Below are 126,612 nucleotides of genomic sequence, written 5' to 3' on the forward strand. Positions count from 1 at the left end.
GGTGCCCCTAGTTGCCCAGCGCCCGAAGCCGCCCCTCCTCCTTTCCGGCCCACCAACGCTCCCGCTCGGGCCCAAGGGATATCTCCCCCAGTGCGCCTAGACGAGCGAGTGGGCCCCGCCTCTGCCGCCTGCGATCTGGCGGGGCCTGTGGAGGAGGGTGAGGTAGGGATATTGCCGGGCATAGAAGAGAGCATGCCCCAGAGAGAATCCTCCCTCCTACATGCTGCCCCACCATTGCCTCCCTGAGTCCCTAAGCCTTTGCCCTTGCTCCCTGACCTGACCCCTGTTATCCAGCCCCCGGATGATGCCATGGAGGGCTGGTCCTTAGCGCAGGGGAAGCGGGGCAAGCGGAAGGCTCGAGCTCCGCTCCTTCCATCTGATGCGGTAGCCCCCCGGAAGACCAGGAAGGGGGGCACCGATGCTGAGCCTTCTGCTTTGCCCCCGGGTGGGTTTTGTCCACCATTACCGGCTAGGGAAGACGTGGCAGCATCGGAGGATAGCACTACCCCTCCTCCGGAGTACCTTCCCATGGAAGCCCCTGATGGAGCCCCTCTCGCCCCCTTACAATCTGAAGCCCCTGCATGCACCAAGGCGAGCGTCACTTCGGGTGCAGGCGGGGAGAGCCCTGGGGTGATGGACGGCGATCTCCCCTCCATTTATGAGGAGATCGAGGCCCTGGGTCTGACCCCAGTTACCCAGGGGGAGGACGACCCTCTGCCAGCGGGCCTCGATCTGAGCGACCTCGCCTCGGCCCCCTTTTCCCCATCTTCTGTCCCCTTACCCACTGCTTCCGCTCCCGCCTCCGAGGAGCCCCTGGACTCTTCCACCATCCCAGCTGCAGATGGCACCTCGCTAGCGGCCGCCGAACCTCTTGAGGCGATGGCCAGTGCCATGCAACCGGGACCCGAGTCGCCAGGGGACTCCCTCATGGCTGAGGGACAGCCGACCTCCTTTCCGGGTGGGGGCCCCATCGTTGATTCTCCACCTATGGATGCCGTGGCCTTACCATCTGCCTTGGAGCACGAGTCCGGCATCGCTGAGGGCCCACCTCCCTCCCCACAAATCCCTGAGCCCATTTGCGGGGTGTTACCCCCCCCCCACCCAGTGGCCTGGCTGCTGGGACCCCCGATCCCAATATTGCCCCTTCCCCTGTCCCTATTCCTGATTCTAGCCCTACCCCTGACACCGACCCCGGCCCTGTACCCTCCACTTCCCATGATGCTTTTGCCGCCCCTGGGGCTGTCTCCTTCTATATCCCAGAGGATGACCCCCAAGGAGCGGCCTTTGTTTTTCCCTGTCCCGACCCACCAGGGGCTGCTATTTTCCCTCCGCCGCCCCCCATTGAGCCAGGATCTGAGGCGGGCCATGTGGCGTCGGCCCATCGGACGCCACATCGAGGGTCTGCCCCCTGCTTGCCCGTCTCGGTGGGCCACGGGGCTGTGACGGGCCCCACTGGGGGAAAGCCATAGATCAGTGACCCCACCCCCCCATATGCTGAGAGAGGAGCTACGGGAGTTCCTTGAGGACGTCCGTGGCTCCCGCAACAAGATACAGCTTGCACTCCAGCGATGGGGGGATTTCCATCAGATCCTTCGGGCCGCGAGGGCCCTCATGGGGGAGGGTAAGAGGACCGGGAGGCAGGCTGCCGCGGCCTACCAACCGGTCCGCCTCTTCCGTGACTCCTAAATCGCTTATGGGGTAGGTCACGGATTGTTGCGCGGCCGAAGGAGGCCGTGGGTGTCTCTGCTAGCGAGGATCCCCCCCAGCCCTCCTCATGGCACCGATCATCTTCGCAACATTAAACACCCGGGGCTGTAGGATGGGTCTCCGCAGGAGCCAGGTGCTCTCCTTCCTTCGGGGGTGGGGGTACTCTGTGATTTTCCTGCAGGAGACCCACACGGATCCGGCCGCTGAAGCTAGCTGGCGGCTGGAGTGGGGGGACAGGGTCTATTTTAGCCATCTCACAGTTCGTACGGCTGGAGTGGCGACCCTGTTCTCCCCCGACCTACGGCCCAAGGTGCTGGGGGTCGCCGAGGCTGTGCCGGGCCACCTGCTGCACCTCCGGGTCCGCATGGAGGGGCTTGTGGTTAATCTCGTCAACGTTTATGCCCCGACATTGGGCCCGGAGAGGTTGTGTTTTTATCAGCAGGCGTCCGCCTTCCTCGGCACCTTGGATCCTCGCGAGTGCCTGGTCCTGGGCGGGGACTTTAACGCCACCCTTGAGGAACGGGACCGCTCAGGGACCGAGCAGCACCAGGCCGCCACGGATGTCCTCCGGGAGATCGTCGAACATCACTCCCTGGTGGACGTCTGGCGCGACCACCACCCGGATGACGTTTCGACATTCACTTTTGTCCGGGTGGAGGTCCATCGGTCGTACCACTCCCGGTTGGACTGCATCTATATGTCACGCTTCCATCTTTCCCGGGCCCACTCCTCCAGCGTCCGGCCGGCCCCTTTTTCAGATCACCATCTAGTCACCGTGACAGCCTCTCTCTGCGTGGAGAGGCCAGGGCTGGCCTATTGGCACTTTAATAATATCTTGTTGGAGGATGTGGGCTTCGCGGCATCCTTCCGGGAGTTCTGGCTGGCCTGGGGAGGGCAGCGGCGTGCCTTTCCCTCGGCGCGGCAGTGGTGGGACCTGGGGAAGGTGCGCGCCCGGCTCTTCTGCCGTGACTACACCCGGGGCGCCAGCCGACGGAGGGATGCAGTGATAGGGCAGTTGGAATGGGAGATCTTAGAGCTGGAGAGGCGTCTGGCTGCCAGCCCCGGTGATCCATCCCTCTGCGGAGCGTGCCGGGAGAAGCGGGAAGAGCTGCGGACCCTCGAGGACCATTGGGCCCGAGGTGCCTTTGTTCGATCCTGCATCCGCCTCCTTCGGGAGATGGATTGCGGCTCCCGCTTCTTCTACGCCCTGGAGAAAAAGAGGGGGCCAAGAAGCACATCACCTGCCTTCTAGCAGAGGACGGCACCCCCCTCATGGATCCGGCGGAAATGTGTGGGAGAACCAGGGCCTTCTACGCAAGTCTTTTCTCCCCGGATCCGACCGATCCTAACACTTGCAGAATGCTCTAGGATGAACTCCCGATGGTCAGCGTGGACAACCGAGACCGTCTGGAGCTGCCTCTCACTCTGGCCGAGTTCTCGGAAGCCCTCCGCCGCATGCCCACCAATAAATCTCCGGGCATGGACAGGCTGACCGTGGAGTTCTACCGCGTGTTTTGGGACGTCCTCGGCCCGGATCTTGTCACCGTCTGGGCCGAGTCCTTGCAGGGCGGGGTCCTCCCTCTTTCGTGCAGGCGAGCTGTGCTCACCTTATTGCCAAAGAAGGGGGACCTCCGCGATTTACAGAATTGGCGTCCCATCTCGCTCCTCAGCACGGACTATAAAATCGTAGCAAAGGCCATCTCGCTGCGGCTAGGGTCCGTGCTGGTGGACGTGATCCACCCAGACCAGACCTACACCGTCCCAGGCCGCAACATCTTCGACAACTTGTATCTGGTCCGGGACCTCTTGGAACTCGGGTGTAGGGATGGTCTGTCGTTCGCCCTCCTGTCCCTGGATCAGGAGAAGGCGTTTGACAGGGTGGACCACGGGTATCTCCTGGGCACTCTGCGAGCGTTTGGCTTCGGGCCCCAGTTTGTGGGTTTTCTCCAGGTGCTGTATGCCTCCGCAGAGTGTTTGGTCAGGCTCAACTGGACCCTGACCAAACCGGTCAGCTTCGGGCAAGGAGTACATCAAGGGTGCCCCCTCTCGGGCCAGCTGTATGCTCTGGAGATCGAGCTCTTCCTCTGTCTCCTCCGTAGGAGGTTGGCAGGGTTGGTGCTGTGGGAGCCGGAGCTGCGGCTGGTCCTGTCGGCGTACGCCGACGACGTGCTCCTCGTTGTCCAGGACCCGGGTGACTTGGTGCGGGTGGAGGCTTGCCAGACCATCTATTCAGCGGCCTCCTCCGCCCAGGTCAACTGGGTCAAGAGCTCTGGCCTGGTGGTCGGGGACGGGTGACAAGCGAGCTCCCTCCCACCCGCGCTTCAGGCCATCCGGTGGAGCGCGGGTCCGCTGCTCTATCTCGGCGTTTACCTTTCTGCCACGCATCCGTCTCCGCTGGAGAACTGGCTAGGTTTAGAGGGCAGAGTGTCGGAGCGGCTCCGGAAATGGACAGGACTGCTCCGGTGTCTCTCCCTTCGAGGGAGAGCACTGGTGCTCAATCAACTAGTCCTGTCCATGCTCTGGTACCGTCTCAACACCCTGGTCCCGGCCCCGGGCTTCCAGACCACCCTCCGGACGTTGATTCTGGAGTTCTTTTGGTCAGGACTGCACTGGGTCTCTGCAGGGGTTCTCCATCTACCCCTGGAGGTGGGAGGGCAGGGTCTGAAGTGTCTGCACGCTCAGGTCCATGTCTTCCGCCTCCAGGCCCTGCAGAGGCTCCTTTATGGTGCAGGTAGTCCGGCATGGAGCGTATTGGCGCACGCCTTCCTGCGCCACTTCCGAGGGCTCCGATATGACCGGCAGCTCCTTTGACTCCATCCGAGAGGTCTTCCGCGAGGCCTCTCCGAGCTGCCGGTCTTCTACCAGGACCTCCTCCGGATCTGGAAACTGTTTTCAGTGACCAGGTCCGTGGCGGCCACCGTGGGGGCAGATCTCCTCGCGGAGCCCCTGCTACACAACCCCCAGCTTTGTGTGCAGGTGGCGGAGTCCCCCATGGTGCGCCAGAGGTTGGTCCTAGCAGAAATCACCAAAGTCGGAGACCTCCTGGACTACAACCGGGGAGACTGGCTGGATCCCCTGACGCTCGCTCAGCGCATGGGGCTATCCAGACCTCGTACTCCCCGGCGCGTACTTCAGGAGGTGAGGTCCGCTTTGCTGCCCGCTGCTCGGGACTATCTCGACCGGGTCCTGCGAGAAGGCATGCCCCGCCCACCCTCCACTCCGAGCCCTCCAGACTTTTTCATCGGGCCCCTGCCCCGTGGACCCAACCGGCCCCCTCCCCATCCATTTGCCATGAGCCGGCTGCACCATCTGCAGCCGGTTCTGTTCCGGACCGCGCCAAGGAAACATCTATACACGCTCGTGCTCCATGTTCTTCATGTCCTCACCCTCGCGTCCCGCCCCGATACGAAGCGGCGGGACCTTCTGCCACCTCTGGAGGGTGAGGAGCCCCAGTGGGCCAGCCTTTATTCTGCTCTGATCCCGAAGCCCACCGGGGACATCAGTTGGTGGCTCCTTCACGGAGCCGTGAGCACGGGCGTGCACTTGGTGCGGTTTACCCCTATCCCAGACACCTGCCCCTTTTGCGGCGTGAGGGAGACCCTGGCGCATGTTTACCTGGAGTGCGCCAGGCTGCAGCCCCTATTCCGGCTCCTCACGGATATTTTGTTAAGATTTTGGTTGCACTTTTCTCCTCACCTTTTTATTTATGCACTCCCTATCCGTCACCCCACAAAGTCACGGGACCCCCTGGTCAACCTCCTTCTGGCCCTAGCGAAACTGGCCATCTATAAAACCAGAGTAAGGAGGTTGGCCGATGGAGTTTCCTGTGACTGTGGGGCGTATTTCAGGTCCTCCGTTCTTTCATGTGTCCGGGCAGAGTTCCTCTGGGCGGCGTCCGCTGGCTCCCTTGACGCCTTCGAGGAGCAGTGGGCACTGTCCGGGGTTCTCTGCTCGGTGTCCCCTTCTGGTTCGCTTCGTTTGACCCTTTGCCCTCACTCCTGTCCCTGTTCTTTTATTAGTTGTCCCCCATAATTTTTTGGTCTCCAGGTCCTGTGGACCCCCCCTTAGGCTGGGGGGGATCCTTTAGCAGTGGGTGGGCTTCCTTTTTTAAAGATGGGCACTACCTTAGCCTTTTTCCAGTCATCTGGGACCTCCCCCGATCACCATGAGTTTTCAGAGATAATGGCCAATGGCTCTGCAATCATATCCGCCAACTCCTTTAGCACCCTCGGATGCAGCGCATCTGGCCCCATGGACTTGTGCTCGTCCAGTTTTTCTAAATAGTCCCGAACCACTTCTTTCTCCACAGAGGGCTGGTCACCTTCCCCTCATACTGTGCTGCCCAGTGCAGCAGTCTGGGAGCTGACCTTCTTTGTGAAGACAGAGGCAAAAAAATCATTGAGCTTTTTCCACATCCTCTGTCACTAGGTTGCCTCCTTCATTCAGTAAGGGGCCCACACTTTCCTTGACTTTCTTCTTGTTGCTAACATACCTGAAGAATCCCTTCTTGTTACTCTTAACATCTCTTGCTAGCTGCAACTCCAAGTGTGATTTGGCCTTCCTGATTTCACTGCTGCATTCCTGAGCAATATTTTTATACTCCTCCCTGGTCATTTGTCCAATCTTCCACTTCGGGATGGTTTGTTCCTGCAACCTCAATAAGGATTCTTTAAAATACAGCCAGCACTCCTGGACTCCTTTCCCCCTAATGTTATTCCCCAGGGGATCCTGCCCATCAGTTCCCTGAGGGAGTCAAAGTCTGCTTTTCTGAAGTCCAGAGTCCGTATTCTGCTGCTCTCCTTTCTTCCTTATGTCAGGATCCTGAACTTGACCATCTCATGGTCACTGCCTCCCAGGTTCCCATCCACTTTTGCTTCCCCTACTAATTCTTCCCAGTTTGTGAGCAGCAGGTCTAGAAGAGCTCTGCCCCTAGTTGGTTCCTCCAGCACTTGCACCAGGAAATTGTCCCCTACTCTTTCCAAATGCTTCCTGGATTGCCTGTGCACCTCTGTATTGCTCTCCCAGCAGATATTAGGGTGATTAAAGTCTCCCATGAGAACCAGGGCCTGTGATCTAGTAACTTCTGCTAGTTGCCGGAAGAAAGCCTCGTCCACCTCATCCCCCTGGTCTGGTGGTCTATAGCAGACTCCCACCATGACATCACCCTTGTTGCTCATACTTCTAAACTTAATCCAGAGACTCTCAGGTTTTTCTGCAGTTTCATACCGGAGCTCTGAGCAGTCATACTCCTCTCTTACATACAGTGCAACTCCCCCACCTTTTCTGCCCTGCCTGTCCTTCCTGAACAGTTTATATCCATCCATGACAGTAGTCCAGTCATGTGAGTTATCCCACCAAGTCTCTATTATTCCAATCACATCATAGATCCTTGACTGTGCCAGGACTTCTAGTTCTCCCTGCTTGTTTCACAGGCTTCTTGCATTTGTGTATAGACACTTAAGATAACTCGCTGATTTTCCAGCTTTCTCAGTCTGAGACAGGAGTCCTCCCCTCCTGCACTCTCCTGCTCGTGCTTCCTCCCGGTATCCCATTTCCCTACTTTCCTCAGGGCTTTGGTCTCCTTCCCCCGGTGAACCTAGTTTGAAGCCCTCCTCAGTAGGTTAGCCAGCCTGCTTGGGAAGATGTTCTTAAGACCATAATTTCAATGTAAGCAGGGTCTGAATGAACTCTCCCCTGACAGCTAGCTGGGAGGGGGAGAGACTTCCTGAGCAAACTGTATTTACATGAACACACCTACTCTGCCTAGGTATGGAGAGATAGAGGGGTGTTACTCAAAGTGATCAACTATGGCTGGTGTTGGGTTACAAATCACTTTAGTACTGAATGCAGGGGTAGTGAAATGCTGTTACCAATGTTGTTGTCTTTATTGTATGAATAAAGGGCAGCAGAACTGTGCTTAACCTGTCCTGAATGAGGGGGGTCACCCTCAGATGAAAGGACATAATTAAGCCAGGGGTTAGAATGCCAAACTCCTCTGAAAGCAAGAAAGGTGGTGGGGGAGATTGGGATCCTGAGCTTAGCCAGAAGGTGTAGATACTTGTCCCTATGCTTCAGGGTCCCTGGTCTGGTTTCACCTGTTCCTTCGTACTGTTCAAAGATAGAACTAAATAGGCTACGTTAGGAAAGTTTTGTTATTTTAAGTACTCAATAAAAGCTGAAATCATTTGCAGTGGGGTAGGGTTTCTGCCCAGCCTGGTATGTGCTGAAAATCACTAAGAGACTGACATCCAGAGAGGCAGCAGAAGTTGACTGGTGGGAACAGCCCAGGGGTGAGGAACAGCAACTGGCTGGGGGGCCAGCCAGAGCAAGTGCTCAGCTGATGGAGCAAGCCAGGTGCCTTCTTCTCTGGGTGGACGGTGAACTCACACAGAGGTGAACTCACACAGACGCACCTCTGATTCCTGGGTCCTCACTGACCAAGAACAGCCACTGTGAGTGGGGTGTGGTGGTGAGAGAGCAGAATTTCCTGGGAGACTTAAAAGGCATTTCTCTAACTCAAGGGCTCCCCATGCTGAATTTCTAATATCTGCTGTAAATAATGGAGGTGTGAGTGCTTCTAAAAAATTTGCAAGCATCTTTTATAAAATTAGGCAATCCAAACATAGGACTCCCTACCAGCTCCCCATAAAATGGGGACTCAAGAATTGTGAAACTGAGATTACAGAGAGCTAGTCACATTAAAGAGACAAACCCCACAGCATCGTCAGTGCCCTGGCAGAATTATTATTTTTTATTCCTCATTTTGGGTCTTTTTCACATGCGAACACGTTACAAAATATGTCAACTCACATTTTAACTGACATAATGTTAAACAGAATTTTTGCCTTTAGGGTGGACAAGAAGAGTCATGTATCAGAGGGGTAGCCGTGTTAGTCTGAATCTGTAAAAAGCAACAGAGGGTCCTATGGCACCTTTAAGACTAACAGACGTATTGGGAGCAAGAAGAGTCATGTTTACAATAATGTGAGCTGGTTGTGGATATCTCCCTTGACCCACTAATAAACGTGACTGTCCTTGGGCACATTTAGGACAAATTGTTTAATACCATCCTAGCTAAAATCAGCTACATTTTTGGACATGACGCTTTCCCTCCATTCTAGACAAACCCATTCAGAACTTTGCAGGCTATGGAGTGTGCCCCTTTGTAAATATTTTGTTCTGCCTGTTTACACACAAAACAAGCAGCTGCCCAAAGCTAAAGGGGGCTGATAGTTATAACAGTATTTTCCTTCAGGTTTCAGCTAATTTCGTTTTTGTCTCACTGTGCATTCTGCCATGCTTCCAGGGTGATGAATCTCTGACATCGGGTCTCCTGCCCGGCTTTAACTGATGTAATTGATTCCTGCTCTGGTCTCTTAGAGCTTTACTATTGGAGTTAATGCACAGCAAACTGGCATGTAAGTCTACAGTGTGTTAGCCTGCTGCACATTTACTGGCCTTGTGGTCCCCCACTAAATGCACCAAAATAGCTAAGAACAGCCATACTGGGTCAGACCAAAGGTCCATCTAGCCCAGTATCCTGTCCTCTGACAGTGGCCAATGCCAGGTGCCCCCGGAGGGAATAAACAGAACAGGTAATAATCAAGTGATCCATCCCGTCGCTCTGTAATGCACTTGATGTACTGCTGCATTGCTGCATCCACAGCAGTGCTGTACTCACCCTTGTGAGTCATTAGGACTTGTAGGGGCACATCCCAGGGCTCTTAGTGCTGTCCCAAGTTGTGCCACTCCATGAATTTGTTCACAGCATATTGTGGGAGAACTTGTCTGTTCTTCTCAGGCCCTTGTAGAGATATGCTCTGAGCCCACTGACTGAGGGGGAAAAAATGATTCCTGGATGTGGTATCCATTGCAACTGGTGAAAAGACAGGGGTCCTACTCTGGATGACCTTTTCCAGTTGTTTGCATTCATGGCATTTGGCAATAACCAGCAGTTACGGGCATAAGATACTACAAAGTGCATTGTGGCAGCGTCTTGTTGCCCAAAGAAGGTGACTGCATGCCCTGCTAAGGAGATGGTGCAGACTGAATATGGACATGGAATAGTTTAATAGCTGTGGATGGTTTAATAGCTGTGGATTCTGTCTGTGCTAACCAGTGGCTCTGGAGCAGGGTCACTAGCTGAGAGTGGTGGGACCACATTATCATGCAGACCCAAATTGCTCAGCAGTGAGTCCAAGACTTCTCCATGAGGAAGGACACTCCCATTCAGCTGTGTGAGAAGCTCCTCCAACCTTCCAGCATTCGGACACACAGGTGAGGGAGGTCATTCCTGTGCAGAAGCAGTTGCTGTTGCCATCTGGAAAATGGCTGTTACAAACTGCTACAGATCCGTGGCTGATCAGTTTGGTGTTACCAAGTCAGCTGTTGGTACTGTGATGATGGACGTTTGCAAGGCACTTATTGGTGTGGTTCACCCATGGGTGGTGAAGTTTGTTAATGTCCCCCCAAATAATAGTTGGATTTGAGCAAATAGTCTTCCTGAATTATTATATTGGGCTTATCAAACATTGTCTCCCCTGCCCGTCTCCCCACCCCCACCAGCCCAAGGTGCACATGAATATGTAAACCAGAAAGGTCACTATTAGCTCAGTTTGCAGAGATTGGCTGACCACAGAGAGAGGTTCATGGGCAACAACAGGGCCATCCCTAGTTATTCTGGGGCCCTACGCAGCCCCCCCATGGGGTGTGTGTGGGGACCCAGGCCTCTGTGGGGGGGGCTGGCTTGGGCGATGGGGGGAACCAGCCCCCAGCACTCACCAGCGGGGGCTGGGTGGGGAAGGGGTTAGGGCGGGGGCAGGAAGAGGTGGGGTGGGGCAGAGCAGGGGCGGTGGCCCTGGGGAAGAGGCAGACCAGGGGCTGGCACAGCACAAAGCTACACAGGGCACCAGGAAATTTGGTGCCCCAAATTTTCTGGTGCCTGCCACAGCTGCATACTTTGCGTATGGGTAAGGATGGCCCTGGGCACCAATGTGGGATGCACTGGCAGAGTACATAGTGTCAGGATACTCTGGAGATGCAGTGTTTTCCAGTTTGGATAAAATGGGATTTTATTCCCACCCAATGATATGGATGTCAAAGGGGTGGCTGGTTTCAGAGTAGCAGCCGTGTTAGTCTGTATCCGCAAAAACAACAGGAGTACTTGTGGCACCTTAGAAACTAACAAATTTATTTGAGCATAAGCTTTCGTGGGCTACAGCCCACTTTATCAGATGTATAGAATGGAACATATAGTCAGAAGATAGATATACAGAGAACATGAAAAGGTGGAAGTTGCCATACCAACTCTAAGAGGCTAATTAATTAAGATAAGTTATTTCCCCATGTTAAGTATCCTCACACCTTCTTGTCAACTGTCCGAAATGGGCTATCTTGATTATCACTACAAAAGTTTTTTTCCCCTTCTGCCGATAATAGCTCATCTTAATTAATTAGCCTCTTAGAGTTGGTATGGCAACTCCCACCTTTTCATGTTCTCTGTATATATATCTTCTTACTATATGTTCCATTCTATGCATCTGATGAAGTGGGCTGTAGCCCATGAAAGCTTAAAGGGGTGGCTGTGTCACTGTTATTTTGGGTAATCCAGCCTATCCCCTACTGCCCTGGCTCACAAAGGCCTACCCTGAGTAAATTCACAGCTTCTCTATCAGTTTGAGAATATTTACCTTCTACAGAGGTGAGAGATCTAGAAGAAAAGGCAATGGGCCTTTCATTCTAGTCTTCCAGCACATGTGAAATCACTGCTCCACTCCGTAAGGGGAAGTGTCATAAACTGACTTTATAGGCAAAGATGCATTTTTGGGTGTAAGGACCCTTTCAGATGATACAAACTTCTTGGTCCCATCCCATGCAGTGTGTGGGCCAACACCATTCCTGTCCAACAGTTCACATGGAGGCTGTGACACTGTGTTAGTCAAGAACCTACGGTAATTGTGACAGGCTGACAATTTCCTGTAACACCCGGAATGAACTTTATTGAACTATTGTCAATGTTACTGAATTAAGATTTATATCTCTGCAGTTCATTGCAGTAACTATGAAAATATTTGTGCACTATTCTGGGATTCCTTGGAACTTCAAAGGACTTTTTGGAACAGAGCATGTGAAGTGGATTTCTTAGGAAATCCCTTGGGGTTCTGGAAATACAAATTTTCCGTTCTGATGCCAGCCTTTGAAGCCACCCCTCTGGGGAGGTATGCATAGACTAGTTCAAACTGGATTCTGCAGGTACCTAGAGACAAAGGAAGGATTTTTGGATAAATAACCTGTTTAGACTGACTCAGGGCTTTCTTCCTGTTCCTGCACATGGACAGGACCTCTGGTCCACTGAGGGCCCCAGTCCTTAAGGAAGGATTGGAAGGACTTGGCCTAATGCGGCCACATAAGACTGAACACTTATTCGGGGCTGAAGCTGTAATCCATGTATGACAAAAAAGGAATTTCCTTAGATGGGGGCTTGAAGGACAGCTTCTGCCACATTCCATGTTGGAGTTGGGGGTGATCGCTGATAAGCTCATTAGCACATGTGTAAGTTATTTTATTGTTTAAATATGCTTTTTACCTTAAAATAAAGTAGGCTTTCATACAATGGTGTGATACCTTATAACTGTAGCAATTACATCTGATAACTGTCTCAGAAGAGAAAGCAAGCAGGTGTCCTTGGCCAATCTGTCTGTGCTGGGAAATACACAGTGAAGGCAGAGAACTGTGCAGCCTGGGAATAACCTGGTGAGAAAAGACAGAGACATGTGGGATTCTTTCCAAGTGTAGTGATGACTGGGGAGCCGGAAGTCTGAGATTGCGTGTCCTTGCTGGATCACCGAGGGGGAATATAGGTGCAGTTGTCCTGAACTGTGACAGTCATAACTGATCATCCCCACAAAGGGACATAATTATGACACATTTTGTGGTTGAGGTGCCATAAGGACAACTTCAACTGTGTACTGTGATTAACACAAGCCGTCTGTATCAATGGCGGGCCTGCAGTACGCACCTGATTCTATAAATATCATATTTCTCCTTGTTTGCTCTAAGCCAGGGGTTGGCAAACTTTTTCGTTTGAGGGCCACATCTGGGAGGGGAAATTGTATGGAGGGCTGGGGCAGGGAGTTGGGGTGCGGGAGGGAGTGCGGGGCATGGGAGGGGGTGCGGGGTGCAAGAATGGGCTCAGGGCAGGGGATTGGGGCAGAAGAGGGCTGTGGGATGTATGAGGGGGCTCAGGGAAGGGGGTTGGGGTGCAGGAGGGGTGCGGAGTGCAGGAGGGTCTCAGGGCAGGGGTGCAGAGTGGTGCGGACTAAGGGAGGGAGCTCAGGGCAGAGGGTTGGGGTGCAGGAGGGGTGAGAGGTGCAACAGGGGGCTCAGGGCAGGTAGTTCGGTTGCAGGTTGCAGCAGGAGGCTCAGGGCAGAGTGTTGGGGTGCAGGAGGGGTGCAGCGTGCAGCAGAGGGCTCAGGGCAGTTGGTTGGGGTGCATGGGGGTGCAGGGTGCAGCGGGGGACTCAGGGCAGCGGTGCACAGGGCTGCGGGGAGCAGCAGGGAGCTCAGGACAGGGGGTTGGGCTGCAGGAGGGGTGCGAGGTGCAGGCAGGGGGGCTTACAGTAGGGAGTTGGGGGGCGGGGTGCAGGAAGGGTTCAGGCTCCAGCCCGGCACCACTTACCATGTCTCTGCACGGCCCCTGGGGAGGGAGCACATAGCTCCACATACGCTGCCCTTGCCACTCCTCCAGGTACCTCCCCCGAAGTGCCTATTGGCCGTGCTTCCCCATTCCCGGCCAATGGGAGCTGCAGGGGGTGGTGCTTGGAGGCGAGGGCAGCACACGGAGCCCTCTGCCCCACCTTCCCCAGGGCCCCAGGGACATGGTGCCAGCTGCTTCTGAGAGCGGCGCGGGGCCTGCGGTACCACGGGGGGCAATCCAGTGGGCCAGATCCAAGGGCCTGACTTGCCAGATCCAGCCCGTGGGCCGTAGTTTGCCCACCCCTGCTCTAAGCCCATACTCAGACAACCTCACAAGTACCCTGGGAGGTGTCGACGGTATTCTTTATCACCAGTTCCCATAACCAGTATATCATCCAACTAACACTGAGTGCCAGGAATACCCTTTAATATCTAGTCATTTATTATCTTGTAAACTAAATTTTGTAGAGATGTTATAACATTCTCAGGAGACACCATGTTGTCATCTGCATGCTAATGCATCTGAAATCCTCTGGTATTGCCCTTCTTGCTGTAGTTATTGTGCATTGTTCACAGACCTTGATATTTACTGTGTGAGCCTCATTTTGTTGCAGTTTCTACAGGTTTTGTCCTTAAATCAAGAGTCAGTTGCACTGAGAGACTGATTTACAAATGAAAGCACCCAGTCTTTCTGTTAGCACTGACCATGTTGTGCTTTCCGCTTGGCTGCCAGTTTGTTTATTGGTCAGATCATGTGATGTGATTGCAGCTCCATGGAATCTTCAGTAATGGTTTCCACTGACACAGCAAGTTCTAGTGCATGTTACAGGGTCCAATCAGCCTCAGTCAATAACTGGTTTTGGATTCCTTCATTTTGCTTATAACATTATAATGTCATTAATGTCACTATAATGTCATCATCTCAACATGGACAAGTGCACTTAGGAAGGAAGAATCCCATGCACTGCTACAGGCTGTGGACCGACTGGCTAAAAAGTAGTTCTGCAGCAAAGGGAGGGAGTGCACTGGGCTTACAGTTGATGAGAAGCTGGATGTGAGTCAGCAGGGTGCCCTTGTTGCAAGAAGGCTAAAGGCATATTGGGCTGCATTAGTAGGAGCATTGTCAGCTGATCAAGGGAAGTGATTATTCCCATCTATTCGGCACTGGTGAGGCCACATCTGGAGTGTTGCATCCAGTTTTGGGCCCCCCAACTACAGAAAGGATGTGGACAAATTAGAGAGAGTCCAGCAGAGAGCAACAAAACTGGTCAGGGAGCTGGGGCACATGACTTATGAGGAGAGGCTGAGGGAACTGGGCTTGTTTAGTCTGCAGAAGAGAGGAGTGAGGGAGGATTTGATATCAGCCTTCAACTACCTGAAGGGGGGTTCCAAACAGGATGGGGCTCGGCTGTTCTCAGTGGTGGCAGATGATGGAACAAGGAGCAATAGCCTCAAGTTGCAGTGGGGGAGGTCTAGGTTGGCTATTAGGGAAACAGTATTTCACTAGGAGGGTGGTGAAGCACTGGAATGTGTTACCTAGGGAGGTGGAGGAATCTCCATCCTTAGAGGTTTTTAAGGCCCAGCTTGATTTAGTTGGTGTTGGTTCTGCTTTGAGCAGGGGGTTGGACTAGATGACCTCCTGAGGTCTCTTCCAACCCTGATATTCTATGATTCTATGATTTGAACTCTCTCCAAACTGGTCATACTCTGTTAATATCCTTAAATCAACCACATATTTAGGAATTGTTTCATTTTCTTTTTGATTTAATTTATAAAATCAGAAATACTCTGCAATCGCCTGTTGGTTTGGCGAGAGGTGATTTTGGAGAATTTCCACAATTTCAGAAAATGAAGCTGCTGGTTCAACAGGAGCTGTCAGGCTATGTAGCGGGATATAGGTTTTTAGTCCCCATTAGACTCAGTAAAACTGACACCTTTTGCTCAACACTGATACCATTAGCTATTATACTGTGTTCTACTCTCTCCCCACAGCTTAGTGGAGGACTGACCCACTTTATCAAACAAGTCAGTTTTCTCCAAACAGCCAGACTTTTACAAACCTTTTTTTTTTTTTTTTTTTTTCTGGAATGATCAGTTTTGTCACAATCTCAGTGTCTGCAGTTTTCCTTTAGTCTAGGACTCTGCAGTTATTCTCTGTTCCACTGTACTCTGGGATTGGGCTTCCCTCCTTGTTACCAATCATTGTGTCCTCTGCTCCTTACAAAGCCAAAATGATATGAAGAAACAACACAGGCTCCAAATATTCCAAATAAACAAGTTTATTCCAAACAAATGAGTTTTCTAAATATACACAAGCATGCATGGCCTGGGTGCACACATATTGCGGCGCCGACTGGTTTATGGCAGCTTCCAATTCATAGCCAATGGTGAACGTGAGCAGAGGGCTCATAGATGATTTAAAGGGACATGACTCTATTTCTATAAATTACACAACTGCTAACTAAAAATACTTAGTTTTTAAAAGGCTTTTGGTCAGTATCATTGGTCACAGTTTCCTGAAAGGAGGATCAAGCAGGTGCCCAGTCTGAGATGGGACTGAAGGGTGGTAAGTGGATGGTATGACCAGGTTACTGTAGTCACATCCCTGTCTAAGAGTTGAAGACTCATGAGATTCCACCCTGAGACAGGTAAGGTCAAGAGACCTAAGGGTGGGAGCTCTCAGAGGGACTGGAAATGGGTCAGAGGTGCAGCTGCCTTATAACTCTGACAGTAAATCTTGCATGGCTGTGTACAGGGACGGGGGGTATTTTATATTCCCTTTCCCCACTATGTAGCTACAGAGGCCAGTCACAAGCCCTTAATTTGTTATGTTATAAGTTTGGTGATGTTGTGTCTCTGAGATAAAAATGAATGTGTGAGACAGGATGGTGTTTTCACATTAATATCTACCCAACAGCTCCCACTGTGACAGTTATTGTCAGATTTTCTAAGGGGCTCTTCATGCTGAGTAACTGGCAGCTGAGCTCTTGAAAATCTTGAAATCTTGAAAACCTACGTTTGGGCGCTGATTTCTCTGCAACACAAATATCCTTTCCTTAACAGCCTAGGCAAATAACAGTGTTTGTCAGAAGTAACAAACAAAATCATTTGTTGTTGAAAGCAAGTAATTAAGATGGCAGATCACAAAGTACAGAGTAAAAACTACAGTTCACATTTTATTGGAGAGAAACTTGATGTCATAGGTTCATAGCCATAAAATGAGTTACAGTGCCGCTCTAGAGATGGCATCACAATAATATAGAGGTAAAATGTAATTCAAATTCATTGCTGAGAAACTTGATTTCTATGATACATAGGGATAAAGGAGTGGCAGTGCCACTTTAAGCTCATTCATCTTCTCTTATAGAACAAATTCTCATTGATGTTTCTTTGTGGGAATTTTTAAAGAATGGATAAACATCTCCTGAGAATGAACAATCATTAAATGTGAACAACACAGACATGTCAGTTACATTCAAAAAGGTCACCTGCATTTCTTGGTAACTAAGGTAAACTCCAATTTTCTTGGGCTTTTTCTGCACCATGATGCGGGTCCATGGATCTGTTTTTGCCCAGTAATCTCTCCCACTGAAACCCAGAGCCCAGAATCCCTCTATAGGGGACAAGGAAAGTTTTCCTTTTCTCTGTATGGATTTTCTGGCCACTCCCAGGTCCCAGTCAGAGCTGCTCACAACATCCACCTCCCAGTAGTGCTTTCCAGAGGAGAATCCTTCAGAGCCCAGCACACAGACGGTTGAATCGAACCTCTCTGGACTTGCTGGAACTTTTTGAGGTTGGGCTTCATGTTTCAAACTCTTATGATCCCCAGCAATGGAGAGGTTGGGGTGGGCTGTGCCTGGATTAAGAGTGATGTCATCTGCAAAGAGAAAATTTAAGAAACCCTTGTCTAATTGCAGTATAAACTGAAACATGGGAGATATGGCTTGTGGGCCAATTCCTGCTGTCATTACTCAGGCAAAATGCCTACGGATAACGGGTTTTCTTCTATTCTGGCAATTTGGTTACACTGAAATATTTCAGAGATGTGATATTTGATTGAACTTTACACAGAAATGGGAGGGATCCTGAAATGTTTATCTTATTGAAACTGAAATATATTGTGCCAGATTCTGATATAAGTTAAATGATTGAAAGAACAGAACGAGTAAGGCCTGAGAGGAAATGGAGAAAAGCCCCAGTTGTTATCTCCGTGATAGCAATATGTTCTGTTTCTAGTCTTTATAAACTATGAAGATTATTTCTGATTACCAGGAGAGATGTGAATTCTGTTACCTGCATAAGTTCGAGCCCTTCTCCAATCTGAAATGAAAGTGAGAAACAACAGACATTGAATTCAAAGAGGCATCTACTGCCAATTTTCCTCCTTTTAGCAGCAGAAATCTCCCAGGTTGAGGATAACTGGTGATCGAAGTGGGTGAGGTAATATCTTTTACTGGACCAATTTCACGCACTTTGTCTCGCTAATATCCTGGGGCCGACATGGCTACAACTACGCTGCAGATACTGAGATCATCAGACAAAATACAGAATGATGTACTGGTGCAGAAAAGAGAAAGTAAAGACATTAATGGTATAAACCCACTGTGGTTATTGTACACTTTTGGGCCCTGTATTTGTCTCTCATGGAGTCACCAGGTCCGTTCCATCCTTCACTCATACCTCAGTCTCAAGCAGAGACAGCAGACCACAAGAAAATATGTGTGGTGATGCTGGGAATGTGGGTAGCTGCATTATTTCTGCCTGGAGCTGCTGTCTTCCCTGCTATGAGAGAGATGAAAATGGGCTACAGCACCAAGGGAGATAGGAGAGGAATACAAGAGATAGCCCTGCTCCCTCCAAATAATGTAGAGGGGAGTGTGTTTAAGAGTGGTGAGGGAGGAGAGTGGATGAGATAGAAAAATATAATTGCACAAAGATAATGAAGTTAATCAAATGTTTGTGTGATAACGTTGTACCTGTATTTACTGATATTTCAACTGGGCGACACCTTTCAAAGTCAAATTAATTCAGACCTGCCAGCTCTGTGGGATTTCAGATGACCTCTAATATGACAAGTCTATGGGATTTTACCTTAATCCACAGGTTTTCAGATGTTTCTATATGGTAACCCCACTCTGATTGGCTACCTGCCCAACTCCCTTGGCTTACAGCCAATCAGAGCTGCTGCACATATTGAGAGACCACCTCTTTTCTCAGCAAATGAAGAAGGCTTCTCCCTTCCCATCTCCCTGTACCAAAAAGGTGGGAGCACTCCTGAAGCCCTCGATTCTTTCATCACTGTGCCTGTAAGGAAGGCACCAATCCATGTCGTCTCTGCTACTCCTCTCCCCTCTCTAGCTCCACCAAGCCCCTTAGGTCAGGCGTGGAAGTGAAGAGATTCCCTCTCTATCAGCCCCCAAAGACATGCAGGTGCACCCCTCAGGCCTGGCCACTGTGAGAGGCATTGGAGGGGCTCCCACAATCTTCAAATTTGCAGGAGTGTGTGTCTTGTCCTCCCCAGACCTCAAGGGGGGCAGGAGGGTGGTGGTGGAGAAAACAATTGATATACCAAAAAATCAGCAAGGGTAAAAGAATATTTAATATTTTGAGTGTGGGACACCCACACACAGTCACTATCTCAGAGGACATGATCCTACTGCCATTATTGACATCAATGGCAAATTGCGAATCACTTAATTAGAGACACATTGTCAGGGCCTAACTCCCTCTATATTCACAGACATGTAAGGATTTATTTGGAGTGAAATTCATCCCTGGACAGTGAGCAAGTGCTAGGACTCTACAGCACAAGATACTCACGTATGTCCTATTTTGAAGGGATGTGTGGGATATAAGTGACAGATATCCCATTCGCATAGGAGAAACTTTCACGCAATGGGAGCAGGAATTGATCTGTAGCATTCATCTCTCCATCCTAGCAAATTTTATTAAAATAGTATTCTAACAAAAACAGATTATTTCTAATTGTGAGAACTTCATTTCTATTTGCATCACTTTTCCACCATGGAATTGAATTAACTGTTATATTCAAAGAATCAACACACACTTACTCAGTTCTCCTTGGAGTTCATCTGCAAAGAAAAAAAAATAATGCACACACCTTGTGAATTTCAGTTGGGTTAACTAGCAGATATTGTGCCTCTCCCTAAAAGCTTCTAATCTGATACCTCACACCAATGATGTTGGAAGAGTCCAAACCAGACTCAGCCCCCTACTGTAAAACTGCTCAATAAATCCTGTCTCTGCAATAAAGGAAATTCTGAATATTGAATTTAAATAAATAATAAAGAAACAGATGGGAGTAGAAATTACATGAACAACAAATGCCCCAAGTGGATAAAAATCAATGATTTTATTATAAAAATCAGAGTCCAGCCACAGGACATGAGATTAATTAAAAGATTATTAGGAAAAAAATATTTTTACTCCCATTACTTCTAACAGTGAGCCCTGCACAGCTTTTTACAGAGGTTTTACTAGTATAGTCAGTTTAATAGAACTATATTGAAGGAGAACCAATTCAAAGCTACTTTTTTCTGCTTTGGTAGTCATCTTTTCTTACACTCAGTGGTATTTGTGTATGTAATGGGTTAACAAATATTCACAAATATTACAAAAAGAACAGGAGTACTTGTGGCACCTTAGAGACTAATACATTTATTAGTCTCTAAGGTGCCACAAGTACTCCTGTTCTTTTTGCGGATACAGACTAACACGGCTGCTACTCTGAAACAAATATTACATTGTAACCACTTCCGAAGCCTTCACTATGAAATACCCCACATATTCCACCTTCACACACTCCCAACTGTTATCCCCATGCTCAGTATCCAATCAGACTCATCTGCCAGCCATGACAGGCCTCTGAATAAACCCCACCCCATGAAGAGGAAATCCCAAACCTTCTCTCAGTATAGAAACTTTGAAGACTCCTTCTCTTCCATGGAAACATCTCTCATAACCCATCACTCCCATCTGCTAGTCTCTTTTCATCAACACAGTGACAATCATCAATCTCTCTTGTATTCACAGTTCTTGTCCCTCAAAACATCTACCCCAAATATTACACAACCAGACATCCTCCAAGCAATAGAAGTCAATGGAAATTAACCTTTTTCTGTCTCGATTCTTCCTGAAAAACAAAAACAAAAAGAAAACCATGTACTTCCAATTTTGTCTCCATAGCATACAGAAATAATGTAATAACCAAAACCAAGACAATGTTTGGTAATTTATAAAATATTGTAAGTACAGAAGTAGTAAAATGCAGGAATCAAAGCCAATGGTACTTGTATACCACGGCAGATTCCTAGATTCCAATGCTAGAAGAGACCATTGTGATTATATATCCTGAATCCTGGGATGAGATAGGCGACAAGAACTTCCCCAAAGTAATTCCTAGTGACCTTTGATAAATTTTTCCAATGGTTAATTACCCTTACCATTAAAATTTTACTTCTTATTTCCAGTCTGAATTTGTCTAGCTTCAGCTTGTAACCCTAGATCATGTTATACCTTCCTCTGCCAGATTGAAGGGCTCATTAACAGAGAAAGGCATAACATGATCCAATGGAAGTTGAAATTTGACAATGTCAGGCTGGAAATTGGAGCTGATTGGGAATGTTCTCTAAGAATTTATCTTTAGTTGGAAAATGCTGATTCTTCAAAACTGAAACAGGTTGAGAAATAGTGTTCTGTTCACTGAAACAATGAATCAAAAAGCTTTTCATAAATGAAGGTTTGAGTTTTTAAACATCCTGGAGGGTGAGGGTGGCGGGGTGGGGGGGGGGGGGATGTTCATCTCCCACCCATGGCAATTTCAAAATCTGTATGAGGAGTTTGATATCCCAAAAACAAACTAGTTTTTGATTTATAAATGCATGGTTTGGGGTTATTGGTTATTTTTTCTCTTTTTTAATATCAGGTATATGTTCATGTTTTCCACACAGTAAAACAAAAATATTTTGAATAATTTCTTATATACTTTTAAAAAAATCTTCTCATAAGAAAGAAACAGATGGGAGCAGAAATTACATGAACAACAAATGCCCCAAGTGGATAAAAATCAATGATTTTATTATAAAAATCAGAATTCTTAATTTAAATACGGTTTTTTAAAATTTAAAACTTTCTTTTTTAGTAAACATATTAAAAATTAAATTTCAATGCACCAATCCATGTGGTCTCTGCTACTTCTCTCCCCTCTCTAGCTCCACCAAGCCCTTTAGGTCAGGAGTGGAAGTGAAGAGATTCCCTCTCTACCAGTCCCCAAAGAGATGCACGTGCACCCCTCAGGCCTGGCCAGTGTGAGAGTCATTGGAGGGGCTCCTACACTCTTCAAGCTTTGCAGGAATGTGTGTCTTGTCCTCCCCAGATCTCAGGGTAGCAGGAGGGTGGTGGTGGTGGTGGAGAAGACACAATTGATATACCAAAAAATCAGCAAGGGTAATAGAATATTTCATATTTTGAGTGTGGGACACCCACACACAGTCACATCTCACAGGTCCTACTGCCATTATTGACATCAATGGCAAATTCCAAATCACATAATTAGAGACACGTTTTCAGGGCCGAACTCCCTCTATATTCACAGACACATAAGGATTTATTTGGGGTTAAATTCATCCCTCGACAGCGAACAAGTGCTAGGACTCTGCAGCAGAAGATACTCACGTATGCCCTATTTTGAAGGGATGTGTGGGATATAAGTGACTGATAGCATATTTGTATAGGAGAGATTTTCACGCAATGGGAGCAGGAATTGATCTGTAGCATTCATCTGTCTGTCCTAGCAAATTTTATCAAAATAATATTCTAACAAAAACAAAGATCCTTCAGTTCCCTTATTTCTAACGGTGAGAACTTCATTTCTATTTGCATCACTTTTCCACCATGGAATTGAATTAACTTTTACATTCAAAGAATCAACACACACTTACTCAGTTCTCCTTGGAGTTCATCTGCAAAGAAAAAAAAATAATGCACACACCTTGTGAATTTCAGTTGGGTTAATTAGCAGATATTACGCCACTCCCAAAAAGCTTCTAATCTGATACCTCACACCAGTTATGTTGCAAGAGTTCAAACCAGACTTATCCTCCTACTGTAAAACTGCTCAATAAATGAAATTCTGAATATTGTCACTGCTTTAGAGATGCTACACACTGCCTCTTTCTGGAGTTCAAACACAAGAAATGAGATTAATTCAAAGATTATTAGGAAAAAAATAACAATGAGCCCTTCACAGCTTTTTATTTTATGTTTTACTGGTATAGTCAGTTTAATAAAACTGTATTGCAGAAGAACCAATTCAAAGTTACTTTTTTCTGCTTTGGTAGTCATTTGTGTGTGTGTCTGTGTGTGTAATGGGTTAACAAATACTCACAAATATTACAATGTAACCACTTCCGAAGCCTTCAGTATGAAACGCCCCACATATTCCACTGTCACACATTCCCAACTGTTATCCCCATGCTCAGCATCCAATCAGACTGATCTGCCAGCCATGACAGGCCTCTGAATAAACCCCAACCCATGAAGAGGAAATCCCAAACCTTCTCTCAGCATGGAAACTCTACAAACTCCTTGTATTCCCTTGGAAACTGCTCTCACAATCCATCACTCCCATCTGCTAGTCTGTTTTCATCAACACAATCATCAATCTCTCTTGTATCACTGTTCTTGTCTCCCAAAACATATCTCTCAAATGTTACACAACCAGACATCCTCCAAGACACAGTAGTCAATGGGAATTAACCGTTTTCTCTCTGGAGTCTTTCTGAAAAACAAAAACAAAAAGAAAACCATGTGTTTAACCCCGTACTTCCGAATTTGTCTCCATAGCATACAGAAATAATGTAGTAAGCAAAACCAGGACAAAGTTTGGTAATTTATAAAAAAAAAATATTGTAAGTACAGAAATCGTAAAATGCAAGAATCAAAGCCAATGGTATTTGTATACCACTGCAGATTCCTAGATTCCAATGCCAGAAGAAACCATTGTGATTATATATCCTGAATCCTGGGACAAGACAGGCCACAGAATTTCCCCAAAGTAATTCCTAGAGACCCTTGGTAATTTTTTCCAATGGTTAATTACCCTCACCATTAAAAATGTACTTCTTATTTCCAGTCTGAATGTGTCTAGATTCAGCTTGTAACCCTAGATCATATTACACCTTTCTCTGCTAGATTGAAGAGCACATTAGCAGAGAAAGGCATAACATGATCCAATAGAAGTTGAAATTACATGTCAGACTGGAAATTAGAGCTGGTTGGGAATGTTTTCAAAGAAACGATCTTTAGTTGAAAAATGCTATTTCTTCAAAAGTGAAACTGTTTGAGAAATAGTGTTCTGTTCACTGAAACAGTGAATCAAAAAGCTTTTCATAAAAGGTTTGAGTTTTTTTTAAAACATCCCATTTCATTATTTTTTAATTAGAAGTTTTGAATTTGAATTTTAATGTCAAGAGATTTTTTAGAATTTTAGGTAATTGTATATATAAAACAAAGTTTAAAAAAGAAAATATTTCAAAATCTAAACAATACATTTCAAACTAATATGTGTTCATTGACTTAAACTGAACTGGGTTGGGATAGGAGGCCTTTGGTTTGTGAAACATTTCAAGATTTCAACTGTGCATCCTGCTTCAGAATGGGAAAATGTTTTGAAATGTTGAAAATTCTAATGGAACAGGAAAACCAACCCAGACCTACTACTACTAATAGAATTTTTTAAAAGAGGATACTTTGATAAAGAGCTGTTTGGCATATGATAAAGTTTGAAAACATTTGTCCTAGCTCTTGTAAGGTGAGGCTGGCAGGCATCCCGTGAAAAGGGAAAGAATGGGTCACCACCTTCTAACACAGCCCATCACCTTTTTACCTTTTGCTAAGCGCAGGAGTGTCTGGTTTTACACGTTCTGATGATGCACATAAGGAATGTGCTGAAGCCTTCAGCCCTTTCATCTCAGTGCTATGCTAGGAAGGATGCTTATTGGCTCTGCTACTCGACTCCCCGCTCTAACTCCACCAAGTCCCATAGACCAGGAATTGTAATGGAAAGACATTTCACTACCAGCCCCCAAACACATGAGGGAGAGAAGAAGAAATTCCTTCCTGCACCTCTCAGGGGAACACCATGGCCAGGGTGACAGGGCTTGGAGGGGCTCCAACACCCCAGAAGCTTGACAGAAATGTGTGTCTTTAACTCCCCAGACCTAAAAGGGGGATGGAGGGAAGATTACTAAAATATACAGGGGGGGGAAACAGAAAGAGTACTGGTGTATATTTTGACAGCAGGACACCCCCATACACTATCTCAAAGGGCATGTTGTTACTTTTACTATTAAAGTCAATGACAAATTGCAAATCATATATTTAATGACACAATCTCAGGGCCTCACTCTTCCTATATTCACAGACATATTATGACTGATTTAGGGTGAAATTCATCCCTGGAGAGAGAGAAGGACTAGACCTGTGCAGCACAAGGTACACATCTATGCCCTATTTTGAAGGGCTAGCTGGGATTTAAGTGATTAATAACCCATTCCACAGGGAAAATTTTGCACCCAATGAGAGCAGGAGTGGGGCTGTAGCACCGATCTTTTCAACTTTTTCTTTTCAACTCTCTCTGGTGCTAAAAATCAATGACGGAAAATATAAAATCTATGTTTGCCTTCAGAAAGCAAACCCTGAATGTGGCAGAGATCGGCTCAGACGCTGCCCATAACTAATCTGAGCCCAAAACAATAAGCTCGACTTCTCAGCAGCTATAGTCCCAGGTCAGCAAAGAATTTAAAGCACCCTTTTAGTTTAGAGCACATGGGTAATCTGTTTGACTTCTTCAATGGGACTATGCCTGTGAGTAAGGTAAAGCATCTGCTTAAGTGTCTTTGGGTACATCTACACTACAGCGGGGAGTCGATTTAAGATACGCAAATTCAGCTACGTGAATAGCGTAGCTGAATTCGACGTATTACAGCCGACTTACCCCGTTGTGAGGACGGCGGCAAAATCGACTTCTGCCGCTTTTTGTCGGCGGCGCTTACTACCACCTCCGCTGGTGGAGTTAGAGCGCCGATTCGGGGATCGATTGTCGCGTCCCGACGGGACGCGATAAATCGATCCCCGAGAGGTCGATTTCTACCCGCCGATTCAGGCGGGTAGTATAGACCAGGCCTTTCACATCTGGGCTATAGACATTAAAGGAACATGGGGCACTCCCTTCTGAAGAGACGTTGCCCCTTTCACGCCCCTTGCACCATGTGCCTAAGGGGAAGACGGACTGAGTCCCATTCTCACACATGGCACAGCAGTCTCCCATCAAATTTGGCTAGGCCTTAACCTGATGGGACACAAAATGTTTTGAAGTTGTTCTCTTTTTCAACATCCTTTGGACACCAGAACCGGACACAGTACCCAGTAATGGTCTAAACGATGCTGTATACAGCAGTATTATCACACTACCAATTGCTACTTGATATTCCTAGGCATAGCCATTCAAAGATCTGGACCCTTTTTCCTAGTGGAAAATTCACCCTAAGGCATTTTCATGGATAACCTCTCCAATGCATTATCCAGAAGGCAGGCTGATGGAGGCTGCACTGAGGTTTCACTTCTGGCTAGCACCATCTACTTTTTGTCAGCACTGACCCCTCATGGAAGGTTTTATCCAGACACTATTCATAGGGTGCACTTCATCCTAATAGAAGAAGAAATCCAGTGCTGGAATACTTTGTTTGTTTGTTTCCTTGTTCTCCTTATGATCAGGTTTTCAGCAGAGCTAGTCAAACAATGGTAATTCTTTTCTGTAAAATTTTTTTAAAAACACACAAATAAGTCATTGTTTTGTTTGACTTTTTAGTGGAATTTTCAAACAAAAAAAGATTGAAAAGAGATGAAAAAATTTGGTTTCCCTCCACTTTATCTCCCTCAGAAAGGGGATGGGAAAAGAGGGGGTGGGGAGAAAAGTAGAAGAAAATTAAATAAACCTAAAAACATCTCAAAACTGAATTTGGCTTTGCATGTTTCATCAAGAAATCCAAAATGCCATATTTATTTGAAAAATGTTTGGATGCAGGTATTTTTGGCCAGCTGTAGTTTCTAATGTGAATACTCTTATTTATTAATTCAACTTTCATTTGCCGTGAGCAGCTGCACTCTGGCCTGCCCCAGGTCCATGCCGTTTGCAAGGGGGGGAAGAAAATGTAATCTCCTATGACCCCTTTACTCTGCTGATTAGCTGAATAAGATCTATCCCAGAATGTGCTGTCAATGAGGTACATACACTATGGAGACCAGAGTCCAGCCCTGTGTGTCTGCAAACGAAGATATACTATAACCTGTGTATAAAAGACACTTGAACTTACCCTGATTCTGCCAGCAACAAAATCCGCATCCTGGCACTAAATAAAATAATAATAAATAATTATAATTAATACTAATTAATAATTACAATGACCAGGATATTTTATTAGCGTGTTAAATAAAACTATTTCTATGAGGTTTATTTTGAAAAAAAAGAGTATTTAAAAATAACGTTGTATATTACCACAGGGATGTGTGTATGGCACTTTTCAGGTAATTAAAAAGACCAGGTCTCTATTACTCTGAGTGTGTGCTCATAATTAGACTGAAAATAAAACGTAAATAAAAAGTAGCCCATAACAACACTCCCACATGGGCCAAGAATGAGATTTGAGGCCTGGACTTACAGCATGAGCTATAGCAGTAAATCAGTCAGGACGCTGCAGCAGTGGACCAGCCACTAAAGTGGGACAAAGTTCCCCCCACAGCCCTACCTGTGGCTCCAAGACCATGGTGGTAGCAATACAGAGAGATGTGTAACATGCACCTACTCAGTGAGGCACTCAATCCCCCTCTAGTGGTGGTAGGACTGCATAAAAAGCTTTCTGAGTAGAGCTAGGTGAATAATGGATTTTTCAGATTGGAAAATATCCAGGAAATCAATCTGTTTCAATTTAAAACAAAAACAATTTTTTGTCAAACAAAAAAAAATGAAAAAATGTTAATTTGAATTAATCAAACTGCTTCAGTTTACACAAACTGATTTTTTTCTTGAGTTTTTCTTTTTGCTTCAGCCATTTTTGATGTTTTTTCTCCATTTTTTTTTATTGGCCAAACTTGGAAACAAGATAGCATTTCAAATCAGAAAGTTGAACTGAAATATTTTGACTTTTTAGAAATGAAATATTTTGACAAAAAACACTCAAAACAAAACATTTCAAATCTTTTGAAAATTTTCTCCCCAACTGAAACTATTGGTAGAATGCAACACAGTTTTGGCAAATAGTTTCAGACTTCAAAGAATTCATTTTTGGCACACACCAAAAAATAAATTGGCAAAAAAAACCCTTTTCTTTCTGGGGTCTTCCTCAAAAAGAAAAGCATGTGACTACATTGTCAGGGCCTAACTCCCTCTATATTCACAGACATGTAAGGATTTATTTGGGGTAAAATTCATCCCTGGAAATGAGCAAATACTGGACTCTTCAGCACAAGATTCTCACATATGCCCTATTTTGAAGGCATGTGTGGGCTGTAAGTGGGGTGACCAAACGTCCCGATATTTCGCTCCGCCAGCACTTATTTTTTTTTGCTCCGCCTGCGGACACCCTCCCCCCCCATTTGTCCCGAAATTTTCTTCCTCTCATCTGGTCACCCTAGCTTTAAGTGACAGATAGCCTATTTGCATAGGAGAGACTTTCACACAAATGGAAGCAGAAATTGATCTGTAGCATTCATCTGTCCATCCTAGCAAATTTTATCAAAATAATATTCTAACAACAAAGATCCTTCAGTTTCCTTATTTCTAACTGTGAGAACTTCATTTCTATTTGCATCACTTTTCCACCACGGAATTGAATTAACTTTTACATTCAAAGAATCAACACACACTTACTCAGTTCTACTTCACGCTCATCTGCAAAGAAAAAAATATTTTTTTCCTGCACACACCTTGTGAATTTCAGTTGGGTTAGCTAACAGATATTCCGCCTCTCCCTAAAAGCTTCCAATCTGATACCTCACACCAATGATGTTGCAAGTGTCCAAACCAGACTCATCTCCCTACTGTAAAACACCTCAATAAATCCTGTCACTGCAATAAAGGAAATTCTGAATATTGTCACTGCTTTAGAGATGCTACACACTGCATCTTTCTGGAGTGCAAACATAAGAAATTAGATTAATTAAAGGATTATTAGGAAAAAATATTTTTTCTCCCACACTTCTAACAGTGAGCCCTGCACAGGTCTTTATAAATATTTTACTAGTATTGTTAGATTAATAGAACTCTATTGAAGAAGAACCAATTCAAAGTTACTTTTTTCTGCTTTGGTAGTCAGGCATAATGTAATCCAATGGAAGCTGAAATTAGACAGTGTCAGACTGGAAATTAGAGCTGATTGGGAATGTTTTCAAAGAACTGGTCTTAGTTGAAAAATGCTGATTCTTCAAAACTGAAACTGTTTGAAAAATAGTGTTCTGTTCACTGAAACAATGAATCAAAAAGCTTTTCATGAAAGAAGGTTTGAGTTTTTAAAAACACCCCATTTAAACATTTTTTGTAATGAGAAGTTTTCCATTTGTCCTAGCTCTTGTAAGGTGAGGCTGGAGGGCATCCCGTGAAAAGGTAAAGAATGGGTCCCCACCTTCTAACACAGCCCATCACCTTTTCATCTTTTGCTAAGAGCGGGAGTGTCTGGTTTTACCTCTTCTGATGATGCACATAAGGAATGCGCTGAAGCCTTCAGCCCTTTCATTTCAGTGCTATGCTAGGAAGGAGCCAATCCATGTTGGCTATGCTACTCGACTCCCCTCTCTTGCTCCATCAAGCCCCATAGACAAGGAATTGCAATGGAAAGACTTCTCACTACCAGCCCAAAAACATGGGGGAGAAAATAAGAAATTCCTCCCTGCGTCCCTCAGGGGAACACCCTGTCCAGGGTGACAGGGCTTGGAGGGGTTCCAACGCTCCAGAAGCCTGACAGAAGTGTGTGTCTTTAACTCCCCCGACCTCAAAGGGGGGTGGAGGGGAGATTACTAAAAGATATAGGTGAAAAATCGAGAAAGAGTAATGGTGTATATTTTGACAGCAGGACACCCACCCACATGATCTCAAAGGGCGTGTTGTTCCTTATATTATTAAAGACAATGACAAATTGCAAATCTTATAATGGATGACACAATATCCAGGCCTCACTCCTCCTATATGCACAGACATGTTATGACTGATTTAAGGTGAAATTCATCCCTGGAGAGAGAGAAGGACTAGACCTGTGCAGCACAAGGTAAACACCTATATCCTATTTTGAAGGGCTAGCTGGGATTTAAGTCATGAATAACCCATTCCACAGGGGAGATTTTTCACCCAATGAGAGCAGGAATAGGGCTATAGCACGGATCTTTTCAACCTTTTGTTTTCAACTCTCTCTGATGCTAAAATTCAATGAGGGAAAATATAAAATCTATGTTTCTCTTCAGAAACCAAACCCTGAATGTGGCAGAGATCGGCTCAAACGCTGCCCATAACTAAACTGAGTCCAAAACAGTCAGCTCTATTTCTCACCAGCTACAGACCCAGGTCATCAAAGAATTTAAAGCACCTCTTTAGTTTAGAGCACGTGGGTAATCTGTTTGACTTCTTCAATGGGACTATGCCTGTGAGTAAGGTAAAGCATCTGCTTAAGTGTCTTTCACATTTGGGCTATAGAGATTAAAGGAACATGGGGCACTCCCTTCTGAAGAGATGCTGCCCCTTTCACGCCCCTTGCACCATGTGGCCTAAGGGAAAGAGAGACCGAGGCCCATTCTCACACATGGCAGAGCAGTCTCCCATCAAATTTGGCTTGGCCAGATTTCATACCTTAACCTGATGGGACACAAAATGTTTTGGAGTTGTTCTCTTTTTCAATATCCTTTGGACACCAGAACTGGACACAGTACCCAGTAATGGTCTAAACAATGCTGTATACAGCAATTCAAAACAAAAACACTTTTTTTTGTCAAATCAAAAAAACTTGAAAAAAGTCAATTTGATTGAACCAAACTGCTTCAGTTGACACAAACTGATTTTTTTCTTGAGTTTTTCTTTTTGATTCAGCCATTTTGATGGTTTTTCCCCCATTTTTTTATCAGCCAAACTTGGAAACAAAATAGCAGTTCAAATCAGAAAGTTGAAATGAAACATTTTGACTTTTTAAAATGAAATATTTTGAAATAAAACACTCAAAACAAAACATTTCAAATCTTTTGAAAATTTTCGCCCCCACTGAAACTATTGGTGGAATGCCACACAATTTTGGCAAATAGTTTCAGACTCCAAAGAATGCATTTTTGGCATATACACAAAAAATAGCAACCAGTGGAATGCATTATCTAGGGAGGTGGTGGAGTCTCCTTCCTTGGAGGATTTTAAGGCCCGGCTTGACAAATCCTTGGCTGGGAAGATTTAGTTGGGAATTGGTCCTGCTTTGAGCAGGGGGTTGGACTAGATGACCTCCTGAGGTCCCTTCCAACCCTGATATTCTATGATTCTATGATTCCTGTTGGCTAGTTTTTATCTTCCAGCAAGTGGAGACAAGTAGGGCAAGATAAAATTTTGCTCATTTTGGGTAATAATTTATAGCTATATAGTGCACTCACCTCATAAGGCAATGGGCTGTGGGTATCGAAGGCCAGGGTAGGATAAGCCTCCCCAGACCCAGGCTGTGGCCCACCCATTTTCCGCCCCGAGGCCCCACTTTCCCTCCCCCTCTACCCTTAAGCCAGCAGGGGCTCTTGGTTCCAGCTGGTACCCAGGATAAGCCTGGAGGGGTGGGGGGGAATATAAGGCGAGGGGCCTGGGGAGGTGCTGGGAACAGTGGCTTGGAACGGCACTGGGGCGAGCCCAGTGCTGGGGCTGGCCAAGCACTTGGAGGGGCTGACTGCTTGGCCCAGCTCTTAGGGGGACCGGCCCAGCTCTTGGGGGGACCAGCCCGCCACTTGGAAGGGCCGGTTCAGTGGTCTGGGGGCGGGACGGCCTTCATATAGTGTGACCTCTCACACACCATGCATTAAAAGTCATGCTGCTTGGGGGGCATTCCTACACTGTTGGGAGCATTCTGGTACCACCAGTACTTGCCCATTCAGAACTACACCACAAAATAATTTAAGTTAAAGTGAAAATAAGTCTGATGTGATAACTTGTAATGATTGCCGACTGTTTATTTTTGGTTCCTTTGTGATTCTTAATTTTAATTACAAAACATATATTTTAAAATAATAAATTAACCTAACAGAATAATGATAATAACAACATGAAACTTATGTATGAAAAATGAAAGTGGAACAGGAAATTTAGTTAGATGCCAAAGGAGTCCTTTGAGGAAAAAAGTTTGGGAACCACTGATATAGAGCATTAAAGGCAGCTAACAATACACAGTGCTTTCTCAATTATGTTTTTCCATGTAAGCAATTGTAGTATGGGAGGGAAGGTGGAGTGTGGGTCATCGTGAATGGGAGACTTTCCATTAGAGGGTGTCCATCACACAATGTATCTATGAAGATGTGTCCCATATAATGATTTGCATTGACAACCCCAATTTATACTGATGAAAAGCAAAACATTTTGAATTTGCTTTCAAGAAATCTATGGAAAGCGTAATGGACTCTACATATTATTATCTTTTTACATATTGATTTTAAATAATGAAATGATGAAATAGCTTATCTACCTTCTTCTGTACTGATGAGTTGACCTTCAAAAGAAAGCAAAGCAACACAGAGAAGATTAGAATGTTTAACAGCAATATCACATATGAGCACTGACAATCTACATCAGATATTTATTGCAGCACTTTCATGTTGTCCCCAGAAATATTCCTCTGCTATTATATGTTATGGACATATGGGCCAGATCTTCAGCTGGTATAAATTGGTCCAATGACATCAAAATGTGGGTCTGGAATGGACCTTGAGAGGTCAGCAAGTCCAATCTCCTGCACTAAGGCAGGGCTAAGTAAACCTAGACCATCACTGACAGCTGTTTGTCCAACCTGTACTTAAAAACCTCCAGTGATGGGAACTTCACAACCTCCTTTGGAAGCCTATTCCAGAGCTTAACTAGTTTTAGAATTAGAAAGATTTTCCTAATATCTAACCTAAATCTCCCTTGCTGCAGATTAAGCCCATTACTTCTTGTTCTACCCTCACTGATCACTGAAGAACAATTGATCACCTCCTCTTTTTAGTAGCCCTTAACATATTTGAAGACTGTTATCAGATCCCCCCTCAGTCTTCTTTTCTCTAACTATGGGTCTGGCCCAAAGCATTCAAAGTAATAAACGCTTGTTCTAAGTTTTCCAAAAGTTCTTTATCCCAGAAATGTCCCATGGTTGGATCTGGTCCCCACCTGTGGCTTGTGTAGTGTTGCATGTATGAGGTTAAGGTGACAGAAATGCAGCAGAATCTGTCCCTGAATTAATGAGAGACCTACTGTGTCACCTCCTGTGGCCAGGTTTTCAAAAGATTTCAGCACCCAACACAACTTTTGAAAATCTGCACCCAAGTTACTCCTGTCTAGGATCAAGCATGATGCCTAAGGGTACGTCTACACTACAGTCAGGAGGTGCAAGGGCAGCATGTGTAGACATATCCGAGCTAGCTTTGATGTAACCAGCTTGCTAAAAATAGCAATGTTGCCATGGTGGGCTGCATGGGCTAGCCACCTGAGTACAATCTCACCTGGGACCATAGGTATGTATTAAGTAGCTCAGGTACACCTAAGTAAGCTGTATTGGCTGTGCAATGGGATGTATTGTAGCCCAGAATTCCCTGTAGACTATGTACTACAAGTCCAGCCTGGGGCATTCTCCTGACATCACACCTTAGAAACAGCAGTATAGAGATGCATGGGGCTATGCTGTGCTTATGCCAGGGGATTCCTTCCTTGGCCTACTGTAACTCAACTGCAGTCATTGTATGTTGCCTTAGTAGTGCATGGGGGCCAGAATCAAGTGTCCTCATTTGCATACTGAGAGTGCATTTAATCCCAGATGTCTTCAGCCTTGCTCATTTTCTGCCTGCACTGTCTATTGTTTACCTTGTTTTACTCTGTACTTCTTTACCCCTCCCGGGATCCCAGGCGTGTTCAGAGTCCATTGTCTCTTGTGTCTGTCTCTTCCTCCCTCCCTCTCTATGCTGGTACTGTTCGTGGGAGGGAGAGTGTAACTGTCTCATTGAAACTCACAGTGAAGTACCTTTCTGAATCCAGCCCCTTCCTGCTTTGCTGTTGGGACAGTGCGGCTACACACTGACCCATACTAAGGCTCATTGTAAAGTCAAAATCTAACCCTTTAGGAGGAACAATGTTCTTAACATATTGAGGGAAAATGTAATTTTAATGTCTCAAAAAAAGCTGAGGGGATTTTTCCTAAAATTTCCAAAAAAGTATGGAACCGATTGGCTAATTCACTGGTTACATATTTGTCTGGGAAATTAATACTCACCACAAATAGTATTTTTTCTGCTTACCTTTTGTGTTTGTGTGTGTGTGTTTGTGTGTATTACTTGGCAAAATTTTGTTACCTTCTTCAGGATCTCGCCTTCTTTTTCCTAAAATAAAAGTCAGAGATAATATATGAAAATACCGATGGAGATGCAAATAGCAATTACTCATTACCTAAAACCCTACAGAGTTCAGTGTGTCAGTCCTGATGAAAACACTTAAGGATACTCACAGATTATGGCCCCAATCCCACATCCTTCTAGGTCGACCCTGGTGCTGTGTGGAACAAATGCCATGATCAAGGCCTATGGTTGCACCAATGTGTTTGGGATTCCTGGAACACCCAACCTCTAACACCAACTCTTCCCTTCCATCTTCCTCCCAGAGAATGTCCAGAAGGGCTGTCACTCACCACGCCACCACCACTCAACAAAGTATTTGAGCAAAAGGATATTGCCCCAACGAGGCAGCGTTAGGTCTCAGACACTGTGGGCATGTCTACACTAAAAACTATATTAGGTCAACTTACAGCCACCACAGCAATTACTGCAGTGGTTCATGTCCACACTACCCTCCTTGGTCAATGGTGCACGTCCTCACCATGAGCTCTTCCACTGATCTCAGAGGGACTGTGTGAGCCAGGGTTCTTAGCTCATCTTGCAGCTCTCTGCTGGGAGCCCAGCTACCCTTGGGTTCCTGCCAGTTGCCCCTTCCCAGCTCTCCATCCTGCTGTGAGCCCTGTAGCTTCCCCCCCCCACACACACTCTTGGTTTCACAAACCCTGCTGGAAGCACAGCCAACGCCTGGGCACCTGGCTGCACACTGCCCACCAGGAGAACACCTGCCTCCTGGCTTCCCACCAGCTGCCCCCCCCCCCGCTCTCAGTTCCATGAGCTTGGCTGCCCCCCATCCCTGCTCTGGGCTCTGCACTCCCCGCTGGGAACACGGCAGACCCCCTTCTCTCGGCTCCATGGTCCCCAGCAGGATTGGAGCAGTTGCCCGGACTCTCGCCTCCCCAATCCCCACTGTGAATGAGACAACCAGTGGGGAGTAGGAAGCTGGAAGTCTCAGTGCAGCTGGGCTCCCCAGCATGGAGTGGGGAGATGGGACCCCTGGAGCAGCCCAGCTCCAAGCAGGAAGCAAAGAGCCTGGCAGCAGCCTGGCTGGGAGCATGGAATGGTGAGCATAGGGGGCAGCTAAATTGGAGCAGGGAGTGGGGAGCCTGGGCATCAGGCAGTAGCCCAGCTGGGAGCAGGAGGATTTTCTTGTCAATGTTATGGAACTGTGAAATTGCAAAATTCACAGCCAACAGCCAACGTAAGTAATGCACTATCTACAAAGACATTGTATCACCCTAACTAAATTGACATAAGCCCTACGCCTCTCTTGCAGGTGGACTTATTATGTCTGTGTAATATGGCACTTACACCAGCAGAGCAAGGCTGTAGTGTGTACACTGACATAGTTAGCTCAACATAAGCTGCTTTACATCAACCTAACTGTATAGTGTAGACTAGGGCTAAGATGGAGATGGCTTTGGACCTTACATTATTGTCAGAGTCAGAAGAAACCTTGCCCTAGCCCTTCCCCAAAGCATAGGGCTTACCAGGGGAAATACCACCAAATATCTGCCAAAATTCCTCCTAGTCTTGGAACACCCTATTTATTGGGTGTGGGGGGATGTTTTCATAGAAGCATAGAATCATAGAAGATTAGGGTTGGAAGAGACCTCAGGAGGTCATGTAGTCCAACCCCCTGCTCAAAGCAGGACCACCACCAACTAAATCATCCCAGCCAGGGCTTTGTCAAGCCTGACCTTAAAAACCTCTAGGGATGGAGATTCCACCACCTCCCTAGGGAACCCATTCCAGTGCTTCACCACCCTCCTAGTGAAATAGTGTTTCCTAATATCCAACCTAGACCTCCACTACTGCAACTTGAGACCATTGCTTCTTGTTCTGTCATCTGCCACCACTGAGAACAGCCGAGCTCCATCCTCTTTGGAACCCTCCTTCAGGTAGTTGAAGGCTGTTATCAAATGCACCCTCAATCTTCTCTTCTGCAGACTAAACAATCCCAGTTCCCTCAGCCTCTCCTCATAAGTTATATGCCCCAGCCCCCTAATCATTTTTGTTGCCCTCCGCTGGATTCGCTCCAATTTGTCCACATCCTTTCTGTAGTGGGGGGCCCCAAACAGGACATAATACTCCAGATGTGGCCTCACCATTGCCAAATAGAGGGGAATAATCACTTCCCTCACAGTGATTATTCCTGGGCTTGGTTTCTAAAGCCAGGTCTCCCTCCTTCTTTGCTCAGCATGGTGATGGGATGGAATTTAAATCTGGATCCAGAGACAAATTTCATGGTTTGTCCATCTATAATGCACTGAACCAAAATAATGGAGCCAAAGACCCACAAATATATGATAGTGTGAGTCAAAAATTGGTTCCAATTTGGAGCCTGTTTCTATTAATAATTTATGCCATTTGCAAGTAGTGGACCAAAAACTGCAGCCACTCCTCACCAAATATTTCCCTTGATGCCAATTTCAGTAAAGACTGAGTAAGCGATTTGATATAGCATCGTAGCCATAGGCCGTTGCACACAATGCAATAAATAGAAACATTAATTTAAAACAATGGTCAAGAAAACAGATACAAATTTTAAAAACATAAGATTAGCACTTCCTTAAAATCAGTTACATCTTTAAAATCACCACCCCTAAAACAATACACAAAACTAAGTTAAAAAAACAAAACAAAGAAAAAGGAATACATTATTTAATTTAGGTCAGAAGTAGCCTATATGTCACACACATTATTTACACAGAATTTGGCCTTATATTGTAAATATGAATAAAGTTTAAAAATGTAAAAGGAAGATTTTCCTACTTGAACAACGACAACTTAAGATGATAACGATGATAACAATGAGGACAACAACTGTGCCTATGAGAATCTTGTTTTGTAGGACTAAGTAGGCCTCAACCATTTTTTCTGTAGAACAAGACAAATAAAAAAAGGTCATTAGTTACTGAAAATATCCAACACATAGATTTGTCCTGATCCAATAGTGTCTTTCCATTTTAAAGATAGAGAACGGTTCTAGATTGTGTGGGGTCTTTTGTTGTGTGTATTTTCTGGAACCATAATTAAAATTATTTGACAAATGAAATGGATGAAATGGTTACAGACCTGTCAGGATTTCAAATAAACTAAAACAAACAAAAAAGCACAGCATCGTAATTTCTCATTTATTATTTTTGTTCCTCAATATTACATCAGTGAGGGTTTTTTTCTTTAAACAAATAGCTTTCACAACATACAAAATCTTTAAGCATAAAAAGGGGAAAGCTCCTGTCTTAAATTTATCCCACTGAGACACCAATACATCCTGACCACAAATTGACTTTGTAGGCTTGAATGGTCAGGAATTTCGTTAAACCCACAGAAGAATTCACTCATTTTAGGTTCTAAAAATACACCTGTTCTCCTTTGACTTTCCTTAAAATTGTCACAGTGCCTAAAAGGGCTGTTGTCTTCAGCTCACCAATGGTTCTTAACTTTGATTATTATGATATTACTCTTAATGAATAATAATAAACATTTTGGTGTGATTGAAAGTAGAGAAGAAAAAATGCAGATTTACCAGTGCTCTTCTCAAGGCTTTCTGGGGGAAAAAAGAAAGAAAATGTTTTACACCTTGTTTCCTCTAAACTGTGCATTCGTATGTGTGCCCTGGGGTGGGAAATAGATCAGATGCCCCAGTGAAGGAGAGAGTGTGCCCACATTTAACTAATCCAATAATTTGGATTGTGACAAAATGAGTATTTCCTCTACCTTGTAAGAATCATTTGTGTCTGTTGCCTATATGGAAAGGGTGAGATTTTTGGTGTTCTTTAGCTAATCACTTCTTTTCTTGTATGTATTTGGGCAAATGATGTGAAAGATAAGTGCACTGTTTTTAAGTAAACAATAAAAGCCCTTACACACATGCTAACCAGCTTCCCAGAGGTTACCCTGAAGTCCCTGGGAGTTGTGGGTTCTTAGCACCTCACATCCCTCAGCCCCCTATAAACTGGGGTTGGGGGTGTGTGTCACACAGTTCATAGCTTATGCAGGCTGAGTTCATTGCATGTACTAGGAGCTCCTTTCATCTTTCCATCCCCGCACAACTCCCTGTAGGACGCCATCCCATTCCCCTCTATTGCAGGGACTCCCTGCAGCCACCCAACCTTTCCCTCATGCCAGTGGCTCTATGTGTCCCTCCTTCCACTCTGTCCATATGCCAAGTGCCCTATTGACCTTCCAGGCCAGGGGTTCCGTGTGCAGCCCCCTTACCCTTCTCTCCACATGCATCCCTATCCCCACCTTCCCACCCCCACAATCTTATTCTCCTTTCTCTCTTCTTTTCTTTCTCTTTCAGTGTTTCACTATTTTTAAATTCTATTCAGACGTGGGGCAAAAATGAAATGGGGGAGTTGTTATGCTGAAAGGTGTTATTTATGCCATCAACTGGGTCTTTGACCTACAGACAATTATGGAGGTGGTTGAAAGTGCTAGCTCTGCTATCCAAGTGCCAGACAATCCATGTGTCCTCAATTTCTCCTTTCCAGTTTTCAGATTTCATCAAAAGTGACAGGGTTCTACCCATTGATATCTAGAACATTCCCTGAAATTCTGGAATTGATTGGATGCAGCGTTCCAGAATAGTCATATTACATCTATTAACGCATGGGCCTGAAAATCTAAGGTATGTTAAAGAATAGTTAACCAAGACTGCCCTGTAGCTTTGCAAAGTTAGGCTAAGAGAGATAATAAAAATGTTAGCTAACAGAATTAACATTAACATCTGCAAATTTTGCCATCCCACTATTCATCTCCTTTCCCAGATCATTTATGAATATGTTGAACAGCACAGGTCCCAGTACAGATCCTTGGATGACCTCACTATTTACTGCTCTTCCTTGTGAAAACAGACCACCTATTTCTTCCCTTTCTTTCCTGTCTTTAAACCACTTACTCATCTATGAGAGGACCTTCCCTCTTATCCCATGACAGGTTACTTTGCTTAAGAGCCTTTGGTGAGGGACCTTGTCTAAAGCTTTCTGAAAATCCAACTACACTTTATCCACTGCATCACCTTTGTCCACATGTTGACTCCCTCAAAGAATCGGTGAGGCATGAGTTCCCTTTACAAAAGCTGCATTGACTCTTCCCCCAGATATTTTGTTCATCCAAGTGTCTGATAATTCTGTGCTTTTCTATAGTTTCAACGAATTTGCCTGGTACTGAAGTTAGACTTACCAGCCTGTAATTGCCAGGATCACCTCCAAAACCTTTTTTTAAATAAAAGTTTTGCTACAGTGGCTATCTGCCAGTCATCTATTACAGGCTGTTCTGTATAACGCAGCTGATTTCTCCAGTTTCCTCTCCCAGGGTTGTAATGTGGCTAGAGCACTGAACAGAAGTTCATGATCCTGCTCTGTTTTGGTCACAGGCTGCAGATCCTGCCCATTCTTTGTAACCCAGTGGAGTTCAGGTTTGGGGAACCACCCGTTTGACCTGCAGGCTAGGTCAATCCCCTGGCCCTAGGGACCCAGCAGATCAATGGACACAGAAGCAACAGCTAAAGCAACAAGAAAGAGATTCAGAGGGGACTGTCTTCAGGGAAACAGCATTGTCCCTTTGTTATGGCTTTATTTTTAACTCAGGGCACTCTCCCAATTTCTGTGTTTTTCCTACTGGAGTTCAAAGAAATTCTTCACCTGCTTCTCCAGGGAATTCCAGATCATGACAAGTCTCCACAATAAATGGCAAGGTGTACAGCTGCCCGGTCTCCAAAATGCCACATGCCAATGCCAATACTCAGGCCAGGTCTACTCTCAAAATTTAGGTCGACCCAGCTACATTGCTCGGGGGGTGAAAAATCCAAACCCTTGAATGGTGCAGTTAAGCCGACCTAACCCCAGTGTAGACAGCACTAGACTGATGCAAGAATTCTTCTGTCAACCCAGCTTTTGCCTCTCGGGGAGATGGATTCACTACAGTGATGGGAGAACCCCTTCTGTTGCTGTAGTGTGTGTCTATAAGGAAGTTCACCAATGGTTTTTACTTTTTATAATTATGATATTACTCATAATCTATCATCATAAACATGTTGGTGTTATTGAAAGTAGAGAACAAAAAATACAGACTTACCACCTTTCTCCTCAGAGGTTTCTGGGGGGAATAAAAAAAGAAAATGTTTTACACCTTGTTTCCTCAAAACTGTGCATTCATATGTGTGCACTGGGGTGGGAAATAGATCAGATGCCCCAATGAAGGAGATAGTGTGCCCACATTTAACTAATCAAATACTTTCCATTGTGACAAAATGAATATATCCTCTCCCTTGTAAGAATCATTTGCGTCTGTTTCCTATGCAGAAAGGGTGACGATTTTTGTGTTCTTTAGCTAATCACATCTTTTCTTTTGTGTGTTTGGGCAAATGATATGATAGGTAAGTGAATTGTGTTTAAGAAAGCATTGTTTCAAGAAAATAATAAAAGACCCAACACACATACTAACCAGCTTCCCAGAGGTTACACTGACATCACAGGGAGTTGTGGGTTCTTAGCACCTCACATGCCTCAGGCCCCTGTAAACTGGAGTTTGTGGGTCACACAGTTCATAGTTTATGCAGGCTGAGCTCATTGCATGCACCAGAGGCTCCTTGCATCTCTCCATCCCCGCACAACTCCCTGTGGGACCCCATCCCATTCCCCTCTATTGAAGGGACTCCCTGCAGCCACCCAACCTTTCCCCATGCCAGGGAATCTGTGTGTCCCTCCATCCACTCTGTCCCCAGGCCAAGTGCCCCATGCCCCCTCCATGCCACGGGTCCTGCATGCAGCCCCCTTACCCTTCTCTTCACATGCCTCCCCATCCCCACCTTCCCACCCTCAAGTTAGGTTGACCCAGCTATATTGCTCAGGGGAGTGAAAAATCCACACCCTTGAGAGGTGCAGTTAAGCCGACCTAACCCCAGTGTAGACAGCACTAGGTTGGTGCAGGAATTCTTCTGTCATGCTAGTTTTCGCCTCTCGGGGAGATGGATTCACTAGTGATGGGAGAACCCCTCCTGTCGCTGTAGTGTGTGTGTCTACACTGAAGCGCAGATAAGCCCTTAGACAGGGACCTCAGTGGGCTTGGTCTGTTTCTCTGCTCCCTAATCCCTGCACTTGGGGCAAGGATGGAAGAGAGAAAGGGCTTTAAGCCACCTTCATTCTCTCTGTATTCTGGGGCCAGGTAAGGGCTGCTCAGCCCCCTGGTGTAAGTTACAGCAGCTGGTCCCCATGGGCCCTCGTAATCAGAGGATATCCATGGTGCATGGTGCTCTGCCCAGGTGTCTAACACATCCCAATCTACCCTTCTATTGGAGGTTGGGTGCTGAGTGGGTGCAAAACCATTAAACCAGCCAGGACCAGATCCCCAAATGCCTCTCGAATCACCTGTTCGTATCTCAGTAACACAAACAAAATCCTTTTCTCTGCTGAAACACAGATACCAGCAGGAGTTTTGTGCAGATTTCAGCATCTCCCCCCAGGGATTCTGTGCTTCAGAGATGTGTTTTATGGACTATGCTTTTACCTGAAAAAGGAATTGTTGCTAGGAGTACAGAACAAGCAGCTGGAGAGCTGTTCCAGTAGCTCCAAGCCTCTGGTAGCTCTTGTGAGAAGAGTCACAGGGTCTGATCTGAAATGAGAGCAGCAATCAAAATAGACACAGACGCTCAGAAACACAAGACACCTGCTTTCTCGTCATTCCCTCTTGAAATACACCAGGCTGTTCCTTCCCTTCCTACTCTGGTGTCACTGTATGATGCAGGGAAAACTGAACAGTATGAGAAGGTGCCACTGTGTCCCGCCAGCATGGGGGCGAATATGTGTGTGATGAGATCATGTGAGAACCTTTGTTGTGGTGAAAGGACCATTCACTATCGTAGTCCTAATGCTCAGGAAGGGCACGGCCATGTGATTGCAGCACCACTGCTGCTCAAGCGTGGCACAGCACCCACCCTTTTCCAGGGCTGCTGGAGGCACTGACTCTCCCTGAGGCACAATGGGCCAGAGATGTAGGGAATGTCCAGACTGCAGTCATTGCCTGTGAGCTCTTCAATCTCGCTAGCTCCAGTCCTGCAGCAGCTTCAATCCAGGCTGCATGAACCAGCCCAGAACCCAGGATAATTAATCCCAGGGCTAGCCGGTGCTGCAGCTTCACCGCTCCACTCCAGGAACTGAGCTAGTGAGATTAAAGCTAGCTCAGGCATGTCCCCTTGAGCTGTATTCACACCCAGTGATTGTGGCATAACCATACGCTTAGCTGCACCCAGTTCCAGCTGGACAAACTTTGGTGATGTGGCAGTGGGGTGAACAAAGGAAATGGTTGCAACTCCCTAATTCTGAGACCAGTTCTATGCCAGTTCTGGGGTTTTTCCTAGCTATCACCCCAAAGGGCCATCTGTAATGCTCAAGACATGCCAGTTCATGCCCCTATGAAGTATGCTGCAGGAGCTGGGGTAGCATGCAAGCCAGCAACACCAGCTCAAAGCTAGAGGATTTACTTCCCTACAGAGCAGAAATTTTCCGCTAGGGATATCCAGCACTTTTCCTGCCCCTTTGTACTCATCAGTGTCTCTAGGATTTCTGTTACCATGCGCTGTGCCTTAGGGTATGTCTACACTGCAATAAAAGCCTCTCAGCATGGCAATGGCTGAGGTTGGGTTGTGGGGCTGTAGATTTCAGAGTAGACATGTGGGATCAGGCTGGAGCCCAGGCTCTGAAACTCCACAAAGGGGATGGGTCTCAGATCCCAGGCTTCAACCTGAGCCTGAATGTCTACACTGCAATTTTTAGCCATGCAGTCAGAGCCCAGCAATCCCAAGTTATTTGACCTGAGCTCAGAGACTTGGTGCTGCAGGTTTTTTTTATTGTAATGTAGACATAGCCTTAAAGACATAGGTCACTAAAAAAAATCTACATAAGCTATCAGCACAAAAGGATTTGTGTACATGGAGGTACTCGAAAAATTATTCCAGAGTAGAAAAATGTGTGAATTTAAAATGGATTAATTAAACTATTAATTTGGATTCATTTTCCTCAGAATCCCCATGTAGACAAGCCCTACATTGTCAAATGTGTCTTTCTTTAAATTTAAATTACTATTGTCATGTTTGAATTGCTTTCTGAGTCCAAACATATTTCTAAAAACTATACAATGTGTGACACTGCACAAACCAATCTCCAGTTTGCTGAAAAATTAGATAAATATCTGAAGAAACAAGCTGATGCTTAATATTTTTAAATCTGAGGTCCAAATTATATCAACCTTTTCCCTGTTGTAGCCACATAGGAAGCAGATGTAATTTGACTGTGAAAATCTAAAGACGTGAGAGGGAAATGTCTGGCATTGAAGTCAGACTGGGCTGTGAGTTCTGCTGTCTGAGGATGATTGTACTGCTGAGCTCAGCCGTCATTAAACATGGACACTGTGGGCTTGACTCATGCGGATTGGCAGGGCCGACTCTAGCGTTTTTGCCTCCCCGAGCACAAAAAAAAAAAAAAAAAAAAAAAGCCGCGATCGCGATCAGTGGCAGGTCCTTCGCTCCGAGAAGGAGTGACAGCCCCGCTGCGAATTGCTGCCGAACGGCCATATGTGTCTCGATTTAAGCCTGGACCCGTCTACATGACAAAGCCCTTTTTTTCGACTTAAAGGGCTCTTTAAATTGATTTCTTTACTCTACCTCCGACGAGGGGATTAGCACTGAAATCGGCCTTTCTGGGGTAGTGTGGACGCAATTTGACAGTATTGGCCTCCGGGAGCTATCCCAGAGTGCTCCATTGTGACCGCTTTGGACAGCACTCTCCACTCAGATGCACTGACCATGTAGACAGGAAAAGGCCCGCAAAATTTTGAATTTCATTTCCTGTTCGCCCAGCGTGGAGAGCACAGGTGAACACGCAGAGCTCATCAGCACAGGTAACCATGATGGAGTCCCAGGATCGCAAAAGAGCTCCAGCATGGACCAAACTGGAGGTACGGGATCTGCTCGCCCTATGGGGAGACAAATCAGTGCTAGCGGAATTCCATTGCTGTAAACGAAATGCCAAAACATTAGAAAAAGTCTCAAAGGGCATGAAGCACAGAGGCCATAACAGGGACGCACAGCAGTGCCGAGTGAAAATTAAGGAGCTAAGGCAAGCCTACCACAAAACCAGAAAGGCAAATGGAAGGTCCGGGGCAGAGCCGCAGACATGCCGCTTCTACGCTGAGCTGCATGCCATGCTAGGGGGTGCAGCCACCACTACCCCAACCCTGTGCTTTGACTCCGTCAATGGAGAATCACGCAACACGGAAGCGGGTTTTGGGGACGACGAGGAAGATGATGATGAAGACATTGAAGATAGCTCACAGCAAGGAAGTGGAGAAACCGGTTTCTGCAACAGCCAGGATACGTTTTTCACCCCGGACCTGGAGCCAGTAACCCCCGAACCCACCTAAGGCATGCTCCCAGGCCCTGAGGGCAGACAAGGCACCTCTGGTGAGTGTACGTTTGTAAATATTACACATGGTTTAAAAGAAAGTATGTTTAATGATTAATTTGCCCTGGCATTCACGTCCAGTACAGCTACTGGAAAAGTCTGTTAACGTGTATGGGGATGGAGCAGAAATCCTCCAGGGACATCTCCAGAAAGCTCTCCTGAATATACTCCCAAAGCCTTTGCAAAAGGTTTCTGGGGAGGGCTGCCTTATTCCATCTGCCATGGTAGGACACTTTACCATGCCAGGCCAGTAGCACGTAGTCTGGAATTATTGCATAACAAAGCATGGCAGCGTATGGTCCCGGTGTTTGGTGGCATACAGACAACATCCATTCCTTATCTCTCTTTGCTATCCTCAGGAGTGTGATATCATTCACGGTCACCTGGTTGAAATGGGGTGATTTTATTAAGGGGACATTCAGAGGTGCCTGTTCCTGCTCGGCTGAACAGAAATGTTCTCTGCTGTTAGCCAGGTTGTGGGGGGAGGGGTGAAGTGATCATCCCAGAGAACTGAGGATGGGGGGAGGGGGCTTAGTTGGGTTTGTGCTGCACGTTAACCCAGAAACTGCAGCCCCTCCTTTTAAATTGCCAACCCATTTTAAATGACCAACCCAACGGCCACTTGGTATGGGAAATGAGGGTGCTGCTGTTTGAATCCCTTCTCACATGTTATGAAAGTTACAGAAGCCAAAAGACTGTGGCTTACCATGGCTGCCTGCAAGCCAAATTCTGTTGCCTGGCACTGCATGAGTGATCTCTCACACCAAACCGGCAGGCCCTCAATATAAGAGGAAAAATGCAACCTTGTAATGAAAGCACATGTGCTGTGTAATGTGAACAGCAAGGTTTAACATGAAAGAGTGTACCCATTGTTCTCTAAAATGTGTCTTTTTAACTACCACCTCTCCCTTTTCCTCCACCAGCTGCAAATGTTTCTCCTTCGCAGAGGCTAGTGAAGATTAGAAGGCAAAAAAAGTGCACTCGGGATGACATGCTCTCGGAGCTCCAGATGTCCTCCCATGCTGACAAAGCACAGCAGAATGCGTGGAGGCAAACAATGTCAGAGTGCAGGAAAGCACAATATGAACACGAGGAGAGGTGGTGGGTTGAATTGCGGGCTGAAGAGAGTAAGTGGCAGGCTGAAAAGGATAGGTGGCGTCAGATTACTGACAGAAGGCAAGAGTCGATGCTCCGACTGCTGGAGCATGAAACTGATATGCTCCAGCGTATGGTTGAGCTGCAGGAAAGGGAGCAGGAGCACAGATCGCCACTACAGCCCCTGTGTAACCAACAGCCCCCTCCTCCCCAAGTTCCATAGCTTCCTCACCCAGACGCCCAAGAATGTGGTGGCCTCCAGCCACCCAGACACTCCACCCCAGAGGATTGCCCAAGCAACAGAAGGCTGGCCTTCAATAAGTTTTAAAATTTTAAAGTGCAGTGTGTCCTTGTCCTTGCCTCCTCCCCCACCCCACCCGGCACTTCCCTTCTCCCCCCACCCCTCCCGGGTTACCTTGGCAGTTATCCCCCTATTTGTGTGATGAATTAATAAAGAATGCATGAATGTGAAGTAAGAATGACTTTATTGCCTCTGCAAGCAGTGATCAAAGGGGGGAGGGGAGGGTGACTAGTTTACAGGGAAGTAGAATGAACCGAGGTGGGCGGGGTTCATCAAGGAGAAAAACACAGAACTTTCACACCATAGCCTGGTCAGTCATGAAACTGGTTTTCAAAGCTTCTCTGATGCGCACCATGCCCTGCTGTGCTTTTCTAACCTCCCTGGTGTGTCTGGCTGCATGTAATCAGTGGCCAGGCGATTTGCCTCAACCTCCCACCCCGCCATAAATATCTCCCCTTTACTCTCACAGATATTGTGGAGCGCACAGCAAGCAGTAATAACAACGGGAATATTGGTTTTGCTGAGGTCTATCCGAGTCAGTAAACTGCACCAACGCGCTTTTAAACGTCCAAATGCACATTCTACCATCATTCTGCACTTGCTCAGCCTATAGTTGGAAAGGTCCTGACTACTGTCCAGGCTGCCTGTGAATGGCTTCATGAGCCATGGCATTAAGGGTTAGGCTGCGTCCCCAAGGATAACTATAGGCATTTCAACATCCCCAATGGTTATTTTCTGGTCTGGGAAGAAAGTCCCTTCCTGCAGCTTTTGAAACAGACCAGAGTTCCTGAAGACACGAGCATCATGTACCTTTCCCATCCATCCCACTTTGTTCTTAGTGAAACGTCCCTTGTGATCCACCAGTGCTTGCAGCAGCATTGAAAAGTACCCCTTGGGGTTTATGTACTTGCTGGCTTGGTGCTCCAGTGCCAAGATAGGGATATGGGTTCTGTATATCGCCCAACCACAGTTAGGGAATCCCATTACAGCAAAGCCATCCACTATGACCTTCACATTTCCCAGAGTCACTACCCTTGATATCAGCAGCTCTTTGATTGCGTTGGCTACTTGGATCACAGCAGCCCCCACAGTAGATTTGCCCACTCCAAATTGATTCCCAACTGACCGGTAGCTGTCTGGTGTTGCAAGCTTCCACAGGGCTATCGCCACTCACTTCTCAACTATGAGGGCTGCTCTCATCTTGGTATTCTGGTGCTTCAGGGCAGGGGAAAGCAAGTCACAAAGTTCCATGAAAGTGCCCTTACGCATGCGAAAGTTTCGCAGCCACTGGGAATCGTCCGACACCTGCAACACTATGTGGCCCTACCAGTCTGTGCTTGTTTCCCGGGCCCAGAATCGGCATTCCACGGCATGAACCTGCCCCATTAACACCATGATTTGCACATTGCTGGGGCCCATACTTTGTGAGAGGTCTATCTCCATGTCTATTTCTTCATCACTCTCGTCACCGCCCTGCTGTCGCCTCCTTGCCTGGTTTTGCTTTGGCTGGTTCTGGCTCTGCATATACTCCAGGATTATGTGCATAGTGTTTAAAGTGCTCATAATTGCCGCGGTGATCTGAGCAGGCTCCATGATCCCAGTGCTATGGCGTCTGGGCTGAAAAAAAGGCGCGAAACGATTGTCTGCTGTTGCTTTCAGGGCAGGGAGGGAGGGAGTGGGGGCCTGACGACATGTACCCAGAATCACCCGCGACACTGTTTTTGCCCCATCAGGCATTGGGATCTCAACCCAGAATTCCAATGGGTGGCGGAGACTGTGGGAATTGTGGGATAGCTACCCACAGCTACCCACAGTGCAACGCTCCAGAAGTCGACGCTAGCCTTGGTACTGTGGACGCAGTCCGCCGAATTAATGCACTTAGAGCATTTTGTGTGGGGACACACACAATCGACCTTATAAAAACAATTTCTAAACAACCGACTTCTATAAATTTGACCTAATTTCGTAGTGTAGACATACCCTAAGTGTTTCTAAACTGACTGTTGATTTTGGTTGTCCAGCTTGAGAGACCTTAAGACCTGACATTCAGAGTGGGGCTCCTCATCAGTTTGTGAAATTCAGGCCCCTTCAAGGTCTCTCGAATTTGACACCCAAGATGCCCAGTCCATTTTGAAGCCCTTGGCCAGGGCCACCACTGGCAGAGTGAGGTGTATTCCATGGGAGTGAGGGCAGCAGAGTGAGGTGTAATTAGTTCCTGCAGATTGTCTCTGCAGACTCCTGGTGGTATTTTTCACCAACAAAACTTTCATTCTAAACTCACCATTCGTGTGTGTTCCCTTTGGGTGGACATTAAGGCTCTGAATATTTTTTAGGACTTTCTGTTTCTTCTCAAATGGAGTGCACATAACAGACCGACTGGACCAAATGCAACACAGATATTCAATGGTTTTACTCCAGGGAAGATTTTGACTCATTACATTATTGGCCACCCTCATCCCCCTCCTGTTTGTTCTCTCTCTCAGCCATTCATGGACTTTGATATCCACACCATGTTTATTGCTGCACCTCCAGCAATCTCCTCAGCACCAGTCTCAATGTGTCTTAGTTATTTTACTATCAGCTCTGACATGCCCATTTGTTGCATTAAATACACAGTGCAGAAGATGTGGTACATACTGAGACCATCTCACATTCCTCTGTCACCCGATGCTGAGGTGTGTGAATGTTCTCCTAGAGCAGACAACCAAGAAACTTCTCAGGCGTATCTAGTGGTGCTAAAGATTGTGCTGTCAGAATTGCCAGGTGTGGCCACAACCTACTTCTTTCTCTTGTATCTCACTGAAAATAACATGTAATTCTGTGTCACATATGAAAAAAATCCATTGGAAAAGCACTAGACATTCACAATATTATTCACAATAAATTGTTTTGATACAGGCTTATTTGGCCCTTAGGGTAGGGTTTGAAACATACCATGGGGAGATCTGAATGGAGAAAGCTGGGAGAGAAGTTAGCCCCTCATAGCAGAGATATCAGTGTACCCATTGCCCTTCCTCATACGCAGACTGATTTATTAGAGTCAAAATAGTGAGATACTGAAAAGACGAGAGAGTGCCTGTTATAAGCCCAAGTTCAGCAAACTGTCCACATAAATCCCTTTTAAGTTCAGCATGTGTTTTACTGAAAAGTGATGGTTTGCTGAATTGGAGTCATTGTAAAGGCACATGTCACTCCACACCATTGCACTAGTCAGGGAAGAAAGGCGGAAAGCAAAACATGATGAGGTTCTTATGATGTATGTATTGAAAACTGTGTCAACATTATGATCACTGGCTTTACATTCTCAGGGGTTTTCCTGGTCCTGCTTGAAGGCAGAGGGCTCAATAAAGAAGCATGGGATCAGAGTCAGTGTGCAACCAGTCAGCCTTGGCTAAGGTTGGGTGAGTTGTACGTCTCTGTTTTTAGAGAGCAGCCTGCTTTGTCTCTCTCTGTTTTTGGTTCATGTGTGTTGTCCTTGGTTCATGTGTATTGTCCTAAGCAATAAAGTTGTGTTATGCTGCAACCTGCCAGCGAAAGTTTTTATGTTTTTTTTTATCTAACTCCTCTGTATATATGATGCGAACTGGACAGTTCTGCAAGTCAAGGAGTTTTCATTTGAAATAATATGTGGAAACTTGCAGTCCATTTCACTGCAAGGTGCTGCAGAGAAAGGCTTTTGAGGGGAATCAGAGTTCTTGGATGGGAGTTTTATGTTCGGCTGGCCGTGTAATTGTTATATTAGTTTAGTTGTAATTTATGGCAGGGATGCCCAGATCCTTGGATAAGCACTTGTTTTATTTTATTTTGGTCCCTTGAAATGTGTGTTAATTATTTATGATAAACAATCTGTTCTATCTTGTATTTAGCTGTGACACTGTTAGTAAGTTTTCCAGAGCTGAAGAAGAGCTCTCAGTAAGTTTGAAAGCTTGTTTCTCTCACCAACAGAAGTTACTCCAATAAAAGATGCTGCCTAACACACCTTGGCTTTCTAATTTTATTTGTTTATTTGTAATTTATGGCAGGGAAACCCAGATCCTTGGATAGGCACATGTTTTATTTTATTTATTTTATTTCATGGGTTTTTTTTAAAGCTAAATTAAAAAAAAGCGAAGTAAAGTAAACTAAACTAAACTAAAAAGTTGCCGAATTCAGGGCCCAGCAGGACAGTTTCACATTTACAAGACAAATCAGTGATACTGTTTATTTATTAAATGTACACAAGTCCTGTTCCCTGGATCGGGGATAACAAACAAATATAAACCACTCCCTTCTGCAGAAATCTCTGGCCAGGCACTGCCAACCTGTCCTGACTAGCAGCTGTCTTGGGCCTCTATTTCTCTGTCTACAGACCCACTGTTTCATAGACTCCTCTTTGTGACCCAGTCCCCGAGTTTTTAGCTGTGGACATGGGCGGCGGGTATCATAGGTGGGGGAGGCTGTATAGGGTCACTAGACAGCAAGTGTGAAAAATCGGGACAGGAGATGGGGTTAATAGGAGCCTATATAGGAGCCTTTTTCTAAAGCCCCAAATATCAGAACTGACCCTATAAATTCAGGACATCTTGTCACCCTAAGGCTGTGCCTCCCCAAACAGCCAGGTATGGCCCTGCCCCTGCTGCACCCCCAGTCCCTCTCCTGCTTCTCACTCTGCTATGAATCAGCTCTTACCATGTGCTGTGGGCCCAGCTCAGGCTGGGGCTGGCAGGCTTGTTCTGAGCAGTGACACTGCAAAATTTTGAATAGTGGGGGTGCTGAAAGCCAGCCCCCTTTCCCCTTTTTACCACCCCCCCTCCATAGCTGAGGCCAACAGCTGGGATCCCGGGCATGTGGGGCGGTAGAAGAGTGTCGAGTGTGCAGGGCAGCAGCTAGAGCCCTGGGTGTGTAAGGTCAGTAGCTGGGACCCCAGGCAATGGGCCAGCAACTGAGACCCCGGGTGCAGTGCTGGCAGCTGGGAGCCTGGAGATGCTGCAGCATCCCCTGCAACCCTAGTTCCCGTGCCTATGATCCTGGAGTCAGGCTGCTCGCTCTCCCGACACTCCACGTCTGGGGATGAGGGGCATGCTGCCTGCCCTCCTGCCGTGCTGGGGCTGCGGGAGAGGGGCTGGGGCTGGGGCCGTGATGTCTGTCCTCCAGGAGCTCTGGGTCACTAGCCTGAGGCAGGGGCCAGCAACTGTGGTGGAGGGCTCTGGGGTCTGGTAGGGGGCACTGAAGGGGCGGGGCTTTGGGCAGAATTGGTGGGATTGAGGGGTAGCGTCTCCAAGCCAGTGGGTCACGTGCCACCCAGGGCTGTGGGAAAGCCCTAGTCCAGGACTGCTCACCTGGGAAGGTGAGTCTGAGCATCTACCGTCCTTTCGTGCTACTGTCCTGAGGCCATGTCTACTCTACAGGAACTAAAGCGGCATAGCTATGGCGCGGTGGCTATGGCGGCCTACATTGACTGAAGGGGTATATCTGTTGATGTAGGAGCTCCACATCTCTGAGTGATGGTACCCAGGTCAACAGAAGCAATCTTCCATTGACCTTGCTGAGTGTACAACAGGCAGCTAGGCTGGGGCAGGGGCAGCAGATTCTTCCTAAAAATGAGAGCCCCAACCCTGCCCCTCCTCTTCCCCCTAGGTGCCGCCCCCTAGCCAAGCCAAAAGCCAGACAGGGGTCTGAGAGTGGCCCCAGCCCACGTCTCCACCCCTGGACCTTACAACCAGGACAGGTGGAGGGTCCACAGCTCCCCACAACTGAAAAGCCACAGCCACCGGGCTATGGTAAGAGATGCCTGGGCACGTATGGGGAGTTTCAGTCCCTCCACCTGCTGTGGGTATGGTGGACATGGGTCAGGAGATGCTCTCAGTCCTTCCCCATAGCTTGGGCAGGTGGAGGGTCTGAGGCTCCCCCCAGCTGCCCAGGCTTCATGGGTCGCTTTTATCAAGCTGGGCTCAAGCCTCCAGCCTGGCTGGAGGGCCTGGTCTCAAGGGGAAGATGAAAGGCAGAGGGCCGGGCCTGTGGTGAAAAGAGGACACAACCCGCCCATCCACTTTCAAAAGTGGGCATATCATTGCCTCTTGGCCTCCTTTGCTCTGGTGCCCTTGCTTAGGAGTGTGCATTTAGCTGTGACACACTGAGTAAATTTCTTAGACCTGAAAAAGATTTCTGTGTAATATCAAAAGATTGTATCTTTCTCTCTGGATTTTCCCATACCTGAGCATAGTTGCTATGTCAAACTAAATTTTAACTGTAGACTAAGCCAGAGACACAAGGCCTTGTCTATTTAGGGACACTTGGGAAAAAATAATCTGACTGAATTTTTAAAGTGGATTAATTCCTGATGTGGGTGCTCTTATTTAGAATTCAAATGGCTTTAACTTGACTTTATTTTGGTTTAATTTAGTCTACTTTCATTCTGAATGAAGCATCCACACAGGAGTTTAATACAGTTTAACTAATTGACTTTAAATTCACCCCTTTAGTAAATTCAAAATAATTTCAGTGAGTGTTGGTGTATGTAAAAGCCAAATAAGACTGATTTGACCACACAGAGCCCATAATAGCACTCTGGGGGACCTTACTGTGTGGTATCTTCAACCTTTTCTAAGGGGCATTTTCTGCTGGGGGATTATCCATCAATGACTGTAATGTGCTAGCTATTTGCACCTTTCACCGTAACAATATACACTTTCTTTCATAGGCAGATAAAACAAACGAACATTATTATTTTTTTAAGTATTTACCAAATAAATAAGATTAACCTGTTTTAGCCTATGACCTGTCTGTGACTACTCATTATTCATGGTGTATGATTGGTCAGCAGTTGAAATTGTTTCTGGTTTCTGGTTGGATGCCAGAAAGATTTTAAACAGAAGAATAACAAATGTATCTAACTTTTGAGGTCTGTGAACACTCTCTGGAATATTTGGCAGCTGCCATAACAAATAACATAATCCCATGAGTAACAGCAAACTGAGCACTGTGCTTTTATCCACAGAAATATTTAGGAAGTTTTTTAAAAATATATTTGACCTGTACATGTTATTATAACACAATTTTATAGAGCCAATCAGACAGAGACCATATTATTATTATTTATAACAAAAAATGATTTCATAGAACACCAACAGCTAAAGATTTCAAGAACTTTAAAATGGTGGATATATTTTATCATTCTTATTTTGAATCTGATGGCACTAAAGGCTGAAGCTGTTAACACGTGACTTGCCTGAAATCAAAAGATGAATCATCAGAAGAGATGGACTATAACCTTTGCACAGAGGTAGATTAAGATATATGGGGCCCTGAGCACAAAGAACATTAGGGCCCCCACATCCTGCCCCTGCCATGGGGCCCCACCCCCTGCTCCTCACCTTCCCCCGCAAGGCCTCGCCCCCTGGCCTAGCCAGAACTAGAAGCCAGGCTGTGGTAAGAGCTTCCCAGGGAGCCTGGGCCACTGTGGAGAGCCCTGGACCCTCTACCTGCTCTGGGCAGTGTGCCCCAGGGGGCAGGGACATGAGTCAGAAGCTTCTCTTGGGCCTCTAACCCCCCGCCCAGGGCAGGTGGAGGGTCAGGGGCTCACTACATACCAGGGCTCCCTGGGTGGCTCTGACCACAGCCAAGGGCAATGGTCCCCAAACTGTGGGGCACGCCCCCCTATGGGGAGACAGAGGAATGTTTGGAGGTGCGGCTGGGGCCAGCATGGGGCAGGGGAAGTTCAGGCCAGCTCCAGACAGGAGGAGGGACTCAGGCCAGCTCTAGGGTGGCCAACTTTCCAGGATTGGCTGGGAGTCTCCAGGAATTAAAGATTCATGTTTAATTAAAGATTAGGTCATGTGATGAAATCTCCAGGAATACATCCAACCAAAATTGAAAACCCTAGCCAGCTCCACACCACATGGGGCAGGGGGCCCTCAGACCAGCTCTGCACAGTGCCCGGGATGGGTGGGGGGAGGCTTGAGCCAGCTCTGCATCGTGCGGGGATGGGAAAGCCAGCTCTGCGTGGGGACAGGGGAAATAGGCACACCCTACCACAGGCTCCATCTTCTGACCGAGCCAGGGGACAGGCCCTCAGGGGGAGACAAGGAACAGGACATAGGGATGGGGGGCAGGAGAGGAGGAACAGGGGGTGGGGTCAGGGTTCCAGCACTCCTGCGGGGCCCCAAAATTGTCCAGGGTCCCTGGGCATGGGCCCCATGGGCCCATGTGATAATCTACAACTGATTCTGCATTCTGTTCTACCTGCTAGTTAACCCTCAGACAGATCAACCAACCAAATAAAAGAGGAAAATATCAAGAAGAGGTGACACCTTTGTTCAAAGAATCACAATCATAGAATCATAGGACTGGAAGGAATCTTGAGAGGTCATCAAGTCCAGTCCTCTGTCAAGCATTCTTCCCACTATGAACTCAGCTATAGATTCCAGGCACCGTTTTCCTTACTGTGTCCCCCGAGCCAATGAGTGTAACTAGTTAGAACTCCCCTGAAGTGAATGCAGCCACACCCCTCAACACAAGCAGAGGTTTTGGAATTAAAACAGAGGCTCTTCTTACCTTTTTCAGAGAATTAAACTGGACCCCAGTCCGGAAGGTTCTCCATCCCTCAGTGCCAGATGCGGGGGCTCCAGTGTTAATAAAACGAAGGGATTAAAATGGGATTTGAGAGTGTGCCTGTGGGGAATGGATTGCACACTTCGAATACAAAGGGACTGAACTCTGACCAAGGAAAGTGAAAGCAAAAGGTGTATATTAAATTTTAACCCTTCTGTTGTTCCGGAGTCTATGTGACTTTTCCAGGAAAGGTCGCCCAGAACCCTAACACTATTTCAGTGCTTAGATGGGAAGGCATTTTATGTCTGTAACAAACACATTTAACAAACCATGTTAAAACAACCTCGATATTGGAGGTTATATATAGACATGGGAATGCCAGGCTGAGCAATATTGAAGGGAATTGAAATTCACCCCATCTCTATCAAAAACAGATTAATAAATTAGAGGGAGGTAATCCTTTCCTCTCCTCTCTAAATATCTCAACAGTGTTTGATGAGGTATGGACACTCTGGATAGTCAGCAAAGGAGGTCCATATGAGTTCAAAAAGGATAGTGGGGAAACATGGACTGGAATATGTAAAGCGATGGCAGAGGCTGAGATTTTAAAAAGTAATAATAAGGGTAGAATATTGAAATTAATGGATATGGCAGTGAGTTGGCTTAGACAATATGCCTTGAAATTGGCAGAGAAAATCATAGACTGAAAACAATTAGAAGAAATAACAGAGCACTGCAAAGCACAGGAACAGAATAGAAAATGAGGAACTGCTGTAGACAATCTGCATAAAAGAGAAGTGCCATCCCCCATTATAAATCTTGTTTGGCAACAGCAGACTTCGAGTAATTGTGCAGTGCCTGAAGAATGGGACCGAAATGGAAAAAAGGTGGCCTGAGCAAAGATGGAACATGAAATGATTGAAATGGTTGTTGGAATGGGGACATTGGGAATGACCCAGACCAAGAGCCACCAAGCAATCCATGGGCAGGGGGTGCCACACTGCAACCATCACTGTATGATGGGAACCAGGTTCTGGTAAAACCTAAACCGAGACCTAGGCTGGTGCCTGTCAGAATGGCAGAAGTAAGTGCACAGGAGTGAGAAATAGCAAACAATACTTTCACTAGATTGGTAAATCAGATGAAGGAGAAAATGGAGCAGTTAACAGAGCGTATTAGGAGACAAGAGCTGTGACTTGACTGCAGGGAGTGGATAAAAAAGAATTTCAATGTGAAAATCCATGAGTAAGCAGGTTAACACCCAGAATTGATGCATTAACTCATGGAGCTGCTCAGAAATGGTTAACTGCAGCAGGCAAGGGCACTCCCATAATCCATTTGCCATGGAGACAAAAGCAACACACACTGAGAGAACAAATCCAGGTTTTGTAAGAGCAGGTAACAACCCCCACTCTCCTCTCAGAGCCAGGATAAACACCAGGGGTGCAGGTTCCAAATCTACTGCTTTAACGCACCAATCCCCACTCCTCACTCAGAGCTAATAATATAACTTTTCCAAATATTTTTACATACTGCTTAAGTTTTCCTTTATATCCTCTCTCAGTATGCTAAACTGGCTGCTGCTGCCTATACCTGAAGATGACCTAACTGAATTAATTAATCTCTTGACTCAGGTTTACTTCCCTTTCTAAGTTGCTCTCCCTCAAACACACCTCTCTTCATTTCTGCCCTCACTTTGCTTTAAAAGTTAGAAGTTTATTTACACAAATCTTCATCACAGAAAAAGCCAAATCAATAATAAACAGAAAACAAGGTAAAAACTTTACTTTAAATAAGTCCAGTAAATTAATTATCTTAACCCTTCAGGAATGCAACAGCTAGAAATACTCCTAACTTTTTTGACCATATGGTTGCCCAGCAACACAGATGTTAACTCTTCTTCTAATCCTAGCCATTAATTAATATATGAAACACAGGTTTTCTTATTTCCATATAGTAGTATTTTTAAAATAAAAGTAATATAAAGTAATGGAAACTGCCTTAAGTTAAATACATTAATACAACAAAGTGGGCAGATAATATGATTTTTTTATTAAACGTTTTAAATAAAAAGGTAATAACTTGCTTATTTAAATGTTTAACTATTTTGTTTACCTGTCTGTTTTATAAAATTCATTACTTTAATAACTAAGTTCTTAATGCCTTATATTGTGTAGTTATAAACACAATTCTGGTTCAATTTGTGTTTAATTGTAAGTTTGTCCTGTATGTCATGTATGTTTTGTTGTGTGTGATGTGACTAGTATTTTGCTTTAATTTTGTGGCAACAAAAGTCAGTTTTATACTTTTTTAAAATATAAGTGGTACCACACTATTTTAACATTATGGTTGGTGTATAATATCATAATATTAATAACCAATGTATTTTGCAAAGCTCAGAAAGGCCTCAGTTATAAATATATGTACATATATTTTTGCCTCAACAAATAATGCAATTGAAAATAAAAAATAATTCTCTTTCATTAATCAGAAGTTTTTTATTCAAAGGAAAAACATAAGGGGATCCTACACATTAATGAAAAAGCAATATTAACAAAATGTCAATTTCTTGTTTGGGTTTTTATACACTTGTTTGAACCTTTATAAAATATTAAAATATAGTAATAAGTATGTTATAGCAAAAATGTCAAAAATATAAAAATACACACTTTTTCTGGATATATTGCAAAATATTAATGCTAATCAAACAATTTCAACAGGTTTCCACCTTTGTCTCCCAAACACAATCAAGTGTCATGAAATTTTAATGCCCTCAAAGTGTTTGCATAGACCTGTATTTAAAATTCATCATGGTTTAATTTTTGTACTATTTTCCATTATGTTAGGTTAAAGGGAAGTAGTATTGTTAAAGTTTGTCCTTCCAAACTGTTAACAAAAATGGAATTGCTATCACAAAATAATTAATGCTAAAACTGAGTGCTCAGCAAAGGAAAGCAATACACCTTGTCACAGAAGATTTTAGCATCAGAGGGGTAGCCGTGTTAGTCTGGATCTGTAAAAAGCAACAGAGAGTCCTGTGGCACCTTTAAGACTAATAGATGTATTGGAGTATAAGCTTTCGTGGGTGAATACCCACTTCGTCAGACACATGTAATGGAAATTTCCAGAGGCAGGTATAAATATGCAGGCAAGAATCAGTCTGGAGATAACGAATTTAGTTCAATCAAGGAGGGTGAGGTCCTCTGCTGGCAGTTGAGGTGTGAACACCAAGGGAGGATAGACTGCTTTTGTAGTTGGCTAGCCATTCACAGTCTTTGTTTAATCCTGATCGGATGGTATCAAATTTGCAAATGAACTGAAGCTCAGCAGTTTCTCTTTGGAGTCTGGTCCTGAAGTTTTTTTTTGCTGTAAGATGGCTACTTTTACATCTGCTGTTGTGTGGCCAGGGAGGTTGAAGTGTTCTCCTACAGATTTTTGTATATTGCCATTCCTGATATCTGACTTGTGTCCATTTATCCTTTTACATAGTGACTGTCTAGTTTGGCCAATGTACATAGCAGAAGGGCATTGCTGGCACATGATGGCATATATAACATTGGTGGACGTGCAGGTGAATGAACCAGTGATGTTGTAGCTGTTCTGGTTAGGTCCTGTGATGGTGTTGCTGGTTTAGATATGTGGGCAGAGTTGGCATTGAGGTTTGTTGCATGGATTGGTTCCTGAGATAGAGTTGTTATGGTGCGGTGTGTGGTTGCTGGTGAGAATATGCTTAAGGTTGGTGGGTTGTCTGTGGGTGAGGACTGGCCTGCCTCCCAAGGTCTGTGAAAGCGAGGGATCATTGTCCAGGATGGGTTGTAGATCATTGAGCATGCGTTGGAGAGGTTTAAGCTGAGGACTGTAGGTGATGGCCAGTGGAGTTCTGTTGGTTTCTTTCTTAGGCTTGTCTTGTAGCAGGAGGCTTCTGGGTACATGTCTGGCTCTGTTGATTTGTTTCCTTATTTCCTTGTGTGGATTTTAGCAGTTTAGCACTAAATTTAGTATAAAAAAACATAAGTAATGCACACATTAAGGGAGTAAAAATGAATGTCTATGCAGAAACTGCAAAAGCGTCTGAAGCAGGTCTATATGTACTAAAGGACTGGGAAAATCAGAACAAAAGCATAGTTTGTGTTATAGAAGATTTTAACCTGTGTTTTCAATTTAGGTTACTTGAAACCAAGAGAAACATAAAACAAACAAACCATTTTATTATATTAACCATCTTAAGCTGCATAAGGGGTGCATCCCACAGAACGAAGACACCAGACAATATCAATGTGCAATGAAGAAACCCCTGGAGGAATCAGGGGAAGAAATCTCTCTCTCTCTCTCTCTCTCTCTCTCTCAGTAAAAGCTATGTTATCTGGTACTTTAATAACCAGAAAACTCTGTTAACCAGCATCTGTGGCTAGAGCACCCTCGGGAAAAGCCGGGGGCCCCACACTCGTAACTCCTCACCCGCCCTCCCAGAGCTTCTGGAGTGCTGCAGATAACTCATTTGCTGCAGATAACTCAGTTCCTTGCTATTTATGGATGAACATATTTTAAGGCCCAAAGGCCATTATCATGTAATCTGAGCTCCTGCATTATACAAAGGCCCCTGGATTTCACCCACTGACCCTGCACTGAGCCCAGGAACCTGTAGATGAACTACAGAACTCCAATCCTGATTTAAAGACTCCAGATGATGGGGAATTTACCATATCCTCAGGGAAGTTGTTCCAATGGTTAATTACTCTCATTTTTTTTTAAATTAGGCACTTTATTTTCAGTTTGAGTTTTCTATCTTGAATTTCTAGCCACCGGATCTCATTCTGCCTTTATCTACTAGGTGAAAGGTCCCCCAATACAAATGTCTTCTCCATGTGTAGGTATTTACAGACAATGATTAAGATGAAACTATTTTTTTTCTGGTTTGCTTTGAGCAGCAGTGAAATATTTAACAATGCTGATATCTAAATGACTGTCACTACGTTTCAGAGATAACAAAACATTGAGGTGAATAGGGACAGTTTGCCCACATCAAATCTCATTTCAGGCTGTCCACATACATCACTAGCATTCCTGCATCTGTTACACTCAGTTAACAATTTGAATCATGTTGTCAGTTGGCATGTGTGTGTATTCTCTCCGTATGCTGTCCCATCCCTGTGCAGACCTTGACTGTTGGTTCAGCAAATCCAAAAAGACCGGCTCGGTTTGGTGGCAAAAAAGCTCGGCCAGCTTTATTATCTACAAAACACTTCATCAACATTTTATACACTGCACAGGCACAATGCATGTATGCTTAGGACTATGTACCAACACATTCAATGTAAAGATGAACTTAACTAAACTAGTACAAAGAATCCAGTGTTGGTACCTCAATATTTATGGGATGAAATAAACAACTTACATCTGTCTGCTACCTCCCCTTCTACCTTGTTCCAGATGCCTTGGACAAAACATCCCTATTCATTATTCTCTCAAGCCATCTTGTCTTGTGCTAGGTGGGGGTGTACCTGTGCTAGCCTCCTGAAATGTATTTAAGTCAATATCTACTGCCTAATACTTCTTAGGAAAGCCTGTGTTTTAGCAATGCTAGCAGTATCTTTTCCAAGTTCATATACTGGATTGTGAACTTGTAGGCCTGACCTTTGTTCCTAGCATGGCTTGGTGTTGCTGATTGTGGATCAGGCCTCAGTTCTTAGAATATCAGGATTAGAAGGGACCGCAGGAGGCCATCTAGTCCAACCTCCTGCTCAAAGCAGGACCAATCCCCAACTAAACCCCCAAATAGCCTCCTTAAAGATTGAACTCACAACCCTGGGTTTAGTCGGCCAATGCTCAAACCACTGAGCTATCCCTCCCCACCCTTGCAGCAGGCTCTCTCTCACTCTCATTCCCCTGCTCTTTGTCTTTTTATGGGGCGGATGCTTTACCCACCATCCCAGAGTGGAGTGAAAATGGTCCAATGGGCTAAAAATTGTTATATGGCCACCTTATGTTACCATCCACACATTTGTGGCCCATCACTCCTTTGGTCTGCACATTCCCACGTATGACCTGTGGACAATTTCCTTGTGTCAGTTGTTTTAGTCCCATATAGTGGACCTAGAAATGTTAGGTCTGGGACTTTAATTAAGAGGTGTAATCTTAGAGTTGTTCTGAAGTACTGGGATAGGCACTATTACATTGTATCCCATAGTGCTGTGTATATGAGGAGTAAAACAAGAAATTTAGTGTAGTGACATCACAAATGAGGCCTTCATATATACATTTCTTGTAATTAGGTACCACTAGATTACATAACTGCACTCAAAAACAAAACTATGTCAAATTTCAGAACCTACAAGTCTACTCAGTCCTACTTTCTGTTCAGCCAAACACTCAAACACGTTTGTGTACATTTACGGGAGATAATGCTGCCTGCTTTTTATTTACAATGCCAGCTGAAAGTGAGAACAGGTGTTCGCATGGCACTTTTGTAGGTGGTGTTGCAAGCTTTTTATGTGCCGGATATGCTAAATATTCGTATGCCCCCTCATGCTTCGGCCATCATACCAGAGGACATGGTTCCATGCAGATGATGCAAATTAAAAAAAAAATGTGTTAATTAATTAAATGTTAATTAAAAGTTAAAAGGAAGGCAGATTTTGGTAAGCTCAGAAAGCTGATAGATAAGGTCCCATGGGAATCAAGACTGAGGGGAAAAACAACTGAGGAGAGTTGGCAGTTTTTCAAAGGGACACTATTAAGGGCCCAAAAGCAAGCTATTCCGCTGGTTAGGAAAGATAGAAAATGTGGCAAAAGACCACCTTGGCTTAACCACGAGATCTTGCATGATCTAAAAAATAAAAAGGAGTCATATAAAAAATGGAAACTAGGACAGATTACAAAGGATGAATATAGGCAAACAACACAGGAATGCAGGGGCAAGATTAGAAAGGCAAAGGCACAAAATGAGCTCAAACTAGCTACGGGAATAAAGGGAAACTAGAAGACTTTTTATCAATACATTAGAAGCAAGAGGAAAACCAAAGACAGGGTAGGCCCACTGTTTAGTGAAGAGGGAGAAACAGTAACAGGAAACTTGGAAATGGCAGAGATGCTTAATGACTTCTTTGTTTCGGTCTTCACCAAGAAGTCTGAAGGAATGTCTAACATAGTGAATGCTAATGGGAAGGGGGTAGGTTTAGCAGATAAAATAAAAAAAAGAACAAGTTAAAAATCACTTAGAAAAGTTAGATGCCTGCAGGTCACCAGGCCTGATGAAATGCATCTTAGAATACTCAAGGAGCTAATAGAGGAGGTATCTGAGCCTCTAGCTATTATCTTTGGAAAATCATGGGAGATGGGAGAGATTCCAGAAGACTGGAAAGGGGCAAATCATAGAATCATAGAATATCAGAGTTGGAAGGGACCTCAAGATGTCATCTAGTCCAACACCCTGCTCAAAGCAGGACCAATTCCCAGCTAAATCATCCCAGCCAGGGCTTTGTCAAGCCGGGCCTTAAAAACCTCCAAGGAAGGAGACTCCACCATCTCCCCAGGTAACACATTCCAGTGTTTCACCACCCTGCTAGTGAAATAGTTTTTCCTGATATCCAACCTAGACTTCTCCCACTGCAACTTGAGACCATTGCTCCTTGTTCTGTCATCTGCCACCACTGAGAACAGCTGAGCTCCATCCTCTTTGGAACCCCCCTTCAGGTAGTTGAAGGCTGCTATCAAATCCCCCCTCATTCTTCTCTTCTGGAGACTAGACAATCCCAGTTCCCTCAGCCTCTCCTCATAAGTCATGTGCTCCAGCCCCCTAATCATTTTTGTTGCCCTCCGCTGGACTCTTTCCAATTTTTCCACATCCTTCTTGTAGTGTGGGGACCAAACCTGGACACAGTATTCCAGATGAGGCCTCACTATTGTCGAATAAAGGGGAACGATCACGTTCCTCGATCTGCTGACAATGCCCCTACTTATACAGCCCAAAATGCCGTTAGCCTTCTTGGCAACAAGAGCACACTGGTGACTCATAATCAGCTTCTCGTCCACTGTGACCCCTAGGTCCTTTTCTGCAGAACTGCTACCTAGCCATTCGGTCCCTAGTCTGTAGCAGTGCATGGGATTCTTCTGTCCTAAGTTCAGGACTCTGCACTTGTCCTTGTTGAACATCATCAGGTTTTTTTCGGCCCAATCCTCTAATTTGTCTAGGTCCCTCTGTATCCGATCCCTACCCTCTAGTGTATCTACCACGCCTCCTAGTTTAGTGTCATCTTGCTGAGAGTGCAGTCCACACCATCCTCCAGATCATTAATAAAGATATTAAACAAAACCGGCCCCAGGACCGACCCTTGGGGCACTCCGCTTGAAACCGGCTGCCAACTAGACATGGAGCCATTGATCACTACCTGTTGAGCCCGACGATCTAGCCAGCTTTCTATACACCTTACAGTCCATTCATCCAGCCCATACTTCTTTAACTTGGCGGCAAGAATACTGTGGGAGACCGTATCAAAAGCTTTGCTAAAGTCAAGGAATAACACATCCACTGCTTTCCCCTCATCCACAGAGCCAGTTATCTCATCATAGAAGGCAATTAGGTTAGTCAGGCACGACTTCCCCTTGGTGAATCCATGCTGACTGTTCCTGATCACTTTCCTCTCCTCTAAATGTTTCATAATTGATTCCTTGAGGACCTGCTCCATGATTTTTCCAGGGACTGAGGTGAGGCTGACTGGCCTGTAGTTCCCCGGATCCTCCTTCTTCCCTTTTTTAAAGATGGACACTACATTAGCCTTTTTCCAGTCATCCGGGACCTCCCCCGATCGCCATGAGTTTTCAAAAATAATGGCTAATGGCTCTGCAATCTCACCCGCCAACTCCTTTAGCACCCTCAGATGCAGCGCATCCGGCCCCATGGACTTGTGCACATCCAGTTTTTCTAAATAGTCCCGAACCACTTCTTTCTCCACAGAGGGCTGGTCACCTTCTCCCCATGCTGTACTGCCCAGTGCAGCAATCTGGGAGCTGACCTTGTGCGTGAAGACAGAGGCAAAAAAATCATTGAGTACATTAGCTTTTTCCACATCCTCGGTCACTAGGTTGCCTCCCTCATTCAGTAAGGGGCCCACACTTTCCTTGATTTTCTTCTTCTTGTTGCTAACATACCTGAAGAAACCCTGCTTGTTACTCTTAACATCTCTTGCTAACTGCAACTCCAAGTGTGATTTGGCCTTCCTGATTTCACTCCTGCATGCCTGAGCAATATTTTTATACTCCTCCCTGGTCATTTGTCCAATCTTCCACTTCTTGTAAGCTTCTTTTTTGCGTTTAAGATCAGCAAGGATTTCACTGTTTAGCCAAGCTGGTCGCCTGCCATATTTACTATTCTTTCTATACGTTGGGATAGTTTGTTCCTGCAACCTCAATAAGGATTCTTTAAAATACAGCCAGCTCTCCTGGACCCCTTTTCCCTTCATGTTATTCTCCCAGGGGATCCTGCCCATCTGTTCCCTGAGGGAGTCAAAGTCTGCTTTTCTGAAGTCCAAGGTCCGTATTCTGCTGCTCTCCTTTCTTCCTTGTGTCAGGATCCTGAACTCGACCATCTCATGGTCACTGCGTCCCAGGTTCCCATCCACTTTTGCTTCCCCTACTAGTTCTTCCCTGTTTGTGAGTAGCAGGTCAAGAAAAGCTCTGCCCCTAGTTGGTTCCTCCAGCACTTGCACCAGGAAATTGTCCCCTACACTTTCCAAAAATGTCCTGGATTGTCTGTGCACCTTTGTATTGCTCTCCCAGCAGATATAAGGGTGATTGAAGTCTCCCATGAGAACCAGGGCCTGCGATCTAGCAACTTCTGCCAGTTGCCAGAAGAAAGCCTCGTTCACCTCATCCCCTTGGTCTGGTGGTCTATAGCAGACTCCAACCATGACATCACTCTTGTTGCTCACACTTCTCAACTTTATCCAGAGACTCTCAGGTTATTCTGCAGTTTCATATCGGAGCTCTGAACAGTCATACTCCTCTCTTACATACAACGCAACTCCCCCACCTTTTCTGCCCTGCCTGTCCTTCCTGAACAGTTTATATCCATCCATGACAGTACTCCAGTCATGTGAGTTATCCCACCAAGTCTCTGTTATTCCAATCACATCATAGTTCCCTGACTGTGCCAGGACTTCTAGTTCTCCCTGCTTGTTTCCCAGGCTTCTTGCATTTGTGTATAGGCACTTAAGATAACTCATCGATCGTCCCTCTTTCTCAGCATGAGACAGGAGTCCTCCCCTCTTGCGCTCTCCTGCTTGTGCTTCCTCCCAGGATCCCATTTCCCCACTTACCTCAGGGCTTTGGTCTCCTTCCCCCGGTGAACCTAGTTTAAAGCCCTCCTCACTAGGTTAGCCAGCCTGCTGGCGAAGATGCTCTTCCCTCTCTTCGTTAGGTGGAGCCCGTCTCTGCCTATCACTCCTTCTTCTTGGAACACCATCCCATGGTCGAAGAATCCAAAGCCTTCTCTCCGACACCACCTGCGTAGCCATTCATTGACTTCCACGATTCGACGGTCTCTACCCCGGCCTTTTCCTTGCACAGGGAGGATGGATGAGAACACCACTTGCGCCTCAAACTCCTTTATCCTTCTTCCCAGAGCCACGTAGTCTGCAGTGATCCGCTCAAGGTCATTCTTGGCAGTATCATTGGTGCCCACGTGGAGAAGCAGGAAGGGGTAGCAATCCGAGGGCTTGATGAGTCTCGGCAGTCTCTCCGTCACATCGTGTATCCTAGCTCCTGGCAAGGAGCAGACCTCTCGGTTTTCCCGGTCGGGGCGGCAGATAGATGACTCAGTCCCCCTGAGGAGGGAGTCCCCAACCACCACCACCCTCCTCCTCCTCTTGGGAGTGGTGGTTGTGGAACCCCCATCCCTAGGACAGTGCATCTTTTGCCTTCCAATCGGTGGAGTCTCCTTCTGCTCCCTTCCCTCAGATGGGTCATCTAGTCCACTCTCCGCATTAGTACCTGTAGAGAGAACATGGAAACGATTGCTCACCTGTATCTCCATTGCTGGTGCATGGACGCTCCTCTTTATCCTTCTGGAGGTCACATGCTGCCAAACCTCCTCACAATCCTTCTGTCCCTGCTGTGCCTGCTCTGAATCTTCAGAACATTGTGGCCGTAGAAGCATCTCCTGACGTCTGTCCAGGAAATCTTCATTTTCCCTTATGCAACACAGAGTCGATACTCGTTTCTCCAGGCCTCGAACCTTCTTTCCAATATGGAGACCAGCTTGCACTTTGTACATACAAAGTCGCTTCTGTCCTGTGGAAGAAAGACAAACATGGCACAACCTGTGCAGGTTACAACAGCTGATCGCTCACCTTCCATATCACCGTCCTCTTAAGAACTTCCTCAACTGTTGCAGGAACTACTCAGAGAAACCTGCAGATGAAAGCCTCAGTGCGCTCTCTCAGGCAAACTCCCGCTGTTATCCTCTGCTGTTCGCCGCTCAGCTGGTTCGCTGCTGACTGCCCTTATATACCAGTCAGGTCCACTCAAGGCCCACCTGGGACAAAGCACTCCCAATTCACACTTTTCAAACAAACAAGCAAGCAATCAAGCACACGGTCAAACTGACCAACTGTCCCAGCAGCAGACACTCAGATACTCACCCACACAGCCCCCCTAATGCAGCACTTAGCGTACCTCCTCTCGGACAGCTCCCAGGCAAACTCCCGCTGTTAGCCTCTGCTGTTCGCCGCGCAATATAGTGCCCATCTATAAAAAGGGAAATAAAAACAACCCAGGAAACTACAGACCAGTTAGTTTAACTTCTGTGCCAGGGAAGATAATGGAGCAAGTAATTAAGGAAATCATCTGCAAACACTTGGAAGGTGGTAAGGTGATAGGGAACAGCCAGCATGGATTTGTGAAGAACAAATCATTTCAAACCAATCTGATAGCTTTCTTTGATAGGATAACGAGCCTTGTGGATAAGGGTGAAGCTGTGGATGTGGTATACCTAGACTTTAGTAAGGCATTTGATACAGTCTCGCATGATATTCTTATCGATAAACTAGGCAAATACAATTTAGATGGGGCTACTATAAGGTGGGTGCATAACTGGCTGGATAACCATACTCAGAAAGTTGTTATTAATGGTTCCCAATCCTGCTGGAAAGGCATAATGAGTGGGGTACTGCAGGGGTCTGTTTTGGGACCGGCTCTGTTCAATATCTTCATCAACGACTTAGATATTGGCATAGAAAGTACGCTTATTAAGTTTGCGGATGATACCAAACTGGGAGGGATTGCAACTGCTTTGGAGGATAGGGTCATAATTCAAAATGATCTGGACAAATTGGAGAAATGGTCTGAGTTAAACAGGATGAAGTTTAACAAAGACAAATGCAAAGTGCTCCATTTAGGAAGGAAAAATCAGTTTCACACATACAGAATGGGAAGAGACTGTCTAGGAAGGAGTACGGCAGAAAGGGATCTAGGGGTTATAGTGGACCACAAGCTAAATATAAGTCAACAGTGTGATGCTGTTGCAAAAAAAGCAAACATGATTCTGGGATGTATTAACACGTGTGTTGTGAGCAAGACACGAGAAGTCATTCTTTCGCTCCACTCTGCTCTGGTTAGGCCTCAGCTGGAGTATTGTGTCCAGTTCTGGGCACCGCAATTTAAAAAAGATGTGGAGAAATTGGAAAGGGTCCAGAGAAGAGCAACAAGAATGATTAAAGGTCTTGAGAACATGACCTATGAAGGAAGGCTGAAAGAATTGGGTTTGTTTAGTTTGGAAAAGAGAAGACTGAGAGGGGAAATGATAGCAGTTTTCAGGTATTTAAAAGGGTGTCATAAGGAGGAGGGAGAAAACTTGTTCACCTTAGCCTCTAAGGATAGAACAAGAAGCAATGGGTTTAAACTGCAGCAAGGGAGGTCTAGGTTGGACATTAGGAAAAAGTTCCTAACTGTCAGGGTGGTTAAACACTGGAATAAATTGCCTAGGGAGGTTGTGGAATCTCCATCTCTGGAGATATTTAAGAGTAGGTTAGATAAATGTCTATCAGGGATGGTCTAGACAGTATTTGGTCCTGCCGTGCAGGCAGGGGACAGGACTCGATGACCTCTCGAGGTCCCTTCCAGTCCTAGAATCTATGAATCTATGAATCATGACCTGGCACATGAGTGGGACACCCAGGTACTACCATAATACACCTAGAAAATAATATACAGGATCACAACCTGAATACTTGCTGTCTGCCAAGGTGCTGAGAGAAACTACACACCACACAGGGGCCAGCACTGCTGGATTAATTGTGAGTGCAGTTATTGGCTTGACCTTGCAGTGAATCAAAGAAGTGGGGGAGACCAGATCCCATGGCAGACATGGTTGCTGAGGCAGACTCTGGGAACGGTGAGAGCTGAATGCCCAGCACCACGTTGGTTTGAGAGGATCCTCCAGGCCCATCAACCGGGCAGGGGGCTTACAACAGTGGAGGGACCAATATCCAAATGTCTCCAGAAGCTCCATGGAAACCAGATGAGGGGGACAGATTTGGGAGATCTCACAAACAAACATAAAAAGCAGTTAAAGCCACTGGAAAAGTCAAAGACTGAAAACCAGCTCACTCATTTCACTGCGTCCAGACATGACCAGATGTCATTGCCCAGCCTGGAGCTCAAGGAGCTGGAGACAGATGCATTTCGCTGTTGTCCGTCTCCCAGGTGCTCAGATCAGGGGACCGAGTGCAAGGCAGCCTGCATGGCCAGGCAGGCAAATGAGCCGCAGGGCGTCCTACCTGCTCGGCTACCCTGGAGGGATGCAGCTGGTGTGGGGAGAGGGCTTGGCCAGATTCCCCCCCATTCCCCACTGATTGCAGGATTCCACTCATCATTGTTTTTTGTAAGATATCACCTGTTGAGTATATTTATATTTCAGCATTTCCCCAGATGTGGGGGGAACCCCTCCTTTTTCGCTGTGGGGACAATGGACAGTCCTTCCCATTGTTCTCCGAATCTCAGCTTCCTCCGCCTCTAAGTGCTGTGCTTGCAAAGAAAACACTCACAGTGAGACCTGAGTCTTACCGATGCACTGAGGTACTGTGTCATGCTGGGGAATCAGGCCCAGCACTATTTCTCATATGCTCCTGTAAGGCCTGGTCTACACCAAAAACGTAGGTCGACCTAACTTTGTTGCTCAGGTGTGTGAAAAATTCACACTCCTGTGCAATGCAGTTAAACAACCCTAAGCCCCAGAGTAGGCACTGCTAGGTCGAGGGCAGAACTCTTCAGTGGACCCTTGCTGTCACCTCTCAGAGAGGCAGATTTGCTGCAGCAATGGAAGAATCCCTCCATCATTATAGCAAGTGTCTACACTACAGCTTTGCCGCTGTAGCTCTTGTAGTATAGAGACAATGTAAGTGATGAACCAGAGCTACTCATGACCCCAGGCATGGGCAGCGCATGAGTCCCCCTTCGAGAAGACTAGTCATGTGTTTTCTCCTCTTGCGCCCATGTCTCCACCCCCACCTACAACAGCCCCAAGTGCCCAATCCCCCACCCCCAGCCAGAGGATCTCTGACCGAACCACCATGGGCCCCGGTTGGCACCAGCATTGGGTCACCAGCCAGACTTAGCATTGTCCCCAGCCCCAGCAATTTCGGCCCACTTGCCTCTGGCCAGTGGCAGAGCTGGACACCAACATAGGGGAGAGAGAGAGCATAGCATGGGCAGGGCCAGGGCTTGGCTTAGGTGAGTCTTAGCCTCTCTTGGCCTATTATACCCATTGCCCATGGCTCCTGGTTCAGCCCAATATTTCCTCCCTTCCACTGCACATCTGTGTAATTGCTGGGCAGAATCTGGCTCTAGGCAATGAAATCACTGTGACACTAACAGCATGTCAATGCCAGACAGCAAGGGGATCCCCGGTATCTAAAAGGGTATCTCAGCTGGCCTGACCAACTCAGTGCACCCCAACTCACTGTTGTCATAATCTGTGTCTAAAAGGTGTCAGTGATGGTGTCATAAATCAACTGGCAAAACACTGGTCCCAAGAATCAGTGCATGGTGTGTGTACAGGGTATGTACAAAGCATTATGCATATGGGCTGGAATTGCATTCTTGAAATGTGTTTGGCAAGCAATGCATAAATCCAATCTGCCCTAGACAAATGAGTGGGTATTTGTGCTTCTGACCAGCTTGGTTACCTGGCAGAGACAATCAAGGTATACATATATAACATGAACAAAGTTCTCAAATTATCAAGTGGGGGAGTAGCCAGAATAGCATTTACACCCCAGCAGGTGAGAGAAACTTGTAGGGTCCCAGAGCCCAGGCTCCAGCCCAAGTCCGGAAGTCTACACTTCAATTGAACAGCCCTGCTGCTCAAGCCCCACAAGCCCAAATCAGCTGGCAGGGGCCAAGTGGGGTTTTCTAATTCCAGTGTAGACATATCCTATGACTCCGTGAGTCTATAATTGCCTCATCCCAATGAACTCTGTGCTTTGTAATTACAAATCACTGAAATAAACAAAGACAAATTCATTAATATGAATAAAAGAACAGGAGTACTTGTGGCACCTTAGAGACTAACAAATTTATTGGAGCATAAGCTTTCGTGAACTGCAGCCCACTTCTTCGGATGCATATATACCTGTCATTAATATGAATGTTATTGATTTCACTATTAATTCTTGCAAGAAAAAGCAGGCACAACTTATTCTTTGCCAGCTGATTACAGTTTCAGAATAATAGTGTGGAGTTACAATACATGACAGAGAGACAGATAATATCAGATGGTAATTCATATATGACATTTCTTGTACAATTAACTGTTAATTAATTATTATCATTATCATTAAAGTACTTAATAACCCCAAGCAGGACAGCACCCCATTGTGCTGGGCAATGTGCAAACACACAATAAGAGACCCCAAACATCTTACAGTCTATACCAGGGGTCGGCAGGTGGTGTGCCGAGTCTTCACTTATTCACTTTAACTTAAGGTTTTGTGTGCCGGTAATACATTTTAACATTTTTTAGAAGGTCTCTCTCTATAAGTCTATATTATATAACTAAACTATTGTTGTATGTAAAGTAAACAAGGTTTTCAAAATGTTTAAGAAGCTGAGCAGGACCTGTGAGACTCCGGCTGGCAAGGGGCCGGCGGCCAGGACACCAGACCTGGGGTGTGGGTGGGAATGTGGGTGTGTGTGTGTGCAGGAGCTCCCGTTTGGTGCTCAGGGTGGGGGTGGGGATGTGTGGGGGTGCAAGAGTCAGTGCATGGGGTGAGGGGGACTGGGTATGTGTTGGGGTGCAGGAGTCAGAACAGGGGCTGGAGGTCTGTGAGGGGGTGCAGGAGTCAGGGTGTGGGATGGCTGGATATGTGTGTGGTGTGCAGAAGTCAGGGCTGGGGTTGTGGGGGGTGCAGGGGTCAGGGCAGAGGGCTGCGTGTGGGGGGGATGCAGGGGCCAGGGCAGAGGGCTGGGTGTGTCGGGAGGTTCAGGGGTCAGGGCAGAGGGCTGGGTGTGTGGGGGTGCAAGGGTTAGGGCAGAGGGCTGTGTGTGGGGGGGTGCAGGGGTCAGGGCAGAGTGCTGGGTGTGTGTTTGTGGGGGTCTAGGGGTCAGGGCAGAGGGCTGGGTGTGTGGGGGGGATGCAGGGGCAGGGCAGAGGGCTGGGTGTGTGGGTGGGGGGAGGGGCAGGGGGCTGGGTGTGTGTGTGGGGGTTCAGGGGTCAGGGCAGAGGGCTGGGTGTGTGGGAGGGTTCAGGGGTCAGGGCAGAGGGCTGGGGTGCTCGGCTCATGGGGGTGCTCCCAGCCCCCTGCCATGAGCGGCTCACGGCAGGGGCCTGGAGGGGATATGCCCCAATTCTCCACCTTTCCCCAGCGCCCCATCCATCCCCACCTCTTCTCTGCCTCCTCCCCAGAGCAGCGAGCACGCTGTGGCTCCGCTTCCCCTCCCCCTCGCAAGGGCTATCAGCTGATTGGTGCAGGGAAGGAGAAGAGGAGGGGCAGGAAGGCACCAAGCTGGAGGAAGAGCGGGGGAGGGGAGCTTGGCTGCTGGCAGGGAGGACCAAGCTTCTGCCTCCTGCCCCACAGGAGAGAGCGGGGCCGGGACCCCGGCAGGCAGCAGGCGGCAGCATGCCATTAAAAATCAGCTTGCGTGCCGACCCCTGGTCTATACAATTTAGTGTTCAGTTTAATTTCTTATAGCTCAGACTTTGATTTTGTTTGTGTCATCAAAATTTCCAGTAGACAGTTCCCCTGTGTAACTAAATACTCACTGATTTATGCAGTGGACAACAGCCTATTGCCCACACTCTCAGCATGGCTGCTATCCTCTCTCTTACAAGCACAGGCCGTCCTGGGAAGGAGATGTGGAGACACCCCAGTTTGGCAGCTGTCTTCAGCCAGTCTCGAGGTGTGCACCCCAGAATAGAAGGTGTGACACCCGTTGCAGTGGCTCTCTCATCCATCTCCAGTGCTGACGGCTCTCCCAGAACTAGCCCTGCTCTGCTGGTTGGAGTGGATGTGTCCAATAACAAATGTAGTGAGCGTGGGTGGAATACTTAAACATTACCTATGTAAATTCTTACTAAAAAGATTACAATTTTTGTAAACCCAGTTTTCGAAATGTAACATTATGCTAACCTCTTTGACTAAAATTTTGAAAAATCAGTGATAATGTCCACATTTTTTGTGAAAAATTTTGCTTTTGTAAAAAGGCCATTTTTTCTCCCATGCATGCAAACATTGTTTGAAATATTTCAATCAGCTCTAATTAAGAACAACTTCAGAAGCCAAAAGCTGTAGAATTTCTCAGTACCAAACCAAGAGAAAAACTCATGCTCCAGAAGAAGTTATCTGGCATAGAAAAAATGCTGCTTCTGATCTCTCTCAAAGTGTTTGACTCTGATGATGGTGTTTTCAGACCTTTTATTTCTCCTAAAAGTTTTTTTTCAACTTCCATAAAGGTGTCACCTTACAAATGTGGTGTATTTATAGGCTTGGAAAGATCAGATTTTTATCAGTAACAGTAAATATCAATTTCACCCTATGCAGGCAAATGAGAACAGAAATTTCATTGATCATAATCAAAACTAACAGATAGGCAAAGTAAAAAAAATGCTGCTTAAAAACTTCTTAGAGTTTGATTTAAGGATATTTTGACAAATCATGTTAACAATTTGTGTTTAGAAAACTTTACCTTTTTCAATCTCACCATATACTATCATTAAATGCATTATTTTCCTGCAACTGTGAAAAAGTAAAGCGATTTTAAGACAATGCTTAAAAAAGAAATATCAATATTATCTGTCAAAACTATAAAAAATAAAATTTTAATTCCAACAAGTGTCATTCTGGGAAAATCTAGAGCTAGGTGGGGTGAGTTGGGTCTCTACCTTAGGGAGCAGTCTGCTTTATCTGTGTGTTTGGTTACTGCACTTTAAGATTCTGAATTTTAAGAAATAAAGTTGTGTTATGTTGCAACCTTCCAGCAACACTTTGTATGTTTCTTATCTAACTTTCCTGTTTGTATTTAGTGAAACGTAATGACAAAATCCTACAAATCCAAATACCAGCACAGCCTCTTGACCCCAACCCTTGGCAGGGCCAGGACAAAACCAAGCAAGCATTGGACTCTGCATCCCTGCAGCTGCTTGTTGTGTGACAGCCTGCAGATCCACACATGTCTCTGGCTACCTGGACTTCCTTATGTGTGACACTGCCAGGACACTGCCCCTGCTTCCCTGTTCCCTCAGTTACTAATAGCTTTATCGCCCTCTTTCTTCTCCTCCTGATCAGTTGGCAAGAGCAAACAGGACAAATGCCCAGTTTACCAAAAACGTTGGGACAGCTGGGACAGAGTGTAAAAAGGGGACTGTCCCAGCCAAAATGGGACCTATGGTCACCCTATCAAACCATCCCATTAAGGTGACCTCAGAGCCTTTTAACAGCAGCGGGTGAAGATCTAGCCAACTCCAAGTGGTGCAGGCACTGACAACACCGGTTCACTGAAGGAGGTTACACTGGGGCACATGTGGGCCAAATATCAGGCCAATAAAAAGACTTTGATAAGGTATTTGTAGAGGTATTTTTTAAAAAAGAAACAGGCAGAAGCATCCTGGTAATGTATGTGTTATTTAGGTGAACATCTCAGGGGAGGAGTTTTCAGAAGCAAGAGTCACTGGGGAAATAGATGTGCATAAACAGAAATATCCACAAACAGCCAGCAAGCAGTGTCTAAGGCCATGTTTATAATTAAAATGCTACAGTGGCACAACTGCTGAAGTACTCCTGGCACTGTGGTTAATCCACCTCCTTGAGAAATGGTAGCTAGGCCAACAGAAGAATTCTTCCATTGACCAATGCTGTCTACACGAGGGGTTAGCTCGACTTACCTACATCACTCAGGGGTGTGGATTTTTCACACCCCTGAGAGATATAGCAATCCAAACATAACTTTTCAGTCTAGACCACCCCTAAGAAATTTGATCATGTCAGAAATCTCATCTGAGATGAGGGCCTTTGCCTTGGCAAACAGAAAAACTGGAAACAACATGAATCAATAAGCTAAGGACATTGTAATCTCCATATCCCCTCCATGCCATACTCAGGTATGAGAGTGTTTCTATGAGGAAGAAAACAGGAAGTGTGTTATAAATTATCCTCTCTTTCAGTCTTTTTGTTTCCTGAGACACTTCCAGAGTCAGATGAGCAGCGGAGTGCATTACCTGCAGAGAAAGAAAAAAGAAGAGTCTCTTTATTGGAAATCCAAATGAGTCATTCATTAGTATGAGTCCAGCTAGCATAGGTTACAAAGAGCAGGGATACATTTGCCGCTCTTCCTTTTGAATGAATCTTAGGGAAGTAATTGCTAATATATAATTACTGTAGGTCTTATCCTTCCATACTGAAGTTCTTCTTTGAAAAATGTTTGGGGCTGGGGCTCAGGTGGGAGACAAGCATCTGAACACCTAGAAAGAGGCAGTTATGCACATGCTAATTGGCAGAAACGTCAGTGCTGAGAGAATTGTTGGAAATGTAGGAGCTGCGTGAGTTTAGGTGTCTACAGGACTAGGGGGCAGCCAAGTGGGGGTTCTGTGGATTGAAGTGGAGTCTAACACTAGGGAGATGAGCCTAAATTTGGGAGAAAATGACATTTTTATCACAAAATCATTGTGATGAAAAATTCTGACTATCTCTAGTCAGAGGATGATCAGTGGAGGGCCTTCAGCTCCATGGGTCTGCCAGATTCTATGCTTGGTGCCATGGAAGAAGAATCCATTTAGTTTTCAAAATTCTTGTTGACTGAGTTTTTCAGTTGCATGAATTCTGTCTTCCAGTTCTTGGGGATAGCTGGAGGCAGAATTAAGTTTTGCTGATTGTGGATAATGCTGGCACTTACATCGCAAGATGTTGGGCACTGAATTCAATTTAAAAACCGTGTAAGAAGTTTAATTCCTAAAATCAATCAATTTTTGAGTTTAAAAAGCACCAAATCAAAAAAAGTCAGTGATATATTAAATATTTGCTACATTATAGAAAAAAATCAATATTCTGATACTTATAGAAAAAAATCTGCCTTGAGATCAGAATAGATGGCAGTAGAAATTAAATGAAGAATGGAATCACGGAATCACACAGTGGGTCCCCCACACCACTAAAAAACTAAACAAAAAAAAATCCAACCCTCTCCGCCAAAAGAACATCCAAAATAAAAATAAAGAACATTAAGAACAGCTAAAAACATAATACTTTCCCAAGACTACTCTTCCATGTAAGCAGCTGAGTGGCTGCCCCAGGGCTGTTATGCAGTTGTTTATGCGGTGTGAGGGTGGGGAGAACATGGTTTGTGTGATTGTCAGTGGGAGGGGAGTCTGGGTCTGTGTGCTCATGAATGAGAGGGGAATCATACAATGTCACTGTGACGTTGCACCCCATAATGTTTTATAGAAATATGCTTATGCATGTAAATATGACATAATTGGAATATTTTTTATGCTAGATATGCCATGTAACACATCTTTGCAAAAGTTATGTTCTTCTGCATGTATTCATCCTATTTGTATGCATGTATCATTTTTGTATTTGAAGTTATGAATATTGGCTGTGTGCTTGTTTGATTTTAAGTAGCCTCGTGAAGCATTTGGTCAGCTTCTTGAGAAAAGACTATTCTCAGTAAGTGCCCAATCAAGAAACACTTAACCTGACAATAGACCTTGATAGATGCCAATCCACATCTGAGATTTCCTAGGAATGTCCTGTAGAAAACTAAGTCACGCATGGACATGTGACTTGCCGATGTGACTCCAAAACTCCATTTTGTAGCTGGGTTCTACACAGGGGGAGAGGGGGGTTTCCAGGAGAGAAACTATATAAACCACTGGATACCCCTACATTTTATCTTCAGCTGGCTCAAGAGACTGATACAAAGGACAGTAACTACAGGGGTGTGAGTGATTGCTGGACCCAGACTAGAAGGAGACTAGTCTGTAAAAGAAGTTTACTGGAATATCTCTGAGGGTGAGATTTCTTCTGTAATCACTTTCTTACTGTATTAGGCTTAGACTTGCGTGTTTTATTTTATTTTGCTTGGTAATTCACTTTGTTCTGTCTGTTATTACTTGGAACCTCTTATATCCTACTTTTTGTATTTAATAAAATCACTTTTTACTTATTAATTCCTGGGGGGGGGGGATAGCTGTACATGCCTCTCTATCAGTGTTATAGAGGGCGAACAATTTATGAATTTATCCTGTATAAGCTTTATAGAGGGTAAAGCAGATTTGTTTGGGGTTTGGACCCCATTGGGAGTTGGGTATCTGAGTGTTTTAATTTAAGCCTGCAGCTTTTGGGGGACATGGTTCAGACTTGGGTCTGTGTTTGTAGCAGGCTAGAACATCTGGCTCAAACCAGGCAGAGCACTGAAGACCCAAGCTGCCAGGGAAAATGGGCTCAGAGGTAGTTTCAGCACATCAGGTGGCAGTTCACAAGGGGGTTTCTGTTATCCAACCCATCACAGTCTCTATTAAAAAATGGTCTGCACCATGAACAACATCGACCTATTTTAAACTGCTGAAAAATGAAATGTTTTGGATTGGTTTTGTTGAAATCTATGGAATGCAAAATGATCTCTCCATGACGCTATGAGAAAAGCAGAATGTGTCAGTTTCTTAGCTTTTCCCATATGTCTTTTAAATAGTAAACGTTTGAAATATAGCGTAGTGATCTTTACCTTCCTCTCCATTATCACATCTCCCTTAAAAGCAAACAAAACAACATAGGGAAGGTGAGAATGTTTAATGAGCACTGAAAATCCATATAAAGTATTCATTGCAGCTCTTTCATATTGTCCCCAGAAATAACCTTTTGCAATTATATATGGACCAGCATCTCAGCTGGAGTGAACTGGTGTTGCTATTCTCACATTACTAGTACCACCTTGTTTTATACCTCCTGAGGACTGTGGCAGATATGATAATTTCCTGCAGAAACAACACCAAGGACAGATCTACACTTTGGCCTAGTCTTCACTTACCGGCTGGTCCGGCGGCACGCCATCAATGTTCTGGGATCGATCCCGGAAGTGCTCACAGTCGGCGCCGGTACTCCAGCTCGCCGAGAGGAGTACGCGGCGTCGACGGGGGGAGACTTCCGGCCGCGTCTGGACCGCGGTAAGTTCGGACTAAGGTACGTTAATAACGTAGCTGAATTTGCGTACCTTAGTCCGAAGTCCGGACTAAGTGGGGACCAGCCCTTAAAATCTGTAACACATCAGCTACCTACACGGACAGGAGGGCTTCTCCTGTCGGTGTAGGTACTCCTCTTTTTTTGAGAGGAGGTAACTACATCAACAGGAGAAAACATTCCATTGACATAGCACTATGTACACCATGGGTTAGGTCTGTTTAACTGAGTCACTCAGTAAGCTTATTAGCATGTGTGAAGGTTCTTGTATTGTGTAAATGTTTTCTTTGTGAATGAATGTGCTTCCTTAGAAAGCTGAGTGGTAACTTACCTGTGTCAATTACACTATTTATTGCCTCTGAGCAGAAGGCAAAGCAGGCCTGTTGAGGCAGCCTGACTTGCTGTGGAATTCAGAGTGTAGGCAGGGAGCTGTGCAGCCTGGAAATACCGCAAGTGTAGAGGGAGAGATACAGGTCTCTGCCCAAGAGACGGCTGGGGAGCTGGGAGCCTACAGTGGGTCCCTTGCTTGGACCATGAGGGAAAATAAATGTTCAGTTGTCTTGAACTGAGACATTTACAATAACAAACACTTGTTTTATCTTAAAAGTTTGCCTTTACCCCAGAGAATTCCCAAGGTCAGGTCCAGCCCAGGTGCAGTGTTGGGTGAGGAGTAGGATAAGCACTCAAAAGAACCTAACCCTGAATTAATGAAGAAGCTGCTATGTGATTCCCTGCACCCAACACATGCTGAGCCCTTCTCAGAATGTGCAGCCAAGTTACTCCTAGCTAGGAGCTACCCTAAGGCCTAAGAGGGAAGCACAGAACTAGGTATCTTGGGTCTGATGTGTAGCCTGTGGGAGGATGCAAAGCAGGTATGCCCGACATTGCACAGGAACTGTGAGGCAGAGGCAGGGATAGAATACAATTGTCCTGGACAGCATTCAACTGCCTTAATGAGGAGACCATCCTTCTCTTTCTGTAATCCCCTGTCTTGTTCATGCATCCCCCTCCAACTTTTGCAGCAAATGAGACCTACAGACAACAGCTGGGACCTACAGACAACAGCATTACTCACTACACCCTGAATCACTGAGCACTCAACAACAAACCAGGCAAGGATCCGCTGGGGGGGGGGGGAATAGAATATTTTAAAGAGTATCATAATGCTTTTGTACAAGAAGGCCAAATTAAGGTTACCCAGGCAAATTTAATTCTCTCATTTCCTAACTTTTGTGTGCTTGAATTTGCAAAAATTTTGGTCTTTTAATGCAGGTCTTGTGCGTGTAATTTCCTAGTTTTTTTGAAAAAGCAAGCAAAACAAAAAGCAGAAATTCCACCATATGGCATCATATACACACCTACGTGAGTCACCAGAAGGGTTGGAACTGCTACATCCACCTACAATCACACTTCTCCACCACAACCAAGCTCCTCATCAGATCTGTCTCCCTTGCCCCCATTGGTTCCCAATCCTTGTCTCCTTGCCCAGTTTTTGCCCTTCCCAGTTTTGCCCTCCCCAGGTCCTCATCCAATCAGTCTCTCCCACCTCTGGCTCTCAATACTTTCCCCTTGTTAATCTCCCCATTACAGTCCCCTATATACAAAAGGCATGAAGAAAATAATATTAATTATATATGAAAATATATACTATTGACATACACTCAAATATGTGACATTTGTTACAAGCAATATATACACTTGCCAAAAATTTACATCAATCTGTCCCATGTATTACCTCCTGCAGCATTCCTTTTTCTGTTTTCTAGAAGCAAAGTTAAAGAGAATATATGAACACTACATATACTTTGGCACTTATGCACTACTTAAAACCCTAGAGCCTAAAACGTGCCCACCTTTGATAGTAAGAGGGAGGTTTAGTTTTTCATTATACAGGAACTCTATATTATTCAAAGGAATTTGCCTGGAAGGGCAGGGAATTTAGTACAGGACAGATTCTAAGGGGCCAGGTTTGCAGTGGTTCTCTGCTATCTCTTCTGTACCAATATAACACAAGGCAATGTGTAGACAAAGAATATAAGTGTGTGTCTAGGTTGGCTGTGAGCCTCTTTGCAACGACATAAAATGTGTGAAATGGTTAGTTACCCAGCTTGCCTTGGCACAAGTTTACAGGTCAAACGCCGCAGTCCTGACTCAGGGGAATTTCCCCTTGATGTCAGTCTCAGTAAGGACTGCAGGGGTTTGTTTTTGTATTAGTAAATCTGCTTTATGAATATGGCTCAGTTTTGAAAAGTAGAAGTAAGATTTTCATACCTAAGCAGCAACGATAGTAAATGAGGAACGGGATGAGGATGAAGAGGGAAACAGTCGCAACGGCAAGGAGAATGCTGAAGAGTAGGACCAGTTTGGGCATGTCCAGGTGTCCTTTGGAACAACACAGAAAATACGCCCTGTAGTTAGTGAAAATCTCCATCATATTTTCCCTGCTTTAGAAATGTCTTTTCATTTTGAACATAGAATAATTCTAGGTGGCTCTGGGTTATCTGTGTTGGCTTTGACTACAATTACAATTATCTGACAACTGAAACAAAAAAAGTAGTCATGAGTTGTTAAGAAAACAAGGAGAATAGCATATAACAACAGTTTGTATCAATTATTAGTTATTAATTAACAATTATTAATTATTATTATTGTATTGCACATAGGCCTCCAGCTGTGATAAGGACTCCATTGGTCTGGCGCTGTACAGTCACATAGCATGAGACAGTCCTGCCCCAAGTAGTCCATAATATAAATAAACCACAATATATGTCACATAATATTGCATTTTCTTCCCATTTTAAAATCAATTGGTGAATTATTTGCGGTGATCAGATATGAAGTATCTCATGCCCTACATAAAGCAATACTAGGGCATAATGAGGAAGGAGGGGTGGGCCATGCTAAGACCCAGTTAGCTCCATATCCCATGAAGCACAGGTCACCAACTGTCTACATGCAGAGTTACTCCAATTTAACATAATTTATGATTTTAAACTGGTGCAAAAGACTATGGCCTCGTCTACACTAGAAAATTAAGTTGGCTTAACTATGTCACTCAGGGGTGTGAAAAACCCACAACACTGAGCAGCGAAGTTAAGCCAACCCTAGTCTCCATGTAGACAGGGCTAGGTCAATGGAAGAATTCAGTCTACCCTAAATCTGTACAGCTGTGGCATTTCCAGCATAGATAAAAACTAAGGCTAGGTCTATACTAACCGCCTGAATCGGCGGGTAGAAATCGACCTGTCGGGGATCGATTTATCGCGTCCCGTCGGGACGCGACAATCGATCCCCCAATCGGCGCTCTTACTCCACCAGCGGAGGTGGTAGTAAGCGCCGCCGACAGAGAGCCGCAGAAGTCGATTTTGCCGCCGTCCTCACAACGGGGTAAGTCGGCTGCGATACGCCGAATTCAGCTACGCTATTCACGTAGCTGAATTTGCGTATCTTAAATCGACTCCCCCGTGTAGTGTAGATGTACCCTAAGTGACTTATTTCAGTTTAAACCAGGCTTATTTCAGTTTGGCTTATATCAATTAATTGAACATTCATGAAAAGCCTGTTGAGTGATAGACACTTTTGAGGAAGGGGCAGGGAGGTAGATGGAAGCAATAACCCACAATGGGTGCATATTTCCAGCATAGAGACACCCTGTGTTAGATGGGAAGAGTTTAGAATCCCAACCCAACTTACCCAGAGAAGTTTGTGATGAATCTGCAAAGGAATAACAGGCATTTCATTGAGTGCACATTGCTTTCCAAACACGGCCATGAACCTGAGATAGAATCTGCTCAAACAGATCTTGAACCTGGGGAGCCCCACTGAATTCTGCCTGGGCACAGGAGTCCATCTCCACAACAACCTGCAGGACTGGGTCTTTGAGTTAACAAAGGCATTTTAAGGTGAATTATTTGCGGTGAATGGATGGAACTGGGTGAATGGATGGAACATGCAAACACAGAGCTGGAAGGAGATCAAAGCCCAAGGACAAATGGCTGCCACTAACATGCCCTCAAGCATCAAGAGAAGTGTGAGGGACACGATAGTGGGATGGGGTTACTAATGGCTTGGTGTGCTGTCATAACTCTTATGTTTCCTATCTCCATACATCTGCCCTGAAGTGGGTTCAACTGAAAATTACATGTAGAGATTGAAATATTGATACACTTTCAGATTTTAAATTCTGGTTCAGAATATGGTTACAAAGGAAACTCTCTTTCTGACAATCTTTGGAAGGATTTATCTCTCTAGAGAATGTGGAAGCAAATCAATAGACTATTTAAAAGGTGGCCCAGAGAGACCACTACTGACTCAATTTAGCTATTTAACAGTTCGGCCACTAAGAAATACTTAAAATGTGAGAGAAATTCAAGAAATACACGGTATTCATTTGAATGCAAAAGATTCTTAAAGTATAAACTCAGCAAAGCAGATGGTCCTCCCAGTGAGACCAATGTCTCTGTAATGAGCTGAACGAAATCGCTGGATCCACCACCCACAAGTGTATGTGTGTGTGTAAGAGAGAGAGAAAATCTGGTTCCATACCTGAGCAACGGTAAGTGAGGAAGATGGTTCCGATGACGATGAGAGCGAAGAGGGAAATTACAGCAATGGTCAGGAGAATGATCTCAGCTAGCAGCAGTTTAGACGGCTCTATGTTTTCTGGTGAACAAGGCAAAAGAATCCCCTGTAGTTGCTCAAAGTCTGTAATATATATTTGCATAGCTCTAGGAATACCTTTCTATATTAAACATAGAGAATAATTTTTACGTTGTTCCGGGTGTTTTTGTTTGTTTTAGGCTAACCCATGATTATAACTATTTGACAAATGCAACAAATAAGTAACTCTTGGACTTTGCAGAAAGCAAGGAACACAATACAACACCATTTTCTTTTTTCCTCTCATTTGGTATTATTGTAATTATTATTAAATACGCAAATACATTGTTACTGAAGAGTTAAGGTTGCCCCGTGGTGCCTTATGCCCTTCCATAATCACAGAATCGTAGAATCCTAGAAGATTAGGGTTGCAAGAGACCTCAGGAGGTAATCTAGTTCAACCCCCTGCTCAAAGCAGAGAGTGGCTAAATGTAACCTATGAAAACCAGGAAATACAAAGTTAAGATGCCCCATCTCTGCAATACAATATTAACTCTGCCCCTTGGAGCATTAATAACCATTGGGAATGATAAAGTAAGGGGTTGTGGGTGGAATAATAAGTATATGTTAGGAAGTTCTACAAGAATTTGCTATTGCTTGTATTGTGCTCCACAGATTTGAACTGTATGCTCACTGGTCTGCATGCTCACCAGCTGTGTTCGCTGTGTGGGGTGCAGCTGTTTGGGGGAGGGGGTAGTTGAAGCAGCTGAAACTGTGGTCTGAGGAGAGAGGCATGTGTACCTTGAGAGACCCATTTTGCCTCATTTCAGTGCTGCATTGTGTAGGCTGTCAGTAGCAGGGCACAGGGATCTTCTTGTCATGGGGACTGTCAGTAGTCTGGTGACAATTTGACAGTGATCGCCAGGGCTTAGTGAGGGCTAAGTGAAGAAGGAATTCTCAGAGCAATAGGTCATGTAACATTTAATAATTCTGGAGTGGTTTCTGTAGGCTCAGTGTGTGAGTGCAAATCAGGTGTAGGTGGTAGAATCGGTCTGAAATTTTCCAAGGGGATATTTTTCAAATCAGAAAATGCCAACTTGTTAAAATAAAAATATGCTGCAGGAACATCTCTATTTGGACAACATTTCATGCCAGCTTAACCTTCCCCCAGTTCTTGGGCAGTGCACCAGGTTTGCTGTACTAGAACCAGAGCTCTAGCTTCTAGCAGCTAGGATCAACAACAACATGGAAACTCCTCAGCCCTGGGCTTGGAGAGTGCTCCGTATCTCTGTGGAGATAGTGCATGCACAGTCTGATCCACATTAAGTGCTGTGAGGGGATGGAGCATGCTCAGTGAGGATAGAATCTCTGAAGATTTTAGTGGTTACATTCAAAAAAATCTCTACCGAGCGTGTGGAAAATGAAATTTTTCAGAGACTTAAAATGTGACCAAATTTGGGTGGATTTTCACAGCCCCATTTCATAGTAGCACTTGGATTCTATGAATCTATGAACGTCTAAGTCCAGAAGGGACCATTGTGATCACCTCATCTGGCCTCCTGTATAACACGAGCCAGAGAGCTTCTTTAGAAAAATTCCTAGTCCATAGACCAAACCAGACCAGTGGCTGCACTGTGCTGGCTGCTGAACAGACACATAGTAAGAGACAATCCCTGCCCAAAGAGATCCCAATCTAAACAAACCTCAGAGTGTGGCATGTGTCCTTGAATGCCGTCCCCAACATTTAAAAACAGATATGACAATTATTAGTGGTGATCGGATATCAACTATAGACTCCAACATCTGCATAAAACAGCACTTTGGCCTCAGGGGAAAGAAAGGACAGGTAATGTTGCTGCACCGGGACCTCTGTAGCTCCATGTCTCCTGCTGAACAACTTGTGAACTGGATGACTAGAACCTGTTCTCAAACACTTCTCTGAAACAGAATTCAAGGCTAGATTCAGACAAGTCCTGACTCTTTGCTGTTCATGAGCATTAACAGAAGTGCTGTCTTTTACACATGAACTTCCATATGGTTAACTTTGCTTTCATACAAGTCCACATTTGTTTAGAGTTAGATTTTGCCACCTGTGGAGATATAAGGGTACTGTTCCTTTGGGGTCAGTGGCCTGGAGCTGGCCTGGTCTGGCTGTGTGAGTAGCCTTGCCCATTGCAGCTGAGAGGAGAACTTTATTAGCTGACCCTTAAATAAAGAGAGCAGCAGGAAGGGGTGGACGAAAAGGAACTCCAACACTCCCAGGAACTTGAGGGGCCAGAGGCAGTCCTGAGGGACTGCTACTAGTTACTGCTGAGGGGAACTGCACCAGAAAAGTAAACAGAAAAGAGGAGGACTACCTGGGAGCTCTGTATTGCTGATGGTCTGAGGTAAGAGCCAGGAAATCTGTGACTGGAATTACGGGTGTGAGACATGAATTTGGGGGAAAGGACTACTATGCTTGTGCAGACTTTGAAGTAAGAGCATGCAAGGGTTTGGTTATGTTAAGAAGGCTCAATTAAACAAACTACCCCAACTGAGAAGTAGCTTCCCTGGGTTCCTTGAGAAAGCGCCAGCAAATTAACCTCAGAGAGTGTGCTGCCCCAGAAGAACAAAGCTTAGTCCAATAGGAGGAGAGTGTTATCAAATAGGCCTAATCCTTTACACATCACTCATATGGGGTAGTCCCTTACTCCACAAGAAGCACCACTGGCAGAGTCTCACTCTTAGCTTTGGCACACTGGGGGAAAGAGTTTAATTAACACATTACAGCTACTGTAACACGTTTGTCTACGTTACTGTAGACAAAAAAGCCATGTTTACTCTAGGGCTAATCATGACCTGTTAACATGTTCTTAGATATGTCTGACTCAGTCTACACTAGTTGCTATGTGCAGTTTAAAAAAGTGTTAATTAAATGGGCTAGTTACAGTTTCTAACACAATTTTTTTTAAAAAAAATCATTTCCTTATTAATCTGTGAAATTATTGGTCATCCTAAATATTTTGTCTTATTCCCCTTCTTCTCCATATAAACAAATATGTTCCACTTGCCAGAACATACAGCAAGCTGCAGTATGAGTAAGCACCTTTTCTGGATTCTGTACTTCTGTTTCCATAATATGAAAGACAGATAATTTATGACATTTGGATAAAAATAGCTTAGCAGTTAGTCACTACTTTGACCGCTGGAGTATTACAAATCAACATATCCTATTGTTAGGGAGTTTTAAACAAATAACCAAACACAAGAACTCAGTGATTGGTATCTAGATCAGAGCCAAATTTCATAGCCCAAAAGTGAAAACACTGGATCCAAACCCACAAATGTTTGTGTGGGAGCAACTGGAAGTTTGGATTCAAATTCTGGATCACGTCTCTGATAATCCTTTGTAAAACTGGCAAGCTGTGTATCAAAAGCTGCAGCCTCTAAACCACAAAATTCCCCTTGATGTCAAGGACTGAGTAAGAGCTGCAAGATTAGCATAAGTACAGAGAAAGTGAGGCAATGCAGAAGTAAGGTTTCCATACCTTTGCGATGATAAATGAGGAAAGCAATCCCAATGGCTATGAGCATGAGGGCAAGAACAAGAATGTCCATGAGAATCTTGTCATCCAGGACCAGTTTAGGAAAGTCCATGTTTTCTGTAGAACAAAACAAAAATATGGTCTGCCCTTTCTGAAAATATACATTGCAGAGATTTATTTTTCTGCTCCAGAAATGTTTTTTTCCATTTACAATGTAGAAAATGATTCTAGGTTGTGTGTGTGTGTGTGTGTGTGTGTATTTGTTTGTTTGCTGAAACCACAATCACAATTATTAGGCAAATGAAATAAAGGCTCAGGCTTTCAAGAAAACAAGAAGCACAGTGGCATAAAGGGGGAAGAAAGCTGGCACATGTTGCCATTTTAGAATATAGATGACTTCATTTTCCCTTGAAGAACGGATCACAAACTGTTAAAGCCGGATGAATCCAGTCAGCACCTGTTGTCAGACAATTCCCTGAATTATAAACCAAGGTTAGATTTATAAGCGTTTGTTCTTTTCTGTTCACAGATTCTGCTGGAAGCACAGTACTTTCCGTGGAACATCCTGATGGTGAACTTTGGTTTGACAGAAAAAACAATGTTTGTTTAGGGACAGACCATGCCACCCTTATGCTGCAAGATGCTCCACTGGCAGAACTTGGCCCTTAGGCTTTGCTTGTGTTGGGAATATGAGACGTGGTATAAAATGTGTTACCTGGCAGGCTTTCATTAACATCACCCCAAGTACCTCATGTGGACAAAGACCCTAGTGTGATGCTGTAATGATGAACTACTATTTATTAATCATATTCTAGATAAGTGGCCGATACACATGTCCAGCTTTCATGCTGGAAAGTATATTCATATTGTCTACAAACCAAAAGAGGAGGAGGTAGGTAGGATCTCTGAAAACCAGCTTTGCTCTGGGAGAAACAGAGGTTCCCAGGCAACAGGACAGACCTATAGTAATCCAGGAGCATAGACCATTAAGACACAATGGCACATCCATGCAAATAGTGACAATCACCCAGTCTATTAACTTTGAGGGCCCTGGCAGTCACCTTTCCCACCGGGACAAGCAGTTAGGGTGAGTGAAATGGACTCCCTAGAAGATAAAGAGACAAGGGTGTGTGAGGTAATATGTTTTATTGGACCAATTTCTTATGGGGAGTGAGACAAGCTTTCGAGCCACACACAGCTTTTCAGTGTTATTGTAGCTGTGTTGGTCCCAGGATATTAGAGATAAGATATATTAGAGAGACAAGGTGTGTGAAAAATATTACCTCACCCACTTTGTCTCCCTGGGAGATACACTAATACACTGATAAATCTGGACACAGAGACAATGAAACCTGGATCTGGTTCGGGCGGGGACAATCATAGAGGACAGTGGAGGTAGATGGACAAAGTTCAGTCTCTAGCATTTGCACACTGAGGATGTAAGTTGGTTTTCGACCCTCTTTTCTGTAACTGTCTGCTCAGATTTTGAGAAGTAAAATTGAGACTTGATAATATAATTTAATTTTGTTTACAATCTTTTTCTAGCTGACTGCAAATCAGACTTGGTTTACCAGGAATTTGTCTGTAAGTTTGGAATTTCCACCCAGTGCCATGTCTGAAGAGGAAATTCACAGTTGATCCCACATGAGGGAGGAACTCTAGAGCCTGCAGCACCCCTTATCTGTTTTGAGTTGAATTTATATGAGAAAAGGGTCCTTTTTCTAGTGAAGGGAAAGCTGCAAAAAGGTGGAAGTAGACACTCACCTAGGGGAACTGCTGAGGGCCTAAGAAATGGTGGAAGGTCTGTAGGTAACACCTAGAGTTAATCACAACCAGCTAATATTTTTGCAAACCTGTTTGGCTTCGTCAACACTAGCTGCTTTGTTGAATTTAACAAAGTGTTCGTTAAATATGTTAATTCACACACTTTCTAACACATCTCCTTTTCCCAGGGAAGACAAAGTGTGACTAGAGACAGCTACTTTGGGGTGGAATCAGGAGTAGTGGCTGTGTTAGAATTCTGTGGGTGCGGTTCAGAGGGAGGGAGAGGAAGAGACAGAGAGAAGAAGCTAAGGGAAGGAAGAGTGAGGCTATTGGAAGGAAAAGGGTGAGAGACTTTAGAGGAGTCACAGACTGTGCTAAGGGTACCAGGAATCAGGGATAGTCAATTATTTTTTTCAAAGTCCACATTTCTTGGCCAAGGTCTAGTCAAGGTTCAGACTCCAGAAAAAATAATTAAAAACCCCAATAATAATAAATAAAATAAAAATATTTTGAAGTCTGTTCAAAAGCATCTGGCAGTCCAGATTTGGCCTGCTCTCCACTTATTGACTACCCCTGTACCAGGTGATATGGGTAGGAGGGGCCTACGAGACTGTGCAACCTTCTTTAGCTGCAGAAGAGAAGTTAATGCCCTAGAAGTTAATTCTGCTGTAATTACAAAATATGAAATATTTAATAGTGCATTTCAGAGGATCTACATTCATCCATATTATAGAGGGATTATTCAAAACTGATTCAAAAACTCTACTCAAGGAGTAGTTATCAATGATTTGCTGTCAAAATGGGAGGGCATATCTGGTGGAGTCCTGCCCGGTGAGTTCTGGGTCTGATACTATTCAATATTTTAATTAATTACTTAGATAATGGAGTGGAGTGTACAATTACAAAATTTTCAGATGACAACAATCTGGGAGGGGTTGCCAGCATTTTGGAGGGCAGGATTAGAATTCAAAATGACCTGGATAAATTGCAGAATTGGTCTGAAATCAACAAGATGAAATTCAATAGACAATTGCAAAGTACTGCACTTAGGAAGGAAAAGTCAAATGCACATAGGCTTAATGTGGAAATACTGACTAGGTGGCAGTACTCCTGAAAAGGATCTGGGGATTATAATGGATCACAAGTTCAAAACGAGCCAACAATATTCTGTGGTAAAAAAGGCAGATATAATTCTGGGCTATATTAACAGGAATGCCATATATGACACAAAAGGAACCTGTTCCACTCTATTTGGCCCTGTGGAGGCCTCAGCTGGAGGACTGTGACCAGTTTTGAGTGTTGCACTTTAAAAAAAAGATGTGAACAAATTTGAGAGAGTCTAGAGGAAAGTAACAAAATTGATCAGAAGTTTAGAAAACATGACCAATGAGGAAAGGTCAATAAAACGGGGCATGTTTAGTTTTGAGAAAAGACTGAGGGGAGGCTCTAATAACAGTCTTCAGATATGTTAGAGACTGCTATTAAGAGGATAGTGATCGATTGTTCTCCATTTCTTGTCCTTGAAGGTAGGACAAGAAGTAATGGTCTTAATCTTCAGCAAGGGAAATCTTGGCTAGATATTAGGAAAAACTTTCTAACTATCGGGATAGTCAAGCTGTGGAATAGGCATCAAAGGGAGGTTGCGGAATCTCTATGATTGGAGGTTTTTAGGAACAGGTTAGACACCTGTCAGAGATGGTCTAGGTTTACGTGGTCCTGACTCAACGTGGAGGAATTAATTGTAGGACTTCTTGAGGTCCCTTCCTGGTTCACATTTCTATGATTCTATGTTCAGTGCTATGTGGCACTTCTTCATTATGGAAAGTACTTTGGATTTGGACTCCAGCTCCTATTATATTAGGCCTTATTCTAGGATTAGGACAAAACACGAGTTGCTAATTATCCCTCTTGTACATGAGCCACGAGACCCACCAGGAGTGTAATGAAAAGTCTGCAGAGTGATACTTCGTTGAGGGAGGGACAGGGAAATAGATGGAAGCAGCACCTCATGGACAGTGAATAAAATCATAGAATCATAGAATATCAGGGTTGGAAGGGACCTCAGGAGGTCATCTACTCCAACCGCCTGCTCAAAGCAGGACCAACACCAACTAAATCAGAGACCTCCTGTGCCATAAAGGAAGAGCTCACAAACCCAACCCAACTTACCCTTTTCAGCTGGCATTGACTCTGCAAAGGAATAACAGACATTTCAGTTGGAACACATTGCCTTCAAATGGGGACCCCGATTCTGCAGTTGGACCCCTTTGCTTATGGAGCCCTATTGAAGTCAACTGGAGCCAACGTCAGTGCAGAGATCTGTCTATGTGAAACCAATTGCCAGATGAGGTCTGTTTTAACAAAGACATTTTTAATGGAGAATGTGCAAGTGAAGGGAACATGCACGGAGATTAAAGCTGAAGCAACTACACCTGTAGCTAACCTGCGCTGAAGCACTAAGCCAAATGCCCGAGGCACAATACTAGGGTTATCTTACTAATGATCAGAGCTGTTGTCCATCAGCATGTCTCATGTGACTTGAAATCAACTGGAAACTATAAATAGAAATGCAAATATTGGTGCATTTTCTGATTTAAATCCAGCCTAGAATAATGTAGAAATGTAGGCTCTCTCCTTTGTCAATTGTATTTTTGAAGAACTTATTTTTCTAAAGAATAGTAATAATAATACCTACCTAGCACTTTGCATGAGTAGATCTCAAAGGTCAATATTGTTACCTCCTGAATGCCTAGCCCCACTACATGGGTTTCAGTTGTTCTCCCTTCTCCCCGGCATGAGCTGGGAGGGTTGAACCTCTGTCCATCCTGCATATGTATGAGCCAGAATACAAAATAACTGAAGGTGTTAAGGTGGCATAAACTTACACCTCTGAAAATGGGAAAATTCAAAATGAAGGTAAATACCACTAAAATAAAATCTTCACTTTTCTACACAAAAAGGGTGGATAGATAGACAGATAGATAGATAGATAGATGACAATGAAGTGCCATTATGAATGATACTAGGAAGAAAAGCATGAGAATTGCTCTAGAGCTTGGAGCATTTACCTAGGATATGTGAGACCCAATTCAAATTACTGCTCCAAAGACCATTTAATTATTTAACCACAATGGCATAGGAGAGCTTGACGAAACCTTACAACAGCACATCCCATAGCTGAGTGGTTAGGGCACACATCTGAAAGATGCTCGATACCTGTTAAAATACCTTTTCCCTATCAAGAAAAAGGAGGACGTTGAATCTGGGTCTCCCATATAAGTGGCCTAATTATTGGGTTAGAAGGAGGGCACTGCAAAATTTCAAGTCGGATCAGAGGAAATATATTATGACTTTTGATTCCCCGAACATTTGTTTTGGTTCAACCCAAAACAAAATATATTTCCATTTTTTTGTAATTACTGGTGAAGAAAAAAAATCCACTGTTTACCCAGCTCCAGTTACAGTAAAGGTAAAGCCACGTAAATATTTCAAAACAACTTCTGTTTATGTTCTGTCAATTTTTAAATAGATTTTAAACACAAAATATGCAATATCCTGCAATACATCACACCTGGTGGGTTTTATTGCTGAATTATAAACACAGGAGATTTTATTGTATTCATTTCTGAGATTTTTAGACTAGTAAACATGGGGGAAAGAATTCCAGAGAATCTGACTATTCATTAATGCATTATCAGTCTACACACCTGTATTTTCTTACTGTAAATTTGTATATATATATATATATATAAAGCTATGAACTGATATTTTCATTAACTGTAGTTGGGCAGACACACAGAATCATAGAAGATTAGGGTAGGAAGAGGCCTCAGGAGGTCATCTAGTCCAATACCCTGCACAAAGCAGGACCAACCCCAACTAAATCATCCCAGCCAGGGTTTTGTCAAACTGGGTCTTAAAGTCCTCTAATGATGGAGATTCCACCACCACCCTAGCTAACCCATTCCAGTGTTTCACCACCATCCTAGTGAAATAGTTTTTTTCCAATATCCAACCGAGACCTCCTGCACTGCGACTTGAGACCATTGCTTCTTGTTCTGACACAGGTGCTTTTAAAAAAAAAATTCTTAGTAACTGAACAGATACAGTTTTCCTATATTCATATTCTTTTTACATTAAAGAAAAGAAAGAATTATTCTGTATGATTTCCTCACATAGGGCCCCAATTCTTTCTCCACTTAATCATAGAATCAAAAAAGATTGGGGTTGGAAGAGACCTCAGGAGGTCATCTAGTTCAGCCCCCTTCTGAAAGCAGGACCAACACCAACTAAATCATCCCAGCCAGGGATTTGTCAAGCCAGGCCTTAAAAACCTCTAAGGATGGAGATTCCACCACATCCCTAGGTAACCCATTCCAGCGATTCACCACCCTCCTAACGAAATAGTGTTTAATAATATCCAATCTAGACCTCCCCAACTGCAACTTGAGACCATTACTCCTTGTTCTGTCATCTGCCATCACTGAGAACAGCCGAGCTCCATCCTCTTTGGAACCCCCCTTCAGGTAGCTGAAGGCTGCTATAAAATTCCCCTTCACTTTTCTCTTCTGCAGACTAAATAAGTCCAGTTCCCTCAGCCTCTCCTCGTAAGTCATGTACCCCAGCCCCCTAATCATTTTTGTTGCCCTCCGCTGGATTCTCGCCAATTTCTCCACATCCTTTCTGTAGTGGGAGAAACCAAAACTGGACACAATACTCCAGATGTGGCCTCACCAGTGCCGAATAGAGGGGAATAATCACTTCCCTCGATCTGCTGGCAATGCCCCTACTAATGCAGCCCAATATGCTGTTAACCTTCTTGGCAACAAGGGCACACTGTTGACTCATATCCAGCTTCTCGTCCACTGTAAACCCCAGGTCTTTTTCTACAGAACTGCTTCTTAGCCAGTCGGTCCCCAGCCTGTAGCGGTGCATGGGATTCTTCTGTCCTAAGTGCAGGACTCTGCACTTGTCCTGGTTGAACCTCATCACATTTCTTTTGGTCTAATCCTCCAATTTGTCTAGATCTCTCTGGACCCCATCCCTACCCTCCAGCATATCTACTACTCAGTAGTGTCTTATGATTTCCTCATCTGTCATCTGCAAACTTGCGGAGGGTGTAATCCATCCCATCATCCAGATCATTAATGAAGATGTTGAAAAAAAAATGGCACCAGGGCTGACCCCTGGGGCACTCCACTTGATACCGGCTGCCAACTAAACATCGAGCTGTTGATCACTACCCATTGAGTCGACGATCTAGCCAGCTTTCTATCCACCTTATAGTCCATTCATCCAATCCATACTTCTTTAACTTGCTGGCAAAAATACTGTGTATCAAAATCTTTGCTAAAGTCAAGATATATCACATCCACCACTTTCCCCATATCCACAGAGCCTGTTATCTCATCATAGAAGTCAATGGTCAGGCATGACTTGCCCTTGGTGAATCCATGTTGACTGTTCCCGATCACCTTTCTGTCCTCCAAGTGCTTCCAAATGCATTCATTGAGGACCTGCTCCATGATTTTGCAGGGGACTGAAGTGTGGCTGTAGTTCCCTGGGTTCTCTTTCTTCCCTTTTTAAAATATGGGCACTATATTTGCCTTTTTCCAATAGTCTGGGATCTCCCCCAGTCACCACGAGTTTTCAAAGATAATGACCAATGACTCTGCAATCACATCAGCCAACTCCCTCAGCACCCTCGGATGCATTAGATCTGGACCCATGGACTTGTGCATGTCCAGCTTTTCTAAATAGTCCTTAACCTGTTCTTTCACCACAGAGGGCTGGTCACCTCCTCCCCATACTGTGCTGCCCAGTGCAGCAGTGTGGGAGCTGCCTTTGTCTGTGAAGACTGAGGCAAAAAAAGTACTGAGTACTTCAGCTTTTTCCACATCTGTCACTAGGTTGCCTCCCTCATTCAGTAAGGGTCCCACACTTTCCCTGACCTTCTTCTTGTTGCTAAAATACCTGTAGAAACTCTTCTTGTTACCCTTCACATTCCTTTCTAGCTGCAAGCCCAATTGTGTTTTGGCCTTCCTGATTACACCCCTGCATGGTTGAGCAATACTCTTATACTCCTCCCTGGTCATCTGTCCAAGTTTTCATTTCTTGTAAGCTTCCTTTATGTGTTTAAGCTCACAGAAGTTTACACAGTTATGCCAAGCTGGTCACCTGCCATATTTGCTATTCTTTTTGCACATTGGGATGGTTTGTTCCTGTACTCTCAATAAGGTTTATTTAAAATACAGACATCTTATGTTAAGTGAAAACTAACTTAAGTTACTGAAAAGACTCACATTGGCTTCAGTGGACACTGACTGGATCAGGCACATAATGACTGATCAAATAAAGTGTGGGGAAATGTTTTTTCTTCTGTGAATTTTTCCAAAGGTTTCTACAACAGAGCTGACAGAATTTTAACTACAAAAAGTATAGGGAAGAAAAAGTCCCTGATTGTTTGTAAGGCAGCCCTGTGAACCTGCGAGCACAGCCATAGGAGTTAGGTTAGCTGTAATTAAGGTTTTTGGGTGGATAAAGAGGGGAACATGAGAATCAGTACAGCAGGTTTTAATCAAAGAGAGGAGTATTGTGCTAAACAGTTTGCATAGCAGAATCATTTACTGTTCAGATTGTATTTAACTGACAGTAGAATGCTGGAATATCAGGTATGGAGGATGGTGCTTTTCTGATAGTTCACCAGAAAATCTCATGTACCATTTAGAACAGAGTTAAGCAAAGATATGTGGGGCACTTGCAAGAAAAAATATATTGGAACTGCCCCCCAAAGTATGATGCTCTTAACAAAATGCCTTAGGAAAAGCAGTAAATAGCTCTGTACTTACATATTCAGCTTGAAGGGAAGCTTAGTCTCTAGCTCTCTCTACAGCCTCCAATGACTGTCCCGTTAATAGACAACTATGGAAAACTAGGGAGAAAGAGCTCCTACCACATGCAGGCTATATCCTGGGCAAGACAGATGTTCAATATAAAAAGGAGGAGAGTCCGGTCTTGTTTACACTGGTGCGGCACCAGGGGAAGTTGACATTTGTGTACATGAGAACAGAAATTCAGCCCAATGTTTAGCTGAAGGGCACTAAACTGTCACATGATTCCTGGGCATTTAAATCAGTAAAGCCTCCTGCTTATAAGTGGAACAATTAGCTGAGATCTGAATGATCACTACCAGGCATAGCACAGATCTCAGACCTAGTCGATGCATCAGCACAAGCCAGTGGAAAAGTGCAGATCTGTGGGCTCAATATATGTCCCACCTGTATGAAGCTGCTACTCCTCTCCTCTCCTCCACTTCCCCCCGCACCTCTCCATGACCTGACCTACCTCTCACAGTTCTGTGTCTCAGGGCAACAGCCAGGTGAAAATGTGTTTCACACACAGGGAGAGCAGGAGAATGGGTCAGCAGTGACTCCCAGCCCTGCGGTGGTCAGGGACCCTGTCAGTGAACCAGGAGTTTGGGGGCCTGCTGCTTTGAGGCGTCTGAGCCCCACTCTATGCTCCTCCATGTCATTCAGGTTTTGGGTGCCCCTCCCCTTTAGGGGGTGAGTCCCACTCTTTGCCCATCCATGTGTTTCCCACCATCTGGTTGGGCCCTGCCCCTCTGGGGATGTCTGAGCTCCAATCTGTATTGTCCCTGTGTGAACCAGCCTCTGTGGGACCACTTAAAAAAAATATCTGTATTTTAATTTCTCTACATAAATGGCTAAAAAAATGTGTGTGTGTGTGTGTGTGTGTGTATGTGTAGATATAGTACTGAGGAATGACAATGAATTGCCACTATGAATGATGATGGTCATTGGGCTAGGGTAAATGCATGGAGTCGACTCCATAACCTGTTGGTTAGGGTGCACAAATAGGGTGTTGTAAGCCCCGGTTCATGTTCCTGTGCCAACGACTAATATAATTAGTTATACAGAGAGAAACAGCTTCAATAGGAGAGATTGAGGACCTCCCCCCACACACACACACCTCAGAAATATCTCATACCTCAGTGGCTAGAATATTTTTCTCTAATATAGGAGCCCCAAGTTCAGCTCCCTTCTTTGTATCTGGAGTACGAGGGAATACAACCTGAGTGTCCCACCAGAGCACCCACTGTGCCAGAAGTTACAAGGAGAGTGCCACCACCTTCTTCTACAGGCATTTTATGAATCTAGACCACCATTGCTTCTGTTGTAGTTCACAAAATGGAAACAAAAAATTTCAAGTTGGGCACAACAAATCATTGAATTTGATCAGACTCCAAATGGTTTCAGTTTTTTGATTGGTTGAATATGTAGAAAAATTAGTTTTTGGTTTGACTTGAAATTTAACTCTTTTTCAATTTTTTGGAATTGCCAGTGAATGAAAAAATCCATTATTTGCCCAGCTCTAGTTACAGGAAAGGTAAAATTGAGTAAATAGTTCCAAACAAATTCTGTGAATATGCAATTCAATATTTAAATGGATTTTAAACACAAAATACACATAGAAATGTATGACACCCGTTGTGTTTTATTGCTGTATAATTAACACACAATTGTGTTGCATTAATTACTGAGATCTTTAGACTATTATATATGGGGAAAGAATTCCAGGGAAATGGATTATTCATTCATGTATGTGTCAGTCAACACACCTGTACTTATCTACTGTATATTGATTTGTGCAAACATCTTTGAGCAGTACCTAAGGAACAGATATTTCATATAATTTTTCAATATAGTTGGGCTGTCACTGTCACTTCTGTGACAAAGTGAGGCTTTTCTGTAACATGCCTCAGTTTCCTTATGTACTTTGTATTACTACCAAGTGGATACAAAAGTGTTAAATCTGCTGTTTTGGGCAGAGCAAGAGACTTGTGGTGTTGGGGTAGCTGTCTGGGGTGGAATGAATGGGTCACTGAAGACTGGCTGAAATCAGTCGAGATCGTTGGAGAATCTAAAAACACAAAAGAAGCATCAAGAATTGAGTAATTGACATGTATTTATGGGGTTCTCCAACAAGTGGAATTTGTGACTTGCAATTAGACAATGGACCAACAGGTGTCAGGAATAAGGGACGACTTTTGGAAGAGACTCAGCAGCTCTCACCTGAGACTGACATAGAGTCAGAGCTCGGTAGAACATTGGCTTGGCAAGAATGAACACTTATTTCTCTGTGCAAACCGAAGGACTTCCCCTGACTGGGTTCCAGTTGAATAATAAATGCTGCTCCATTTTGAAAATGCTGCCTGGTGCCACTGCAAATACGTACTTTGGTCCCTGAAGAGTGTTAAAGTCTCTGACCAAGCGTCTACCTCAGTCAGACCTGCTTTGCAGAGCTCTTGGTGTGAAACAGGAGTACAGGAGCCCAGCTGCTCAGTCTTGGAGATGTTAAGGCTGCATTGAAGGGCAGGACCTTTTAGGGGTCTGGCACACTGAAAGGGCAGCTCCAAGGGACTGTTTAAAAGCACCCAACCTGTGGATCTGTGGTAGCTTTATTTCTTAATTCCTAGTAACTGGACAGACACAGTATTACTACATTCACATTCCTTTCCACTAAAGTAAAAGAAAGATTTATTCTCTCTGATTTTCTCGCCTGGGATCCAAATCATTCTCCACCCAAGGCAACAAAAAGACTCACATTGAGTTCAGTGGGCACTGACTGGATCAGGCACATAATGACTGAGCAAACAGTATGAGAAAAGGTTCTTTCTGTGCATTTTCCCAAAGGTTTCTACAGCAGATCTGGCAGAATTTAAAGAGCAAAAAAGTATAGGGAAGAGAGAACCTGTGACTGTTTGTAAGGCAGCTCTGTGAACCTGTTAACCAAGCCATGCCTTAGGAGTTAGGTCAGCAGTAATTAAGGGTTTTCAGAAAGAACAGGAATACTTGTGGCACCTTAGAGACTAACAAATTTATTTGGCCATAAGCTTTCGTGGACTAAAACCCACTTCATCGGATGCATGCAGTGGAAAATACAGTAGGAATATGTATATTCACATATATATATATTCACAGAGAACATGAAAAAATGAGTGGTGCCATTTCAACTCTAATAAGACTAATCAATTAAGGTGGGCTATTATCAGCAGGAGAAAAAAAATTGTAGTGATAATCAGGATGGCCCATTTCCAACAGATGACAAAAAGGTGTGAGTAACAGTAGGAGAAACAGTTTTACTTTGTGTAATGACCCATCCACTCCTAGTCTTTATTCAAGCCTAATTTAATAGTGTCCAGTCTGCAAATTAATTCCAATTCAACAGTTTCTCATTGGAGTCTGTTTTTGAAGGGTTTTTTTTTGTTGGAGTATTGTGACTTTTAGGTTTCTAATTGAGTGACAAGGGAGATTGAAGTGTTCTCCGACTGGTTTTTGACATCTTATTTGTGTCCATTTATTCCTTTGCATAGAGACTGTTCGGTTTGGCCAACGTACATGGCAGAAGGGCATTGCTGGCACATGATGGCATATATCACTTTGGTAGATGCAGTGGTGAGCTGGAGCCGGTTCGCAGCGGTTCGCAGGAACCGGTTGTTAAATTTAGAAGCCCTTTTAGAACCAGTTGTCCAAGGGCTTTTAAATTTAAAGTGGCGCATTAGGCGCCGACTCAGTGAGCTCCGGCAGCTCCCTGCCCCCGGCTCCAGTTCACCTCTGCTCCACCTCCTCCTCCTTCCCTGAACGCTCTGCCCCACTTCTCCTCCCCTGAACACTCCATCCCACTTCTCCTCCCCCCCTTCCCACGAATCAGCTATTCACATGGGAAGCCTGGGAGGGCTGGGAAACAAGTGGCGGCTTCGCGCTCAGGCCCAGGGAGGTGGAGACGGAGTGGAGGTGAGCTGGGGGGGGAGGGGAGCGAGGAGGGCTGCCTGCGCTGTGGTGGGTAACCCCCTGCTCCCCCATTAGCTACGCTACCCCACCCCTAGGAGCCAGAGGGGCCTGCCGGATGCTTCCTGGGAACCGCTCCAGGTAAGCACCGCTGGGACTCCCCACCTCGCCCCCCGGCAGATCCCTCTGGGTCTTAGGGGTGGGGCGGGTCGGTGGCTGGAGCCGGGCCATGCCGCTCAGCTGGAGCTGGGCCAGGGAGGCTAGTCCCCGGCTGTTCCCCCTCCCCCGAAGCTTCAGCTCGCCCCGCCGCTGGCGCATGCTCTGAGCGGCAGGCTGCGAGCTCGGCCTGACCCAGTGCTCCAGCCGAGCAGCATGGCCCAGCTTCAGCCAAGCGGCGCGGCTTTAGTGCTGCCAGCCACCAGTGCTCCACATGGTGCGCGGTGGCAGTGGCCTGGCCCGGCTCCAGCTGAACGGTGCAGCTGTAGCGCCACCAGCCACCTCCAGGCAGCACGGTAAGGGGGCAGGGAGCGGGGGGGGGTTGGATAGAGGGCAGGGGAGTTTGGAGGGGTGGTCGGGAGGGTGGATAGGGGTCGGGGCAGTCAGAGGGTGGGGAACAGGGGGATTGAATGGGAATAAGGGTCCCCCGGGGGCAGTCAGGAAGAAGCAGGGGTTGGATGGGGCGGTGGGAGGCAGTCAGGGGCAGGGGTTCCAGGGGCAGTCAGGGGACAGAGAGAAGGGGTGGTTGGATGGGGCAGAGGTTTGGGGGTTGTCTGTAAGCGAGGACTGGCCTGTCTCCCAAGATCTGTGAGAGTGAGGGATCATCCTTCAGGATAGTGGACAAAGGGAGAATATGAAGATCACTACCACCTTAGGAGTATTGTGCTGAACAGTTTGTGTAGTTGAGTCATTGTATTGAACTGACAGAGTAGAATGCTGGACTATCAGGTTGGGAGGATGATGCTTCTCTGATAGTTCACCCCAAATTCCCATGTTCCATTTAGAACAGAGTTAAGCAAATACATGGGGAGGGGGACGGACTTGCAAGAAAAGCCCTATTGGAACTGCCTCCCAAAGTATGACACTCTTAATAAATAAGCTTTAACAAAATGCCTTAGGAAGAGTAGTAAATTGTTCTGTACTCACATATTGAGCTTGAAGGGAACCTTAGCCTCTAGCTTCTTATACAACCTCCAATGACCATGCAGTTAATAGACACCTTTAGAAAACTAGGGAGAAAGAGGTGATACCACATGCAGGCAGTGTCCTGGGAATGGTGTTTAAGTAAGAACAGATGTTCAATATGAAATGGAGGCAATTCTGCTCTTGTTTACACTGCTGTAACAGAAGGGGAAGCTGACATTTGTCTACATGAGAGCAGAAATTCAGCCCAGTGTTTAGTTAAAGTGTACTAAACATTCACATGATTCCTGCTCACTTAAATCAGCAACGCCTCCTGCTTATAAGCAGAACAACCAGCTGAGATATGAATGATCACAACTAGGAATGGTAAAGATCTTAAAGACAGCAGATGCATCAGCTGCCTTTGGGGCATGCCTGCATCTCCTAACAGGACACATTCCCAGTAAGGTCACTACAGGTTTCCATGTCAGGTCCGTTTGCAGGGGCTGGTGTTTTCCCCTTCTAGACAGGACTACCAGCTAAGGGTGACAGCAGTTATGGCCTGTGCTCACGACTGATCCCCTGGCCAAGGAATGGTTGTGTAAGAGCTGCTCATGCATCATACCAGGGTCTCAGCCTCTCATTCCCAAAGATTTCCACCACAGTGCCAGGAGGGGAAGGACTTGCTGCACATGACCCACATGGCAACAAGCTGGCACGGTGCTGTTTGTCTGGGTTCTTGGCACCTACACGGGAAGGGACAGAATCCTAAATCCCCCAGGCATTTTCTTAGATGCTGTGAATCTTCCTGCTCTTTTTAGCTACTTCCAGCTTTACAGTTTCCATCCTGCCCAGCAAGGCTGCCCCATGGGGACCTGTGCCAGGCTGGTTTCCTAGGCCTGCCCTCCCCTTGACCTCAGGCACTTCTGCCGGATTTATCAGTTCTCCCTGAGGTTTATTGTACTTCATGAGTAGACTTCATCCTGGGGGAGGAGGATTCCCCAGGTTGTGGGAAATGTCACAGGGTTAATCTCCATGCACCTCTTCACAAATAGCAACCCTGCCTCTGAAGGAGTCAGCATTAACCCCTAGAACAAGCACCACATTTAACCATAGCAGGTTACTGCATGCGGGCTCGAGCCGGTTCTGGGTTGTATTGTTGAAAAGGAACCCCTAGATATTAAACCTGGCCCTGGGTGCTGCCGGCTCCACCTGGTAGAAGGGTTACATCAGTATAGATACATAATTCCTTAAGTATTACCTACACATACCTTTAGCGATGATTATGACAACCATTGGGCTGCTAGTTCTTGGTCAAGACCTCCCACGCTGCCTTCAGTGAACTATTATGTAGATATCCAGCTCAGTAGATCCTTGTAAACCCTGTTCACTGCCTTTTGAAAATTGTTCTCAGGCGCCTAAACTGTTTAACCAATGAACATGCTTTAACCACACCAGTGGCCCCACTGTGAGGATACAGGTAAGCAACACTGAATTATTAACATCAGTTATAAGAGTTGGAGTTTCTTCAACTGCCTTCTCTGATTTTTTTTTCACTTGCACAAATGGATCTGTCAGAAAAATGTGATAAATTACAATAAATAAAGAGGAAACCATATTGGAAAAGGACACTATTTTGTGCATGGACCTCCCAGATTTGGCAGAGCTGCTACTTCATCTACATCTATTTCTGTTAGTTCTGGCAGGAACATTTTTGAAACAGAAGACTGGGTTTCCTTGGAAATGCTGATTTTTCATCAAAAACCTAAATCTGAAAAGTTTTCAGTTTTCAGATTTCTGCAGGTTATTATGAAAAGCTGAACTTTTCTAGTGAACATTTCAATAAAGACAAAAAAAAATTCATGGCAGAAAACAAAACCCATTTTCCATCAGCTCTACTTGCCATCAAAGAAAACCAGCCATCACCAGATCAAGGGCTCATTGGATTTAGTGGAAAGACACCTTTGCCTGCAATGAGAACTGGCTGAAAAATTCCAATTATTTTCCCCCCCAAAATTCAAAACATTGGCACAACAACTTACTGAGGGCCGCAGTGGATTGCCCATCACGGACAATTTTTAAATCAAGATTGGAAGTGTCCTTCTCCTCCCTTCTATCCTTTGCTTTGGGGAAGGGTCTCCTGCCACTCTTCCCTATCAATGGCAGGGCGAGGGACAGCGCCAAGTGGTGCCGGCTGCCTCTCTGCCCTGCCCTGTCCTGCTCTGCAGTGGGATATTCAGAGTCAGGGCAGGAGCAGCCCAACACCCTGCCCTGCTGGTGAGTATGTCGGACAGACCCCTGCTCATTGGGAGAAGGGCCAGGTAGCCTGGGGAGGTGCTGCCCTATAGCAAGAGGGCTGACTCTCCCTGGGTCTCATCTCCCAGCGTGAACCAGGCTAGGATCTCCCAGATCAGGGTCCCTGTCTCTGTGAGGTACTGGCAGTTGGGGTGAGCCCATCCCCCATGCTGCCCCCAACTGCCACTGTCTCCACTCCCCCTAGAACCTTCCCTGCCCGGCCCTGCCGGCTGCCTCAGGAGCTCTCACCCAGCACAGCCCACAGCAGCTCCCGCTCCTTTAGTTTGCTCTATGATTCAGACAGACCCGTTATTGCCTTCCTTGGTCAGTCTCCCACCTCATTATTCCCTTTTCCTACCTTTCACGTGTCCCTCATTTCAAAGGCCATAAATCGAAGTTCCCCAGTTTTCAGGCACATTTAGCATCCACACTTTTTAGTGTTGAAAAACTATTTATATTACATACGGAAACAAAAATGAAAAATGTTATTTATGTTCCACTCCCTGTGCATCCATCCTATGCTCATGTGGATCATAAATGATTTGGAAAAAAGGGTAAACGATGGGGTGGCAAACTTTGCAGATGATACTAACTTTTCGAGTGCTTGACTTTGCAACCTAAACCATGTCCTTTTAATGCATAGAATGTTTTATAGATAATGTAAATACTTTTTTGTATATAATTTCCTATGCTTTAATTAAAAGAAAACATAGAAACAAATGCAGTATGTACAACTGTAACAAACACCTATCCTCAATAGGATTTAAACCTTTTACCTCCAGAACTTAGCTAGCTGACTAACTACATTAGTAAATGAGGAGAGGTGGGTGAGGTAATATCTTGTAGTGGACCAACTTGCGTTGGTGAGAAAGACAAGGGTTTGAGCTACACGAAGGTCTTCCTTAGATCAGAATCTTACACAGAGCTCTGTGTAAACTTGAAAGCTTGTCTCTCTCACCAACAGAAGCTGATACAATAACAGATATTACCTCACCCACCTGGTTTCTCTAATATGCTGGGACTAACACAGCTACAACAATGCTGCAAACATTAATATGTGGCAGAAAAGGGCTGTTCTGGGAGATGGGCTCAGCTGCTGAGGCCATGTGCAGGAGGGTGACTGAGGAAGCCTAGGTTAGGTCTTTCTTCCTCCCACACAGCAGCAACCAGACATTGTCAGGGCTGCATTATTGCTGCTGTTTTGGCTGGGCTGTGGGCCCAGCTTTTTAGGATATTTGTGTTCAGTTACGATATTGGCAGGCTGCCAAAATTTTCCTGAGTAATTCAAGTGAAATGGTGATTTTCAAAAGTCAGCCAAACCTGAACAGAATTTCTTGAGACACATAAAAGGCATTTCTCTAGCTCCAGGGCTCCCCCTGCCAAATTTCTAAGGTCTGCTGTAAACATTGGAGGTGTGAATACATCTAAAAAAAAGTTGCAAATATATTTTATAAAATTAGGTAACCCAAACATCGGACTCCCTACTAGCTCCCCATAAAATTGGGAATAAAGAATTATAGAGAGATTTACATTAAAGAGATGAACCCCACAGCATCTTCAGGGGCCTGAAATATTTATTATTTTTTATTCCTCATTTTGGGTCTCTTTCACATATTGGTTTTGTGTACATGTCTGACAAAAGACACGTTTTCACTGACTTGATGTAAAACAAGACTTTTTCATTTAGGGTGGACAAAGAGGACCATGTTTACAATAATGCTAGCTGGTTGTTGTGGATGTCTCCCTTGACCCACTGATAAACTTGACTGTCCTTGGCCACATTAAGGACAAATTGTTTAATTGTATCCCAGCTAAAATGAGTTATATTTTCTGACATGATGGTTTCCCCTCTAGTCTTCTAGACTAGCCCATTCAGAACTTTGCAGTGTGCTCCTTTTGTAAATATTTTTTCTGCCATGTTAGCTTTGGGCAGCTGCTTGTTTTGTGTGTAAAGGGGGCTGATAGTTATAACATTATTTTCCTTCAGATTGCAGCTAATTTCTTGTTTGTCTCTCTGTGTGCTCTGCCATGCTTCCAGGGTGCTGAATCACTTCCATGCCATCCCCACCTGGCTTTAACTGATTCCCACTCTGGTCTCTTATGTTTTGACTCTGGAATTAGTGCACAGCAAGCTGGTGTGTGCTACAGTGTGTTAGTCTCCTGTGCATTAACTGGCTTTGTGGACCCCCACTAAATGCACTAAAATATCTCTAGTGCACTTGATCTATTGCTGCGCTGCTGCTTCCACAGCAGTGCGGAATCACCCTTGTGAGTCACAAGGACTTGTGGGGGCACATCCCAGGGTTCTTAGTGCTGCCCCAAACTGTGCCACTCTATGAATTCGGTCACAGTGTATTGTGAGGATGTGCTTTGAGTCCACCAAGTGAGAAAAGAAAAATGATTCCTGGATGCGGCCTCCATTTCAACTGGTGGACAGGCAGGGATCCTACTCTGGATGACCTCTTCCAGCTGTTGGCATTGATGCAACAACATTTTGGCAACACCAGGCAGTTATAGGTTTGAGATACTACAAATGGCATTTTGACAACAGTGGCTTGTTGCCCAGAGAAGGTGGCTGCATGCCCTGGTAAGGAGATGGTGCAATCTGAATACAGACATGGAACAGTGGAGATAGCTGATGCAGGAGTTAATAGCTCTGGAGTCTGTCTGTGCTAACCAGCAGCTCTGGTACAGGGCCACAAGCTGAGAGTGGTGGGGTCACATTTTCATGCATGATGCAAATGTTGGATGCTTAGCAGTGAGTCCAAGACTTCCACATGAGGAAGGACACTTCCATTCAACTGTGTGAGGAGCTCCCCCGACCCTCCAGCACTGGGACATACCACTACAGAGGCGGGTTGCTGTTGCCATTTGGAAGCTGCCTCCCCCAAACTGCTACAGGTCCGTGGCTAATCAGTTTGGTGAGCTTGCTAATGTCCCCCAAATAATAGTTAGCTTTGAGCAAATGGGCTTCCTAAATTACACTAGGCTCATCAAACATTATCTCCCCTGCCCATCTCTCCCTACCCCCACCTGCCCAAGGTGCACATGAATATGTAAACCAGAAAGGTCCCTATTGGCTCTATTTGTAGGGCTTGGCTGACTATAGAGACAAAGGTTCATGGCCACCAATGCCTGGATACTCTGGAGATCCACTGTTTTTCAGATTGGACAAAATGGGATTTTATTCCCACTCAGTGATATGGATGCTGCGATGTTGCACTCTATATGATTTTATTAAAATATGCTAATGAGTGTGAATATAATTTAACTGGAATATGCTTCATGCAAAAGGTCTCTTGTAAAGTATCATTACAAAGCTTATAATCTACTGAGTGTGGTCATCCAAATTGTATAAATGTATCATTCTTGTCTCTGAAACAAGAAATATTAAATATAACTCTGAGGTCCTATTGTAATTATGCAAAGTGTGGGCCATTAATGGTAGCTTGGAATCTTGATCACTCCCATTAACCAAGACAATTGATTGTAAATGGCTCTGTTTACTTCTAAGTTTTCCTTTATACCTGTGTGCTTGCAAGTGCGTAATTAAGTCTTAGAGTGACACGTGATCATGTCACCTAGACTGGAATCCATCTTTAACCTGGTGATTTTCCATTTAGAAGGAGGTATGGGAACCAGAGAGGGACAAAGGATTCCCGCCTTGTGCAAAAGATATATAAGGGGGTGGAACAGAACAAAGGTAGCTGCAGTCATGAGAAATCCCCTAGCTACCACCTGAGCTGGAACAAGGACTATACCAAGGAAAAGGATTGGGCCCAGACTAGGAAGGCGTCCAGTCTGTGAAAGAAGCTTATTGAAACATCTCTGAGGGTGAGATTTTATCTGTAATCAGTTTTCTACTCTATTAGGCTTAGACTTGCGCGTTTTATTTTATTTTGCTTGGTAATTCACTTTGTTCTGTTTGTTATCACTTGGAACCACTTAAATCCTATTTTTTGTATTTAATAAATAAACTTTTTACTTATTAATTAACCCAGAGTGAGGGGGAGGGAACAGCTGTGCATAGCTCTCTATCAGTGTTATAGAGGGGAAACAATTTATGAGTTTACCCTGTATAAGCTTTATACAGGGTAAAACGGATTTATTTGGGGTTTGGACCGAGTTGGGTATCTGAGTGCTGGAGACAGGAACACTTCTTAAGCTGTTTTCAGTTAAGCCTGCAGCTTTTGGAGGATGTGGTTCAGACCTGGTTCTGTGTTTGTAGCAGGCTAGCGTGTCTGGCACAATCAGGCAGGACACTGAAGTCCCAAGCTGGCAGGGAAAACGGGCTCAGAGGTAGTCTCAGCACATCAGGTGGCAGCTCCCAAGGGGGTTTCTGTGATCCAACCTATCACAGAGGCCAAAGGAGATGACTGGGTCACTGTTGCTTAGGGTAATTCAACGTATCCTCTACTACCCTGGTTCACAAAGCCTACCCTGACTACATTCACAGCTTCTCTCTCAGTTTGAGAATATTTACATTCTATAGAGGTGAGAGATCTGGAATCAAATGCAATAGGTCCTCCATTGCAATCTTCCAACACATTTGAAATCATTGCTCCTACTATATGGGGAAGCATCGTAAGCATCAAAGAGGCACTATAATGTGTAAGGACCCTTTTGGAGGATACAACTTCTTGGTCCCATCCCACATAGTGTGTGGGCCAGCACCATTCCTGTCCAACATTTCATGTGGAGGATTTCATGTAACTCTGTGTTAGGCAAGAACCTAGGGCAATTGTGGCAGGCTGAAAAATTCCTATAATATTCAGAATGAACGTTATCAAATTAACATAAAGCTTATTGAATGAAATTTTATATCTCTCCAGTTAATTGCAGTAACAATGCAAATATGTATACACTATTCTGGGATCGTGTGGAACTTCAAAGGATTTTCAGGAATAGTGCATGTGAAGTGGATTTCCTAGGAAATTCTTTGGGGCACTGGAAATACAAATTTTCTCCCCTGAGGCCAGCTATTGAAGCCACCTCACTGGGGAGGTGTGCATATACTAGTTCAAACCGGATGTCCAGGGACCAACAAAGAAAAGATTTTTGGATAAATAACCTGTTTAGACTGGGTACTTTTTCCCTGATCCTGCACATGGACAGGACCTTGAGCCCACTGACTGCCTCAATCCTTAAGAAAGGATTGAAAGGACTTGGCCTAATGCAGCGACATAAGACTGAGGGGCTGAAGCTGTGATGAACTTGTGACCACAAAGGAATCCACTTGGGCGAGGGTTTCTAGGACAGCTCCTATTAGAATCCATGCTGGAGTTGGGGTTGAACGCTGATAAGCTTATTAGCACAAGTGTACGTTATTTTATTGTTTTTAATGTGTTTTCTCTGTAATGCTTTTTACTTTAAGGATAAAGGAGGCTTGCATACAACGTGCTGTGTGATACCATATAACTGTGGCAGTTCCACCCGACAGCTGTTTCAGAAAAGAAAGCAAGCAGGTGTCCCTGGGCCATCTCTCTGTGCTGGGAAATATACAGGGAAGGCAAGGAACTGTGCAGCTTGGAAAAAACCTGGTGAGAAGGGACAGAGAGATGCGGGTTTCTGTCCAAGAGAGGTGATGGGTGGGGAGCCGGAAGCCTGAGATTGGTTGCCTTTACTGGGCCACAGAGGGGAAATACAGGTGCATTTCTCGTGATCTGTGACAATCATAACTGACCATCCCCACAAAGGGCCACAATTGTGACACATGTTGTGCTTCAGGTGCCACAAGAACAGCTTCAACTGTGTGCTGTGATTAACACAAACCATCTCTATCAACGATATGCCTGCAGTACACAACTGAATCTATAAATATCATATTTCTCCTTGTTTGCTCTCAGCCCACAGTCAGACAGCCTCATAGGTACCTTGGGAGGTTTCCATTGTGTTCTTCATCACCAGGTCCCATGACCAACTATTGTCCAACTAACACCAGTGCCAGGAATACCCTTTACTATCTAGTCATTTATTGTCTTCTAAACTAAAGAGTCATAGTGATGTTATAACATTCTCAGTGGGAACCATGTTGTCACCTGCATGCTAATGCATCCAAAATCCTCTGGGATAGTGCCCTTGTGTTGTAATTATTGTGCATTGTTCACAGACCTCCATATTACTGTGTGAGCCTCAGTTTTTTCCGGTTTCTACAGGTTTTGTCCTTAAACCAACAGTCAGTTGCACTGTGAGACTGTTTTCCAAAAGAAAGCACCCAGACTTTGTGTTAACACTGTCCACGTTGTGTTTCCACTCTACTGCCAGTTTGTTTATTGTGCAGATCACATGATGTGATTGCAGCTCCATGGCATCTTCAGTAGCAGTTTCCATTGATACAGCAAGTTCTAGCACAAGCTGTAGGGTCCAATCAGCCTCAGTCCATAATTTGTTTTGGATTCCTTCATTTTCCTTATTACACAATTACATCATTTAAATTCTCCTGAAACTGGCCATATTCTGTTAATATCCTTAAATCAGCCACAGATTCATGGATTGTTTCATTTTCTTTTTTATTTCATTTATAAAATCAGAAACGCTCTGCAATCACCAGTGGCTTTGGCGAGAGGCAATTTTGGAGAATTTCCACAATCTCAGCAAATGCTCTGTCTGCTGGTTCAACAGGAGCTGTCAGAGTACCCGGCATGTTGTAGGCTTTAGTCCTCATTACACTCAGTCAAATTAACACATTTTGCTCAACACTGATACCATTAGCTATCATAATGTGTTCTGGTCTCTCATCACAGCTCAATAGAGGACCGTCCCACCTGTCAAACAATTCAATTTTCCCCAAACAGCCAGACTTTTATAAACCTTTTTTTTTTTTCTGGAATGATCAGTTTTCGCACGGTCCAAGTGGCTGCGGTTTCCTTTTAGTTTAGGACTCTATTCTCTGTTCCACTGTACTCTGGGCTTGGGCTTCCCTCCTGGTTACCAATTATTATGTCATCTGCTCCTTACAAAGCCAAAACAATATGAAGAAACAACACAGGCTCCAAATATTCCAAAGAAACAAGTTTATTTGAGTTTTCTAAATATACACAAGCTTGCATGGCCTAGGTCCATACATATTGCTGCACTGACTGGTTTCCATCATCTTCCAGTTCAGAGACTAAGGTGAACACAAACAGAGAGCTCATAGATGCTTTAAAGGAATATTATTCTATATACTACACAACTGCAAAATAAAAATACATAGAATTGTAAAAGGCTTTTGGTCATATTGGTCACAGTTTCCTGAAAGGAGGATCAAGCAGGTACCCAATCTGAGATGGGACTGATTTGTGTGTCGGAGAAAAACAGAGTTCTCACTCTTTTTTGGTTGGGTGCAGCAAATCAGATACTTTATTATCTCTAGCAATTGCATGGAGGGAGAGAGCTGAACAGATCTCTCAACAAGTAAACAATTACAGCAAGCATTTATACCTTTTGTTACACACAATAATAAGCAACAGCTGCATTTTATTTATACATAGGCCATCCTGATATCTTATTTTTCTCATTTATTTAGACTCTAGTCTACATTCCATATTTATCTACACAAGGTCGCAACAACTTCTCACACAGTTCTTTCCCACTCGCCTCACACAATCCTCGCTTCTACAAATCTCGCGTTATTAGGGTTACAGCTAGCCTGACTCTTGCTCACAGAAGAGACTGTGTGCATTGACATCCCCTTCCAATCACTGTCAGGCCTTGCTCTACTTCCACAGGTGGAAAGTGGATGGTATGACCAGGTTACTATAGTCAGACCCCCCGTGTAAGAGTTGAAGACTCATGAGATTCCACACTGAGATAAGTAAGGTCAAGAGATCTCAGGGTGGGGTGCTCTCAGAGGGACTAGAAAGAGGTCAGTGGTTCATCTGCCTTGTAACTATGACAGTAAATCTTGTGTGGCTATGTACAGAGATGGGAGTTATTTTATATTCCCTTACCTCGCTGTGTGGTACACAGCTCAGTGACAAGCCATTAATTTGTTATGTTATAAAGTTTGGTGATGGTGTGTCTCTGAGATAAAGATGACTGTGTGAGACAGGATGGTTTTTTTCCCAGTAATATCCACCCAGCAGCTCCCACTGTGACAGTTATTCTCAGGTTTTCTAAGCAGCTTTTCATGCTGGGTAAAAGGCAGCTGAGCTCTTGAAAATATTGAAATCTTGAAAACCTAATTTTGGTGCTTGATTTCTCTTGAAGATCTGCAACATTAATATCTTTTCCTTAACAGCCTAGTCAAATAATAATATTTTTCAGAAGTGACAAATGAGATCATTTGTGGTTGAAAGCAAGTAATTAAGATGGCAGCTCACAAAGTACAGAGTAAAAACTACGGTTCAAATTTTATTGGAGCGAAATTTGATGTTATAGGTTCATAGCCATAAATTGAATAATGGTGCTGTTTTAGAGATGGCACTATGGATAATATAGAGACAAAGTATAATTTGAATTCATTGATGGGAAATTTGATTTCATAGAAACAGTGGGATGAGTGAGTGGCAGTGCCACATTAAGCTCATTGATCTTCGCTTATAGAACAAATTCTCATTGCTGTTTCTTTGTGTGAATTTTTAAAGAATGGATAAACAGCGCCTGAGAATGAACAATCATTAAATGTGAACAACCCAGACATGTCAGTTACACTGAAAAAGGTCACCTGCTTGTCTTGGTAACTAAGGTAAACTCCAATTTTCTTGGGCTTTTTCTGCACCATGACCCGGGTCCATGGATCTGTTTTTGCCCAATAATCTTTCCCATTCAGACCCAGAGCCCAGAATCCCTCTTTAGGGGACAGGGAAAGTTTTCCTTTTCTCTCTATGGATTTTCTGGCCACTCCCAGGTCCCAGTCAGTGCTGCTCATGATATCCACCTCCCAGTAGTGCTTTCCAGAGGAGAATCCTTCAGAGCCCAACACACAGACAATTGAATCAAACCTCTCTGGATTTGGTGGAACTTTCTGAGGTTGGGCTTCGTGTTTTAAACTCTTATGATCCCCAGCAATGGAGAGGTTGGGGTGGGCTGTGCCTGCATCAAGAGTGATGTCATCTGCAAAGAGAGATTTGGATTTAAGAAAACTTTGTCTCGTGCAAGCATAAACTGAAACTTGAGAGATATGGCTTGTGGGCCAATTCCTGCTGTCCTTACTCAGGCAAAACTCCCATTGATATCGGGTTTTGTTCTATTCTGACAATATGGCTACACTGAAATATTTTAGAGATGTGATATTTGATTGAACAGTACTGAGAAATGGGAGGGATTCTGAAATGTTTATCTTATTGCTACTTAAATGTATTGTGCCAGATTCTGATATAAGTTACACTGGTAGAAAGAACAGAATGAATAAGGCCTGAGAGGAAATGGAGTAAAGCTCCAATTGTTATCTCCATGATAGCAATATGTTCTGTTTCTAGGTTTTTTTAATTATGAGGACCATTTCTGATTACCAGGATAGATGTGTATTCTGTTACCTGCATACTTGTAAGCCCTGCTCCAATCTGAAATGAAAGTGAGAAACAACAGACATTGAATTCAAAAGAGGAATCTATTGCCTATTTTCCTGCTTTTGGCAGCAAAAATATCGCAGGATGAGGATAACTGATGATCAAAGTGGGTGAGGAAATATCTTTTATTGGACCAACTTCACGCACCTTGTCTCGCTAATATCCTGGGACCGACATGGCTACAATTACATTGAAGATAACTGAGATTGTCAGATACAATACAGAGTGATGTACTTGTGCAGAAAAGAGAAAGTAAAGCACATTAATGGTACATGCACACTGTGGTTATTTTACACTTTTGGGCCCCATATGTGGCTCTCATGGAGTCACCAGGTCTGTTGCATCCTTCACTCATACCTCAGTCTCAAGCAGAGGCAGCAGACAACAATAAAATATGTGTGGTGATGCTGGGAATGTGGCTAGCTGCATTATTTCTGCCTGGAGATGCTGTCTTCCCTGCTAGGAGAGAGATGAAAATGGGCTACAGTAGCAAGGGAGATAGGAGGAGAGGAATCTGAGAGAAAGCCCTGCTCCCTCCAAATAACCTAGAGGGGAGGGTGTTTAAGGGTGGTGAGGGAGGAGAGTGGATGAGATAGAAAAATATAATTGCACGAAGATAACCAAGGTAACCAGATGTTTGTGTGATAATGTTGTACCTCTACTTACTGATATTTCAACTGGGAGACACCTTTCAAAGTCAAATTAACTCAGACCTGCCAGCTCTGTGGGATTTCAGATGACCTCTAATTTGCCAGGTCTATGGGATTTCCCCATAATCCACAGGTTTTCAGATATTTCTATATGGTAACCCCACTCTGATTGGCTACCTGCCCTACTCCTTTGGTTTACAGCCAATCAGAGCTGCTGCACATACTGAGAGACAGCCTCTTTCCTCAGCAAATGAAGAAGGCTTCTCTGTTCCCATCTCGCTGTACCAAAAAGGTAGCAGTGCTCCTGAAGTCCTCAGCCCTTTCATTACTGTGCCTGCAAGGAAGGCACCAATCCATGTGATCTCTGCTTCTTGTCTCCCTTCTCTAGCTCCATCAAGGCCCTTAGGTCAGGAGTGGAAGTAAAGAGATTCCTTCTCTACCAGCCCCCAAAGACATGTAGGTGCATGTCTCAGGCGTGGCCAGTGTGAGAGGCATTGGAGGGGCTCCCACACTCTTCAAGCTTTGCAGGAGTGTGTGTCTTGCCCTCACCAGACCTCAGGGGGGCAGAAGGGTGTTGGTGGTGAAGACACAATTGATATATCAAAAAATCAGCTCGAGTAAAAGAATATTTCATATTTTGAGTGTGGGACACCCACAGACAGTCATTATCTCACAGGACATGATCCTACTGCCATTATTCACATCAATGGCAAATTCCAAATCACATAATTCGAGGCACATTGTCAGGGCCTAACTCCCTCTATATTCACAGACATGTAAGGACGTATTTGGGGTGAAATTCATCCCTGGACAGCAAGGCCTAGGACTCTGCAGTACAAGGTACACACCTATGCCCTATTTTGCAGGAATTTGTGGGATATAAATGAAACACAGTCTATTTGCATAGGAGAGACTTTTCCCCAATGGGAGCAGGAATTGATCTGTAGCCTTCATCTGTCCATCCTAGCAAATTTTATCAAAATAATATTCTAACAACAACAATATCCTTCAGTTCCCTTATTTCTAAATGTGAGAACTTCATTTCTATTTTCATCACTTTTCCACCATGGAATTAAATTAACTTTTACATTCAAAGAATCAACACACACTTACTCAGTTCTGCTTGGAGTTCATCTGCAAAGAAAAAAAAATTTTAATGAACACTCAAGAAGTGAAAGATTGGACAAATGACAAGGGAGAAGTATAAAAATATTGCTCAGGCATGCAGGAGTGAAATCAGGAAGGCCAAATCACACTTGGAGTTGCAGCTAGCAAGAGATGTTGAGAGTAACAAGAAGGGTTTCTTCAGGTATGTTAGCAACAAGAAGAAAGTCAAGGAAAGTGTGGGTCCCTTACTGAATGAGGGAGGCAACCTAGTGACCGAGGATGTGGAAAAAACTAATGTACTCAATGATTTATTCGCCTCTGTCTTCATGAACAAGGTCAGCTCCCAGACTGCTGCACTGGGCAGCACAGTATGGGGAGAAGGTGACCAGCCCTCTGTGGAGAAAGAAGTGGTTTGGGACTATTCAGAAAAACTGGACGAGCACAAGTCCATGTGGCCAGATGCACTGCATCCGAGGGTGCTAAATGAGTTGGCGGATGGGATTGCGGAACCATTGGCCATTATCTTTGCAAACTCATGGCGATCGGGGGAGGTCCTGGATGACTGGAAAAAGGCTAATGTAGTGCCCATCTTTAAAAAAGGGAAGGAGAAGGATCCGGGGAACTACAGGTCAGTCAGCCTCACTTCAGTCCCTGGAAAAATCATGGAGCAGGTCCTCAAGGAATCAATTCTGAAGCACTTAGAGGAGAGGAAAGTGATCAGGAACAGTCAGCATGGATTCACCAAGGGAAGTCATGCCTGACTAACCTAATTGCCTTCTATGGTGAGATAACTGGCTCTGTGGATGAGGGGAAAGCAGTGGATGTGTTATTCCTTGACTTTAGCAAAGCTTTTGATACGGTCTCCCACAGTATTTTTCCCAGCAAGTTAAAGAAGTATGGGCTGTATCAATGGACTATAAGGTGGATAGAAAGCTGGCTAGATCGTCGGGCTCAATGGGTAGTGATCAATGGCTCCATGTCTAGTTGGCAGCCGGTTTCAAGCGGAGTGCCCCAAGGGTTGGTCCTGGGGCTGGTTTTTTTCAATATCTTCATTAATGATCTGGAGGATGGCGTGGACTGCACTCTCAGCAAGTTTGCAGATGACACTAAACTGGGAGGAGTGGTAGATACACTGGAGGGTAGGGATAGGATACAGAGGGACCTAGACAAATTAGAGGATTGGGCCAAAAGAAACCTAATGAGGTTCAACAAGGACAAGTGCAGAGTCCTGCACTTAGGACGAAGAATCCCATTCACTGTTACAAACTAGGGACCGAGTGGCTAGGCAGCAGTTCTGCAGAAAAGGACCTGGGGTTACAGTGGACGAGAAGCTGGATATGAGTCAACAGTGTGCCCTTGTTGCCAAGAAGGTTAACGGCATTTTGGGCTGTATAAGTAAGGGCATTGCCAGCAGATCGAGGGACGTGATCGTTCCCCTCTATTTGACATTTGTGAGGCCTCACCTGGAGTACTGTGTCCAGTTTTGGGCCCCACACTACAAGAAGGATGTGGAAAAATTGGAAAGAGTCCAGCGGAGGGCAACAAAAATGATTAGGGGTCTGGCACACATGACTTATGAGGAGACGCTGAGGAAACTGGGATTGGTTAGTCTGCAGAAGAGAAGAATGAGGGGGGATTTGATTGCTGCTTTCAACTACCTGAAAGGGGGTTCCAAAGGGGATGGATCTAGACTGTTCTCAGTGGTACCAGATGACAGAACAAGGAGTAAAAGTCTCAAGTTGCAGTCTTGGAGGTTTAGATTGGATATTAGGAAAAACTTTTTCACTAGGAGGGTGGTGAAGCACTGGACTGTGTTACCTAGGGAGGTGGTGGAATCTCCTTCCTTAGAGGTTTTTAAGGTCAGGCTTGACAAAGCCTTGCTGGGATGATTTAGTTGGGGTTAGGTCCTGCTTTGAGCAGGGGGTTGGACTAGATGACCTCCTGAGGTCCCTTCCGACCTTGATATTCTATGATTCTATGATCACTTTTCCTCCATGGAACTGAATTAACTTTTACATTCAAAGAATCAAAACACACTTACTCAGTTCTGCTTGGAGTTTATCTGCAAAGAAAGAATTTTTTTTTAATGCACACACCTGGTGAATTTCAGTTGGGTTAGCTAGCAGATATTACACCTCTCGTAAAAAGCTTCTAATCTCATACCTCACAGCAATTACGTTGCAAGTGTCCAAACCAGTCTCATCCCCCTACTGTAAAACACCTTAATAAATCCTGTCACTGCAATAAAGGAAATTGTGAATATTGTCACTGCTTTAGAGATGCTACACACTGCCGCTTTCTGGAATCCAAACACAGGACATGAGATTAATTAAAAGATTATTAGGGGGGAAAAACAGTGAGCCCTGCACATCTCTTTAGAGATGTTTTACTAGTTAAGTTAGTTTAATAGAACTGTATTGAAGAAGAACCAATTCAAAGTTACTTTCTACTGCATTAGTAGTCAACTTTTCCTGAAGTCATTTGTGTGTGTATGTGTGTGTGTGTGTGTGTGTGTGTGTGTGTGATGGGTTAACAAATATTCACAAATATTACAGTGTAACCACTTCCGAAGTCTTCACTATGAAACACCCCACATATTCCACTGTCACACACTCCCAACTGTTATCCCCATGCTCAACATCAAATCAGACTCATCTGCCAGCCATGGCATGCCTCTGAATAAAACTCACCCAAAGAGAGGAAATCCCAAACTTCCTCTCAGCATGGAAACTCTACAGACTCCTTGTTTTCTCATGGAAACTGCTCTCACAACCCATCACACCATCTCCTTGTTTCTTTTCATCAGCACACTGACAATCATCAATCTCTCTTGTATCACAGTTCTGGTTCCCCAAAACATATCCCCAAATATTACACAACCAGACATCCTCCAAGATACAGAAGTCAATGGGTTTTTACCGTTTTCTCTCTGGAGTCTTTCTGAAATAGAAAAACAAAAAGAAAACCACGTGTTTAACACTGTACTTCTAGTTTTGTCTCCATAGCATATGGAAATAATGTAATGACCAAAACCAAGAGAAAGTTTGGTAATTTATGAAATCTTGTAAGTACAGAAATAGTAAAATGCAAAAATCAAAGCCAGTGGTACTTGTATACCACTGCAGAGTCCAGTGCCAGAAGAAATCATTGTGATTATATATCCTGAATCCTGGGACAAGACAGGGCACAGAACTTCCCCAAAGTAATTCCTAGAGACCCTTGCTAAATTTTTCCAATGGTTAATTACTCTCACCATTAAAAATTTACTTCTTATTTCCAGTCGGAATGTGTCTAGCTTTAGCTTGTAACCCTAGATCGTGTTATACCTTCCTCTGCTAGATTGAAGAGCCCATTAGCAGAGAAAGGCATAATGTGATCCGATAGAAATTGAAATTAGACAACATCAGACGGGAAGTTAGAGCTAATTGCGAATGCTTTCATAAACATGGTCTTTAATTGAAAAATGCTGATACTTTAACACTGAAATGGTTTGAGAAATAGTGTTCTATTCATGGAAAAAATTAATCAAAATGATTTTCATAAAAGAAGATTTGAGTTTTTAATAACATCCCATTTTTGGTTTGTGAAAGATTTCAAGATTTCAACATTTCATCCTGCTTCAGGATGGGAAAATGTTTTGAAATGTTGAAAATTGTAACGGGACAGGAAAACCAACCCAGTCCTACTATTATTAATATAATTTTTAAAAAGATAATACCTTGATAAAGAACTGTTTGGCATATGATAAAGTTTGAGGACATTTGTCCAAGCTCTTGTATGGTGAAGACAGAGGACATCAGGTGAAAAGGTAAAGAATGTGTTCCCACTTTCTAATACAGTCCATCACTTTTTCATATTTTTAAAAGCAGGAGTGTCTGGTTTTACACACTCTGATAATGCATATAAGGAATGTGCTGATGCCTTCAGCTCTTTCACTTCAGTACTATGCTAGGAAGGTGCCAATCCATGTTGGCTCTGCTACTCGACTCCCCTCTCTTGCTCCACCAAGCCCCATAGACCAGGAATTGTAATGGAAAAACTTCTCACTACCAGCCCCCAAAAACATGGCAGAGAGAAGAAATTCCTGACTGCGGCCCTCAGTGAAACACCCTGGCCAGGGTGTCAGAGCTTGGAGGGGCTCTAACACCCCTGAAGCCTGACAGAAATGTGTGTCTTTAAGTCCCCAGACCTCAAAGGGGGGGTGGAGGGGAGATTACTAAACAATATAGGGGGGAAAATACAGAAAGAGTAATGGTCTACATTTGACAGCAGGACACCCACACAGAGGGAGTGTTGTTACCTTTATTATTAAAGTTAATGGCAAATTGCAAATCATATAATTAATGTCACAATGTCAGGGGCTCATTCCTCCTCTATTCACAGACATGTTATGACAGATTTAGGGTGAAATTCATCCCTCGAGAGAGAGAAGGACTAGACCTTTGCAGCACAAGGTACACACCCTATGCCCTATTTTGAAGGGCTAGCTGGGATTTAAGTGAAGAATAACCCATTCCGCAGGGGAGATTTTTCACCCAATGAGAGCAGGAATAGGGCTGTAGCACTGATCTTCCATCTTTGTCTTTTCAACTCTCCCTGATGCTAAATATCAATGAGGGAAAATATAAAATCTGTGTTTCCCTTCAGAAACCAAACCCAGAATGTGGCAGAGATCGGCTCAAATGCTGCCCATAACTAAACTGAGTCCAAAACAATCAGCTCTATTTCTCACCAGCTACAGACCCAGGTCATCAAAGAATTTAAAGCACCCCTTTAGTTTAGAGCACATGGGTAATCTGTTTGACTTCTTCAATGGGACTATGCTTGTGAGTAAGGTAAAGCATCTGCTTAAGTGTCTTTCACATCTGGGCTTAGAGATTGAAGGAACATGGGACACTCCTTTCTGAAAAGATGCTGCCCCTTTCATGCCCCTTGCACCATGCAGCCTAAGGGAAAGAGGGAGTGAGTCCCGTTCTCACACGTGGCAGAGCAGTCTCCCATCAAATTGGTCTTGGCCGGATTTCATACTTTAACTTGATGGGACACAAAATGTTTTGAAGTTGTTCTCTTTTTCAACATCCTTTGGACACCAGAACTGGACACAGTACCCAGTAATGGTCTAAACAATGCTGTATACAGCAGTATTATCACCCTACCAATTGCTACTTGATATTCCTAGGCATAGCCATTCAAAGACCCTTTTTCCTACTGAAAAATTCACCCTAAGATAAGGCATTTTCATGGATAACCTCTCCAATGCACTATCCTTTAGGGGGCAGTTTTAGTTTGTGGATGGAGCTATACAGAAGCCAGGCTGATGGAGGCTGCACTGAGGAGGGACTTCTGGCTAGCACCATCTACTTTTTGTCAGTACTGACCCCTTCTGGAAGGTTTTATCCAGACACTATTCAGAGGGTGCACTTCATCCTAAAAGAACAGGAATTCAAGTGCTGCAGTATTTTTTTTTGTTTGTTTGCTGTTGGTTTCCAGCAGAGCTAGTCAAACAACGGTAATTCTTTTCTGTAACATTTTTTGAAAAACACAAAAATAAATCATTGTTTTGTTTGAATTTTTACTGGAATTTTCATACAAAAAAAAGATTGAAAAGAGATGAAAAATTTGTGTTTCTACCCACTTTGTCTCCCCCAGAAAGGGGGGAAAAGGCAGGGGAGGAGAAAGGTGGAAGAAAACTAAATAAACCTAAAAACATCTGAAAACTGAATTTGGCTTTGCATGTTTCATCAAGAAATCCAAAAATATATGGATAAAATGAAAACTTTTCTCACCATTTTTCACTTCTGTTGAAAAGCCATTTTTAGTTGAAAAATGTTTGGATGCAGGTATTTTTGGCCAGCTGTAGTTTCCCATGTGAATACTCTTGTTTATTAATTCAACATTCATTTGCCGTGAGCAGCTGCACTCTGGCCTGCCCCTGCTGCACGCTGTATGCAAGGGGGGCAGAAAGGGGAATCTCCTATGACCCTTTTACTCTGCTGATTAGCTGAATAAGATCTAACAGAATGTGCTGCCAATGAGGTACATACACTGTGGAGACCAGAGTCCTGCCCTGGGTGTTTGCAAATGAAAATATCCTATAACCACGTCTGATGAAGTGGGCATTCACCCACGAAAGCTTATGCTCCAATACTTCTGTTAGTCTTAAAGGTGCCACAGGACTCTCTGTTGCTGTTTATAAAAGACACTTGCACTTACCCTGACTCGGCCACAAAACAACTCTGGGTTCTGGGAATAAATGAAATAATAATACATAATTATAATTAATACTAATTAACAATTACAATGACCTGGATATTTTATTAATGTGTTAAATAAAACTATTTTCTATGAGGTTTATTTTGAAAAAAATGAGCATTTAAAAATAACCTTGTATATTACCACAGGGATGTGTTAATGGCATTTTTCAGGTAATTAAAAAGACCAGGTCTCTATTATTGGGAGTGTGTGCTCATAATTAGACAGAAAATAAAACATAACTAAAAAGTAGTCCATAACAACACTCCCACATGGGCCAAGAATGAGATTTGAGGCCTGGACTTACAGCATGAGCTATAGCAGTAAATCAGTCAGGATTCTGCAGTAGTGGATCAGCCACGAATGTGGGACAAAGTCCCCCACATACCCCTACGTGCTACAAGACCATGGTGGTAGATAAATGGAGAGACAATGTAACTCGCACCTACCTAGTGGGGCACTCTGTCCCCCTCTAGTGGTGGCTGGGCTGCATAAAGAGCTTTATGAGTAGAGCTGGGTGAATAATGGATTTTTCAGATTGGAAAAAATCCAGAAAAACAATCTGTTTCAATTTAAAACAATAACTTTTTTTTTGTCAGATCAAAAAAACTTCAAAAATGTCAATTCAAGTCAACCAAACTGCTTCAGTTGACACAAACTGATTTTTTTCTTGAGTTTTTCTTTTTGATTCAGCCATTTTTGATGTTCTTTTCCCATTTTTTTTTATTGGCCAAACTTGGAAATAAAATAGCATTTCAAATAAGAAAGTTGAAATGAAACATTTTAACTTTTTAAGTGAAATATTTTGAAATAAAATATTCAAAACAAAACATTTCAAATTTATTGAAAATTTTCTTCCCAACTGAAAATATTGGTGAAATGCAACATGATTTTGGCAAATAGTTTCAGACTCCAAAGAACTGATTTTCGGCAAACAGCGGGTGGGAAAAAAGGAAAAAAACCCTTTTTCTTTCTAGAGTCTTCCTTAAAAAGAAAACCATGTGTTTAACTATATACTTCCAATTTTGTCTCCGTAGCTTACAGAAATAATGTAATAAACAAAACCAAAACAAAGTTTGGTAATTTATAAAAAAAAAAATATTGTAAGAGACCCTTGGTAATTTTTTCCAATGGTTAATTACCCTCACCATTAAAAATTTACTTCTTATTTCTAGGCTGAATGTGTCTAGCTTCAGCTTGTAACCCTAGATGGTGTTATACCTTCCTCTGCTAGATTGAAGAGGCCTTTAGCAGAGAAAGGCATAACATGATCCAATGGAAATTGAAATTAGACAATGTCAGACTGGAAATTAGAGCTGATTGGGAATGTTTTCAAAGAAATGATCTTTAGTTGAAAAATGCTGATTCTTCAAAACTGAAACCGTTTGAGAAATAGTGTTCTGTTCACTGAAACAATGAATCAAAAAGCTTTTCATAAAAGAAGGTTTGAGTACATAAAAACATCCCATTTCAACATTTTTGTAATGAGAAGTTTTGAATTTGAATNATGTAATAACCAAAACCAAGACAAAGTTTGGTAGTTCATAAAAAAAATACTTTAAGTAGAGAAATAGTAAAATGCAAGAATCAAAGCCAACGGTACTTGTATACCACGGCAGATTCCTAGATTACAATATCCTGAACCCTGGGACAAGATAGGCCACAGAACTTCCCCCAAAGTAATTCTTAGAGACCCTCACCATTAAAAATGTACTTCTTATTTCTAGTCTGAATTTGTCTAGCTTCAGCTTGTAACCCTAGATGGTGTTATACCTTCCTCTGCTAGATTGAAGAGGCCATTAGCAGGGAAAGGCATAACATGATCCAATGGAAATTGAAATTAGACAATGTCAGACTGGAAATTAGAGCTGATTGGGAATGTTTTCAAAGAAATGATCTTTAATTGAAAAATGCTGATTCTTCAAAACTGAAACCGTTTGAGAAATAGTGTTCTGTTCACTGAAACAATGAATCAAAAAGCTTTTCATAAAAGAAGATCTGAGTACATAAAAACATCCCATTTCAACATTTTTGTAATGAGAAGTTTTGAATTTGAATTTTCACATGACAAGATTTTTTGTTTAGAAATTTAGGTAAATGTACGTATAAAACGAATTTAAAAAAGGGAAAAAACTTTAAAATCGAAACAAAACATTTCAAAATAATATGTGTTAATTGACTGAAACTGAACTGGGTTGGGATAGGAGGCTTTTGGTTTGTGAAACATTTAATGATTTCCACTGTTCATCCTGCTTCAGGATGGGAAAATGTTTTGAAATGTTGCAAATTCTAGTGGGACCGGAAAGACAATCCAGGCCTACTACTACTAATAGAAGTTTTAAAAAGAGGATACTTTGATAAAGAGCTGTTTGGCATATGATAGGTTTGAGAACATTTGTCCTAGCTCTTGTAAGGAGAGGATGGAGGGCATCAGATGAAAAGATAAAGAATGTGTCCCCACCTTCTAAAACAGCCCATCACCTTTTCACCTTTTGCTAGGAGTGTCTGGTTTTACACATTTTGATGATTCACATATGGAATGTGCTGATGCCTTCAGCCCTTTCACCTCAGTGCTATGCTAGGAAGGAGTCAGTCCATGTTGGCTCTGCTACTCGACTCCCCTCTCTTGCCCACCAAGCCCCATAGACCAGGAATTGCAATGGAAAGACTTCTCACTACCAGCTCCCAAACACGTGGGGGACAGAAGAAGAAATTCCTGCTTGCACCCCTCAGGGGAACACACTGGCCAGGGTGACAGGGCTTGGAGGGTCTACAACACCCCTGAGGACTGACAGGAATGTGTGTCTTTAACTCCTCAGAATTCAAAGAGGGGTGGAGGGGAGATTACTAAAAGATATTGGGGGGGGGGAACAGAAAGAGGAATGGGCTATATTTTGACAGCAGGACACCCACACACATTATCTCAAAGGGCGTGTTTTTACTTTTATTATTAAAGTCAATGACAAATTGCAAATCATATAATTGATGACACAATGTCAGGGCTTCATTCCTCCTCTATTCACAGACATGTTAGGACTGATTGAGGGTGAAATTCATCCCTCGAGAGAGAGAAGGACTAGACCTGTGCAGCACAAGGTACACACCTATACACTATTTTGAAGGGCTAGTTGGGATTGAAGTGATGAATAACCCATTCCACAGGAGAGATTTTTCACCCAGTGAGAGCAGGAATAGGGCCGTAGCACTGATCTTTTCAACTTTTTCTTTTCAACTCTCTCTGATGCTAAACCTGTTTATAAAAGACACTTGCACTTACCCTGACTCTGACTCCAAGGAACTCCAGTTCCTGGCAATAAATAATATAACAATAAATAATTATAATTAATACTAATTACCAATTACAATGACCTGGATATTTTATTAACGTGTTAAATAAAACCATTTTCGATGAGGTTTATTTTGAAAAAAGCATTTAAAAATAACATTGTATATTACAACAGGGATGTATTGCAGTTTTCAGGTAATTAAAAAGACCAGGAGCATGTGGTCATAATTAGACTGAAAATAAAACATAAATAAAAAGTAGTCCATAACAACACTCCCACATGGGCCAAGAATGAGATCTGAGGCCAGGACGTTCAGCACGAGCGATAGCAGTAAATCATTCAGGACGCTGCAGTAATGGACCAGCCACTAAAGTGGGACAAAGTCCCCCCCTACAGCCCTACTTTTGACTAGAAGACCATGGTGGTAGCTGAGAGACAATGCAAAACGCACCTACTCAGTGAGGCACTCAATCCCCTTCTAGCAGTGGCTGGGATGTACAAGAGCTTTATGAATAGAGCTGGGTGAATAATAGATTTTTTGGATTGGAAAAAATCCAGGAAAACAATCTCTTTCAATTCAGAACAAAATATTTTTTTTTGTGAAATCAAAAAGACTTGAAAAAATGTCAATTTGAATTAACCAGACTCCTTCAGTTGACACAAACTGACTTTTTTCTTGAGATTTTCTTTTTGATTCAGCCATTTTTGATGTTTTTTCCCATTTTTTGTAGTGACCAAACTTGGAAACAAAATAGCATTTTAAATCAGAAAGTTGAACTGAAACATTTTGACTTTTTGAAATGAAATTTTTTGAAATAAAACACTCTAAACAAAACATTTCAAATCTTTTGAAAATTTTCTCCCCAACTGAAACTATTGGTGGAATGCAACACAATTTTGGCAAATAGTTTCAGACTCCAAAGAATGCATTTTTGGCGCACACACAAAAAAAGACACACACCCCCCTCCTCAATCCAGATCTGTTAATGATTCCACTACAGTGTCAGCCACTGGTGGTGGATCAAGTAAGGATTGGCTGGGGCACAATTTATCTGAGGTCCTGAACCATGTGTGTCTCACTGTCTTAAAGGCAGCCTCTCTCCCTCTTCCCTTTTGTGGCAGGTATGATTAGTTTAGGGTGACCAGATCACCCAAGTCAAATATCAGGACGCGGGGCGTGGCGGGGGGGGGGCGTGGCAAAAAAAACCCACCCTTCCTCCACAAGCACTGGAGGGAGGCCCAGGAGACGCAGGGGAAGCACGGGGCCAGGGTGAGTGAGAGTCCGGCCTGGCCCCGAGTAGGCAGGACTCAGTTGGGGGTAAGGAGAGTAGGGGGGCGGCCTGCAGGGCCAGGAGGCGGCTGTTCTCCCCCCGGGCAGCGGGACTCGGGAGCAGCCGCTGCTGCAGCTCCCACTGCCGCGGGGGGAGTAAGCAGCCGATGGCCAAGCTCAGCGGCTGCGGCTCTGGCGCCCGGGCCCAAACCCCCCGAGCTTGGGCCTGCTGCGGGGACCCAGCAGCGCGCATGCTGCACCCAGCCCCTGGCCAGTCGCGTCTGGGCTACTGTCCAGCTGGTGCAATCCCGCGGCGGCCCCGGAGTGGGGGCAGCAGGCCCCAGCCCCCCCGTCCCGCTCGGGTCCCGCAGGGGAATGAACGGGCCTGGGCTGCCGATGCCTCCGCCCCAGGGGGGGAGAACAGCCGCCGCCTGGCCCCACGGGCCGCACCCCTCTCTCCCTACCACCCGACTGAGTCCTGCCTGCTCGGGGCCAGGCCGGACTCTCACTCACCCCGGCCCCGCGCTCCCCCTGCGTCTTCCGGGCCTCCCTCCAGCGCTTGTGGATGGAGGAGGAATGGTGAGCCTGGGAAAGAGGCGGGGATTTAGGGAGGGAGCCAATGGGGGAAGGAAGGGGCGGAGTTGGGGCGGGGGGGGGCATGAGCACTTCCAGGCTCTGGAGCATTTCCTTGTTTGTCCAGTGTCCTGACCGCACATCGGTCGGGACGCGGGACAAACAAGGAAATATCGGGACAGTCCCGATAAAATCGGGACAGTCCCGATAAAATCGGGACATCTGGTCATCCAAGATTAGCTGGAGTATTCATAGTTGACCAATGTCAGGGTGATGCTCAGTAGTGGGTTCTCAGCTCCAGAAGTGCAACAGAGTTTATGCTTGGCTGGCTTTAGGGTGCTGTGGCAAATTAATCAGATTATTTTAAAAATGTCTTGGCTATAAAGTTTTCCTGTAGGTAGGTTTTATCTTCCAGCAAGTGGAGACAAGTAGGGCAAGATAAAATTTTGCTCATTTTGGGTAATAATTTATAGCTATATAGTGCACTCACCTTATAAAGCAATGGGCATAGGCTGTGGTTATCGATGACTACGTAAGCAGGCTGTGGCCCACCCATTTTCCGCCCCGAGGCCCCACTTTCTCTTCACCTTTACACTTAAGCCAGCAGGGGCGCTTAGCTCCAGCTGGCAGCCAGGAGAAGCCCGGGGGATATTGGACCAGCGGCCTGGGGAGGCGCTGGGACCGGTGGCTTGGAGCGGCACTGGGGCAGGCCCAGTGCTCGGGCTGGCCAAGCACTTGGAGGGGCTGGCGGCTCGGCCCAGCTCTTGGGGGGACCAGCCCGGCACTTGGAGGGGCCGGTCCCGTGGTCAGGGGGGCTGGCCTGGCACTTGCGAGGCGAGCCAGCGCAGCTGGGATGGGTGGGCTGGGGCTCCAATGGCTGCAGGGGGTGGTGATTTCTGGGCACCTCCAGTTGCGGACAGGAGCCTCTGGGGCTCTGGTGGGCGGGGGGTCTGACCCCAGGTGGAGGGGGGGGGGCAGTGGGCTAGCTTCCCCTGAGGGGGGGTTCATCCGGCACCCTGGTTAATGGGCTTTTAATACATTTCAAAATCTGTATGAGGAGTTTGATATCCTAAAAACAAACTATTTTTTAATTTACAAATGCATGGTTTTTGGTTTGTTTGTTTTTTTTTTTAATGTCAGGTATATGTTAAATGTTTCCTACACTATAAAACAAAAGTATTTTGAACAATTTCTTCGATATTAAAAAAAATCTTCTCATAAAGAAAGAAACAGATGGGAGCAGAAATTAAATGAACAACAAAAGCCCTAGGGTAGATAAAAATCAACACTTTTATTTAAAAAATTGACTTCTTTAATTTAAATCAGATTTTTTAAAATTTAAATTTAAAACTTTCTTTTTTAACATAAACCTATTTAAAATTAAATTTGAAATTATAGCAACCTATCTTAAGGCCTAAACTTACTATAATTTATAAAAAGAATTAAAATTTAATAATAGTAATAAGAGTAAGAATAACAACAACAACAGGTTTTCTGCCAATGTTTTAATGTCAAATCACTGAACCGGTGGAAAACACTAGCTAAGCACCTGGAATCAGTTTGTGGAAGTGCTAAACCAACTTTTGACAGCAGTAGCCTCTTCTGCATGTGCAAAGGGAATGTTTTCTTCTTTTCAATTTATTCAACTAGTTCAGTTCAATGACAAGTTCATTAAAAATTAAGAAACCAACTGGAAGTTGAAAAAGAAGGAAAACTTGTTTTCCTCTTTTTGTGTAAAAATAAAAACTAGGTGTGAAAGATTGAGATCTAGTAGTTCTAAAACTTGAAGGACATAGTGACTAGAAACAATAAGTTCAGTTCATTAACAACAGAGAATACTTTGTTTAAAAAATGAATTAGTTTTAAATTCAAAACATGTTTTGATATGTATCTAGCACATATAAGGACATTTTATTCTAATAATAATTTTAATATAATGCTGTTTTGTGTATTTTAATTGAATGCCAATTTCCATCCAAATACAGCTTGATACAAAACAGAAGTAAAAAATGTATCATCTAGTAAATAAGAAATGCATCGTTCACTATTTGCTAACATAAAAAATGTAAAATTTAAGAATTTGAATAACTATATGTTCAACTATTTAATTGTCTAAATTAATATCTAGTTATAGCACATGCTCTGGAATAGGGACACGAAGCATCAAATTTAGTATAAAAGCTATATATATATATAAATGCAAATAAGCATGTTTTAATGGTTACAAATAAATGAGAATCAACTGTTCTTTAGAAAAATAACTAAGAAGTCCAAATACAAAACACAATTAAAATTGATTATTTAAATCATGATTAAAACCAGGGATTTTAATACGTTGATTAAAATCAATCCATCCCAAGAAGCACAGTGTTGGTTTTTTTCTTCTTCAGAAAAGACCAGTCGAATAAAGCAGTGGTTCAGAAGTGGGTTCCCCAGACCTCCGGGGGGAGTGGGGTGTGCCCTGGGTTATGTGGGGGTCTTTCCCTTAAGGAGTACTGCAGTGGGACCAGAATGTGCCGGAAAAGTATTCTGGCACTTTTGCTGCATGGCAGGATGCCATTTTGTTCTCAAAATGGCGTCCTTCATACAGTGTTACCTCTCACACACCATGCGTGAAAGGTCATGCTGCTGGGGGACATTCCCACACTGGCAGGGGCATTTTGGTACCGCCAGTACTTGCCCATTCAGAACTACACCATAAAATAATTTAAGTTAAAGTTAAAATCAGTCTGATGTGATAACTTGTAATGATAGCCGACTGTTTATTTTTG

At 44.5% G+C, this 126,612-nt stretch overlaps 1 protein-coding gene and 1 long non-coding RNA gene across 2 annotated transcripts; both read right to left on the minus strand.

Moving 5' to 3' along the window:
• Positions 1 to 16,714: 16,714 nt before the first annotated feature.
• Positions 16,715 to 118,360, minus strand: LOC117870307 (butyrophilin subfamily 1 member A1-like). The gene is made up of 7 exons (XM_034757410.1): positions 118,246 to 118,360; positions 115,379 to 115,399; positions 22,362 to 22,382; positions 20,534 to 20,554; positions 19,473 to 19,493; positions 17,695 to 17,721; positions 16,715 to 17,278 (listed from the first exon to the last, which is right to left on the minus strand). The coding sequence occupies exons 1-7, from the start codon at positions 118,358 to 118,360 to the stop codon at positions 16,749 to 16,751; spliced, it is 756 nt and encodes a 251-aa protein (XP_034613301.1). The 3' UTR covers positions 16,715 to 16,748.
• LOC117870351 lies at positions 26,795 to 54,584 on the minus strand. The gene is made up of 9 exons (XR_004643965.1): positions 54,445 to 54,584; positions 41,566 to 41,670; positions 40,135 to 40,155; positions 37,583 to 37,603; positions 36,826 to 36,930; positions 34,015 to 34,041; positions 32,163 to 32,186; positions 28,349 to 28,369; positions 26,795 to 26,831 (listed from the first exon to the last, which is right to left on the minus strand). It is a non-coding gene; the product is annotated as an uncharacterized LOC117870351 (long non-coding RNA).
• Positions 118,361 to 126,612: the final 8,252 nt, after the last annotated feature.

Source organism: Trachemys scripta, unplaced genomic scaffold, assembly GCF_013100865.1.
Source record: "Trachemys scripta elegans isolate TJP31775 unplaced genomic scaffold, CAS_Tse_1.0 scaffold_26, whole genome shotgun sequence".
NCBI lineage: Eukaryota > Metazoa > Chordata > Testudines > Emydidae > Trachemys > Trachemys scripta.

Coding starts and splice junctions, on each gene's coding strand:
- LOC117870307 (XM_034757410.1), bottom strand. CDS start 118,360: ATGAATGTTGAATTAATAAACAAGAGTATTCACATGGGAAACTACAGC. Junction 22,383..115,378: donor AAGACTCCAGAGAGAAAACG/GTAAAAACCCAT, acceptor TTTTCTTTGCAG/ATGAACTCCAAGGAGAACTG. Junction 17,279..17,694: donor AAGGGCTCGAACTTATGCAG/GTAACAGAATTC, acceptor TTCTCTTTGCAG/ATGACATCACTCTTAATCCA.